Source organism: Lytechinus variegatus, chromosome 12, assembly GCF_018143015.1.
Source record: "Lytechinus variegatus isolate NC3 chromosome 12, Lvar_3.0, whole genome shotgun sequence".
NCBI lineage: Eukaryota > Metazoa > Echinodermata > Echinoidea > Temnopleuroida > Toxopneustidae > Lytechinus > Lytechinus variegatus.
In genome coordinates, this window is record NC_054751.1 from 1 (window position 1) to 144,179 (window position 144,179).

Here is a 144,179-nt window from a genome sequence, read left to right on the forward strand (position 1 = left end):
TACCCAATGTTGATTTGAAATTTACATGCATTTTGCCCAATATGGAGGAAAAATTACTGAAGAAACATGCTGTTCCCTTTGTACCCAATATTGAGTAGATTTTTACTCAATTATGTACTTTATAAGGGGCCTCTCTCACAAGCTCTGCTTCTATGGGGTCCCAAACCTATCATGTATTATTATTTTTGTTAAACTATGTAATATGTCTTTTGTTCTTGATTGGTTTGAATAAATTCGAAATTGAACTTGAATTCTTTTGAGAGTGTAAAGATCTTATCAATAAACATTAAATGAATAGATACATTTATTGATAAATTGTAGGAATGAAATGAATAGATTGACAAGTAATTACAAACTACAAAATTCAACTGCTGGTATGATATACCTGACGAATTTTACATACACGGAACGGGCCTTATTTCAAGATATTTTGCCACATGCTGATGCATTCGAACGCATTTTCGATTCAATTTTATTAAAAACCATGCTCATTAAACACGAAATATTGTAACAATCTGGAGAATACGGAAACGTTAAGATTTTGGGGGGGGAAAAGTAATGTACATACGTGCATTTGTACGAGTACGAATTTAAATCGTTAACAGTCATTAAATAACAAAATTATGAAGATGAGAAAATTGCTTCTTCAATACAATATCATCGTACTAAAATCGATTTCGGAATGTTTGGGGGATTGTAGTAGTCTTAATCGAAATATATGTGCTATACAAAGGCCTATTATTATTAGGCCTACCATAAAAAGTTAAGTCTTGGTAAAAAAACATTTTGCTGCGACTATACCAGCAACAAATTCATGCAGCATTTTTTTTGTTATCATGTAGATTTCGAATCATATTTTTTGTCTTTTTTCATGCTTATTTAGTTGTTTTCCCCTCATGATTTGGAAGTATCATTTTATACTGAAAATGACGTTTGTAATAAGCCTTCTGACTTTAATGGATATGGAAAGCTTAGAGCATTGAACGCGTGGCTATCTCAAACCATCTCTTTTCCTTGGAAGTTCAACATAGGATGAATGGCCAATTTAAGGATTAATAGCGATGTTTACGCTTTACTAATGACGTTATAAAATCAAGTAAATTACCCGCGTGGTTAAGGTAGCTGCGCAACTACCATGCATTGCTGTGAATGTGTGATTTAATCTTCTTGTGCTTTTGTTGCCGATGTATAGGATAAAAACCCTCAGGTTATGTGGGCTGGGTCATGTTCTTGACTGGAAGCCATCACCCATAGCGAATGACTGGTTTCAGGCATCATCAAAGTGATACACTCCTCTCTATACACAGCGCCAAATTCTTTATCGTTAAACAATGCCCTATCCAATTTGCGGATCAGATCCCTTTGTTAGCGATCTCCGCGGTTTTACGCGCATAGGCCCGATTGTGAAGGTGCGTGCCTCGTAGCAATAAAAATATGGTCTCGAAATTTCACCAAAGATAATTGGTTTTTAGACACAAGATTAGCAAGGATGGGACTCCTGATCAATCGGATGAGCTCTGCAGTCAAATGGGTTCGTATTTAACTGTTCGTAATGAGATCATGGTTTTTTTAACCGCTATGAACCCAGATATCGGCATGATAAGGGTAACATCACACGTTATCAGATGCATACTTGTACACACTTAGATTCCGCGGAACTTTATTTTGTGTTTCTCACATTCATCAATAGGTACATAACATCTGATTCGCACTGCAATCTTCAGGACAATTTGGAGGTCTATTTTCAAACATGAAAAGTGAGAGAATTTGTTTATTGACGCCGTTTTGGTAGTAATTGATTATCTGGTTATTTCAAGAATTATCTGCCCATGATGATTCGACCAAGACCTTACCACTTTCCTTCAGAAACTGTAAAAATCATTCGATATAAATGCAATCAATGAACTGCCAGCATAGTTCAACAGAACTACTGTCAGTCATTGTTTTGACCCGATTTATCCGGACTCTTCCTTGCTCCTGCAAATCTTAAGACTTTAAAATTGCTCGAAGGGTTTATTTGGTAAACACCTTTGCGCCAGTGAAAACGGTAAGGCTTAAAACAATCAGCGCAAACGCCGAGTGTTCTTATCCTTATCCATGTTTTGATTAGAGGGCCGTTAAATGGCCATTTTGAGCCTTACTCAATCATGCTAAATATTATGAGAAGATTTGGAAAAGGCCTTGGTATTTGGTGCTTCCACCAAATGACTACGCAGAGCTAACAAAGGCCCAAAGGCGACAACCTTCCACCCCCTCGAAGCACTTTTCTGGAATCCTCAAAACAGGAGTGAAAGTTTATTTCAAATAAAGGGGTATTCTGTTATTTTATGTATTGATATATTTTGTTCATGATATACGATTTTAATTCATCTTGAGTTTTCATCAGTTACGCGCGGACGGTTTAGTTATAACAAATTGGAAGCACACAATTTTTCCCTGTTTAAAGGCAAACAGACTTGTTAATGGTCAGTGATTTTTACGATTTCACGAGCCACCTGAAACGCGTGAAAAGATAAAAACTGTCATTTGACATTTCAAGTTCTCAAGAATTTACACTTCAACAGCTATATATATATATATATATATATATATATATATAGCATTAACCTTGATGATCGTTAGACTATACGTTAAAAACTAGTCCACTTTGCCCCTTTATTATAAAAGCAACTATTGTACTCTGCTCTTCACATACACATACTATGACACAAAATAGAACTGGTAATATATTTCCTGATGCGTTTGTAACATTCTCGAGGGTTTTCTTATACGAGTATCCCTGTATAATGGCACTAGTATACAGATAGGGCTTTAGAGTTTGAGACTGCTGACCTCAAAGGAAATCTGGTCCTTTTTTATTCAAAAGTTATATCTACACGATTCCCTTTGGCAGTTTGCATCTAATTGATTGAATGTCTTACCAACTGGACCTATAACTAGTCATTCCAAGATTATATTCCATTTAAAGTTCCGGCTTGTTCACCCCTGTTGGGGGAGGGGTTATGTACAATTCATATTCATTTATAGATGGGACACATATAAACGGCATAGATCAATAAGTGATCTAATGTATCTCGTTCTTTTACCTTATTTCCATATTTTCTAATGTACTGCATCCTTTTCATGTTCAAAAGTATAATAAATAGTAGAAAGAATTATAAAAATATAATAATAATAATAATGATAATAGCAGTGATAATAATAATGATGATTATAGGGCCGAATACTTAAAATGATAATGAAAAAAAAAGTGTCACAAGGTTGTCATCGCATTTCTCAGAGTTAAAATGAATAAAATGTTCAACAAAGTAAATAACTCGCAGACTTAATACGTAACGTGTATATGTTATTTTTATGGTTTGCTTTTATAAAATCACCATGATGTGGTCGTTATGATTACCAAGACTACCCCCTCCCTCGCCAAATCATAGAAAATCGGGATGTTTGTATGAATCAACTCTTTACGTTGTACAAGTAAGAAACAAATGATTTCTGACCAAATGAATTCATAAAGGTGACCAAAACCAGGTTAACCAAATCGTTTCACTGTGCTCACTCTCTATTTTCATTAACTTTAAAAATGACCTCGAAATATTTGAAGTGAACTTTTGTACTAGTATCATATTCTTGCATCGCCTGTCCTTTAACAATTACGGAAGGTCATGGTTAAGAATACTGTTATTTTTCCTGCCTATTATCCTTATTTTAGTCTGCCTGTTTTAAAAAAGCTTCTCATGCACCACCAATTATGCCGGACCAACAAATTCTATCATGCGTGAAGTCCCCGTGAAAAAGCAATTAAGAAAGCAACTATTCCAATTCAATTATGGAAATACAAGTCTCGGATCATGTTATTTTGGGTACGTTCCTGCAATTACGAATGAATGAATTATTTGAAAAATATATGTCATAATAAAAAAATGATAAAGAAATTAATGACTTGATTTATTAATTTTCAAACAAATCAGAATTTATCAAAAATAATCATTAAAACTGTCGTTTTACAACTATATGAAAGTGTTAAAACATTATACGGAAATAAATGAACACAAATTAATGAATAAATCACCTGAAAATGTATAAATAATAGACACTCCAGGAAATATTCATAAAAGATTACTTACTTCGAGGAGCTACGATCCACGTTGTCCACCCGATATCTTCAAAATTGACTTCATACTGTTCCAGCTGACATTTGGTCCTCCCGGGTCTCCCCGAAGCCCGATTCTCGGCCCTCCGTTTCCTCCTTAAAGCCTTATGCTCCCTACCCACTCCGCTGTTATCAGTCCTAGAGTTTTCCTCTACCGCGGCGGCTACTTCCAACCGCCTCTCTAATTCTATGCTGTTTTGTAACCGCGTCTCTAATCTGTTTGATGCAGTAAAAGCTGAATGTGTTGCGAGTCTGTTCCTGGTTGACCTCCGGGGTGCCACCACACCTTCTGTCCCAAGAGGCATTGCAATGTCCCGCCTCTGTATCATATTGTCATTAAGATACAGCACCAAAAGGGGCTGCTTTTCCGGCCTGTTATCGGCGGGAAATTTAATAAACCGCACCATTCTTTTAATGAGTGCGCTTCGCGCTCTGACTTTGACTTCGAATGTTCTCGTCATGACACTCGTGTTGTCACTACTTAGTCTTGCACTTTGTGCTTTGTTTAAGAACGCCGATGTGACGTTAAATTGTAATAATCCTGAATATGACAAGTGGATTATTCTCTGATCGACAAGGGTCTTTCGTCTCCTCACGTCACCTTTCCTCTCTAATCTGTACACGTGGTAGACTTCAATAATGGCTCGTTTGTCTTCTGATGGTATAGGTTCCCAAGACGATGTTCTTGATTGGCGTTTGTAAAGAACTATCTCAGCAGACACGATGGTTTCACGATCCAATATCCCTCTGATTTCAAACTCGAACGTCTTGCGACCCGATGAACGAGATCCTGTCAGAAAAAAAACAGAAATAGAAATACTGTCAAGAATTTTGCGAAGTACCACATGACCAAATTGTCTAAAGCTATGAATGTGGGAAATCAACCCAGGACTGAAACGAGGTCAAAATACAACCCAAGAATTGTAAAATGTGAAATCTATCCAATGTAGGCCTACTTTAATTTATCATCACTTTGGGTTTCCCAATTATTACATGTTGGGACTATTTAGTAAAGCAAGTTGGTAGACTTAAGAGTAGGAAAATAGAGGTCCAAAGACTCCAAAGACTAGGACAAAAATAGAATGCTTAATTTGTGTAATGTATCTGTATTTCGAAGTAACTTTCTTAATTGATGGTATTAGTATTAACGCATTGGCTACGCATTGTTTACTTCCAGTCGGCTTTTCACAGGAAACACCTGTTTCCGGTAGGCAGCGCAGGTTAAGTTAAACCTTAGAACATCATCTCTGAGGTATATCTATGATAATCCACAGGGTACAAGAGAGATGTCTGCTTTATGTTCTTCGGTTGACCTTGAATTAGTAATTAGTGTCCAAAGTATAATCAGGTGCCCATAGTCCCCATACCTTCCCTGGCCGAAAGGACCCTCTCTCTCTCTCTCTCTCTCTCTCCAGATAAAGATTTGGTACATCGTGTGGTCCACAATTCCACAATGGAGTCCTGAAATCCTGACCAGGGCCCAGTAACACAAAGTTTAGCGATTGATCGGCTAAATGAAATGGCCTGTCAGAACGATCGTTGCATCCGCAATTTGCTCAGTAGACTGACTTGGAACCAATCAGAATTGTTCTTTCAATAGTCATTAACCATTATGACTCGAACTGGACCAGGACCTCTGTACCCCGGTCCATTACACAAAGGCTTGCAATGGATTCCAAATAATTTTGAAATAAAGATTCTGATTGGTTCGTGACCGGTTGATGATGAATATTGGCCATTATCATGTAGGAATTGATTGATTTCAACCGCTTTGAGCCAAGGTCAAGTTGTCCAAGAAAGGATTCTTTACCGAATTTCTTGACCCACTTTGCCGGTGATCTAACCTTCCACCCCGTTCTTGGTTGGACTGACTCATGTCTGTTATTTCTCACCATTGTTTTGTCGGTGTATTCTGAAGGTATGTCATTAACTATAGACCTTATGCATTGACGTCTTCAAGAAGCCATCTTTGAGGATGAAGCCGTTGCCTTGCATGCCTTTGTGATATGCAGCTGGCGCATCTCTGACAACTCCGTTCACACGTATTACTATATACTCTGCGGGAGGGCGCGATGATATCATGACTTCCTATGCATAAAGTCTATTGTTCATAATTGCGTCTGCAAGGTGCGCTGTCTTCGTTTTTAATATGACAATCCCACTAGGATAATAGCGTTTATTACGGTTCAGCTAAATGTCACCAATTCACAGCTTTATTCTTTGAATGAATGACTTAAATCTGCATGCCACATAATATTGAAGAATGGGTTCAATAAACAAATGCAATCGTTTGAGACTTAATCGCAGATGACATGACACAATTAGAACTGCCCATGCGGAATGTACACGGAGATTTCATTGACCACATTAACCAATTTAAGCCTAAACAAAACTAACCTTCACCTTCTCTTAAAATTTGAAGTCGGAAAAGGTCGAAACACAAACATTAAGAAAATGATAAACTTTTTTTAATGCCACGAAATTCTTCATTTACTTTTAAGAGAAGTAGATTCCCTCTTTCAAAACGCAAACACGATTAATTCCAGGAACATTGTATCAGATTCTTGAAATTACTTTGGCTTAATAATATGTCATTGGCCATTTCGTGTCCAGCAGTATAGAACGGCTAGGTCGGATTTTCTCGTATGGGTTCTTATTCCAAAGCGATTCAATCATCTGTGGTCTCGGTTTTTTTCTTGTGGACCCAGCGATTACATGGTTGGGTTTAGCTGTATTACCTATAGTACAATGGCATGCATGATTTCAGGTCCAAAAGCTGACATTCTGTATGCTAAAGAAAGACCCTTGTGGGTGCCCATATTCCATCGCTCTCTCGAGTTCATATCACCTGATGCACTGAACTTATTACTGATGTGTACTGTGCTATCGATTATTTTATGGCACTGGGATAATGGTAATAATTTAGGAGACCTTGACCAAGACCCTACTCATCAAGGGGTTTTCCATAGATGTTAGATGTCGTAACTTGATTTGAATATAGCGAGTTTTCGAAATTGCAAAGGGGACGGATTCTATAACATAGTAAATCTACTGAAAATGCCCGTCAAATCGCAATGAACAGTTTAGAGCTCATTGTCGAATATTGGTGAACTTGGAGAGCTGATCGTCGTAAAATTCTGAGCTGGCGAAAAATCAATTACAAACATGACGTTTGTTCAGAGTCCAGGGCGACACTGCTGTTTTTGAATCACCGAGCCTCGCCAAAGGCCGCTTTGTCATGAAGGGCTTTTGGCAGATTCTCAAAGCTCAAAAAAGCGTCTACGTAGTGGTTGTGGAAACTACCTCGAAAGACTTCCCGGACAGTGGGTGTTTACGTAATGCAACGCCACGCAACGCATCAGTAACAATATGACCATCGGTTGCGTATGTCAGTAATCATGGAACAGATTGAATAATCTTACCTTACACGTAGACGGATTCACATGGAATTAGACGCTATTATTCCATTATAATACTGCTATAGTCGAAACTGAGATTTGGGAACTATATTTAGTGCGAGTTAAGCATTCACTTAATATGATAACTTGATGTATACTGGAAGAAAGACACCAAATAAATTAATTCCGAAAGCTTTGGAGGTCATGGGTCTTGAACAGTGTCATTAGAATCAGCTCACTGGCTTGAACTCTATTAAAGTCCTAAGCTGGACCCGCTGGAGCTTATTTTTATTTGCATCCGTGTAATAGACGGGGTTTTAGTACTTCGACCCAGTGGTAAAATTTTACTTACTTAGTGATAAGGAAAGAAGGTCTCTAGATAATGAATCTTGGATGGAGTGAGAGATCGTTTTGATAGTTTTTGTTCGAGCTCTTTCATGAATTTAAAAAAACATCCCGAGAAACATGATGCATGATGCTAAGAACAGGCCATGCGTCAGTAGAAGACGTTAACATCCCCATGACTATAATATAACATAACTCTTATTTACTGAGCAATGTTGTTGTGATTCACTTTTTAATCCCATGCTTCTAAATGTATCAGAGGATCGGATCGGATTTCAGAATGCAGAAATAATCCTGCCCGAAAGACACGATTTTGTCACTTTTCTTGTACAAGGTGAACCTGAAGGTCTCACAATGGCTTAAGTGAAACTTAAAAGAGAAAGTTGATAAGGTTTAATCTATTAGGTTTCAAAGTGTTTTTCAGAGCAGAAGTAATGGGTTCCATGATGGCAGTATCCTTGGTTATGATCATGTAAATGAGTTGCAAGCTTGTGTTTTATAGGGCTTAATGTGTTGTTTTCGTGTAAAAAAGGTTGTTGATCTTTCAGGGTCCAGTAACTCAAAGAATATCAATTTCTCGTATGCTTGATTTGTACGATCAATTGTACATTGTAGCCAATGCAATCAATCGTAAAAGAATCTTGTACGACGATTGTTAAGCTTTAAGGTTCCGGGCTCTGGTCCTTGAAAAGGATTTTCATCATGTTCCTGGATGGTATACATCGGGGAGACTTGCTTTCTATAAATCTTAACAATATATATAGCGTTTTGATAAGCGCAACGGGATAATTAAGAGTGCGAATTGGGCTACTTAGCAAACTGGTTTATTGTTATTTAGGAAAGCTGGATATAACCTAAGCGGTTCATCCGCTTCCATATACTTTCACGCATGAAAAAAGTCGAGGAAACCCAGCATATGTACCGACTTTCGAATTTAAGAACCGACCATGTCCATACAAGTTTATAATCTCAACCGAGATTTGTTAGATGACGATTTTTTCGACACAGCTACCAAATCTTGCTATACCAAAAACGAAATGGATTCCAATATAATTATGTATTCTAAAAAAGACGTTTGGATCTCTGTAAATTTTCATCTAGGAAGGAATAATTAGGAGAAATCAATTTTCAAGCGGAATTGATTTCTGGTAACTTAAGGTAGAATAATCAGTGTCCACTATCTCGCTAATTACCATCTCGGACGAAAGTGTGACAGTTATGGCTAAACGTAATCGTATCATAGAAACCATGGTTTCTAATCAGGGTAATATATTTTTATAAACAAATTTCGACGTCTTGTTCCTCTGTTTAGTCAACGAGATGATTTAAAGTGATCGATTTAAAATAACTATCAGCGAATTCAACTGGGAGCACTGTGGAAAAGCTAAATCCTAGAGTAAATCCACAGACATTTTTTTTGTACAAAAATTGGTATGGACGCTCTGTCGATGACAAACAAATTTCAGGTTGCCTTTGTGGTACCGAACTGCTTTTATTCTGGAAGATCAGAGTCACTCTAGCCCATTTAGCAAGTAACTGAGAGGGATCATACTTGATTATAGGGTAAATGACTTCTTAATGATCTTATTATTTCTGGTTATGTATCTCGGGGGGGGGGGGTTACTCACGACAAATTTACAACGAAAACCTTGTTGACACTTTTCAGCAGAAGTCAATAAACATCTCTTCTTTTTTTTAGTCTCACACGCGTACGAATCGATGTCTTGACTACGGTTCGTGAAACAATATTCATTTAATGGTTATCGAATTTCAATGAAACTGCATGTACAATAGTTCAATTATTACAGAATAGTAGAAAATCATATCACTTCATAAAATTCATGATAAGGCAGTGTTGGAATTCAGTATTAATTTAAAAAAAAATGATAGGCTTTTAACATATATGAATATTAATTACACTTATCTATTTCATCATGTTCATTTACTGTTTTATGTTGTCAGCTTTCGAAAGAAAAGCCAAAATAAGAAAGAATGCCAAATTAACCCATTACCTACTGAATTATGTTATTCCCATAGGCTTTGTTCAGGAACGAAAAGGTTGCAGTAGTCAACGGGTTAAACAGTAAATTCCTTGGAAATGATACTTAAATAGATCGAGCTCTTTCTTGGTACTTAAGTTGGTGTTCTTTATAGTCATTATCTTCCTTCATGCTTCCATTTCTTCAAAGAAATAGATACCCTCAGAGAGTTAAGGCATTTCCTCCGATTGCTGTATTGTGTGTATACAGCAATCGAACCACTGTGACTCTTTCAGTAATTGCAAGGACGGCTTTGTATTTTACAATAAAATATAGATAATTCCATTCATAAGTATGTTAACAGTGAAGTAGGGCAATAACCTTATCATTTGATATGGCATGTCTTTGCAGCAGAATATGCACTCTTTTGTGCCACCATTGAAACTATCAGCAGCCAAAAAAAATCGCAACTTTTAAAATGAAATTGCTTCGATCTGAATTTTAGAGAAAAGCTGGCGAATGACCTTTAAATTTTGCAATTGTTGCGATACAAAGCTGAAATATTAATATCAAACTTTGATAGAGTGCTCTTGAAATTAACCATGATTGGTATGGTTATGATGATGTTGTGTGGCATAAGCATATCGTGCGAGTAATTAACCGTGAACTATACCATTATCTCATATCAGATAAAACTAATTGATACAAAACGATTAATGGTCTTGCTCTTTCAGAACCAGGATCGTAACGTGTCAGGAACCATCACAGCTATCATCCACAACCTCAAGGTTGACCCCGAGAGTTCATAAACAACCTCTTTTTCAATCGTTCTAACCAGCGCGATCAAATGAATCAATTATTATCCCAAAAAGCATATCAATTGGTGTAAGATTTTATCTGGGGTTGGCGCTCAATGGGTAGAGTCCTAATTTGATTTTATCGTATGTTCCTTTTCTGTCGCAGCAATTTTCAATCTTGGTATATCTTGCTAATGGCTATCATTAGCGAAATTGACCCTAACAAGAGATCTACTAATAAACTTTAGGTGGGGATTTTCACGTTTCACGATCTCATGAATAACGTGCAAATATTTCACACACCTACAAATGTGTTCTCAACTGGAATTTAGTATTTCTGTAATGTCAAAACATTGTGCTGCTACCGTTTCCATTTTAAGGATAAAATATCCATTGTAGTTTCAAGGAGTTTGACTATGCCAACACTACTAGGAATTCACTTCCAAAAACTTTTCAAAGACGTATTGCGCTATATACAACCGTTTAAATGAAATGTGAATTCAACTCATCGTTAGATAAGTGGTTAGCGGGTGGTTGATTAGTTGATTCGTTTGTAATAGGTCACATGTACTAAAGTAGTTTGGTGGATTGTCATGTTTTTTCATTGATTAATTGGCTGATTCCGTGATTGGCTAATGCCATGGAGTGCCCGATGCTTGGGATAGTTGGTTAGGTAAATTGTTAGATATTTGTTGGGTAGATCATGCAAGATGGTGAGATGGTATGACTGTTTTATTTATTAATTTGTTGGTAGGACACTTAGTTGAATGACACGTTAGATGATTGGTTGGATTGCCAGATTGGTGGATAGACGGATGATCAGCTGGTTACGTGGTTGGGTTGCTGGTTGGTTATGGTTATATCAATACTTAAGATAGATGGTTAGATGGTAGGTAGACGGATGGACAGTTGGTTTCGTGGTTGAGTTGCTGGTTGGTTATGGTTATATGAATAACTAACATGATTAAGATAGATGTTTGGATGGTAGATAGACGGATGGTCAGTTGGTTTCGTGGTTGAGTTGCTGGTTGGTTATGGTTATATGAATAATTAAGATATATGTTTGGATGGTAGACGGATGGTCAGTTGGTTTTGTTGTTGGGTTGCTGGTTGGTTATGGTTATATGATTAAGATAGATGTTTGGATGGTAGATAGACGGATGGTCAGTTGGTTTTGTTGTTGGGTTGCTGGTTGGTTATGGTTATATGAACAATTAAGATAGATGGTTAGATGGTAGGTAGACGGATGGTCAGTTGGTTTCGTTGTTGGGTTGCTGGTTGGTTAAGGTTAGATGAATAATTAAGACCGACAGAGATGGGGTCGGTCGGTCGGTTGGTTGGTTGGTCGGTCGGTTGGTTGGTCGGTTGGTTGGTTGGTTGGTTGGTTGGTCGGTTGGTTGGTTGGTCGGTTGGTTGGTTGGTTGGTTCAGTCCTTCGTTGGTTGGTTCCGACCTTCGTTGGTTGGTTGATTGGGTTAGGTGGCTGGTTCGGTGGTTGTGTGACAGGTTGGTTGCATGATTGTTTTGACAAATAGATGTTTGATTAGTAGGATTGATGGTTGGATTAATAGTTCGTAGTGTTATCCGTTCGTTTAATAGATGGTTGGTTGTTTTGGAAGGTTGGCTGGCTGGTTGGTTGGTCTGTTGGTTGGTTGTTTGACTATTGCAGGGTTGAATCATCAGTTGGATGTTGATTGGTTCGTTTGCTGGATGTTTCTTTAGATGGTTGCTTAGTTGGTAAGATAGTTACTTCGTTTGTTACTTGGATTGGATGTTGAAAAGTTTGTTGGTTCGATTGTCGGACGCTTTGTTATATGATTGGTTGATCGGATGGTTTGGGGATGTTCGGATGAATGTTATATGATTTGCTGGCTGGTTTGTCAGTAAGTTTTATTGGCAGGATACATGGATGACTTGTTAGATGGTTGGTTGATTTGATGGATACATTTTTCTGTAGTATTAATTTGAAGGTATTTCGGGTATGCCAATTACGAATTATTCAAAAACGCATTTCTGCAACCTGGAAATGTCCTATGAAATATCAATAAAACAATACTCTCTCTCTGTATCCTTCGTTGGCAATCTTGAATGACCAGAACGACGAAAACATAGATCCAAATTATTGCAAATGAACAAATCAAATGCAGATTAACTTTGACCTGATAGAGAAGCAATGACATTAAGTTAAAGTCTGTTGCTGGTGGGGTTTTTTTTCTTGTTTTGGGAGATGCAACAGACCCCCGCTCTATCAATCTGGAGTTACAAGTTTTAATCAATTAGAATTTCATTTCTGAACATCGCTCATGTTAGCCAAACGTCACTCAGATGCGTACAGCATATCATCCAGGCTTAGCTTTATCGAACCAAGAACATAAGAAGAAAAAGTCTTCCAAGTTTTCGAATCAAGTAAGTAAACCCGTTTGTTTTAATAATTCTCTTAGACCGTTTTGAGAGGGAAGGAATGGGATTTTGAAGCAGAGGGTAAACATAGCGGAGACGGGCCGTATGACAGCTCAGTACAAGCTCGGCGCCAGGTTTGGCATAGGCAACATTTATCTCAGACTCTTGTCTTATGTGTCTCGTTTAGGAAACGCCATCATCATATTGGGAATAACAGACCAAGTTAAAACCGGAACAAAGTAGGGGGTTGAAAACGGCATGAAAATTTTATCAAAGTAAAGCCCTCATCGGTCCATTTAGTTGATTCTAAGACAATGCCATCCAGAAGCCCTATTCAGAACGTCTTGTTGGGCTCCTATTGTCTTTTATTAGTCTTTTTACTCATCTTCAGTAGATAGAGATGTATTGACAATATTACCATTTACAACTTTAAGTTCATGTTTTTGCTGATTAATTTCTATTTCCGATTTGCAATTGGAAAATTTAAAGAAATCAAATCAAATTGATTTCACATTTACTATGAAACAAGTTCATATCAACCACATCATCGGTGAAACTGTTAGAATTACACGCGTGATCATTCTAATCATGAGATGCGCGATTGTTGAGGCTATCATTATCGCATAAGCTGCTTCTGCTACACGACAATGCCTCCCCTAAAACATGAAAAATATCATCAAGAATTGCTAAGCTGGGAGCATCTACAATGTACGTATACATCACGTAAAGTCCTAAGAAAAGAATATTACTGTTTCTGGATAATGCATTATCATATATTACTATGTAAAACCATTACAAAAAAAAAACATATGATAAATCTAAAGTAGAAAACTACTTTGAATTATATTTCCTTAAAAGTTCGTGAAATAAGCAAAATGTTGTTAATCATCTAAACCTCCTATTCCTACGTTTTTTCAATTACTTTTCGTCATGTGAAATCATATTCCTCCCTTTTCCATATTCTTAAAGAGAAATATATGAATTACACCTTATAATGATAAGTGATACATTTCGTTTTCAATTCTCTTCATTCAGCTTGGAATGTAAATATAAAGCTACCTTTATAGAAGAAAACCATCAATCATGAAAAACTGGCCCAAGCTTAGATCTTCCCAAACTACATTTTTGGGATACTCTACCTTTCCAAAATCTATTATCTGGATAAACCTAGTCGATAGAGTGATATATTCTTACCGAAATCACATGAATATAAGGTCTCCTTTTCATAACAGATTCGAGGTAAGCGTAAAAACGGAGAGACCCAAAAGATCACCCTTTTGAAATGAAAAAGGGAAAAGAAAAGAGAAGACGCACATTAACGACGGTATGAATGGGGTCGCTTTCTCCGATAAATCCTTTTTTTCGTAAATGATAGGGAAAATACTGAGGGAAGGGTTGTATTTCAATAACCGAATCAATCTGTCAGAATATTCTACTTTAATCTATTCTATATACACACTATCGAATATATTAGACTTACATTACCCTGGTAATTACAGTTATGAGAGTTGGTCTGAACAGATCCTCTTCACTGGAGTATTATGTTATAATTATGAAACATATTCTGTAGTTTATACCTTTTGCTTGTATTTATGTAATATCTCTCTTTCGCAAACGCAAATACACATACCCACACACCCTTTTCGCACATACGAACTTATTTCTTTCTCCAGTATAGCAAGGGGTACTTTCGGCAACGAATAAACCCATTCAAGAGATTCAATTATTGTCCTACCACTTTGTATTTTCGATGATACAGCAACTTTCTTTTAAAGTCTGGTGTTTAGGAAGCATTTTTAACGTTTAAATCCATCGCGTTGCATTGATGTAGTTCACAAACTCAGGCGAATGTGTTTGAATGAGTGCGCGAGCAGCAGCAAGCAACGTCGGATTGTATAGGTTGACTTTGATACCAGTTTTGACCTACAATTCGCATCCCAACAACATACACACACACTTTTTAACCGCTTTCTCCCTCATCCTTTGCCCATTGTGAGCACACGGTGGTGACAGCATCCCCGTGCTTTAAGGCGCCTTGTTGAATGATGTCTAAAGGAAGACTTTGCGCGCTTAAAACATATCCAGAACAGCTTTAAATACACTCGTTGACAGGGGACCGGAGACACGGCTCTTCCTTCAGATGTAAAAGCGGTGTCAAGCATGAGGAGGAGAGAGGGAGGTGGCAATAGGAATCTAAACAAAATGAAAGAAAGTGAGATGGGTAAGAGAATTTGGAAAATGGGTTTAAAATATGAAAAGGGAAAGTTCATGAAGAGAAGGCTGCTGTTCACCAGGAGAGGCAGGAAGAGAATGTGGAGGAAACGTATTTTAAATGTAGATGATGAAGAAAGCTAAGATCTAGATATAGTAGAAGGGAAGAGAAGTTTGTTTTGAGAAGGGGTTAAAGCACGATTTGGGTCAATTAAAAAGAGTAAAATATTTTCAGAGAATCTAGGGTTGGGTTTCTTGGTTTAGACCCGGGGGATCCACGGTCTGCTACCTCCACAGGAATAATGGGAATGCAAGAATTCCTTTTCTTTTTAACATCACTTTAATTCTGTCCCACCCCTCCCCTCCGCAGCTCCCTGCTTCCTTCACCGCCCAATAAACCCTCTCCCTCCCACACACACACACTCATTCCACATCACTTTTATGTAAGCACGTTGTGTACAACCTTATCTTTTATCAACCACTCTCCCTTTTTTGTAAGAGTAAACACAAACACACGCACACCTTAACTTGACCTCCCTCTACGCACACTCACAAACACAGCACACACCCACGGACATATTTAATTCTTTCTCTCTATCTCCCTCCCTCTCTCTTCTTCTTCTCTCACAATTTCTCCATCTCTCCTTCCAACTCTTCCATTCATTCCCATTTACTCGCTTTTACTCTCCGCCTTCTCTGTCTCGTGACCTACATGGAAACCCAAAGAAGAAAGAGAATGAGAAAAAAAAGTTTCAGGTCTTCGGAAGACACGTTGTAGCACTTAACAATACCATCGGGATTACTTGCCTTTACTTGTCAGTGATATGACAGGATTCGTTCTACACAATCCTGTTTTCATTACTAGTCTTTGTTTATCGCTATGGTTGTCTGTGTCCTCCTATAGAAACAATATACTGGTTGTTATGACGTTTTCCCCGTCATACCACATCATACGGTATTCTCCATCACAACAACCCTTCTCAGCCATCGTTTTCAATTCAACGGCTTTAATTCCGCCTTTTTTCGATCATAATAATTTTGACACCCCTTTTTTCTTAATTTGGGTTAAAACGGGATTCAACTCTGACGTTAAGTTGGTTTTTAATACAGGTGCAAAATTACACATACCTTACCATTCAAAGTTTAGACAATCAAGCAAATTATAATTCAGTTATTATTTACTCAAATTTTCAAATCATCAGCACTTTATTACGATCAATATTTATATATATATATGATACAAAGAGTTAAAATGTAGAAACAAATATTTAGAAATAATAAATTTGGAATATGTAGAAAAACATTATTTCGTAACGTAACGTCATGTGGGAGCTTTACCTCATGCCTTGTATAATAAATTCTGTAAATGCAATCGTTGTGGTTCATGGTGAATGAATATATTTCAATAGAAATGTCTATAAAACAATCTCTCTGATCTTTCGAAGGTGAACTCATTTTACTTTTCAAGTTCATTTTGTGGAAATGTGTAATATACAGTGAATGATGGAATGGATACATCAGACACGTTCCATGGTCACTGTGGATTTGAAATTAAATTTGAATTTGAATCAAATTTGACTGAAAAAGAATATTTAATGAAATCTAGATTACAAGATTGTCTACTCCAATACGTATCTTTTCTCTCCTCTCCTCAAAATTCTTTTGATCATAAAACACTTTAAAAGTCAGATTGCCCATTCCATTCTGAAACAAATCATTAAAATTTAACAATTTCAAATGTTTACAAGTTAGACAAAGGAATCTTTTATGTATACTCGCGTTTTCTAAACTGTTTACGTCATAATAATACACGCCATTTTACAGTATATATATTTCAATCATCTATTCTCAATTATCATTGTACCTGAAAATTTATAATTTTACCGAAGAGCTAAAATTAAATTTTCACTTTATGAGTAAAAGAATTAGAGAAATTTTGATATTTTAATACGATAACATGCATACCGAAGCATTTCTCTCTAAATTTGTACAAATAACAACAAATGACCAAACCCCATTCCTATCACGTGGCCTGTAGATTTTAATTAGCTTCGTTTGCAGGTAGATTGTAAATGTACTATATAGCTTATTGGCTAATCGCCATGCAAGTGCTTATAATGTGGGACTTATAATGAATAAATGACAAGGTAATAATCAAGTTGGGTTCACCAGAAGTTCAAAGTAATATAGTCAGCATTAATATTTCGACTCTCGTTGAAATCTGAAATTTTCCCCAAAGTTGCCGCGTTAACGGTAAGGCTCCTCACAAACAATTAAGAATTATGATTTGATATGCGGAATTGGAATCATGGTAAATATGTAATCTTACAGTGGAATTTAGACGAAATAGTGTAAAAAAAAAGATATATACTCTTTGCGGTATCTTTTCAAAATGAACGTATCATCTTTAGCGATCAAATTGCAGATATCTCGATACCAAATAAAAAGTAACTTTTGACGCAAGAATATACCTTATACTCATAATCTGAATTTCACGGATTGTTGTTTCTTCGCAGCATGTTACAAGCATACCACGCAAATATTTATCCACACTCTGTGTGAAAAGATCAATGGCAGATTAATACATTTTTTCTAAATTTTCCCCCCTTTTCTATACCTGTCTCTCCCAGTCATATCATTGATACAATTTCAATATACGGAATGCCTCCGTTTGTGTCCCTCGTACCGTGTGATAAACTTGCCCAGAGCAAGTTTCCACAAAAGATCGAGGGATTTATTCCATATTTTTCTCTTACGTCTCATTCTTCCTTAACTGTTCAAAATCAATGACCTTTGAATGAGCATGACAGAGCGAGACGTCCACGACTGAGCCTGGGCAAGATTGTTTAACCCCCACCCCCCCCCCCCTTCCCCCTCCCACTCACCGCCATGTTAATCAACTCTTAAATTGATCCCAAATAGCATCCTAATTATTGTTTCACTTGCTTGTCTGTTATCAAAGCGCTTAAAGGGCCCATGCCATACGAGCAAACGTAACTACCAACAAATGTGTGTATGAAAAAGGGGAAGTATTCGTATTCCTAGCAAAGTAACACTAAGTAATATAACAAAGCTACGTGATAAAAAGAAGAGCAGTCTGGTTATTAGACAAGCTTGCGAAATCTCAATTAAACTTTACACAAGAGGGGGCATTAACTCGAAAAGAAAATTCTCGCACATGCCTGTTATCACATTCATAACTATCGGCCTCAATTGGATTTATGCAAACTGTAAAAAATATTGGGTAAAATTTTAACCTGCACGAGGGTAATTATGTGTCCAACCAATTTGGGGAAGTGTTTTACCAAATGCGGGAAGCATATTGTCCAGTACACTGGATAAATAAAAATGCCCAATGTTGATGGGACACATAATTACCCTCATGGAGCATTTTTACCCAATATTTTTTAGAGTGAACTGTCCAGAGCAATTCATTTATCTTTTCGTCTACTATAACTGAATCACCTTTAGCTTATTTTTAATTGGCATCTGCAGTGTTTATTATCATATCTTGCACTTACAATAATGTATTTATGTCTAAATTATGTTATCCCTCAACTGTTATAAACTTGTTACATATTACTTTATTATGTCCCATTTTGATGAAGTTCATGTATTGTAAATTTATCTTAACTATACAATACATGCAGAAACTCAGAAAACGGGATACTCCTCCTCTCAACCAATGTTACTTCCAAGTATTTAGATGAAAATTGTCAGATTCAATGAATCGAAATCCGCTAAAATCAACACATCATTTCGACTATTTTGTTCAAGAAAATATAGGTTTGCAACAAGGCTTCATTGAATAATACCTTTTAACAGCAAACGTAATAAAGAATTATCAAAAGCTTTAATCGAGTCCTCATTAAATCAACATAACCTGAGACTGTATGGTAGCATGTAATAGGAATGACATTTGGACGGTAATGTCATGAAGTTTCATTAGATGAGAAACCTTCCACAACCTACATGACCATCCAGGGATGTCCTATTTATGCATATAGCGCTAATTTCAACTTGGTTGAAACATGTACCTATATCATACATTTAGGTCCATGGTTGAAATAAGGACAAGCGTGTTTTACCCCCCCCCCCCTTGTGTGTTTTGTTTGGTGCAAAATCTCTGGTGAAAATAACTGTTTGTGAAATATTCGTTTTCGGCCGTGAGGTTTTAAACAAAAATTGAAATAGCTATTCTGATTGACCCCCGGTTAGTCTTGTAAACAAAATATGCATGTTTCAATAAACTCGATCCTTCATTGCCATTTTGCGATTGATCGTAAACCTGTGTTCGATGCATACAGTTCCCCCATTATTGTTCGAAACTGTGAAATAGAGGGAAACACCATGTTGAACTGGAGACTATTTTGGTCTGACACCGCATTTGCTGGTTGAATGTTGGATGCAAATGCTCCTTTGTATTTCTTTCCAGAAATAAAGTAACTAATTCCATCGGTGGCTACGTGTGTGAGGTCTACCTTGTCCGATGATGACTGTAATTGTAGTAATTCGTACGTAATTTGGCCAATTTTCTTTTGCTTGGTAATTCTGTACACTAACAAGCTTGGCCTGTCGACACGGTCTTACACATCAATAGTGTCAGCCTTTCAGGGTCTGGGGTGAACTGTATATTCTATAAATCATACCTGATATAACTTTTGTTGTAGTCCTCAAATAATATTTGTTTTCAGCGATGGTCTGTGACAGATTGGACCTCAAAAGAAAGAGGAAAACAGATGCACGCTTGGTGATTTGTACACAAATCAAGTGGAAATAGAGTTCAGTCTTGACTCCATGAGCCAGCCTACTTTTGCAGTTGGTCCCCTTCGACGTATTAATTAATATTCATTGCATTGGAATGGTGGAGAGAGAAGCTATTTATAAGCATTGGCTTAATATGACCATTGACGCCTAACTAGCAATAATAACCATGCTGCTGATTTTTATTATCAACAAAGCTTTCACATAATCTGTTTGAAATAGATCGTAATCCAGCTACAGTAGTGTATATGTAGAATGAATATGACGGGTAAATGAATTTCATTGGTTGTGGACGTCAGATATATAGGGTGCTTTACTTTGTCATACATGTCAGAGGTAAAAGCATGTCTGATGTACAATGATAATTGAGAAAATGTTTAGTTTAAAGAGTCAGGTGGACAAATATGGCGTACAGTGAGAAAAAAAATTTGGAGTATTATTATCATTTTTTTTCAATTTACAAGATCAAGATCAAATTGATGAGTAGGGGAGTAGGAATGAATAACCTTCATAAACAAAGTATATTAAGAGCATCACATAAATATCAACAACGATTTCAAAATAAACAAAAATCTTTGAAGTCTTTCAAATAGTAGGGAGAGAGCAAAATATTAACAAATATGAGTTAAATTGTTTTATCCGATCCGTAACATAATGGACGAAAACGAAAATACATACATAATCATTTTTTTAAATGAACAAGAAACAAAAAAAGAACGTGTTGTTTAACTGAGATAAACTTGTATTGATGAGATAATTAAATTGAGTGTAAGAATGAAAATTAATGATCAAAAGTGGCTTTTACATTATTTAATTAAAGGGGAATGAAACCTTTGGAACAAATAGGCTTGTGTAGAAACAGAAAAATCAAAGAATAAGAATAAAGAAAGTTTGAGAAAAATCGGCTAATTAATGAGAAAGTTATGAGCATTTGAATATTACAATCACTAATGCTATGGAGATCCTCCCATTGGCAATGCAACAAGAATGTGTGATGTCACTGATGAACAACTTTCCCTTTGGTGGACTATAAAATACCCTCAAAATGTCTCTTTTTGCTTTTTCTTACGATGATGCAAACTCTTTATCCATTATGTATTCTTACAAAATATGTATTACATGCCCTCATGTAGAAAGAACACATGATCTATGGATAGATGTGATAAAACAGGCAATTCAAGTGAAATATATACTAAAGTAATGGGGAGAGTTGTTCATCAGTGACATCACACATCTTTGTCGCATTGCCAATTTGCTATCTCCATAGCAATAGTGATCGCAATATTCAAATGCTCATAACTTTCTCATTATTTGTCCGATTTTTCTCAAACTTTTGTTGATCTGTTTCTTTGATTTTTCTGTTTTCACACAAGCTATCTTGTTCCAATGGTTTCATTCTCCTTTAATGAATCTTCCGTAGGTTTTTTGGGGGGGTACTTTCTGATCAATTATGGATTGCCAATTCTAATAACAGATACCTAATAGCAGCTGATATAAGTGATAATTTCTCAATTTTTCATAGGCCTGAGCAGATTATTGTATCATGCAGGTTACCGACGTCTGTTCTGCAGGGTTATATGAAGGTTATAGAGTCCCTCAAGGCTCCCTACTTGGCCCTATATTATTTTAAAATTCGTTTAACCTGTCTATTTCTATTTAAATGTAATAACTACCTCTGAAAAGGAAGTATTTTTAACGGTATCGCCAGCCAATTTGAAAATACCAAAGGAAGAACAGTTTTGTTTGCTAAGTGACTTTATACAGCCACTTCACTATTAGTAAATTGAGCTTAATGTGTAAATACATTTATACTATACTACAAATACCACTATAAATGTTCCACTCAAGAACTTTACTATTGATACAAATTCCATGTTTGAATAATAGGTATCAAATAGTACGATTGAAAATTACCCTCACATTCCATCGGGTTTCAAGAATAGTATCCATCCTGAATATTGGATAAATCACACTGGATAGCGACGATTAAGCAATAATGAATCATTGCGTCTAAAACCCCTCTCGTATAATCAGCTCCCCACCAATGAATCGAAAATATGTTCATATCAATCGAACAAAGAGTATCGAATTTTCTGGTGAAGTTTTGATTAATTGGCCACCATGATTGTTGTATATACTATACACATTTCTACTTCATTTTGAATGATTGTACTACGGGGTGTTATAAAAGCCTGAGGTCACACATGATATCACCTGCGTATCCACTAACTGGCGGATCCACGGGGGGCACAACCGGCTCGCCCCCCCCCCCCCCTTGAGAGGCATGATTAAATTTGTAATGTAAAAATGCCGTTAAAACCAAACTGTACCACCCCTCCTCCTTTTGAAAGTAAGGGTCATTTTTTCTTTTTTGCTTCTCAAATTTTCATCTGGAAAATGTGCCCCCCACACTTTTGGAAAAGCCTGGATCCGCCCCTGTGCGTATCATTATCTTCCATCGAATAAGTGTGTTCTATTTTATGAATCTTCTGGTGTCATGAATGCGCAAGGGAAAATGTTCTATTTTTTCTTCAAGAGGGATTTCGAATTGGACAATTTATACCATGCGATACCGTTTATGTAAAATGGATTGCAATATATCAATCAGCATTTTATTTTCTGCATCCATCATTACATATATTTGCTTATTCATCCACTTGGCCATTTAATCATTCTTCGATTCCTATCAAATACTTATACATTATATATTTGTTCTTCTTAAAAACTTACATGACGCCACAGCAAACACATAACATGTACAGAAAAGTGCTTCATACATTTTTTGAACTCTAAAGTTGGGTCAAGTTTGTACAATTAAAAAAAGATAAATTTATGTAAATCTAGAATGACATAATCATAGCAGTCATGCGGTGGTTAAAACCTGTTGGGAAACGAATTATGATTTGAAAGAGTTTTTCTCTATTTATTCAAATCAACATTTTTTTCTGGGGTGGACTTGACCTTTAATTTCGTTCACCTGCAGCAACCACAGCACTCAAGTGAAATCGGATCTAAAATAAGAATGTTACGATATTTTAGGGTTTCGCTTATTTTTCACAAAACAGTTATATGCACAACTCGGTGACATTAATGATAGAATGGATGATGTCCATCACTCACTATTTATTTTGTTTTTTATTGTTTGAAATATACAATATTTTAATTTTTACCAATTTGACATTAAGGAACAACTTGACTGAACCATAAGATGTTATAACAATAATACCACATGTTCAGTATGTTCAGAGAGGAGTAAAACCTTGTCTCACAGGACAATGACGAGAAAATTAAAATAATTCACATTTCATATAATAAAACACAAGAGCAATAGTGAGTGAGTGAGTGATTTCATGCTACCGCCCACGATGTGCATAACTGTTTTTTTTAAATTAAGCGAAACTTAAAAATGTCGTAACTTGTTTATTTTACATCCGATTTTGATGAAATTCGCGGTGTTATGCTTGTTGGATTTTTCTCTTATTTTTTCCCTTATACACTTTCGCAAATGTTAGGTCATTACTTTTGTTCATTTTGTTTATAATTGCATTTATGTATTTGTATTTATGTATTTTTGATATGTGTGTGAAAAATGAAAAGAAATGAAATAAATCAATAAATCTAAATCTAAACAAATGTACATTCACCAATAATTTGCATTTCGATTCTTTCGTAATTTAAATGCAATTTTACTGATCATTTTTCATGAATGAATGCATGAATGAAAAACGTGATTATGATTCAAACAATATCAAATCAAATGGCCATTTTCTTAAACAATGATTTTAATTGATGTGGAATTGCATGTTTTGATGATTTCTGGGTACCTCTTTGATTGCTTCCAAGAAAAAAGTAATTCACTTGATAATCGTTTGTGAATGAGTAATTGAAATTATTAAAAGAACAACCACAATCGAGATCAGAGTACATACGTCTAGAAATAATTTATCAAATGAATGTGGGATAGTAAAGAATTATAGAGTGCTCTATGAAATCAGATAATGTTCTAACACACAGTACACAGCCGTATAAAAAAGTCTGAATGTTATCCTTCCTGCGAGTGACGTAAACTTTAAGTTGCACGCTCGTAATATATACATTCTTAAAACTTATCACTCAAATTGACTAGATCAGTAGTCAGCTGGGTGCACATAATATATCTAGACAGTCTATTCACATTTCTGACGTATATTTTAGTCAGGAATAAGTCTGTTCTAGTAAAATACGACTAGAAAATAGTCAAATATGACTAGAATAACAGATGTACCCAGCTGACCCGATCATCTGGTTATTTTTTACTGATTTGTTTTGAGAGGACTTCACATTTTGTCACAAAATTAGGAAACTTTTCCGAGCATAATACATTCAATACATAAAGCATGTAAAGCATGTTCAGTAATCTAAACAAGTTTTTATCATTGGTTTTGTGAAATAGTTGTGATGAGAAGGAAGAACTCCGTGTGATACTATATGCTACGGTTATGAAAATGATGAGATGATGTTTGCCTCATCTTTCGAGTTCGATGTGATTGCAGGGGAACGAGTCATGAATGGGATGCATTCCCATGGGGTCTGTGATGACTGCGTGAAATAATGAAGTCCCTCCCCACTCCATTACCCATACACAGTTAATCATTCCTTTTCAAAGCTTCCTTGACTTCACAACGATGTAACCTTGGTATCCCTTTTCTTTCCATCTCACCTCCTCACATTCGTTCGAATTATTATTTTTCGATCATCTGATAAAGGTGTTTGTATTAAAGAATCCCTAGATCACATGATGCTGCCTTTTCCACTAAAATCTGACTATTTTGGGACTCAAAAAATTGTGCTAACACCCACCGATAGGTATATAGATCATGTTAGATAATGCAATTAGAAAACACTGGTGCATGATATTGTTGACACGTGGTATTCTAGCATTTATTTATGTTAATGTGGTGATATGGCTCGTAATTGGCTGAAATATTTCACGTGACTAGTAATTTATATTAGCTTACCAGTACTAACATGACTAATGACTAGTTATATTGACCAGCCATGATTTTGAAATGAGAAATGATTTATCGATAATTAAGGATCCCTATCACCATCTTCACTTTCGTATAAAACATATAATGCACAGGATTTTACCCATATAATTGCTACGTTTGAAACACTGGTTTAAAAGGGCACTTACAGCTAATACTCAAACATAATTGTCCTTAAAAATTTAAAAAAAAGAGTTTTTTGTTGGTTTTGTTGTTAACGGAGTGACATGAAAAGTGGCAATTCATGTAATTTGTAACTACTTATTCAGGATATAATCTGTTGACCCCTGATTTTCAAAAAACGTCATTATTGCTGTCTATATTGCAGAATATACACTGGAATTTGCTTTTTCTTAATGGGGAAATATTTATCTTTACTTTCGATAAGCTTTCTTGAGTTCCTTTTTTTCTCCCTTTTACCTATTGCTGCATGTCAACTAGAGCAGGTTAATTCATATGTTGATCGTAAGAAGTAGAACATTTTATGGTTCCTTTATCTCAGCTCTTCACAAAGTTCACATTCGAATCTTTATAATACGTGAAATCACATCCAATACCGAGTTTGATATTCAACTCCATTCACCAAGTGATATACACAGTTGCTTTCAAATCACCCTAACATCGTGTTATTAGACTGGCAAGCGTAGTACTTATTCATTTTATCTGTCCGATGCAATGTTAGTTTAATTACAGCTTCGCCATGTGACTGGACATTGATATAAATGTAAGGTCTCCTAGTGGGGATGGCATGGTGTCCGAGATCTATACAACACCATGTTGGCTTAATTTGCCAGTGGCGACACGGGTCGGGTGGCGCCGTATACGTTAGGGCTGGTTCCGAGCCCTTTGCAGGCTATCAGAGCAAGCTTTAATTGCATTGGAACTCTTATCAATGCATTGCGAGAAAAACAAACATATAGAAAATGAATGGAGACGATACTTTCGTATTTGTATACACTGACACATCATGCTCGACACTTCTTTAAATGTACAATCATTAAAACACAATCATTATTGATGATTATGATTATAAACACAGAAATGACAGCATTCTCCGCTATTCATGCCAATTGTTGGTTCTTTCCCCATGTTATTTTTCTGTAAATGAATAGTACAATGATTTAATCTTACCTGTCTCAGAATAACTTCTGACTGTGTTCGCTGCTGGTGTTGCATCGTCAGCATCGTTAAAATCCTCCGAGGTTTTATCATTTTGTGAACCTTGTAACTTTTCATACAGATCTAACATGAAGGAAGGGGCTTCTTTCACCGCTTTCTTATCAAGCTTCGGTAATTTAGAGAGACCAAATGAAGTCAGTAACCGCCTTTCGGCATCCCCTTCTACCTTAGGTTCTGAATAATCCGAATAGTCGTCCTCTTCTTCCGTTTGTTCGTCGTCATCGACGTCGTTCGACTCCTGGTCGTTTTTACCCGTACGGTGAATCGTTTTCACGCCATGGAGGGGCCTCCTGTTCGGACCGTAAGCCGCCCGGCGGGCGTCGCGATGCCGACCCACCTCGCCGCCTCTTCCCATACTGGTCCGTCGGGTCGAGGGGCGAACTTGTAACCCGTGATAAAATGACAAGAATAAAAGAGATCCGGATCGTGGCCAGGGCAAAGTTGGGCATCAACATGTTGGATTCGTTCGTAAATAACCACCAAGACAGCATGAATGGATAGATATCCCTGCTCGACGATGTCAGCGAGCTAAAATGACCACCAGACTACACCTGCGACGTCGTTTTATTATTCTTCATTGAGAAGCTCAGAGCTTGGTGATGCTATTGGAGAAAAGTGTTTCAGGGAAAATCTTGGATACGAGTCATCCTGCCGGGGTATGATGGAAGAGAGACAGGGCTGGGAAAATGGAGCCAAAGTTGATAAAAAGGAAGCCAAGAAATGTTTGAAACGAGTCCCGGTACTGGTCTATATCAGTGCGTAAACTCGGCTTAAAATGAGCTTTAGAATCTCGTACGAAACGCAATCGGGCGCAGAGGTTTTAGCGCTCCTCCTTTTCTTTCTCTCTGTCTATTTTTTTCTCAGTCTGTCGCTCTCTCGCATATACTTTTTTCCCTCTCTTCTATCCCCCGTCGTGCATCAACGATCCTTCTATTTCTTTTCTTGCTTTATTCGCTTCCTCTGTGCCCCTCTATCGAATCATCTGTTACTGTATCTGAACAGATAATGGTATCATGAGTGAAGCTCTGCCGGTCCATGCCTGAGCGAGACTGAGGTACCTTGTGTCGATTGGGCAAGCTTGACGTATCTATTTAACGCACGGGTGTTCTTGGGGGGTTTGGTTGGCCGCATCAAACACAGCCATCAATCAGTCCTAAATAGGCATACTAGCCGCGATATAACCCCTAAATTGAAGAGCCAGATAATAATTATGACAAAGAGAGCGCGAGGGAAGGGGGTATAGTAATGTGTAGCCGAGTATGTGCGCGCGTGCGTGCGTGAGGGTGATGTGCGTATGCAAGTGAGGGAGAGAAATTATGATGAGGATGAATAACAATTTCGAAGACGTTACGTAGTAGAAATATTGCCATTATTCATTGCGCCTGAGTTTTTCGATTGATTTCATCATAATTGACCTGAAAAGAGCTACAACTTTTTGTAGCGAAATCACTGTGAAGAAATGAGTTTAAGCCAAAGGATTGTTCGATTGAACATGATTTAAATTATATTGATTTAAATTGGATTTTTTTTTTAAAGTGATGCAGATATATGTCTCAAAAATTTAAGCAAATATCACCAACTATTCCAAGTGCCTGACCTCAGCTAGAATGCGATGGTTAAAAAGGAAAGAAATCTATCCAGTGTAGGCCTTGTGTATGATCGATTCAAAGAACATTTAGGGCAATACTTTCTCAAAGAAATTCTGAATTCAATAATTCAATAGAAGTAAAGAATTACATTTTTGAATCACTAACCTCGAACATAGATATACTGCATGTCGAGCGAGATTTTTAAAGTTATTATTAATTAGTTCACCGTTTGAACATCACCCAGTCCTAAAAAGAGATGCGTCCATCGTCATATTCATTTGTGACGTCATTTTTAGCTGTTTCTGCACATTTCCATAAATTTTCTGTTTGATGGTTAATGATAAATGAACAATTACCTCTTTTTTCATAAACACATGTGAATAATGATATGTCTGAAAGTAACAGAGTCTTTAAAAAGCCATCCTGTGCATGGCGCAATGAGCGAGACCATTAGGGGCCTGGTAGAGCGATAATGGCATTTTTAATACCAAAAATCTAATTTAATGATAGATTTTTGCATAATATTCAGAAAATACAGAATCATGATTCACACTTTGTCCTTCCATTTGTTTTCTCCCTTTTTTCTTAGTCATGATTTTTTTTGGGGGGGTCCTGGCCCCCAAGCCACCCCCCCCCCTCCATCTGTACACCAGTCTGCCAGTGGTGCCTTCTACTTGAGCTGGTGTGCCTCTTGCCAAGTAGACTTCAAAAATCTGATTTGTCGTCATGTTGATATATGATATCTTGTGAAGTCGACTTCTAAAAAAGTTGCATGTCGTCATTGAGACATGGCATCACGACAAGTCGACTTCGAAGTATTTAATGTTGTCATGAAAACAGTTTAAGGCATCGCCATGACAAGTCGACTTCTAAAATGTTACATGACTTGTGATACATGGCGTCATGAAGGCATAAAGATACCATGGAAAGTCGACTTCTAAAATGTCACATGGCGCCATGGAGACATAAATGGCAAGCCAACTTCTAAAAACTGACTAGTCGTCATGGTGACATAATGATATATTGCCAAGTCGACATCTAAATTGTAACATGTCATCATGAAGACATAAGGTATCACGCAAAGGCGACTTTCAAAGGACAAGTCCACCCCAACAAAAAGTTGATTTAAATAAAAAGAGAAAAATCCAACAAGCATAATACTGAAAATTTCATCAAAATCGGATGTATGACATTTTAAAGTTTCGTTTGATTTCAACAAAACAGTTATTATGCACATCCTGACTGGTGTGCAAATGAGGAGACTGATGACGTCATCCACTCGCTATTTCTTTTGTATTTTATTAGTATGAAATATGAAATATTCTAATTTCTCCTCATTGTCAAGTGATACAACGCTTGATTCCTCCATGGAATTAGCATTGTTTAATACTATATGGTTTAGTCAAGTTGGTCTTTATTTTCAAATCTATAAAAATGAAATATTGTATGATTCAAACAATAAAAAACAAAATAAAGAGAGCAAAATTACCTTTCTCAATATTTCTTTCCAATCTTGATGCGTAAAATTGAACAATTATTTGCAATGAACCAGTATCAAACTTCAAAAGAAGCGATACATAAACAGATTAAAATTCGGAAATGGGAGTTTGGAGAAAGAAGTCTAAAATCGTTCAAGTCCAAGTCTTTAAAGAGTCAAAATCTTTAAAGTCTTTGACTTATTTAGTTTAAATGAGTTGAAGCGTGTCGTTTGATTTTATACCTGTCCACTAAAACTGTTTTTGACCGTGATTATCAAGGACACAAAAGGAAGCGATTGCTTCTCATTTTCTGAATCCACGTTTTGATCTCTGTGAGTCATGTGTTAGGTATCAGATATGAAGGATAGGCCCTATTAAATTAAGGATATACATTTAAGTGGTCCGTTCGATACGGTCCCACTTCATTATCTTGACTTCATAAAGAGGTCATTCTCCGCCTGTGTCATGATCTTACTGAAGACCCCCACACTCCCAAGGGAAAAGAACATAGCGTTTTTAAATCAAAAGAGCCCTGAAGAAGTAGGGATCTATTAGACTACTTGTGTCAAACAACGGGTATTGTGTTTAGATGTAAGTGAGACACAATGCGGCGCTCGAAGACCTCTTGAGCAAAAGGCGCCCGGTCGAGTTGAAACGATCTCGGACAATACACGGTGTATTCAACAAGTGTGTGCCGCTATGTCTCCCCTCTCTGCACGAAATGACGAGCTCCATGATACAATCGATCGAAACTTCAGTTTGATAGGTTTCATCCGAACCGTCTTGGTCTTAAATTGGGAGATCAGTCTCTTTTCATGAGGTCATTTAGCTCACAAAATGCCGCTAAAACGGGGCTTTTGCGATTCTACCGCTATGGACCCCTAATCTGTTAATTTGGATTAATGGCTTTATCCGAATAGGTATTGGTAGCGCCCCACAAAAGGGGAGAGTATTGATCCCCGAATAGGGGTATTAAGAGAGAATAGGGGTAAAGAAATGACTTTTTCCTCTACCCTTCTCTCTTGCTCTTAAGAACATGTAGATATGTCACTATCTGAGCTTCGTTTGAAATTGAATAAAATGGGATTGCAGCGGATCTTATAATCGCAAAAATATGTGACACATAAATCACAGAATGGCTATTCAAGGTATTTGGTTGGACATATGTCCTAATAATGGGACGAATACATTTCAATCTTAGACAGCATAGTGAGACCAAAGACCATTCTTTAAAATTGGAAAATTGGCCATCTGGATCTTGTCATGTTAAGCTTCAGGTGAATAACTTTCTTTTCGGGTAATAAATGTTCTCACTTAATTCCTAAGCAGTCTTAATGTTATTCCCAGACATAATTGCACAATTCCGTCTTTGTATTTGCTTGATTTATGACTCGTCTTGCTGTTGTTGTTGTAGCTGATTTGGTTTTGTATGTCTACGTAACACAGTAACATGAAATATGTCACAGGGTAACTATATGGGCTCCTATTGTGGCATCGTTTCGGTTTTATCCGGGTATTAAAGTTAGAATTTAGACTTATACTTAACCAATTACAAAACAACTCCTCTAAACATGACAATGCGATCATGGAACAGGATTTAAAGAGGGTATAGATGCAAGTAAAAAAAAAACTATCTAGCAAGAATAGGGACTTCATTTTTTCAGCTCAGAATTTGCAGACAATAAATGGAGTTAACACAGGCGGTGTATTTGTAGTGTGTTTTATTATACTGTATACACTGTCAATACGTAAATAATCACACATAATATAAAAAGGCTGCAAATTTGCACCCTTCAATTGCAAGACTAGGAGGTCTTTTGAGGATGCAAGTCTGCGGCACATTCAGAAGCCTAAGTTGCAACCTCAAAGGGATGGTCCGGGCTGAAAATATTTACCTATATCTTAATAAATAGAGTAAAATTCACAAAGCAAAATGCTGAAAATTTCATCAAAATCGGATAACAAATAACGAAGTTATTGAATTTTAAAGATTCGCATCATTCTGGTGAAACAGTTCTAGGCATGTCTTTATGAATATTCATTAGGTGGGCTGATGATGTCACGTCCCCATTTTCCTATTTCTTAAGTTATTACATGAAATCAGAATTGTTCCATTTTTTCCATTCATGTGTAAATGATGTGTCTCCATTATGATGAAAGAGGTTTTGACAATAAGTAACTAGTGCACTTAATCAGTTGTCAATCTAATTGTTTTAGTTCTTGGTAGAAAAATTTTGAATAAACCTAATTTCATATAATAAAATACAAAATAGCAAGTGGGGATATGACATCATCAGCCCACCTAATGAATATTCATAAAGACATGCCTAGAACTGTTTCACCGGAATGATGCGAATCTTTAAAATTCAATAACTATTTTACTTGTTATCCGATTTTGATCAAATTTTCAGCATTTTGCTTTGTGAATTTTACTGTATTTATTGACATATGAATATTTCCACTTTGGATCATCCCTTTAAGGATGCAATTAGCAACATTTTAAACCAATTTAGGGTGAAGAGTTGTACTCTTAGGAGAGGGTGCAATTATTGACCTACTGAACGTCAGAATAAAATTAAAGTACCTTAAAAGGTGAAAAGTGGCACCTGGTTGCAAACAGGAGCAAAAGGTGACTTTCTCCCTTTTTTAGTTATAGTGTGAATGAGCTACCGGTGCTGTATTGGGGTGCAATTTTTCACATTTTTACCTAAGTGTGTAAAAGATTGCAATGCCATAAAAATAGAGGATTATCTTATCAGAAAAGTGCAAGACTATACCAAAGAGGAATCACCACTCAAAAATAAATAAATGTAAAGTAATCATAAAAGTAAGCATCTATAAGTGCTATGGTACATTCCAAACGATAATTGTGTTTCATAATACTGTTCGCGTGTTAACCATGATTGATGGCTCTTAATGTCTTGGGTGCTAAAGTCGATTCGTAATCATTTTGATTGAAGCTGAATTTGAAATCAAGCCTCAATGTTTTCTCCGTTCATTTCATTTCTTGAAAAAAAAATTGAGAACGGGGCCGCCCCCTCCTGCCGACCAGACCCCTTCCTGATACGCCACCACTTCGTGTTTTACATTCTAGAAGGCAGCAGCGGGAAATAGAAAGGGGAGTCTGACAAAGTTAGGTTGGCTGTGAGTGTAAGTGAAGTAGCAAGGAATTTATAGCCATTTCAGCTTAGAATAATGGAATCTTTTCTTTCCTGTAAAAAAAAGAAATATCATAAGCGTATTAATCAGTTGGATCAACACATTGAGGGGTGATCGACATGGCTCTATTAACTATGTATAAACAACAATCATGACAAGAGGCAAAGGCATTTCTTATTCTTCCGCGTCACAGCGCATGGTTTAGGGGCAACTTAAGATATCTTGAAAAATAGGATTCAATTACCTTTTAAAGTAGGGCGAGATTGTGAGAAGTTCTCAGAAATTTATCAATGGCAGTTCCATTCAGTGGTTCAAACTCAGTTGATTCAATCTTCTTGCTAATTTCATGATGTTTTGTATTTAGTTTGTTACCAGATCAAGTGTTTCGAAAAATTTATACGAAGTGATTATTACCGCATGTGGTTTGAAAATAGAAGATAAAAATAAAATAATTTGTTATAGATGAAACCATTGGATTTGATATAGGAGTAATAATTGTGACGATGTTTATACATATATTTACAACATATCATTTGGTTCTAAAATGTTTAACCACTTGTTTGTTTGCTTAATTATCTGCACCTCCACCCAACCCACCCCCCCCCCCCCTCTCTCTATCTCTATCTCATTTTATTTATGTTTCTTTCTCTTTATACTTTTTTATTGTTCTGTAAACGTCATTCATCTACTTATCATAATATTTTTTTTCTTCTTTAACCTCCCAGATAAATATTGTGAAGGTTTTTTTTTTAGAAAGAAAATCGTCCTAATGAAAATCACGCTTGATCTATATTACTCGCCTCATCGGACCCGTCTAATTATTAGTCATGGCTCATTACCAGAAAGCTTATGTCATTGATAAGTTCATTTTCAAACAATTTTATTCGATACATTTATTTCGTCTGGCTTTGACAATGCACCCTTTACCCAAGGTGTAACGTCTGACTGAGTTGTTTTGTGGCGAGGGCAAAATGGGTACTATCTCGATGTGATCAGGGCCGGTATTTTTCAACCCTTTACAGACAGGTGTGCGTTCTTTCTGGGAGGCATATTAATTCTCTATATTTTTTGCCGTAATCATTATTTTCATTTAAATTTGTCTGGATTTTTTTGTAATTTTTAATATTTTTGTATAAATTCATCACACTATATTTAGATACTCCAAGCAATCCATAGAAGAGGGTGAGGTCAGGAGTACATCTTTGATGTAGGATTATGAGGGAGGGCCACATGCTAACAAATAAAGACTCATGGCGTACAGACAGAAAGACGGAATGGACGGACATACAGACAAGACATATGACTAATCTCTACCTTATATAAAACATTTGTAGATATTAGAATCATTCTCATATTAAAAACATGTATCTGGTTATTATTTCAGATATTTGTCTGATTATTTGTATTTCACTGTAATTCAGTGGATTAGTCTACTGACTTTGAAACAGAGGGTCGTGGGTTCGAATCCCAGCCATGGCGCGATTTCCTTCGGCAAGAAACCCATCCACTTTGTGCTGCACTCAGCCCAGGTGAGGTAACTTGGTACCCGGTAGGAAGAAATTCCTTGAATGCTTGAGCGCCAATGCAGCCCAGCTAAAGCCGGGGTAATAATAATAGCAGGGCCCGCTGGTAGAACAGTTTTCGAAACTGAAGTGGCTACCCTGGATAAATATACTTATATCATTATCATTATAAAATATCATGTTATTCTCTGAATTATATATCAAAACTTTTATTTAAAAAAAAAAATCAGTTAGAATTTCAAAAGTTTTGCGCGCTCGCTCGCAGCTTTTTAGTAATTTCTCATACGCCATGCCTGCCCCCTTCAATTTTTTTTTAGCTCATTACGCTACTGGTTTTATTTAAAAATTTTCTACAATGACGTCCCAGCCAGGTTGATGACTCTGTGAATACACAAATCCACCTACGAAAAAAAAACACAGAAAAACACAACGCCCTCAAAAGATGGCAACTTTTGTTTCTTGTGGTGTGTCCCTATTCTTGAAATCAAATGCACGGCTGAACCCAAATCAACTGAAACTAAGTAAGTAAGTAAGGGGATGAGCAACCACTGTCACTGAATGTCAACAGAGTTGTGACGTCAGCAACCATTTAAGGGTGGTTCAAATCACATTTGTTTTACATCAGGGTCAAAACTCCCCGAAAAATTCTCACGATTATAGAAACCTACTATCGTAGATTAAAAAAGTTTTAGTTTGTTTTAAAACATGCATGGACCGCGGAAGCGGGGGGCTGGGGGCTTCAGCCCAACCCCACTTTTTTCCAAAACTATGTACAAAAATGTAAAAATGACCTTATGATTGTGATGTTTTGAATGGTCAGCCCCCCCCCCCCCACTGAAAACCGTTCTGCGGCCCCTGTTAGAGCATGTAACAAAGGAACGTACCCCAACCCCCCCCCCTCCGCCCCTGGTCTACCTAAACGATTATGCGGGGTATTTTTCGTTATTCAATGTGCAATATACCTTGACAAAAATATGGTCAAAGAGTGGGCGATTCATAACTTAAAATAACCATAATGTTACAAATATAATATCGCAGTCAAATCTCTATTTGGAAAGTGTTTTAGAATTACCTATTATCCTATTATCATAGCATTGTATCAAAATAAAATTAGTATTTGGAAAAAAATGTTCGTTCTCCTCGCTGTCTCGGTTACATATGATTTCGAACTTATTCCGATTAATGGGATTGCTGACTTGTTTAATGTTGTTCTTTTGAAATTGACTCATCATAAAGCTTCATCCCTCGTCCTTATATATGTATATACTTCTCATTAACATTCAGATTAGTTAAGAAAATATCTCCTTTTCAATAGAAATTATTCGTAATAGGTCAAGGTGACCGATTTTTCAGGGATCGAGTCGGTATATATATGGCCTGTATGATGCATAGACCTCGAAATAGAGATGGCGCAACATCAGGGCTTAAATGCCGAATGAATCATCAGCTTTAATTAAGAAAGGGTTTTGTCTCTCAGTCTTTCTTTGGATCATTAAGCCTATCAATATTTCATCATCCTCAAACCGAATCAAAGACTTGGAATTCTTTTCCGACCGGCTCGACCTTCACCCCAAGTTATAAATTATATGATAATCATTATACACTGATTATTTGGAAAAATGAATCAGAATGCTCGCTCTTTTACCTTTCCCATCTTTTCGACCTTCTTATTTTAAGAGGCCGTACAAAATCAAAAGAACTATTGGCATAAGTACTTTTTAAGCGCTTCTTTCAAGATATAATTTTGACTTTATAAACACGCCACAAAAATTGACAAAAAAAATATTATTTTGAAAAGTGTCAATTTTAACCAAAGGGATGTGCATTACAATATGAGGCTGAAAGGGTGAATGAGTAGGATATTTTCCGTCCTAGAACCTCTTCAGGACTCGTTGGACATAATTTAATATGTGGTTCTACTTGAAGGTCAAAATTTGATTCTAAAATCAAATTTTTCAGACTGTCCTTTGGTTGAATTATTTTGTGTTGTTCGTTGTTGTATCGTTTGGTTTATTCCTTTGCGTAATTCATTTCTGTGTCGATGTGTCATCATTTAAGCATCATCACCATCATCACCATCATCATCCTCTCCATCGCCTTCATCTTCACCATTTCACCATCATCTTCATCCTTATCATCTCCATCTTCATTGCTCAAATTACATTACTGCTGTTTTTCATGAAATGTACTGTATATCGATTCTGCTGTATTAATGTATTATATTAATCAATTAGTTTTAACCTGGGGTTGTCATTTTTTCAAACAATCTGCTTATGATGACAATCCTTCTCCTGCAAATTGTAAATGTTAATTAATTTGGTATGAGATCGGTTTTGTTTGTAATGATAATTTTAGTACACTTAGTTATGATTCATGCCAAAAAAGTTCTCAATATACTATGTTTGTTATGTTATGGAAAATGTATTATATACGAATGATGTGATTGCAGAAGTAAACATTAAAATCAAATCAAATCAAAAATTTGATGAGATGCAGTTGAAATCATGTCCAAATACTTCTTCAGAACACACTCATAGCATATTATATAATTTCATTATATGTTTAGGTTTAATGATAAATAATTGTCCTAGAATTTAAATGATCATACGAGCACTAAAATAGCCTGCAGACATAACAACCATATCGATAACCCGACATAACATGCTCCTGCGACGTTTGCTTTGGTCTTAATATCTCAGAAAAGTCAGAGGGCATAGGGTTAGAGTTGGGATTTTGATTTGATTTTGATTTGATTTTATTTCTGCATTCAAGATGTGATACAATTCAGTTTCACAAAGTAATAAAGCAATAGTCATAATAAAGCAGTGAAAAATAAATATCGACAAGAAGCAATATTCAATCGAAAGAAAATAACAGTTTAAATGAATGCAGGAGACCGCCATCGTGAGCGGTTAAGCTTGAAAATGATGGCGGCCTCGTAAAATGGTACATAAATTTATTTCTTCTTTGATCAAGTGGGTGCAAAGCAGGTGCGGGTGCAGTAAAGAGCAGTTGAATAATTAACTTGAAGAGGGGGATGCATATGATTCAATGGTTTTTCTTTTAATAGTGGCTTTGAATGAGTATATTGTTGAAGATAACTTAATATTGTCTGGAAAGTTGTTGCAAATATCAGTATTTTAATTGAGTTTAGGTTCAAATAAGGATTAGAGTTTATTTAATATTGGAGGTTTAGGTTTCATGTTTGGCTTAACGTTCAAATTTTCCATCTGAGCAATAATGTCGCCGGAGCAAATGGCACCTCATGGCATTTTATTTGCTTCACTTCATCCTTGTTTTCACTCATGTCTTCCAACATGACCAAAGGAGGCCAAATTGTCTCTAGATATGTTGGATTTGTTATTTCTTATGAATAAATCTGCTCCATGCAGTCCCCCACCCCTGCGCCTTGAATGTGATTATTGTTTGTTTGTTTGTTTGTTTGTTTGTATTTTTGTTTGTTTGTATTTATTTATTTCCATATAAAAAGATAAAATATATACATGATCAATTTAACATAACATACAGATGGAGGACGGCCCATTTCAGCGGTATCAGTAAGATACCACTGTTCTTCAATGGGGTCCTTTAAAACATAAATACATGCATATATACAACAAATATACAAAATATACACAAAACTCAATCGAATGCATGAAAAGAATGAAAAATCACTACCCCCCCCAAAAAAAAAAAATAAATAAATAAAATGCAAGCAAAATTATTATGGAAAACCGAGATATAATTGAATATTTGATTTAAACATGTTAAAGGACTGAATCGTTGAACTAGACGATAAATGAATTGGTAATTTGTTATAAAGTGTAGCCCCCCCCCCCCATACGAAAATTTCCGTTTACAGCTGTTTGACATTGGTTTTGGGAGACTGAGGTGATTTTCTGTACGCAGAGAGTAAGGGTATGATTTACGAGAAAATTGTGTTTTCATATAATCAGGTGCAAAATTAACCATATTATTAACCAAATTATAACCATATCATACTTAAAAACAAACAAAAATGGTATACAAATATGAATTTCGCACAATACAGTGCTACATATCGTTTTTAATTGTTGAATGCAATAGCCTAATATTTTTTTCCCTCTGAAAATGTAGGCCTATATCAAATTACATTGCTTAAAATCATTTGTAAGATTAACAAGTGTTGCCCAATTAATATCGTACATTGCGTGTCGGTATCCTTCAGGTACTCTTTTATAAGTGAATATTCACCAAAAAGGGGGATTTTTTTTAATACGGAATTGATTGTTTCCAAACTATTTATACATCTTTACTGAGAAATTCAAAGATCTGACACATAAAGAGTGATAAATGGATTATGATTTGTGAATGTAGTGTGTACACGCAAAGTCAACGTTCTTTGTGGACTTTGGTTCATGTAAAGGACATACTTGTTATACTCATATGCAAGTTGATTTGAATAATACGAGCAAAATCAAACTAGTGTTACTATATCATGTATATCGGGGCTTACACTTATTGAAATTTTGATGTTTTAATAAAATCTTTTGACATCCGATTTTGTTGAATATTTCACTGTTGAGCATGTTGTTAATTTTGCTCTTTTTATTCAAATCAAGATGATATTAGGGTGGACAAGGCCCTTAAAAAAATAATCATCTGCATTTCATGTTGTAACGCAAGTTACAGATGAGTGCCTAAGTGAAGATGAAACACTAACCAAGCAATATATCAATGATATTCTACTGCGTATTCGCCCTGAGAGCTTCAATTACATGTACTAATTGCTACTCTATCGTTGATGGCGCTAAGTATAAAAGTAGAGAAAGTTATATTCATCTCGAACTGTTTGTTTTAAAAGGTTCAGTTTTTGAATAGTTTGATCTAGTAATCGAATTTACACGTTCAATATGAATTCAAGTTTATGAGTCCTTAAATACATACATACTTGCTAACACTTGAACATTTATATAGCGCTTCTTTACGTATAATCACTAGCTGCCCCCCCCCACACCCTCCCGTGGCCTGCTTCTACTGTGATTTTTTTTCTTCCGAACAAGAAAAGGGCAAGAATAAAATAAAATGGAAAAGTATGAGATACGATTTTCTGACTAATTACAATATATCACAAAATTATATTCATTGTAAGGGTCAAAATTTTGGATCACTTGCTTAGCTCACTCGCAGATTTTTAGAAAGTTTGTTCCATACAACGTCTGGTGCCTCAGAATTTCAGGTTCATTGCGCCAGTGGCCTACAAATGGGGGGGGGGTCGAGGCGCTTATCCCCCCAAAAAAAAATGACGACTGAGAAAAAAAAATGAAAAGGAAAGAGAAAAGGATGAAATATGATATCATTTTCTGAATATTTTTTATTATGTCAAAATCTATCACAAATTTTATTTTTTTTATAACAATGTCAAAAAATTTTCTCGTTCGCTTTGCATATTCTTGCAGCTTTTGATAAATATTGCCCTATATGCAATATCTGGCCCCCTCAAAAATTTGGCTCACTACGCCACTGCATTAAGCTTCTGGCTGCAACTATTAAGGAGTCACATCAGATACACATGCATGAAAATATGAAATCTTTATGATTTCATTAAATAACATAAGAAGAAAGAAAGTGGGGACATCAGCAGCCTACCTAATAACATTCGTGGCAGTGTTCTGTTTTCACAAAATATTAGTAGACCTTAGAATTCAATAACTAAGTTTTGTTAATAGATTTTGATGAATTTTTCAGCGTGTTGTGGCTTTCTTCCTTTTTTTTTAAGATTTGATTATATCAGCCCAGCTATAACCCTTCTAGTAAGAGAGAAATTCATATACATAATGACTTTTACAATCTACCGTTACTGATACTTACGAATCTAGGGCCGATTGCCCGAAAGGGTCTTTCCAAGGACCGTCTTTCGTGTCGCCCATCTTTTATGATACGCTTTAGGCGGGGTGTTTCTGAAATTTATGATAAAGAATAAGATTCGTTGGTTTGCTTTTAAATCAAATTTTATACAATTTCATGATATATCACATCATTTTATAAACAAATATTTTGTTTGATTTAACGGACGAATAAAATATGTTTGCAGATGATTTATTTAAAATGCGTTTCACATGGCGCATCATAAAAGATGGGCGACACGAAAGACGGTTCTTGCAAAGACCCTTTCGTGCAATCGGCCCCTGGCTTCTTCTTATTGTTATTCTTTTATTGGTTTGGTTGCATTCAGTCATATCGCCATTGCGAGCGGCAACCTTGCTGAAAATCTCCTTGTGTTTTTCCATTTATATTTGAATGCTGCACGACACCGTGAACATTACAGTGGACTCCGATTTTTTTGTAACAGTCGAATCTTAATGAATGGTTAATAATATTGTAAGTTTTAAGCATTTGTTTGTGAATATTTGATATCTATAGTATTTGGCCTTCAGCGATGCTGAAGTATAATCATAAATTCTCATAGTTTAATCGAATTATTAAAGTGAGAATGTTTCTGTGAGTGTGACTGAATCAGAGCAGTGCCAGTCAGTGTGCGGCTGTGTACCGATCCGAGCAGGTGCCAGGCAGTTATCGCAGTAGCACCATTCGCTGTTGGGGCGGGGCCCCGTAACGGTTCCCCCGCAACGTACCGGTACCGTATCATACCCACTCTCATTCAATGAACAAGGTTATAATATAGGCAGTGTATACAGCCACACGCGTGTGTCTTTACCATCCAGCCACACGCGTGTGGTTATATCCAGAACACCTATCTTATCTGTGGATACCGCCACACGCCGCCAGTAATAACAGTAAAACACTTAATTATGTAGGTCTGACCGTCCATATCACGATCAAAATAACCTCATTTCTTCATTAAATTCTTACATTCTAAACCCCTTTGATATCCTTAGATCGTTTCAATTTCATTCTCACCGTCTTCTCTCCTTGCTTTTCTTGTCTTGTTACAAACGGTCGTCTGTTTAACAGCAAATTCTCTTTTTCTACTTGTGTCGATTCTGGCTTCCTTCGCGGTGGCAGACCCATACAGCATTAGCGCAGCGCAGTAGTAGACATACACAGTTTGGGTTTACGTTTGGTACGAATAATTTTCGTACCAAGCTAGCGTTTAATAAGCATGCACGAATCCCGAGTTTCGTACGTACGCACGTACGCGCACATAGCCTAGAGTCAGTAGAGAATCGACACAAGTAGAAAAAGTGTGGAAATTTGCTATTTAACAGGCGGCCTTTTGTAACAAGACAAGAAAAGCAAGGAGAGAAGACGGTGAGAATGAAATTGAAACGATCTATAAAGGATATCAAAGGGGTTTAGAATGTAAGAATTTAATGAAGAAATGAGGTTATTTTGATCGTGATATAGACGGTCAGACCTACATACGTGTTTTACTGTTATTACTGGCGGCGTGTGGCGGTATCCACAGATAGGTGTTCTGGATATAACCACACGCGTGTGGCTGGATGGTAAAGACACACGCGTGTGGCTGTATACACTGCCTATAATATAACCCTGTTCTCAGTTATATCATGGAGCTAACAGAGAAGGAGAACCATCTTCCAATTCCTCTGTTAATCCTTTGTTATTGCTTCCTTCGGGCGAAGGAACAATATCTTTTTTGAAGGACCCTGCGAGGCACCGCCGTAAACAACGTTCTCCCACATAACTTCCCCCGAGCTCAGTTTTTTTTTCAAAATTGAAACACGACTTGCTGTTCTTCTAACATCCATATCTCTTCGTACGGATTCCTGATGTACGTCTTTTATGTATGGTTGAACTTCTGAGATGATCCCCTTTGCATACATACCAAATACGTTGCAATCTGAATTGACTCAACAAAATTACAAACGGAGGAAGTTGGAGATTGGTAATTTTCAGTATGTCTGTTTTTCTTCCATGGTTAAATCTTTTCCTACCGGTACCTGTTTTAGAAATTATAATAAGATGAAAGAGCATATTTTGAGCTAAATTTTCATGCCAAGATCATTTGCAAGAGTACTATAGAATCGATAATATAACAACGAATCTGCGGGGCATTTCTCTGGCGATTGTCGCATCGTGGAGTACCCTCCGGTTCCCCACGCATTCCTATTTGTGTAAGTTGAAAGTGAGTGTAATGAATGACGGGAGCCGTGCTCGCTCAGCTCTTGTCTCTGTATCGTTTTTGGAAAATAGCAGGGGCCGCGGAGCGAACAGATTTAATTTACAAACCAGTAAAAAGGAGAACAAAGTATAAAAATTGTTATTCTACATAATAAAGAAATTAAAAACAACATGTTTGGGACCACAAAGAAGTATACCCAGTTCTATGTCAGGACGATTCATTTTAAGTTACAAAGTCATTTGGAAAAAATTACAAGCGAAGTTTTACAATTTTTAGGACCAAAAATAATCATGATTTAAAATTATTTTAGAGAACAAAATAAAAGATGATTACAATTATTGAATTCATATCTTTAGTTTAATCTAAAGAAAAAAAAGGCTTCCAAAATATAAAGTGTCCGGACACCTGACCCACCCCCCCCCCTCATTTCTAAAACATTCTATTTCTGTTCTAGATATATTAAGAAACACCGAATATCATTATGATTTTTGTTAGATTAGGAGATTTTTTGTATGTTTAAGATTGTACTTTTTTCTTTCTTTCATATCCTTTTTCTGGCATCATTCTATCCTTCCTCTTTGCCCTTTTTTTTTATTCCATCCTATCTTTCTTTCCTGATCTTCTCTCTCTGTTCATTTTTCTTTCCTTGTTTGTCTTACTCTCCGTCCTATTTTAAATTTCCTTTTTTTCCTTCATTTTTTCTTTCCACTTTTCTTTGCTTCCTTCTCCCTTTTCTTTTCATTCTTTCTCGATCCTTCCATTATTTTCTTTTTTTTTTAATTCTCTCCTTAATTTTTTCCTCCCTCTCTTTCATCCTTTTTTTCATTCTTTATTATATTTTTTCCTTCTAATTTGTGTCCTTTTTTCTTTATTTCCCTCCCTCCCAGGGTGATCAGATGTTCCGTATTTCCCGTGATTGTCCCGTATTTTTGTCCCGGCGTCCCGACAAACCCTTCCCGGGACGCCTTTTTGTCCCGTATTTAAGAATATTGAACAAAATGTAGTTAATGCATTTAAAAGTGGTGATTTTTTTCATCAAATAACCAACAGATGAGGAGCAGAGATAACAATGAAACTAATTTGGAGATGTTATCGGTGGAACAAATTATTTAGTTTTCATAACTAGATCTTGTTGTTTCAGCTTTCGTTTTGAGTCTTGTTGTGTATGATGCCGCTGTTTCATCTAATTTTTAAGTTTGACAATGTTTCACTTTAAAATTTTACTCATTTCTAAATAATGTTAGTTTTTCAAAATTCTGAAAATATATTAAAAAACACCAAACTTCATTATGATTTTTGTTAGATGACTTGATTTTTTTGTTTGCTTGAAGTTTGAACTTTTTTCCTTTTTCTTTTGTATCATTCTTTGTTCATCCTTATATCCTTCCTGCTTGCCCTTTTTTGTTCCATCTATCTTTATTTCCGATCTTTTTTCCTGAACCTTTCTCTCTCTCTCTGTTCATTTGTCTTTCTTTCCTTCTTTCTGTTACTTTTCTTTATCAAATTTCCATTCCTTATTTCCTGAATTCATTCTTTCTTTCCTTAAACTTTTCTTTGCTTCCTTCTCACTTCCTCTCCCCTTTTTCGTTCTCTCCTTCCATTATTTTCTCTTTTTGTCATTCTCTCATCTCTTCATTCTTTCCTCCCTCTCTTTCCTCCTTTCTTTCATTCTTTATTTTATTTTTCCCTCCAATTTTCCCTTATAATTTTCTTTCCCTTCCTTTCTCCCTTCCTATTTTCTTTTTTATTTCTTTGTTTGTTTCTTTCTTCCAAAGAATGAAGGAAAATATTTCTTTCATTCTTTCTTTCCTCCCCTTTTTCTTTCTCACTTTCTTTTTTCCTTTCTCTTCTTTATTTTGTCTTCCACACATCTATTCATCTTCCCTTCCTTTCTTTTTTTGTCTTTCTATATTTATTTCAAAGAATGACGGAAACCTTTATTCTCTCTTTTATTCTTTCTTTCATCCTTCTTTTATTCTAATTTTCTTTAATGTTTTTCTTTTCATTTTCCCCTTCAGTTCATTTTTCCTTTCCTTTTTCCTTTTCTTTTGTCTTTTCTTTCTCTCCTTCATTTACCCTCCCTTTCAATTCTTTATATTTTTCACATGTCTATCTTTTTTGATCTTTTTTGTTGATTGTCCCGTCTTTCTTTCAAAGAATAAAGGAAGCATTTTTCTTTTATTCGTTCTTTCTTTCCTCATCCTTTTTCTTGTTTCTTTTATTTCTCTCCCTTATGTTTTCTTTCACACATCTTCCCTTCCTTCTTTTCTTTTTCTTTCCTTCTAAATTCATTTCAAATAATGACGGAAACGTTTTTTCTTTTATTCTATCTTTCATCATTTTATTCTAACATTCCTTTTTTTTCTTTATTTTTTCCTTCATTTTCCCCTTCATTTTTTTCTTTCTATCCGTTCTCAATTCAACTCTTTTCTTTCGCCTTTTCATTCCCTCCTTCATTCTTTCGTTCACCCCCCCCCCCCCACCTTCCAATTCTGTACATTTTTCCCCAAGTCGAACACCGTGTAGCCTCCTTTGTTGATCTTTTTTTTTAAGACCTGGCTCGGTCGATCCGCTCATGCAGCGTACTTTGTCGATTGTCCCGTATTTCTTTTTGTGAAATCTGGTCAGGCCTGCATTCAGCTGGTTCCAAAACCAGATTTTCGTCTTCGAAATCACGACGTTCGAAATCGTGAGCCGCCATGTTTGCATAAAATTCGTGAAGCCGATGTGAAATGCATTATGGGTGAAAACACTACTGCGCAAGCGCAAACCCGAGCTGTTGATCGCGTCGATCAACTTTCCTTATCTGATTTACGAGCGGCCTCTGTAATGCGCCGTGAGGGACCCTGCTGAGAGGGGATTAGCGGTGCCGTGCATGGGGCAAAGCGTTTGAGAGAGTCAGATCTCCTTCTGTTAATAGCTCTATGGTTATATCTCCATGTGTGACAAAATAAGGGTGGCAATGTTTGGCTTATTTTCTCTTTTTCTTTGGGGCAAATGCTTGATTTTTTTACACAGACAGTTTCCATTAGACCTTTTAATTCATACCGCTTGGCCTTGGCTCTTATTTAAATTTGATTCTTTATATCATTTTTTTCTTAATTAAAAATAGAGATCAAAAAATGAAAATTTTCTTGCCATATTACTTTCCACCAATAGAGGGCGTACACAAAAATATGCCCAAAATTCAAGTTTTTGAGGGCTCTGGTGAATACAAAAATTATTACCACATTACTAATGATAAATAAATTAAAACTGTATGGAAATTAGTAATTTTGGTCACAAAAGTGATATTTTAATGATTTTTTTAAAGTGTGTGCTCTATACAGCATTGGCATACCATAGTCCTACCTGTAGATTCTCCACAGGCCAGATGGTAGCAGTGAACAAGTGATCATACCTAGCCTAGCCAGGAGGCTTCATCATCATCATCTGGTACGGGATGAAGGCGCAAGCCTGTAACTCCCGGTCGCTTCTTGTAGGATTGGTCACTGAAAACTACTACTTCATGAGCTTGCGTGATTAGTCATAGAAGCTCAAAGTGCTTATTTCGCCAAAATACCGTAAGTAACGGTGTATTAACCGCACCTTTATCTCGGCAAGATAGAAGCAAAAGTCAGGGGTGCGGTTTATACACGGTGACGAGTCTGAGCCAGCCCGCCGTAACCCCTCCCGTACATGTACGATGTCTGCCAGTTCACAACACATCGAGTGGCCGGGCGTAGCCGCCCAGGCAATGTCGTTTAGAGGGGTATGAGCCGCGGGTAATGGGAAGCGATTATTGCAATATTAATTAAATGTTGTCCATAACAAACGCACCCACCTTCATGACACTAATTTTGACTTTATTCTCGATTCAAAGTAGTGAAGTTCCCTGGCTAATTTAAAAGAGACGCCAAGCATACTCGGTAATATTTTGTCACCGCGCGCTGAGCGAGAGTACTTGAGTGAACTGAGCCGAGTGCTAGTGAGCTTAGAGATTGCGTTGTAATGTGGTTATAGTGCGACTTAAGCTGGCGCTATTCAAAGTCCCGTTTCGCGCCAGCTTGTTTTTTTTCCTTCCTGTTTGCTTTTCATAAGATACCATGTAAACCACGCTACCCACGAGAGAGAGACGGCACGAAGCCGTAAAAAACAACTGGAAAAAAATGTCAATTTCTTTGTTTCTTGAACCTTCCTGTAATCCCGTATCCAAAATTCATGCTAAGACATCAAATTTCTGAAAGTGATTGTGAGATTGTGATGCAAGAAATGTGAATGTTTCTTCCTCCTATGCTGGGAAAGACACAGATCATAATTTGATAAGATGTACTGGCATGACTTGTACTGTATCGTAGTTTGCAATGTAATGGCAGTGCTGTGTGTGTACACTGTGACTGTGAGGTGAGCGAGTGTGTAAGTTGCCAATATTGTCGGGACCGTTCTTTCTTTCTAACATTTGTAGATGAATTGATCAAGAACAGCATATTTCTGCATACCGGTAATCTCTTTGGATACTTTGAAATCTTAAAAACTTAGATGTTGTTTCTTCGTACCTCAAATATGCATGTAAATGTGAGAAGATTTTTTTTTTTTTTTAGTCCAAAGTTGGGGGTGCGGTTAATACACCGTTACTTACGGTATATCAATATTTCTTTTAAATTTGTCTGTTGATGGCATTTGTATTACTAGTTTTCAGGAAGACTATTCCAGTCATTGATTACTCTTCTACTGAAAGACTTATTTCTCACATCCAGTTTGCTACATATGGGATTTCAAGAATTTCATAGTGACCTCTTGTAGAGTTACTGCCAGGCTCTCTCTTCAAGAGAGTAAAAATAATTTACTAACGTAAGTTTACTCTCAACGAAGCCAGGTCTTCCTTCCTATTCACCTGCACAGAGGGCCCCAAACCTGAAACTTTCACCCCCAGATTTCTACTTTTATGCTAAATGCTAAATGCAGTCCTTAACAGCTTACTTTGCAGACCAGGGGAGCGTTTCATCTAGCCGGGAGGCTTCTACAGAGTAAAAATCATTTACTAACGTAAGGTTACTCTCATCGAAGCCAGGGCTTCTATTCTATACATGTGCGTGTAGGCAGTCAAAACCTGAAACTTTCGCCCCCGAGATTTCTACTTTCTCTCTAAAAGATCTAGCCCTAAATCATGTACATGGGATACAACTTCATTTCCGACATTTCTATGCTATGGATTTTATTTTTAGACAAGAATTCATTTTAAAAAATGACAAAAATATCATGAAAAAAAGGAAGAGACTTGCCCGATGTTTACGCCGCCATCTTGTTTTCTATTGTTTTTCACCCACGTTACGCGATGCAAGCGTCCAAAAATGGTAAGAAACTGTAGAGGTGTTACGTGCCACAGGGCACAAATGAGGATAGTAGTATTATAGTAGCACCATAAACAATTTTGGCAGAGCTACAAAGCATGCAGCTGCAGAGTGCTCATATGTTGGCTCTTCTACAGGGTATTGCATGTTTACGTTTGGGGGTTGGTTTGGAGAATTCTGGTTTAGAACTAGGGTCATCAGAAAAGAGATGAATTCAAAATCTAACTTCTACTTCTAACTTCTAATCTGACTCCAGTCTTTCAAACTGAGGGTTGTAGGTTCAAATCCTAGCCATGGCACGTTTTTTGTCCAGCAAGAAATCTATCCCCATTGTGCTGCACTCTACCCAGGTGAGATGAATAAATACCTGACAGGATTATTTCCTTGAATACACCAAGTGCTGCTGGAAAAGTCATAGCTAGAGCTTGGGTAATAATAGTTTCGCTTTGTATACTCGGGTAAAAGTCGCCATTTCAATCTGTAATTGTGATTATCATTTTCATGATTTCTCTCTCAAGGTGCACAATGAGTGAGGGATCATCAGAAGGCGGGGCGGCAAAGTCCCGGAAGAAACATGGCATGCTGAAGATGTACTACGGTCTGGACGACCAACAGGAGAAGCCGTCCAACATGAACCCTACGGACATCAACGGTGCTTACTTTAACCCAGAGGTCTATCTTACAATGATCATGAAGGAAAAGAGACTCAACGATCTCATCGATAAAGAAGCCGAGATGGTGAAACGTAAGTCCGTCTCTATTGAACATCTTTCACTGAACTTTAAGCATCTTTTCTTTTTTCTTTTTTTGATGATCTTCCATGTCTAAGTCATTGAAAATTTTGTTTTAAAAATAAATTGAAAATGTATACATTGCTAGAAGTTCTTTATACATTAATCCCACCAGACTCTAGGTCTATATGAAGCAATTTGTAATGGTAGTTGGGGGAATTCTCACTGTCATTACTCAACAGTAGTTTATGTCTCTTATCTTGCCTTCAAACTGTGTAGAGCTTTGAAAAATATCAGTTGAGTTCTAATTTAGTATTTCTGTTGATGCCCTGCAATTATTTTTCCCAAGTTTTGTGAAAAGTTACTGTGTGTAAAGATCTTTAAAATCTTAGCCTACAGTATTTTCCTAACTAGAATTGAAACGCCAGAATTTTGTGTAATTTTTTGATGCACCTACATTTATCTTTTTATCTTTTTCTCCCCCCCCCCCCAAAAAAAAAAGAATTTCAACCAACATACACTCTACTGTCTACTCACATGTGTTGTCTACATTACATGTAGATGATTCACAGGAAATATGCAGTACTTTTGATTTTTTTTTTCAGTACAAATTAACCATGCATTACATTTCATTCTCTTTCCAGAAATCCGCTCATTAGACAGTGATATGCAGACCTTAGTCTATGAGAACTACAATAAATTCATCAGCGCCACAGACACTATACGAAAGGCAAGACCAAAATTATCACAGTAAAGCCCAGGGCACAATACGCAATGCGATCGCACTGAGACCAGATTACAAGTTGAGAATCGCATCTTGGTGCAATCGTATTGCAGGCCAGTGCACACACGCCCACATTGCAACAGCTCTTACAGCTCTTCTTTTATGTTGTCTGCTCTCCAGCAGCGCAGCCAATTGGCCGTGGCGTCATTGCCTAGGACAAATCAGACTGGTTGAAATTAGCAAAATTGCAGAAATGTCTGGGATTTGATCTGCGATCCTAGTACTGCAAAAAATTAGGCTGCAGTTGCAGTAAGTTGTAATTTGGTGCACACTGTGATTTTGTAGCAATCGGATCTTGGTGCAATCACTTTGCATAGCGTGCACTGGGCTTTATAAATGTCTCTTTGGTGAGCAATATGAATATTGATCTCTTACAGGTGTTTGTGAAAAACTGTAACAGCAATATGGAGGCAACCTGTAATGCTAAACTCTATACACGTCAGGGCCCCATCTTACAAAGGGGTACGATTGATCCGATCAATCACAACTATGGAAAGCCAGCAACGTCAATATCTAAAACTACGTGTTTGTTTCAAAATATTTTCTAGAAATGATGTATATTCATACATTCACTGTTTTCTTGAGAATTCAGTATGCTTCTCTTTATTTTCAAACAACATTGAGCAAATTCCATAAAGAAAAATTATGACAATGATGGATTTCCATATACTTGAGATTGATTGAATCAATCATAACTCTTTGTACGACGGGGCCCTGGGCAGCATTTCATGAAACGAACAGTCAATGGTTTTCACTGACAACTGTTATATAAGTTACTAAACTCAGTGCATCTGATTGGCTCAGAAAAAATAACAGCTTCATTGCTATCAAATTTTATGGTTTTTATATCATTAGTCTTGAAATTTATTGACTGTATTTAACCCTAAATGCCCGGAGGGGGGCCGAATCCGCCTCCCCCTCAACATTTTTCGCGATTAATCCGCCGAGCAAAAAATTTTTTTTGACCGCACCGCTCGCGGACTTTGTACTTTCAAGTCTCGCGCAACTTTTAAGACCAAATTTGCGAGGCCCGCCTATGCAGTTAGGAAATCATGCAACATTATGTACGTGCATGTCAGACCCAAAATTGCTGAAAAACATGAATTCATGTACAAATCCAATGAAAAGTGTGTGTTTAGCAAAAATTAATAAATGTATCATTATTTTCACTTTTACTGATCAAAATTAATCAATTTTAACTTGTTTATGATCAGAATTAAGTCTGCAACAATTTCCATACAAAAACAATAAAAAACAAAATATAGAAATATGTAGAAATACATAAGAAATTGAAAAAACCAATAAAATACAGAAGAAAAAAAATTGCGATACCAAATTTTTCTTGATGTGCATTGATCAGAATCGGACAAAGTGTTTTATTTCATGCATAAATTAGCATAAATAATTCATTAAAAAAAAATTTTTTTTTTTTTCGAGAAAAATTAATCATACAGCCTTGTAGATTTTATCGTACACTACCACTGTGCAAATTTTCGCGGCGCCCGTGCTATCGATGGCCGAGATCTCAGATAGGGGGCGGAATCCCCCCCCCCTCCTTGGCTGTGAGATGGGTCTAAATAACCCACCTTTTTCAGGGTTAAGTAAAATTTGATGTTTGGGATGTTGGATTTCATTGTGGTTCTGGTTCTGATCTTAGATGAAAACTGATTTTAAGAAAATGGAGGAAGAGATGGATCGCTTAGCAACCAACATGGATACCATTGCTGACTTCAGTGAGAAGATCAGCTCGACATTGCAGGAAAGAAGAGCTCAGATCACCAAGTTGAGTGGTGTTCATTCACTCCTCAAAAAGGTAGGTAACCGTTTCTTGTTAAAGGTTAAAGAAAGTAATTGCTGCAAACTAATGTTTTCATGAGATAGCTTTTAAAATCATTAGCACATGATTAGCATATGATTGATATGATTAGCACCATATTATTATAAAACTCAATCTGGCACATTGAAATCAACTCATTTTTGTAAACTCATGAAACCTTTAACAGCTGAAAACCATTAATTCTGATGATAACTAAAACAAAGAGTTATACATGTAAGTGGGACAGTGCATTGATATTGCTTGGAAAAATATCTGACATTTTATGGAATTCCATGCTTATTTTGCTCATTTCTCAGCAAAAATACATTTCCAGAGCCAATTGGCACTTTTTTTTTTTATTTGTTCACACAAACTCTTGGGTGGTCATTTTTGGATTTTGATCGAACTGAATTTGAGATTGTTACTACAACTGGTATTTATTTTTAATTGCACATTGAATACATGTACGTTATTCTGCAAGGAAGATGTGTTCACCTCAAAACATTGTGTGCATTCCATTCACAACAGTTTATAAATTTAGTTTGCAAATGTTTTTAAAGCTATTTGTTAAACATGTTTTTCATTTTGTTAAAGGTCAAGTCCACATAAAATTGTTGATTTGAATCAATAGAGAAAAATCAGACAAGCATAATGCTGAATATTTCATCAAAATCGGATGTAAAATAAAAAAATTATGACATTTTAAAGTTTCGCTTATTTTTCAGTAAATAGTGATTTGCACAATTTAGTTACATGCGAACGATAGAATCGATGATGTCCCTCACTCACTATTTCTTTTTTTTTTTATTATTCGAATTAAACATTTCACTTTTTGCAGATTTTACAATAAGGACCAACTTGACTAAACCATAAAATGTTAAGCAATGGTAATTCAACATGTTCAGGGAGAAATAAAACTTTGTTTCACAGGACAATGAGGAGAAAATTAGAATATTTCATATAATAAAATGCAAAAGAAATAGTGAGTGAGTGATGTCATCATTCCCTCATTTGCATACTGACCAAGATGTGCATATAACTGTTTTGTTAAGAGAAAATTTAAAATGTCATAACTTTTTTATTTTACATCCGATTTTGATGAAATTTTCAGTGTTATGCTTGTTGGTTTTTCCTCTTTTTATTCAAATCAAATTTTTGTTGGGGTGGACTTGTCCTTTAAAAATGTTTTTACTTTGTTAAACATGTATTCATTTTCAAACAGCTAAGTAAGTTACTGGGCAAATGCAATACTTACAAATTGCATCGTTACTATGCAGCATACCGGTATAAGCTCTGAAGAAGTGATATGATGTAATATATTTCATCCTTTGGTAGCAACGTTTTATTGTTATTTTAAAAAGCCCTCTGAGTGCTTACTAATAAGATATTTTGTAATTAGATATTAGAAAACTACCTTCAAAGATTAGATCCTGAAATTTGTCATTCCATTCCCTGCCTGATTTTTCAGATATTTTATTGCGATTGAGCACCCAATTGAAATCAACTTTGAATGAAAATTTGTAAATTCAGTAAAATATACTTCTTAAATTACATCCTTTCACATAGTAACCATACCATTTTAGGGCACATGCATTCACATTATCTTGTTATGAATTGGAATGTATACTGGCACAAGCACTTTTGGTGGATTTACCAATAATGATAAGCTTTAAGCCAGTGGCCATAATATTTGGTATACATTGTCAGTATGTGATACTATTACATCACTGTAAGCTTCAAAGGGATTTCCAACAATTTGCAGTTTACATCAAAATTTTAATTCACTCCACAGTTGCAGTTCTTATTTGAGCTTCCTGCCAGACTCAATAAATGCATCTCGATGAAAGCTTACAGTCAAGCTGTCAGGTGAGTTTATAAATCAATGGCCTTCTCACATTACCCATTGACCGGCTAAATGTGAATATGGTCCTTTTATTAGGCCACAGCAATATCATACCAAAGTGTGATATTTAAAAAAAAAAAACAGGTTGGCATTTCATTGTTTTTATATCATAGAGTGTAACTTGGGGGATGATGCGGCCCATGTTTGGTAAAGAAAAATTAAAAACTAGGTCAATAATACATTGACTTCAATGTGGCTAAATATGTATTCATGTGGTCATACTACCTCGGGTCTAATAAACCCTATTCCTACAAAATATAAGGCTCTGGATAGAATGGCCCATATATTGCATTCACTCTTTATGATGAAAATTCTTGGTCTGTACCTACTTTTAAATATTCCAGATAATACGCCTGAAGTGCATACGCAAGAATCTCGTCACCATGTTACCTGTTTTTATTATCCACGTGTGCAAACCTCAGTTCGTATAACTCAATTTTTTTCAAGGACTTATCCTTTGGAATAATCTACCACATTCTTTAAAAACATGTCAAACCCTCAATTCATTCAAACGTTATTACAAATTACATCTTGTGTATGTTTTTTTTTGTGAAATGTAAATGAATTGAATTGAATTGAAACCATATGCTACTTGTAGACTTTGTGATGTAAATTCTTTGCCTATATCTACTTTGATTTGTCTCCCAGATACTACTCTAAAGCACGTGTTGTCCTGCTTCAGTATCAGCACATGCCTTCATTCCACGGTATCCATAGAGACTGCAATGAAATCGTCAATGAACTCAGGCTCAAGTTAAGAGAACAGTTCGGGAACAAAGAGGTAAATGCTCTAATATTAAAGGCTTGGTCACACTGTGCTTACGGATGCAGAGAGGATGTAAAACGGAAAAGAATCTTGCCATCTGTCGGAAAACATTGTGTATTGATTGTGTACTCTTGGCATTTGTGTTTCATATGCTCTATGTCCATCAAGCATCCATCCGCTGTGATTTCATTGTTCACCCATCTTATCCATTGTCTGGAGTGGATGAAACTGGATGGAGACACCCCAAAATTTTGCTTGTCCGCTGTATCCATTATGAATACGTTTTGTGTCTGTCGGCCAGTGGGATCAGACCTTTAGATTATTGGGAAAGAACTTTGCCATAATATATGTAAACTTGAATCAAATGTTCGCCCTAGTCAAACTGATTTATTCATGCCAGATGAGGCTGCACATCTTTTATAGACCTCTTCTAAGTCACATTTCTTCTCAGAACAAAACAGATTCGTGGTACAAATAGATTCAAATTAAAAAGCAAAGTTATCTACATTTTGAACTGATTGTAAATAGCACTTCTTTTTACACTTTGAGACAGTGCAGGCTAGATGTAATACATTTTGTACAGTCTTGCTCCCATATCAACTTCAGTGTATGAAGTTGAGTAATCACATTTACCACATCATTACACTGTACTCTGATTGCATCAACCTGACCATATTGCAAATTAGTATCCAAATGGAATTTTCATTGAAAATTGTTAGATTCTGTGTTATTATCTTTAAATTCAAAGCTTGATCATGTATTGAATTTCATCTACTCTGTAATTACTTTCACACAGTTATTATTCTCTTGTCTGATGCTAAACAGCTTGCTTGATGTGTAGCTCGTCTGGTTTTAACCAAATATTGTGTAATCTTTCATACAATGAGTATTCCCCTGTCTGATGCTTAAAGGGGAATCCAACCCAAATAAAAACTTGTTTTTATAAGGAAAAGAAAAATCAGACAAGTTGATAGGTGAAAGTTTGAACAATATTGGACAAACAAAAAGAAAGATATGAATTTTTAAAAGTTGTAAATATTGGTAATCACTATACCCATGGAGATTTCAAATTGGCCGCATATGGGATGTCATAGTGATGTAAGGCAAGGACTACTCTTCCATGCATCCTATACATAATATTATGGCTAAAATGTCATTTTTCCCAAAAGTTTTATTTCAAATTATATTTTTCTTTCATGAGGACATAAAACAATATACTACATGGGTTATATTTAGATTACTGCCCCAGGGGAATGGGTACTTAGGAGAAAACCACAAATCCCTGATAATAAAGTACATGGCCTATGAGAAAGTTGTCCTTGCCCCTTGTCATAATTTACTTACTGAGTTGCCAATTTGAAATCTACATAGTATTAGTGATCTCAATTTTAAAGCAGCTATAACTTTCTTATTTCTTGTCCAATTTCTTTCAAACTTTCACCATTCTGTTTAATTTATTTTTCTCCTTCCCGACACAACATTTTTTGGCCAAGGCTGGATTCCCCTTTAACAGCTTTCTGAATGTGTAGATCTTTCTGTTGGTTTTAACCAACCATTTCGGAAGCACTATCATACTATGACTATTCCCTCATCTGATGCTAAACAGCTAGCTGAATATGTAGATCTGTTTCCTTTAACCAACCATTGTATAATCACTTACATATACATGTACATGTAATAATTATTCCATAATCTGATGCTAAACCATAGGTAGATCTGTTGCTTTTAACCAAATATTGTGTAATCACTTTCATACAATGATTATTCCTTAGTCTGATGCTAAACAGCTTGCTGAATGTGTAGATCTGTTGGTTTTAACCAAATATTGTGTAATCACTTTCATACAATGATTATTCCCTAGTCTGATGCTAAACAGCTAGCTGAATGTGTGATCTTCTGTTGGTTTTAACCAACCATTGTGGAAGCACTATCATACAATGACTATTCCCTCATCTGATGCTAAACAGCTAGCTGAATATGTAGATCTGTTTCTTTTAACCAACCATTGTATAATCACTTACATATACATGTAATAATTATTCCATAATCTGATGCTAAACCATAGGTAGATCTGTTGCTTTTAACCAACCATTGTGTAATCTTTCATACAATGATTATTCCCTGGTCTGATGCTAAACAGCTAGCTGAATGTGTAGATCTGTTGCTTTTAACCAAATATTGTGTAATCACTTTCATACAATGATTATTCCCTAGTCTGATGCTAAACAGGTAGCTGAATGTGTAGATCTGTTGCTTTTAACCAAATATTGCGTAATCACTTTCATACAATGATTATTCCCTAGTCTGATGCTAAACAGCTAGCTGAATGTGTAGATCTGTTGCTGCAACTCAAAGAACCACCCGATGAGCTCTGTGATGAGTTTCTTTCTCAGTAAGTATGAATTATGACTACTTAATGAATTGATGGCTTTAACAAGGTGAACACTTCAACATGAATTTTCAGAGGCCTGTTTCTTAAAAGAAACCATCATTGTAACTTTGCCATTAAATGGTAATTTCTATGGTAATAACGTCCAACAGCCACTCAAAGTTCTAGGATCCTGAGGAAGTTACAGATGGATCTCAAAGGTACCATTATCGGGACTCTTCATTTACAGGCCCAAGTGGCCCATTTTATTTCACTATTGATTATTGTCACTTTGCCTGCCAACGGTGACTTCAATGGAAAATCTATTTTAATTTTTAGTTTATTTATTAAGAGTATTTTCACCATGGTACATGTAGTTGCATTTAGATACCAAAGTTTCTGTGATAGTAGCTTTTTAGGAAATTGGCAAGAGGTCATATTGTCCGTGAATGATGATATTGGGGGATTTGGGGGGTAGTGGGTTATGTTTATCTTTATTGAAGGAACAAAATAAGTCGTTAATTTCATGTAATTAGTATATTTAGACTAAATTTCTTGTCTGTGAATTCACTGACAGTGCCCGACACAAGTTGGACGAGAGTCTGAGAGAGATGTCTAGTCATGTTGCGACCGGTAGACAGCGGACCGCATCCAGCCCTGAGGAAGATGAGGATGGTGGTGACGTTCAGGAGGGGGGGAGACCCTCTGATAAGATCATGAGGTCACTTCCTATGGTAAGCCTAACTTCTGTTGTAAAATATTCCTCCCTCTGGACCTCCAATACGTCAAACCCTCGTTGCAGAGGCCACCGCACTAGCTCAGGGTTTTGGTGTTGTCCTAAACCCCGATAAAAAAATCCTTGTTGGAAGAACCATGGAGGAATTAAGATATTTTATTCCCAAGCGCAATCAACCCTGAATTGCCCGATAATCCCTCTTTTGTAACATTTCTCCTCTGCAAGCACAAGCCCGAGGGTTAAACCATAAATAACAGCTGTGATTTTACGTAAGAGCAGCTCTACCTGTAGTAGGACTTTCGGAATTAAATTATTGTATTTGATCTTTAATAAAGTTTTCGAAGTCATATTGTATTTTGAAATCCAATGATATTCTATTTTCAGTTTCGAACAAAGAAAATGGGCCCCGAAATAAGGAAACTATTAAAGAGGAATAAAAATGACTGCATGCGATGGCGAGTGAGTTTGCTAGAATCGGCGCGCTGCGTATGTAATTGCGGTTTAGTTTTTTTGTCCGGACCCAAGAAACACATGTTTAAATAATGAAATAACTGGCCAGGGGTGATTTAGGTTTTCATGGTTCATAACGAGGATTTGCCGCCATTTCTTACGATGGTCAATATCTTCATCCGCTCTTTACATTTCTGTATTGTTAAAATAAAATATTTGTTTGTGTTTGTATTGTGGTGTTGTTGTTTTTTCCGTATCCTGTGTTTATTGGCCTCTCTTTGAAGGAGAGGGACATCTCATAGTATACAAATAATGCATGTAAGTGTGTGCATGCAGGGCCAAATAATGAACAATGCGCGAAAAGAGCCAATGGATATTTGGCGAGTTGAGCACAGATGTCATTATGTAGGTCCTCTATGCCCAAGAATGCATGGTTTGTTTTATACAACCCCCATGTTACTGAGTTGCCCCAAATGCTATATTTGATCTAAATTCTAGATAATTCCAGACCTCGCACCATCCTGCACTCTTACGTCAGAGTGCAGGATAGTGCATTTTGGATGCAATAGTGAATATCATGTGATCCGATTTAGACCAATCAGATTACAGAACATTCTTGGGAGTTGTATAAAAATATCTGTTTGATGGGATGTCCCAAGAAATGAGACGGATGATGGTTTCAATGTGTATTGCAGGTTCTGTCTTGTCAAACATTAATTTAGACATAAACGCGAGCTGTAACATTCTCCAAATGAGTTTGAAAAGAATGCAGTAAATTTATGTGTGTAAATAAATCATATCTGCCAAATGATAGTGGTAGAAAATGCATAATTACTAAGATATTGAAACAATAAACATGGCATTCCAGGCAATAAAAGCCAGGTCCCACATGTGGTTATCTGTGTTGGTAAAGTTCAGTGTGATCATTTTTAACTTAGATTTCATGAATTCAGAGAGTTAGGTCGATGTATGTGAACCAGATCTAGATCAGTGATGAAAGATGACAGTTAACCGTAACTGTAAAGACTTTTGGTTGCTGCAGTTGTACTCATTTTCAAGAAGAAAGCTTTCTCAATAGAAATTATTACAGGAAGATTCAGCGTGATTTGTGAAACTGTAGTTGCTTCAAAACTCATTTTAATTCCCCCATCCAGGCACAGTACAGGTTCATTTCCAAAGGCTTTCAATTACAAACCCTTAAAACCTACTAAGATCCCTATACCATGTCAAGCTCCTATAAAGTTGTATTTGTATTCTTTCAGGATATCTTGGAGTTTGTTGACAGCAGCTGTAATGGTTTTCTTGAGAACATCTGTTTAGTAATAGCCTCTTACAAGGAGCTCTTTGTGAACAGGCAAGCTGGAGAGTAAGTACATATTACTGATATTTTTCATTATAATAAGATAAGATCATGGTCCCATTGATCGTGATAATAACAAAATGCACAATTTCTGTAACATGTTTATTGTTTTTAATAGCCAATCAAATTTGAATGATTTCTGATGTTTTTAGCTGTTACTGCAAACTTGTTATTATAACAACTTGTTATTATAACAAGTTTTATGAAACAGGCCTCAGGTTGAGACGAAGAGGGAAAGTGAGGTTATTCCAGGCCTGAAAATAGCCTAAGGCCTCCAGCGCCCCTACTACAGGCTGCGATGCCCTCTTCCGTTTGATCAAAGTTGAATTTAGACCACCTGCCTCTTTTGATGTGGCCTTGATGCCTGTGGCTGCTTGCCCTATTTGAAATAAATGTCTTTTCAATATCCAATTTTGAGGATGGGTATAGTTTATTTTCAGCTGAACTACACAGGAATTGCTGCAGAAAACCAAGAAAGTTGTAATAAAACAAGAGAAGATTGCCAAATTTAAGCGTTCATACTCTATATTGAATTGAATTCAATTCAGAAATGGTATTTATTGATGATCAAACATGTTAATAACATTCGCACTTGAAAAAACAGCCGAAGCTGGAAAATTCACATTTACAAGTTTGTATTGACACAATAAATTACACAGTTAAAAAAAAGTGGTAAAATGCATTAAAAAGGCCATACGTTTAAAAAGCTAATGCAATTTTTGATACAGCATAAAAGGCAATTAATGAATTTAACATGATAAAGGCTAACTTGAAGGAAAGGAGACTGGCATTTTATTTTAATGACAAAATTGACTGTAAGGTGAGAGGGGGTGACCATTGTTCATTGCCTTTCCTAGTCGACACACTCATCTTTTATTGAATATGTCAACAAAAAGGCAATGGACTATATTTAAATCTTGTTGTTCTCATTTGATTTTGTTGGTAATTGTTATTATTTGTATAATGTAATTGTTATAATCGTCATAAAAATAATCTCTTTATATGTATATAAAGAGATCTTGTATATTTGTGTATACCATACATTCATTCTTATGTCTGATAAACTTAATAGTCAACAGTTGTTTGTAAGAACCTATTGAAAATTTGTCTTACATTATTTACAGTCTAGTGCACTCATCAAGTGAGCTTTATCAAGGTACCCACATGTCAATGGCGATTTATTGATTTGATATAATTTTTTATTTCACCAATGACATACATGTATCAAATTATATGTAAAATGCATTGATATGAAAAATTATATTTGTAGTGTCCGTGATTGTTCCAAAACTAATATTGATATATTTGTGTGAATCTTCATGTCGACATTGACCTAGCCAAAAGTTATGTGCCAAAAACATAGATATTGATTTGAAAAATCATCATATCGCATTGTATGTTGTGTCATTGAATGATTGTAAGATTATCTCATGGTCATATGTAATTTTTTTTAACGTTGTGTATTATGTAAAGTTCGCAGGAAGAGGAGGAGTTGGAGCAGGTCGCTCATGCCAAGCTTGGTCAGTTTGTGGATTCCAGGATGCAACAGTACTTTACATGTATTCAGGATAGAATACAAGCTGAGGTATTTCTTTTTCCTTTTCATTCTCAATAGAAATGAATAAATACTTAAATCTTAGGTAGTAATTTAAATCGCCTTCAATATATTTCAGAGGCTGTTTTATAAAGCTGTTCACTTCAGCAGGACTTTTACAAATGATTGAAATTATACATTGCTGATTGAATTATATTTTCTCATACTTTGAATATCTGTATGTATATGACTACTAGTGGAGCGTCATGGCCCAGTGGATAAGTCTTCAGACTTTGAAACAGAGGGTTGTGGGTTCGAATCCCAGCCATGGGGTAATTTCCTTTGGCAAGATATTTATCCACATTGTGCTGCACTCGACCCAGGTGAGGTAAATGGGTACCTGGCAGGAATTTATTCCTTGAAATGCCACCGCGCTGTAAAAGAGTGCGGGGCTAAAGCCAGGGTAATAATATCCAATTAATCGCTTAGGGACGCATTTGGCAGTGATATGCACTATATAAACATGTTGGTATTATTATTACTTATATTTTCAACAATATAAATTCTTTGTAGCCCCACCCTCTTCTCTCCCTCCCCACCACCATGAAAACAATGTATGTAGGGGAGACCGGGGTTAGTTGGAACATGGGGTAAGTTGAAACATTGTAATTTTCTTCAAAGCCTGTAAAATGAATTTATGCAATACTGCCCACAATTTATTGCTATTGATAATACAACAGTGTTGAATCATTATTGCAATAAATTGAGGGCAGTATTGCATAAATTTATTTTACAGGCGTTAAAGAAAAGTACAATGTTTCAACTTACCCCATGTTCCAACTAACCCCGGTCTCCCCTATATAGTTTGTAGTACTTTGCACTGTAATTAGTGGATGATCACAGGAATAATATTTTATTTCTTCATATTTCAATTTCAGCAAATGGCAATGATCTCAATTTGGAATCATATTCTGCATAAGAAAATATGTTTTGTAATGTAATAAAATAATTCAAAATTGAATATCTATGTTCAATTCTATTACGCATCTTTGAATTGTTCACAAGACATTGAAAAGTGTCTTACAGAAACAATATGAAATTCTTGTTCCTTATATAAGAACAGCTAGAAATCACAAAATTGCGAGAGAGCGAAAACATTTCTTGCAATGTGCATTCCTTTCCAGAAATCTTCTGTGGAGAATTCGCTGCTGGTGAGAGCGTTAGATCGATTCTTCAAGCGGCTTCAAGCGGTCCATCGTCTCTTACCGGACCTCAAGATTCTCCAGCGGGGAGCTGATATCGTAGCAGCAGCTGCCAAGGAGAGGGCCCAGTACTACGGGGATGGTCTTAAGAAGCACTTTGCAGGTGGGTGACAAAACCTTGGACTATCTTAAGTGGTCCTATTTATCAAGAATAGACTAGATTTATAAACAGTCTCAGTTATTAAGGTCCATGGCCAAGTCTTACAAAGAGTTATAGTTGATCCAATTGAACTCAACTTTATGGAAATCCATCAACGTCAACATTTTTCTCCTGGAAAGTGCACAATGTCTTTTGTAAACAGAGAAGTTCGCAGGAATATCTATAAAATATTTTGAACAAACATGTAGTTTAAATGTTGGTATTGCTGGCTTTCCATAGTTATGATTGATCAGATCGATCGCAACTCTTTGTAAGATGGGGCCCAGGTATGCAGTGCGAGTTGGTGCAGTCAGAAAAGCGTCCGTCTGTTGAACCAGAGGTTGTGGGCTCAAGCGCATCCCAGGCAGATGGCTGAAGCCCGCATTGCATGTTACAGTAGAAAATAATCTATCCTTCTGATAGGATGTTAAAAGGAGGCCCCGTCTTGAGGAAAGCCACCAACTTTGCACGTGAAGAACCGACTGCACTGTTTGTATGAGTGTAGGGGAAAACCCAATGCAGTGGTGCACCTTGCACACCCAAAATCAGTTGTGTCGGGAGGAGAGTCCTGGGCCCCGTCTGTCAAAGAGTTACGATTGATCCAATCAACCACAACTATGGAGAACCAGCAACATCATCATCTAAAAAGCATGTTTGTTCATCATACTTTCTAGATGTGATTTCCATTCATAAATTCATGGTTTTCTTGAAAATTCAGTATGCTTATCTTTGTTTACGAAGGACATAGCGCAAATTTCCTGAAGAAAAAAATTATGCCACGGATGGATTTCCACTGAGATACGATGGATTTGATCAATCGTAACTCTGTGTAAGACGGGGCCCTGGTAGTCATACTGATTCATTTTGCTCCCTCCCCCCATACCCTATGTGCAAGTGATGTCAAACAGCTAATAATGATGACAGAAAATAAAAGTTAAATGATTGTTTTCATGTCTTTCAGAGTGTATAACCGACATCCGTCAGACGCTGTGTGCCCCGAGAGTGGTGGGCAAGCAGTCCGCACCCAACCTAGCTGAACTAGTTAATGTAACATCGTCATCCGTCATCGATCAAGTCAAACTCGTGCTTACTAGTCTCAAGGTATGCTTCATAGCGTAGTCAGACAAAAGCTCCAAAAGGCAACCCTCTTTAATAGTATTGGACCTTAGTAGTAAAGTATAATATATATTCAGAAGGATAAAACCATTTGCAATAGAAGGATCAAAGTTTGAATTTATTGCCTTGTAATGTTTTTTTTTGTGGGGGGGTATTGGTTATAAAGCATATTTATGAAGAATCTCTTTTTAAGATCATTTGATGAGGACAGGTATACTAGAATAATTGGTGATAGATGAATAATTGGCCCCTGTTTCATAAAACGTGATATCATTTACAAATGCTACATGTTAATCACAAATTCCCCTATTTTCATTATAACACTGACAACAGTCATTAGTTTGGTGCTCTTTCTACTGTAGACAAGTGCATGCAATTGCATTGTTCAAGGGCAGAAGCAATGTGCCAGGAATCTCTTCATGGACTTTCATATCTTTTGTTTTCAATTCTTGATCCAGTCTAACCAAAATGATCTCAACACACAAATGGGATGATATAGAAAGTAGATGCCTCACCCAAAGGATTAATACTCTCCACAAGATGCTTAATACAGAGCTGAATTTCCCTCTAGAGAATTACATCCATAGCAAAGGTCCAGGATGTAGAGGGACACACGATAAGTAATAGTTGTGTACTTGTTCCAATGCTCATTCACAACATTCATACAATCCTCTCTTAAAGCCGTACACCTTGAATGGCCTCCTCGACACTACTGTAGACATTAAATCCAGCACAGCTTTTAAATCTGCTATCAAAAATTGAACTCATTGTTAAAGGGATGGGTCCGGACTGAAAATAGTTATATCTTAATACATAGAGTAGAATTCACTGAGCAAAATGCAGAAAATTTAATCAAAATCGGATAACAAATAATAAAGTTATTGAAGTTTAAAGTTTAGCAATATTTTGTGGAAACAGTCGTCATGAATATTCATTAGGTGGGCTGATGATGTCACATCTTCACTTTCCATTTTCTTATTACATAAAATCATATTTTTTTCATTATTTCATACTTGTGTGAATAATATGTCTCCCTTTTAATGAAATAAGTTGCAGTAATAAATATCTAATGCACTAAATCAGATGTCAATCCAATTTTTCTAGTTCTTTGAGGAAAAAATTTGTATAAACCTCATTTCATATAATAAAATACAAAAGAACAATTGGAGATGTGACATCATCAGTCCACCTAATGAATATTCATGACGACTGTTTTCACAAAATATTGCAAAACTTTAAAATTCAATAACTTTGTTATTTGTTATCCGATTTTGATGAAATTTTCGGCATTTTGCTCAGTGAATTCTACTCTATTTATTAAGCTATACATACTTTCAGCCTGGACCACCCCTTTAAATTTTAAATACATCATTTGTCAAGCCCCCTCGCCAAACTTCTAGTAATATTTCCTCATGAACATTTTCAGATGTAAGGAGCACAAAATAGAAGATGAAAGGTAGTCAGACACCTCGGACCTCCACAGTCATAATAATTTGTGTTTTTTGACAAGTTTATGTAACAAGACTATGATCTCAATTATATCTCTTTATATCCTTGCAGTCATTCCTCGGCCAAGATATCACGTTTGCTCAGTCTTTGTTCTTTGCTACCAAGTATCCCACCAAGACAGTGAGAGAAGGGCTCCTAGTCGACTTCCTCAGGCACATCTTCCAGACCTGTACAGTACGTATCATGAGATATAATAATAATAATATTCCGCATTTATATAGCGCCGTCTATCTAGAAATATTCTAGTCCGAGGCGCATTATTATTATTATCACCCCGGCTTTAGCTCGAGCTGCCTCTCAGCACTCATGCATTCAAGGAATTAATCCTGCCGGGTACCCATTCACCTCACCTGGGTCGAGTGCAGCACAGTGTGGATGAATTTCTTGCTGAAGGAAATTACGCCATGGCTGGGATTCGAACCCACGACCCTCTGTTTCAAAGTCAGAAGACTTATCCACTGGGCCACAGCTCCACAACTGGCATTACTATATACAAATATACCTGGGGGCCATTTCATAAAGCTGTTCGTAAGTTAAGAGCGACTTTAAGAACAACTGGTGATCCTTTCTTACCCGCTATATTATCACTAGAAAGGATCACCAGTCGTTCTTAAAGTCACTCTTAACTTACAAACAGCTTTATGAAATATAATAATTTCCAGTTCAAAGTACTTTTATTTATGAGTTTTAAAATACTATTCTTAAACTATAGATATGATTTGTTGTGACCCAGTGGATTAGTCTCCCTGAAACAGGGTCGTTGGTTCAAATCTCAGCCGTGGCATAATTTCCTTCGGCAAGAAATTTATTCACATTGTGCTGCACTTGACCCAGGTGAGGTGAATGGGTACCCCATAGGATTCATTCCTTGAACACTGAACACCTAATGATACGGTGGCTCAACTACAGCTGGGGTAATAATATGATACCAAGTATCAAAGCGCAGTTGAGTATATGCACTTAGTAACTGCGCTACAGAATTTGGCCAGAATTGGAAATTAGAAATTACAATATATATCACACCTATCTGTATTTCATGCACCTCATTAGAGCTGTCTGTTGTCATCTTTCCTATCATTACCAAGTAGTATTAGAAAACAACAATGTTCTACATTTTATAATTGCCTCACTACCCTTTTTTCCATGTGGTTCTTAGTAAGATGGCACAAAGGAGTGCAGCTAAGTAGACTATATAATCTCAATGCCTATGTGATTGTTCTCTATACTTAATGATTAGTGATGGTTTTATATTGTGATTCATTTTTGTATTCATGATGAATTAAACTCTTTGTGTGTTCTTTTGTAGAATCTTTGTGAAGGAGGAGGAGAGAAAGGATCAGCACCTCATACACTCATCTTGATCTTATCAAGACTCCTAGTCGACTTTGAAACAACTCATATCATACAACTGGTAAATATTGAATATATATTTGTTTTAAGTCAGCACCTCATACACTCATCTTGATCTTTTCCAGACTTTTAGTAGACTTTGAAACAACTCATATCATAGAATTGGTAAATATGAAATATATATTTGATTTAAATCAGCACCTCATACACCCCTCTTGATCTTATCCAGACTTCTAGTATACTTTGAAACAACTCATTCTTTACAACTTGTAAATATAGTTTTAAGAAGAAAAATTAGCTGTCCATGCACATCTTGATCTTATCCAGACTTTGAGTAGACTATGAAACAGCCTGCATCTTGCAAGTGGTAAATTTATTTATCTAATAAAAGAATAAAAGTAGCACCTCATACCCTTATCCTAATTTTATTAAGACATAATAGACTTTGAAACAACTCGCATCATCCAACTGGTAAATAGGACGAAAAAATAAATTAGCACCCCATTTTCTCATCCCAATCCTATGTGACTTTCTTGTAGATTTTTTAACAACTCATGTACAGCTTGTGAGTGTGATTTTTTATGAGCACCTTGTACACACATCCTTATCAAATCCAGACTTTTAGTAGACTCTTGAAACAACTGACATCATTTTGATGGTAAATATTAAATTAAACTCATATAGCTTGTTAGTATGAAAATTGTATGTTTTATTTAGCACGCTGTTCACTCATCCTGATCTTATCATAAGGTTCATGAGGTAGTTTTATTGTCCAAATTAATAAATAAATGGAAATATGCATTTGTACGTGGTATTGAACATACAAAACATGACAGAAAATGAACATATTTACAATAAGTCAAACACTGACATAACACATACGAATAAACACGTGCATAGGATTTAAGTAGGTTTTGAAACAACTAACATCATATGACCGGTATCAACCATTTATTTTGACCAGCTTGGTACTTGCAATGCTCAGTTCTTGATCGAAGATAGTCGAGGCCTGACCCAGACATCGACCCTCTGCTCGGAAGCCAAAGATTCTGCCCAGCTGCTTCTCAACCACTACGTGCAGTCACAGGGCCTGCAGATATCCCAAGTGAGTACATCTAACAGTAGTGAACATCTTTCATTCTCTCCAGACGTAGAATGACTAAAGCCTGCCTCACACCATGCAAATCACTGTAATTTGATTTTGGAAAGAAATGTGTTTAATACTATATTTGCAAGGTAAATTTCATTTCATTTATTTCGTGAATTGCTGTTAGGAATAGGAATATTGATATTGCAGAGTGATATGGCCTGTCTAGTTCGAGACGTTCGAGAGTGATGTTACACTGATTGCATCTGGCCTCCAACTGGTTTCGGAATTTTTTTTTTCTCTGTAATTTTGAATACTAAGAAATCAATTCCAAATGCAGTCAATCTTGCAATAATGTAAGGCATGCTGAATGTCAGTGGATTGTCACGTTCAATTTTAGTCACAAATGGAGAGTGTATTCATCTGACAACTCCATGCAATTTAACAGTTACGATGGACCCTCATGATAATAATAATAATGATGATAATGATAACAAAAATAATAATAAAAATATTAATAATAATAATAATTATGATTATAATTATAATAATGATAATAATAGTGATAATTGATAATTATAATAATAATTAATGATAATAATTATTGATAACAATAATAACAATAATAGTAATGATAATTACTTTTTGCCAGAGGTTACAAAGCACAACTATTATTACCCTGGGCTAGATTTGAGCTACCACTTTACCAGTGATGTTCTCTGCTTATTGAATTCAATGAATTGAAGGAATTGATCATGCTTGACATAGATATATAGTTGATTGTACCATTAAGTTGTGATATGCAAACCGAAGAGCAATTGCATATCTGCCAACTTTCTCTAATTGATAGCACGCTCCCAAATTTTGGGTAAAGAAGAAAGGCATAGTGTCATTATTTTTTTTTGGGGGGGGGCAAAATTTGTATGTTTTCCCTTTTGTCTAGTTTTTCTGGGTTTTAGGGTTGGTAGGTATAGAAGTGTCGTTATTTTTTTTTAATTCCCTATACTTCACTTTTACATGTAAGTATACATTTATATTTTCATTTATATGGTAGTTTCAATGTATATTTTTAAAAAATGAACATTATTTATCAGTTCAGATTGGGAAATTGCCAGGCAAGATGCAAAAAATTGCTGCATATACTGTGAAAAGGCCTATCATGCATTTTGAATCTATTGGGCATAGTGGCCTGTGCCTGTAATCCAAGCTACTGGGGGAAGTTACAAATTGATGCAGAGGTTAGAGCTTCGAGCCCTTGTCATGTCTTTCGGATGGTGATGTTAAAGGCCGGTCCCAGTCGTAATTAATCATATCTGATTGATACACGTCTTCAAAAAATGAATACACCGATATATATTTGCAGTGCATTTGCTCCTGCGACAGCTGCTCCGGTCTTAATATCTCAGAAGGCATAAGATTACAGTTAGGATTGTTATATAGTTGTTGGTTCAGAATAATGTAAAGAGTAGGATTAGGGTTTATTCAGTTTTGGAGGTTAGGTTTTATGTTTGGCTTAACATGCACATTTTCAATCGGAGCAATTGTCACCAGAGCAAATGTCATGGAACCACCTCACGAACATGCTTGGGTGTGAAATTGTTTACCATTAATAAGTTACTCATGACCTTAGCTTCTGTATTACATGTAAGTGCCAAATATCTTTTAGAAGGTATTTTATGACTATTTTCATTCTGATGTTTATCTTGTCAGATGTTGAGGAAGAGTGTGGACACGAGAGACTGGCTGAACACGATTGAACCCCGCAACGTGAGGGCGGTGATGAAGCGTGTCGTCGAGGACATCACGGCCATCGATAGCAATGTGGGATCGCTGTACGAGGAGGGGACTCGTAAAGCGCACAGCAGCGATTCCAGCAAGAGGACGTACCAGAGTTTTAGTGTATCCAGGCAGCCACGGACGCAGAGGAGTTACACTCCAAGGTAGGAAGAGACTCTGATATTAAAGAGAAATGCCAGAAGTTGCAGTAAACACTGATTTCATGAGAAAGTCTGTAAAACCAGGCTTAATTGTCAGAATATCATCGAGGATCTAGATCTGGTACAGTTACATAAGCTGAACTTTGTAAAATCTTGAAATCTATGCTGAAAAACGTTCACACTGAAGATCACCAACACAGATAGGCACACGTGGGACAGTGTATTATTATTGCTGGAATAAAGACCCGACGGAAGTGACCGAATCCGTGCTTATTTTGCTTATTTCTCAGCAATTACACAATTTCTCCCAGAATCCTTTGGCACATATTTTTTATTCATACAAACCGACACTTGGGTGGTCATTATATTAGATTCTGTAAAAAGTCGTTTTGAGATCGTTACCAAAACTGGAATTTATTTTTTAAGCAGTTGATGACTGAAACTCTGTAATTTCCATAGGCATTGTATAGGGACCAACCTGGTTACAGTAGGCAATGGGTTAACCTGTTGATTACTGAATTGTATTGGCTTATAGGCTTTGTACGGGGATCTCCAGGATCTTATACATGTAGGTTATTAACCAGTCGACTGCTGAATGCTTTGTTCCCCATAGGCTTTGTGCAGGGATCACCTGGTTCCAGTAGGCTATGGCTTATTGACTACTGTCAATAAGCATCGTGGTCTAGTGGTTCTGACTCTCGCCTTTGAAACAGAGGAGCGTGGGTTCGAATCATAGCCATGGCGTATTTTCCTTCAGCAAGAAATTTATCCACACTGTGCTGCACTCGACCCAGGTTAGGGTCGAGTGCAGCACCTGGCAGGAGTAATTCCTTGCATAAACTGAGCGCCGGTGATGGTAGCTCCGAGCCAAAGCCGGGGTAATAATAGCAGCACTTTGTATCCTCTAGCAAAAAGCGCTTTGTAAATCCAGCTATTATTATTATTACTGAATTATGTAGTTCCTATAGGTTTTGTACAGTGAACTTCCAATTCTAATTTCGAGACTTGGATATTAAGTAGTTCATGACTGACACTCTGTAATTCCCATAGGGTTTGTACAGGGAACGTCCAATTCTAGTAGGTAATAGGTTAACCTGGAGACTAATTAGTTCTTAGGATTTGTAAAGGGACCATGCGATCCCCAGGGGCAACAGGATAGTAGGAATTCAACAGTTGAGAATGCGTAGCATATAAGGATGAAAATCCTTTGGATCCAGAAAGGTCACCTGTTTCAGAGAAGTTGACAGGCTGTATGAAATATGCAATATCTTCTTAATATTAAAAAAGTAAAACTATTTTTCATGTTGCCAATCAAATAATCAGAGAAGTTGACAGGCTGTATGTAATATGTAATATCTTCTTAATATTAAAAAGGTACAACTATTTTTCATGTTGCCAATCAAATAATGATGAATAATTGATTAATAGCTAAATGTTTGGTTTTATTTCCACAGCACGACATTTGATACCAGTCTGATGAGCAACATCCAGAAGCTCTTCTCTGAGAGGATAGAAATCTTCAGCAGTGTGGAATTCTCTAAGGTCTCCGTCGTTACTGGCATCATCAAGATTAGCTTGAAGGTAAGGTTGTTGCCTCCCCCCCTCCATCATCATCATCAATGCCCCTCCCCTTCATTTGTATTTTGTATGTGTGTTTTCTATGACATCTTCAGCAGTGTGGAGTGCTCTAGGGTCCCTGTCGTCACTGGCATCATCAAGATTAGCTTGAAGGTATGGTTGTTGCTTTCCCCTCCATCATCATCAGTGCCCCCCCCCCCCCTTTAATGTATTTGATATGGGTTTTTTTCTCTGAAAGCTTCAGCAGTATAAAGTTTGCTAGGATTTTTATGATCACCTGAATCCAGATATGGATGAAGGCAAGTCTTTTTTTTATTGACGTGTGCACAGGAAGTTACCAGTAATGAATGTAGCATTTTCATTTATTTGAAAACAGGATAAAAGAGAATTGTAGATTAAATGCCTTGCTCCAACAGAGTGTATAATGTGTATCTTTGTGTTTTCTTTGCAGACATTCCTTGAGTGTGTCAGACTGAGGACATTTGGAAGATATGGCCTCCAACAGATTCAGGTGGACACCCACTATCTCAACCTCTATTTATGGAGATTTGTATCAGATGAGAAGTAAGTTTGACATTTCTTCGGTTTAGAGTAGTAAAGCCAAAATTGGGCTAAAATTAATGAATGTTTTGATAAAATCAATTTTGTTACAATTTTATCAATCTGCAGAATCTTGAGATTGAGTTTATTTCTTAGTGAGTCAGCATCGTGGTATATGAGTTACCACTCCTGTCTTTCAAATCTGAAGAACGTGAGTTCAATTCCCAGCGTGTGTCCTTTCAGCAAGAAATTTGCCCACATTGTGTTGCACTCTACCCAGGTGAGGTGAATGGGTACCCAGTAGGAAAAAGTTCCTTGAGTGCTTGAGCGCCTGATCAAGGTTGCCATGCTACAGCCGGGGTAATAATATAATCATGTTCAGCAGGGTCTGCTGGGGGAGAGTTTTCGGAACTTAAGTGGCTACCCTGGGTAAAATATGACTTTAATATTACTGGTGGTGGTGGTGTTACCTCACCCCTTTTTTGTAACCCAGGTTTTGACAAAATTGTAAAGAGCCAGTTACAATCTGTTTGTATGCACAATAATCATATCAATGATATCTGAGGGCGTCTGAAGAGAGAATATATTGTTAGTATGATAAAGTTATTTCCAAATTTTTTCTTATATTTTAGATTGGTACACTTTTTGTTGGATGAGATCGTAGGCAGTGCTGTTCACAGATGTCTAGATGCAACTCTTATGGAATCGAGTGTAAGTTAACAATTACTTTGAAAATGGTGAAATTAGTTTAGTGAATTCAGTCATTTGCTTTGTTAATCAAACGTAAATTGCTGATCAGTTATTCATTTAAAACTTTTGAGTGTCATGACCTTTTCAATTATTCAAAATGTCATTTGAATTATATTGTGCTTTGTGTATTTACTAATGTTTTTTTTTTGGTTTTTTGGGGGGGGTTGGTTTTTGGGTGGATGGGGGTAGCCAGGTACAGATTTTGATACATCAAACAATAAGGGTCAAAATACAGCTGTTCTTCAATACAGTGAAAACTTTCCCAATATTTCTCTCAAATTGAACTCATTTACAAGATCGTTAGTTTCATGTCTTCTCAATGATGGTGGTTCAGTATGTACACCGTTCATTATAAGAGCCAGTAAAATTCTGTACAATCTATTTAACAGTCACTGCTTCAGTTAATTAATGGTATAATTCATAATTAGCAAAATATTAATGCTGATACTTGTCTATTTTTTCTTCCAACAGATCGTGGAAGTGATATGCGAACGAGGATGAAATCGTCAATGCGTGCAATCAAGACTGGTCATTTATATAGTCTATCAGGATATCATTTTGGGACAGACAGCTATATGTTCGTATTCAAATAATGTTTCAATATATGATAATTGTTTCGTATTTCTTTGGCCAACTGTATGGTAGCAAGATGTAATATAGAATTTGATATATTTATCTTTTTTATCGTCATGGTGATCCTGAGTTACAAAATTTTTCAAGATGTCCGATGACAAGATATGTTATGTCTCTCTTTAGAGAGTGAATGAGACTATAATATGGAAGAGAATGTTGGTACATGCTTATGGTCTTATTGTGTTAATGTTATCTGTGATGTAATTCTGATTGTTTTTCTACAAGCGAAGAACTGTTATAGCTATATATGGCTGTTCATGTTTTATAGGCATATTGTTATCAATTTAAATACAGTGCACAGTGGCGCTAAAAAGTTGGAGAACCCTACCAGGAAATGAACATATTTCAAGTGCTCAAGTTCTGCCATGTTTTAGATATTTCTTTGTGAAGTCAGGGGACCGTTTCATCAACATTTTTGTCTGACAAGTTGTCAGATCTGACATCTTTCCTTGATTCTGATTGGCTGAGAGGCACTGTTACTATAGTAACTGTCAGATAAAATGGGACTTGTCGGATAAAACGTCCGACAAGTCCTTTCATGAAACGCTCCCCAGGTGATAAAATATTGCATTTATAAATTTTGTTTCTCTGGCTTTGCCTGACATTGAAGTGTTGTTGTCTACATTCAACACTCGGCATGAATGATTGCATTTTCTGGTAGGGTACACTAACTCTTTAGCACCACTCTATATATGACTTAATTTGCTGGCGAAGATTTGGGAAGATATCTATTCACGTGATACAAGATCTCTGATGACTACAAAGTCCAATTTTCAAGATATTTACTATATCTATAATAATAATAATTAATAATAATTTTCATTTATATCGCGCTTTATCAATCTACTACTGCTCAAATCGCTTCACAATTATTATTACCCTGTCACTGGATTCATAGCATTCCAAGCAGCCTGTTAGGCGCAAACTTGCTAAACCAACCAAAATGACGGTTGTTTCCTACCTGTACCCAATTAGGACCTGGGTTAGAGTGGCATTGTGTGGATTGACGCCTTGTCAAAGAGCGCTTGGCCATGGTGGAATTTGAACACACGACCCTCTGATTACAAGGCGAGAGTCAGAACCACTACACCATGGCGCTTCCACTATCTGCTATTTCTTCTTGATGCGTTGCCTCCATGCATTCCATTTTCTTGCATGAACTTACCATGTTTCAAGTATTCAAATTTCAAATATTTTTTTTACACAATAATAGATTTAATTTTAGTTACCAGTACTAATTCTAATACAGTATGTCATTAAGGTTTTCTTCAACAGAGTAATTTCAGTGATATGAAAAGGGTGGTTGAAAATTGATACAATTATTGTATTTGTGTATGCACAGCCTAGAATCTTTTTATGCTTTTCTAAATCGTTGCCATCCCTTTGATATTGATAAAAAATGGTATTGTCAGAAAATTCATAAATAATATTTTGTCTGATAACTTAAATTTCCATTTACCATGGAAACATTTCTTTACATAAAAAAGAAAACTGTTCAATCTATTGTATTGTGAATTTAATGATTAGTTTTAGTTTATAATACCTTCTCTCCATCGGTAACATGCATGGGGGCTTGAGTTTCAGGTTCAAAATGTAAACAAACACAAAAACTGTCAAAACAGTCCTGGTCCCATAGAAAATTTTGAAAGAACTAGCTCAATATACTGTAATGTGCTTTTTTTCCTAGATATGAACCGGATTGAATATTATATCATGCCTGTAAATTTCAATCTGATCTTTGTTATAATTTCCCAACTGAATGGAAGAATGATTATTTTTTCATTTGTCTAAGCGAGTAAATTATAGAATTCTTCAAAAAAATCATTAAAATGAATGAACTATATTTAACAATTTATCATGTATATGCAGATAGTATAATAAATGAAAGGAGTAAAATGTGTTACAGAGAGAATGTCTTTGATGTGCTTGACTTAACCTATTGAATAATGAATTGTGTAATTCACACTTGCTATGTAAATGAAGCACCCATTTCAAGCTCCCCAGCATTTCCTCAATGCACCACACAGAGAGGCGCGAGTGTCATGATCAGAGCTTTTTATCAGGGTTTTCTGTTGATTTTGAATGTTGGAATCTGTGCGAAACCAGTATGAGGTGTTCGGCCTTGAGCCCGTATGTACCAGTCGACAGTGGGTCATTTCATAATCGGTGTTGACTGGTGTCACTGTAGGGGCAAGGGCTGATTACTTCATCAATCATAGCACTAGTATGAGGTGTTCGGCCTTGTGCCAGTATGTACCAGTCGACAGTGGGTCATTTCATAATCGGTGTTGACTGGTGTCATTGTAGGGGCTAGGGCTGATTACTTCATCAATCATAGCACTGAACTCGAAAAGAAGCTCTTGCTGGGATTGGCATAATTTGGTGTTAACATGAGATTGGGATGCTTTAAGTGTGGTGTTAACAGATGTTGGTGTAGGGCTTATTATTATGGCAAAGAACTTTTTTATGTTATTGCTAGGAATAGCATAAATTTGAGGTTAAAATGAGAATTAATTGCTTACAAGTTTGGTGCTGGCAGTTTGGTGTAGGACTGATTATTACACCACTCAGAATGACATCATTGAACTTGAAAAGAAGCTATTTATAGGACTTACATTACTGGGTGTTAACATGAGAATTGATTTTATGATTTTGATTGTTGGAATCTGTGTCAAACCAGTCAAAGAGTTTGGCCTTATGACAGGATGTACCGGTCGACAGTGGGGCATTTCAAATTTGGTGTTGACTGGTGTCGATATAGGGCTGATTATTGCACCAACCACAGCACTGAACTTGAAAAGGAGCTTCTCCTGGAACTTGCATTTGGTGTTAATATGAGAATGGAGAGCTTCCAAGTTTTATGTTGACAGCTGGTGTCGATGTAGGGCTAATGACTCTTTAAACGCTGTTGCTATGACTAGCATGAATTTGAGGGATTTAGTTACGTAAATTTGACCCTCTACATGCATCTTTGAAATGAGTTACTAAATGTTGCTGAAGTTCGTTGGAAGAGAGCGACACTCATCCAATACCCATATATATTTACGATTACCAAACGTCACTTTTGTTGGTCATGAGTTTTCTGGCAGAAGAGTCGTTTTGATACCAGGAACAGGGAATTAGTTTCCAGAATCTGTACATCCTGTTCCAACGAATCCTTCATACAATATATCTGACACCTAGATAGATCCTTGTGATTTGATTGGTTGTTTGATATCGTTCATTCAGCCCATTTTGCAATGACGTCATCAACCGTGCAATTTTGGATCCATTCATCATGCAAGTTTGGATCCATACGATTTTGTCCATTGCACGCGTGCACCGAGGCTGCAGGCACCAGCTGCGCATGTTGTAATGACGTAACAATCAACAGACCAAACTTGAACTGCATGAGAGCATGTTTTGCATCAAAATTCATAAATTTCATATGAAAAAAGAAATCAATTTTTAGGTGTCATATAAACCAAATAATGAATGTTCCTTCATTCGTGCCATGGACAGAATACTTCATTCGGTGAAAGATGAAATGGATCTTTTCATCTTTCACCGAATGAAGTATTTTGTCCATTCATGGACCTATTCCGTAATAGGTCCATAGTCAATTGCACTCATAAACATTCTTTATTTGTATACCACATGATACCATTTTTTATTCTTGATGTGTGCTAATGTTAATACCTTAAAACTTGTCCGGTGGTGAAAAGGGGGTGTGTTTTCTGTGGGATTTTTCTTCATATGGATGATGTGCACATGCCAATGAGACATTAGACCACCACCCCTCCCCCAACACAAGAGAGAGAGAAAGAGATGGTGAAAAGGGAGGCAGGGACAACAAAGAAGATAAGGAGGGAGTGGAAGGGATATTATGAAGAAAGAGTCTGGTATCAGTGAATTTTGATTGTTATTATTGTTATTACTTTGATTGTTGTTATTTTGAAAACTACTACAGTATAAAATCATTATCCACACAAATCACCATTTATATAATGATAAAATACTACGCTCCTTGACCCTAAATGACATTTGACCTTGATCATGTGACCCAAGACTTGTCAGTAATACTTGATTACCCCTATTTCCACGATTCATAAAATATATCCATAAACTTTGAAAGTTATGATAGTAATTTCATAATAACTTCCATAATGGCCAAAGTTTATTGACCTTTATGGCCTTTGACCTTTATCATGTGACCTGAAACTCTGACAAGATATTCAGTAATACTTGATTAACCTTATGTCCAAGTTTCATCAACTGGGTCAATATACTTTCTAAGTCACGCTGTTGCATTCAAAAACTTAACCTTAAGGCATGGTCACACCGCCCGAACGTTGTTGGAGCGGATAGAAAAAAATCATCACCGCTCGCTCTCGTTCCCCATTTTCGATTTCGATTGTTTTATTTTGTTTTCGATTTTTGTTTTTTACTATTTCCCCCAATTTTGTGATCGAAATTCGACCCCCTCTTTCCCTACCGCTCCACGACCGCTCCAACAACGCTCGGGCGGTGTGACCGGGCCTTTAGATTTGATGTTGACGCCGCGTCGGAAAATAGGCCCTTATAGTCTCACTCTGCTATGCAGGTAAGACAAAAACAGTATAAAATAAATCATATGGAAATTAGATGTCTACTAAAAGTAAAGCTAGTACAGTATGAAGCCCCCTTCATAATTATGTGGGGGTATTTTATCTAATTTCTTATTAGGATCCCAAATGATGTATTATAAGTGATGGTATTACCTATTACGAAATGAAAATATAGAGATAGTAATGGTGTCCTGTAACGTACAAACCCATCGGAAAGTGATTAAATATCTGGAAACAATTATATGAATAAGAGAAACAATATTACAGTCATAATCTTAGTAATGATGATAAGTAAGGATTCAATTCAACAAATTTATATTCACAATCTCAATCCCATAAATTTAGTACGACTGATTATTTGCAATTTTCAGCATTGCTAGTTGCATCGAATCTCCTTGTAATTTATAATACCTCTTCCATTCTACCTTGGTCAATTCGGTATATCCTCCCATTGTTAGGTCACAGATCACGTGGGCCTACTAAAAACAGTACCTGTATATTTTCTGATCACGGAAACAAGGAAAGTGGATATCTACAACTTACTAATAAATATTCATACATTCTTAACGACAGATGTTTTTTCTTTGTGTATATACGACTTTTACAGATGGCGATTAATAACGGCGGTTTATAATGGTATCATGGATTCTGTTTCAGTTGGTTTCTGTATTAGTGATTCGTTCACTTCCATTGCTTTAAATCTGTATTACTATTGCACAGGATTTTTATTTGAGTAAATACAAATGTATACCCAGTTGTTGTGTGTCCGGACGATCAATTTTAGGAAGTCATTTTTACAGGCAAAGTTTCAAAATAGAAGATGATTACAACTATTGAATTCATATTTTTAGGGTAATCCAAAGACAAACAGAAGGCTTCAAAAATATAAAGTGTCCGGACACCCGACCCCCCATCCTATGACATTTAACCTTCGATTTTTTTTTTTAGTTCAGTGTTACTCATGGACCCATTTATTACAAATTACTGATAGATGATTATTGACACTAATCCCGGCTTTCCATGTTTATGAAATTCGTATAGGCCTCATATAATGGTTGCTCATCTTTTCGTGGATACACTCTAAATAACAGAGATTTAAAAAAATATAAGGTGGATTGTAGTTATGGCACAATCGAATTCTAAATATTTAAATGTTAAAATGCAATCAATTCAAATCCCCCAAGATTTAGACATTATTTTGGGATTGAGACTAAATTCAGACTTCGATTGTTCCCTAACTATGTTAAATCCATGCAATTTGGAGTGTAAACTCATATGGCCCGTATTCTGAAGTCGGGTTTAACTTAGACTCGGGTTTAAAGTATGGCGAGCCAATTGTCACATAAATCACTAATAGTAGAGACATCATACTTCAGCTCATTTGGCTCTTAAATCATTCATAATTGTCTAGGAAGTATAAAAAAATTATTGGCTTCACCATCGATGAATCAGGAAAGAGCACAGTAAACATAAGAAACATACAACTTAATAACAAATTTGATACGTTCGGCTACCCATACTTAAACCACAACTTTGAAGCTGAGTTTAACTTAAACCTGACTTCAGAATACGGGCCTTAGTTTCAGGATCAAAATTGGTCAAATGTAAATACGCTCAGATGGGGTCAGTTCAGGGGCCCGTTTTAACAAATAGCTAAAACTATTGTAAACTTTTCAATTATAGAGACTACCATGGTAACAGGGATCAGGAACCGATCATAATCAAGCTTGACCATGGTGACTTTTTATGGAATAGCCCCTTGTTCCAGAAACAGGCACGTTGGACCCTTTTCCGGGTCATATTTGACTCGGAACGGGTCAATCTGAGCCAGGGATGATCGTTAATGCAATATCTAAAAATGCCTCTGAATGAGACCTGCTAGATTTTGTTTTTGACTCCAACTTATTAAGAGCGTACAAATAATGGACGTAAGCGCGTGCATGCAGGGCCGAACAATGAACGATGTGCGAGAAGAGCCATTGAATATACCGCACCGAGGTCCGCAGGACCGAGAGCGGTATATCCATTTGGCGAGACGAGCACAGAAGTCATTATTTAGGTCCTCTATGCACAAGAATGCGTGCATTGTTTGTTTTATACACCCCCCCCCCATGTTACTGAGTTGCCCCAAATGCTATATTTTATCTACATTCCAGACCTCGTACTATTCCGCACTCTGACGTCAGAATGCGGGATAGTACTTTTGGTATGACGTCAGAGTGCAGGATAGTGCGTTTTGGATGCAATAGTGCGATTCTCTGAATATCATGTGATCCGATCTGGACCAATCATATTACAGAACATTCTTGGGAGTTGAATAAAACAAAACTCTGCATTCTGGTTCCTTAAAAAATAAAAACTTGTTATAATATCAAATTTTTGATTGTTTCTAGCTACTGAAATCTTTTGGTTTGATTGGCTTACATGGCTGAGGCCAGTGTGAACTTGTTATAGACACTGTGCATTTGTTATTTAAACAAGTCTTAATGAAACATGAAACAGTACAGGTAGGTTTACCTTTAACATCGGTCAGCCAATTAAATATCAGAATTTTTGGTGCCTTTTTACCCTACTTATCTTCCGTTTTACTTCGTATCTATCATCTGTTCATTCTTGCATTTGCTGTTTACACTTTCAATAATTTGTAAAATACTATATTTGTTGGAAAAAAATTGATTCAAAGAATCTAAAGTAGATGCCTAAAGGATGATGAATTTGTAATCTTCAAATCAAAAAAGTGAAATAGGGCCTAATGTCGTTTCCGTATAACAGAAAGTAAAATAAAAATTAACATATTATTTTACTCTAGTTCCTCATAATATTACCTCATTATGGCCGCTTTCTCTACGCCAACGCTGGAAATTGAATACTATACACCGACATTTTAAAAAAGTCAACCACTTTCGTTACCATTCTTAAATGTAATTTTAGATCTATAATCTACAAAAGTGACGTTTATTTAGCGATGAATAGGCCTATTTGTCGTAATAAATTAAGATTCGTCAATAAATTATCATTACAAGGGCTTACTGTGTATATTGAAACATAGAACTCTTTTTGGCCTATTGCCTATACCAGCTATGAACGATAGGGTTACAATATTCCCCGGGTTTCGCGAATTGGCTGGTAGTATTTTGTGCTTTATATCCATCTATTTCCACGTTTCCTTGTTCTCTCATATCACAGATGTTATACATCTATAGTTCGAAGAGGAAAGGGATTTGATTTTGATTTATACTGTTTCTGTAGATTATGATTATAAAATGATTTACGTTTACACGCAGCAACATGGCCAATAAAAGAATACTTTAACAAGGCGCTAATCGGGGCGCTAATAGCCTATGATTGTATTTGAATCATTATACAAACGAACAGCCGTCATGCCGCCCTAGAAAACTGCGAAGTTATGTCTAGCAAACGTTAGTATATAATTTGTTTAATATACATGGTAAAAAATGTAATTCCTTTGTATTTGGTGACGTGATGACCCAAGGTGTGATAGGAACCCATGACCTGTTCGCCAAAAATGAGAGCTCTCCCTGTATACTGGATGAGTTGACATCGGTTGACATCCACCTGGGTCCCGTAACACAAAGGTTAGCGCTTAATCGTACGCTTGATTTTCACGATTGATTGTACATTGTAGTCAACGGAATCAATCGTAGAAAAATGTTCTACGATCATTGCTAAGCTTTGTGTTACAGGCCCCTGGTCCCTGTAACATATACAGTACACTGCAAAATCTCTGGTGTTGATTTATCACCAGCCCGGAATCTATATAAATCATGTCCACACCAGAGAAGTGTTAAACGACACCAGTTTCGTTCTGGTCTAACACCAGATAGGTGTTTATTTAAGACCAATTAGTATTAAAACAGCATTGGTTTGATTCCAAACTGGTGTTGTTACAATACTTCTCTAGTGTGGACATAGTACAGATTCCGGGCTGGTGTTAAATCAACACCGGAGTTTTTGCAGTGTATAAAGAAAACACTGTTTTCATTTTAATACAACGCTGTCTACTATTTATGAAACTTACAGTAGTTATTTGAACAGTTTAAACAACCGTTCAATATCTTAAACAACAAAATCAATTTTTTTTTTGTATTTCATTCTCAATAAATCAAGCATGGTTGTTTAAACCACATCTATAATGTCTATATATTATATACTGTAATGTTCATATGATAAAGAACGTTGTATACAATTTTTAAACAACGTTTTTACTGTGTAAAGGTGAAATAGATTTTTCAATTAATTATTGCAACTGCAAGTCTGGGTAAACTATATATAAGCAAACAATACAATCAAATATACTTCTGATTGTGTATCTTCGTGGCGTGGTTCGCCTGCGGTATATATGATAAATGACCCGGGGAAGGGCGGGGTCGCACAGATGTTGAGAATGCAAACCCACTCGGGAGGGAGTGGAATATTAATCACGATGATAAATATTTTTGTGCAATTGTGGCTGTATAGTTCAAGAGATAATTATGAACTTGTGAGTAGATTGTGCACAACAGCAAGTGAGAGTGAATTATAGTTGATTTTGTCATGCTGTAGCTCCCTATTGGAGGGGGATTTATGCCGCGATGGTAACACTCAGTACATAGCCCATTTTGGCATATTAAATAGAAACAGGGTAAATAATAATAACGGTGTTCATAGTGATCAATATAATCATATTGCACTTGTAACCAATGTGTCGGTGAATACGTGTCCGACCAGAAAGATCGGTAAAAATCAGACAAGTCATATTTTCAAACAGAATAGTGTTTACTATAGTCACTACTAATATTAGTAATTATAGATATAGTAATGAAAGTGATCATAATGATATTAGCTGTCGATGTCAACATCATCATCAATTTGTCACCTTGCTAATACCAGCATTTCAATTCAATTCCAGCATGTTCTCCTCATTCGCAGTTTAAAAAACTTGCCTAAGTATATATATATACAAAACTAAAAACAATATTTAGCGGTTTACATTCAACATGTTCAACATAAACGAAACAGTATTTTTTTAATGTACATAAAAATGATCAAAAAAGGTTGTTCCAATTACAGTTTCATCGGAGCATTCATAAAGATGAATTAAAAATACAATAACTGAATTCATAACAATCCCTTTACGTGGAGAAAAAATACATTTCGGAATTGAAATAAGTCAACTCTTAATTCGTATATAATATCAGCAAATCCACATTATATCTAATGCTATATTAACTACTTATAAATATGATTCCTGATACTGATAATTAGGTTTGATAATTATTCAATGGCATTTAACACAGTTGAATGTCTTTAAAAACTAGCATATCATCACTTCCCCTGCTCATACTACTTATCAGTAGAAGATGTGAAGTTAGCGATAAAACCTCGAAAACCTCGCTCGATATTCTATGATCAATGCTGTTATTTTCAAAGACGTAGTCGTCATCGGTAGTCCTCAAAGTTGGCTGTTCTCGAAGCTTCTGCGATGAATTAGACTTGTTCCGTGTTAAGCACCAGTGCAACAGGTCTGAGAAGCTATAGACTAGCTTTACTCCTTTCCAGTTAGTAACCTACGGCACTAGTACTTAGAATAGAACGAAGTCACGTGATCTGCAACATCCGGGGCGTTGTAGGCTGAACTGTAATTATATTTCCGGTTTACCTCGGGATTTTCTTTGTCGTTGTTTTCTTAACAGAATCAGAAGCCGACACAAAACTTTAGGAACCATTATGGATATGAATATTTTTTATTGCAGTTCATGTGGCCATTAGTAAAAAAAGAATGTTTCATGTCTCTTCATAACTATGTTGTAGGCCTAACTTGAAACGTAATAGTGTTGAATTAAAATGAATTAGCCAAAAGAATAAAAATGGTGTGTATATGAAATCTTAATATATTGATGAAAATAACAGCTTATTTAACATAAGTCTCTCTTCGATCTTAATACATATATCTTGCAATTTACAAGATAACAAAAATTAATCATTGAACATCCTTTGCTTAACATGGATTAAAAGGGGAACACATGTATAAACATCTTATTCAAGCCATGCCACTTTTCACTATTCAAATTTGAAGGAAAAAAGTCATTCGGCTCTCTTGCATGAGCGGTACATAAAACATATTTTGATCACGGGGATAAAAATCTATGCCCTGCATTTTCTCGAAGATACTTTTTTTTTAAATCATGTATCAAAAACTGAATAGGCCTATAGTGAATGTTTTGAATGACTGGGAAGTCGGTTCGGAGATCTATATTGTTTTCCACAGCAAAACTGGATGGCCCGTATTCTGAAGTCGGTTTTAACTTAGACCATGGTCTAACTCTGTGCTAAAATTATGGGAAGCCAAACATTTCAATGTTTACAGTGAATGCTTCTTACCGGTATGTTTACTGTGCTCTGTACTAATTCTTTAATGGTGAAGACAACTGTCATACTTATCATTCCCAGACTATTAATGTTTTTGGAGTCGAATGAGCTGATACATTGAACGCTACTGTTAGAGATTTATGTAACAACTGGCTTTCCATAGTTAAACCACAACTTGAAACCAGGGTTTAAATCAAACCCGACTTCAGAATACGGGCCGATGAGTCCAGCCTGCAAGGATATTCAAATAATCAGTTAACCGCAAATTTTCTCAAACTGATCAGAATATTTGGTTGTAACCGATTTGGGGATCGGAGTTTTTTTTTTCTTCTTCTTTTTCTTCAGTGCTCACCTCAAGCAAAATTAAAACATTATTTATTGCTTCAAGATTGTTAATCTTCATAATAGAGTATGGCATGATTTTGTGATTTTTGCTGGTTGATGTTATCCACTGGGGTAATGCTAAGAAATGCAGCACCGATCCCTTTGAAAACTTGTGGCATATAACATGTACTTGAGAAAATAACAGTAGGCCTATTGGATATTTTCCTTTCATCTACTGTTCATAGGTTGTATTTTATCCATCGATATCGTTGGTTTAAGAGCAATAGAAATCTATTTCATTAACTTAAACTGAAATATGAAAACGTTCAATCCGAAATCGCAAATATCTATATTGAATTATTTCAATCTGACATCGGGAATATTGTACCGTTAATCGGTTAAATATCCTTTACGCGAGTGGAAGAATCCGAGCGTTGATATTCCAATCGTTGCCAATTTAAGTAGTCGTGTACAGGTAACCCTTTTAAAATCAGTACCTGCGGCACTACTACTTAGATTGACAACGTAGACAGAAGATGATGACGTGCTCTTGCGAAATCTGAGACGATCCGACTTTCAAAATAATTTGATAAGTAGTTGTAGAGACCGAGGAGAGGGATTCATGAGGATTTATTTTAAAAAAAAATCATGTTACACTGCAAAAACTCCGGTGTTGATTTAACACCAGCCCGGAATCTATATATTTTCACACCAGAGAAGTTTTAAAAAACAGTTTCGTTTTGGTCTAACACCAGAAAGGTGTTTTATACAACACCAATTAGTATTAAAACAGCATCGGTTTGATTCTAAACTGGTGTTGTTTCAATACGTCTCTAGTGTGGACATATATTCTGGGCTGGTGTTAAATCAACACCCGAGCTTTTGCAGTATACCTTCAATACAATATAATATTTGTTTTCATTTTTGGAGCTAAATTAGTTCAGAAATTAAAAAAAAAGAATCCCTGAAATCACCATTGCTGTAACATCGAAGGCCTACATTATATTATGCCATTTCCATTAATTTGATGGATACGTTCTTACCTTAATTACAAAAAACACACTTTGTAAAAAATAAAAGTCCTGCACCCAAACTCTGGAATAGTCTCCCTTCCTCAATAAGAAATGCATCCTCTGTCAACTTATTTAAAACCAAACTGAAATCCCACCTCTTTCAAGATAGTTTTTAATAAGAAGTCACTTTTTCATGTTTTTGATTATGTATTTTGTAGAAATAATTAATCTTTACTTATTTTTCTTCGATTAATTTAGTGAACTAAATTTTTGCGTATCCTGTTAATAATTGTTTTTCTGCTTATCTGTTATGTATTGTAATGCGCAGTTGAGTATATCCAAATAGAAATTGCGCAATATAAATTTACAATTATTATTATTATTAATAGATAACATTATTTCATTTGTAACACAATAATAAATTCAAAGGAAAATCAAGAGAAAATAAAAACTTTGAAGAAATCAGACGCGCAAAGATTCAGAAAAATCTTTAAATTGCAGTAAAATGTAACTCTTACAGTAAAACATTTAAGAAAAAATCGAAATCTTCTAAATTTTCTAAATGAATCAGACAGAATAGTATCCTATTTCCCAAGTCACATGGTGGTATGAGTTTACCAATAACACAAATAATGAACAATGTATTAATGATCGCAACTTTCTGTTTGTTTATTACATACATACACAGAAGTTGGCTTAATGCAAGTTATTGGCGACGTTCCCGTACGTATAAAGCTTAAAGTCACGTGACGTAGTGATATGCACCAATAAGGAGCTTATAGGGTGGAAAGGTTATGTTCACGTTGTATTTGAGAAACTGAAGCAAAAGTTTTTTCTCCTTTTCAACCCCCTGATCCTCATCTATTTTAACCAACCTATCTATTGAATTTACATACTTACTAGTATCCTTTGTCTACTAGTCTTTCTATTTCATGTTGTTATATAATTTAGTTTACGGAGAAAACATTTCGTACTATACACACTTAAACTCTTGGGCAATATACTGTCCACTGTGTTGGGTAATGTATGTTGGTAAATATATATTCTGGGCAATTATTAGCCAATTGAGCAAAATTAGCCAATTGTAAGTTTTTATTACCCGATTTGGACAGATTTAAACCAATAGTTGTGTGGACAGCATTTGCCGAATGATGGTTAAAAAGTATGCCTTTTTACCAACCTTTTTAAGAGTGTATACGATCTGAAATTTGTATTAATAAAATTACCTCTCCTTGATTTATGTGAAGCTCAGTTTCCTTGACAATAATGTTTTCGAACGTCAAGTCCCCACACCCAAATACCGAGATAATTCAGATCGCAAAATTCAAATTTTTTAAAAATCCGATATGAAAGAAAAGCATTAGCAATCTTAAAGTTTTGCTTAATTCTAAAAGTCGTTATTATGCGTGCATAATATTATAGTATGCAAATGGGAAGGTCGATCATGTGACTTACCCACTGTTTATTTCTTATTGTAACAAAATGAAAGTCAATTATTTAATGTTTTATGGTTTGATACTAAATGAGTACTTGATTGAACCATGATAAGTTTTAATCCGGGTAGCAATAAAAGCGATTCCACATAATCATGAGACGTTGAACCCGACTGTATATAAATTACATGAGAAAAAATGAAATATATAATACAATAATACAAACAAAGGAATAGGAATGTCTCTTCACCGTCTCTTACATTTGCATACTACCAGTGACGAATATATATTTTTTAAATAAAAGTGAATTTGAAATTGTCAGAAATTTCATGTTTTCATGAAGTATTCACCAATTAGTTATTTTTACTCATTTTATTCAAATTAACTTGTCCCTTAGAGTGGTCCTAAAATTGACGAGTCTTTTTAATTAGTCTTATGATCTATTTATGTTTCATTACTGTCATGATTAATAGTAGTAATAATAGAAGTAATAATAATAATAGGCATTTGTACAGCGCCATCTATCTAGAAATATTCTATTCTGGGGCGCGTTGTTATTATTACCCCGGCTTTAGCTCGAGCTTCCTTTCAGCGCTCATGCATTCAAGGAATTAATCCTGCCGGGTACCCATTCACCTCACCTGGGTCGAGTGCAGCACAATGTGGATAAATTTCTTGCTGAATGAAATTACGCCATGGCCGGGATTCGAACCCACGACCCTCTGATTCGAAGTCAGAAGACTTATCCACTGGGCCACAACGCTCCACTATTACAACTAATAGTAGTAGTAGTAGTAGTAGTAGTAGTAGTAGTAGTAGTAGTAGTAGTAGTAGTAGTAGTAGTAGTAGTATAGTAGTAGTAGTAGTAGTAGTAGTAGTAGTAGTAGAAGTAGTAGTAGTAGTAGTAGTAGTAGTAGTAGTAGTAGTAGTAGTAGTAGTAGTAGAAGTAGTAGTAGTAGTAGTAGTAGTAGTAGTAGTAGTAGTAGTAGTAGTAGTAGTAGTAGTAGTAGTTGTAGTAGTAGTAGTAGTAGTAGTAGTAGAAATAGTAGTAGTAGTAGTGGTATTAGTAGTAGTAGTAGTGGTAGTAGTGTAGTAGTAGTAGTAGTAGTAGTAGTAGTAGTAGTAGTAGTAGTAGTAGTTTTAGTAGTAGTAGTAGTAGTAGTAGTAGTAGTAGTAGTAGTAGTAGAAGTAGTAGAAGTAGTAGTAGTAGTAGTAGTAGTAGTAGTAGTAGTAGTAGTAGTAGTAGTAGTAGTAGTTGTAGTAGTAGTAGTAGTAGTAGTAGTAGTAGTAGTAGTAGTAGTAGTAGTAGTAGTAGTAGGTAGTAGAAGTATGATCATCATATACACTATTATTATCTTTAGACCGCTTTGATAATAATGATAAGGATAATTATTTTACTAATAATAATGAATAGTAATCATAAAAATACTACTACTGCTGCTAATAATGACAATAATAATAATAATGATAACAATAATAATAATGATAATAATAATAATAATGATAATAATGATGATGATGATGATGATGATGATGGTGGTGATGATGATGATGATGATGATGATGATAACGAGTAAAATAATAATGATGATAATGACAGCATACGAAATAAAACATGAAAATAAAGGAAAAATCTGTAAATAGAAATGAAAAAAAAAATTAAGGAAAACAGTGACCAAGATGAATAAATGAATATACATGTATATCGATGAATGAATGAGTGAATGATGAATAGGAAAATTGATAGATAAAATGATATATAAATGAATACAGATTATTAATTCTGTGAAAATACATATTTTAAAATAAATTCTCCAAAATCGAGGATTTACTAGTAATATGCATCCCGTGTTGGTTGATCTCCAATATCAATTTTCTGTTCAACTACCTGCAAATTTTTCGCAACGAATCATTGTTGGCTGTGCCAAGACAGCATCGTCATTCCCTTATATTTGTTAAGTACCTAGAAAATGATTTTTTTTTTCTTGCACGCAGGCTCTTTGTTCTCATTCATTCGTATTGAATGTAAAGGACGAATAATAATTGAGGTATGTTGATTTCTCGAAGTTAAGGTCCTACATGTGATTACTAATCAATTTTATTTTATCGTTGATAATTCATGCTCTGTATTAATAATACATATGGAAATTGATTTGCATAATCATTCATTATAAGAAAATTAAAGGGAATTTCATTGTAATCATTTAAGCATGTTTCCGAGTCTTTTAGATTGTTATCAGACGTTAAACGTTTCCGCTGTATTTTTATTTGTTTATTTTTATTTATTTTTTTTTTGTTATTGTTGTTGTTGTTATTGTTGCTGCTGCAATAGGCCATTTTGGAATATATTCTGAAAATCACTCATTAAATATTATCAATTTGAAATAAGTCTACATGGTATAAACAAAAATGGCCAAAAATACATTCCTATTCAACGGTCCTAAATTCTGGAACTCACTCGCTAATAATGTTAAAGACAGTGTCTCCTTGAATTCATTCAAACGTAAACTCAAATGTATCCTGCCTAATTCCTATAATTCTTCTCAACGGAACTAACACTTCATTATCTTGATTATAATCCTTACATTTTTCACTTTTATTTTATCTTTTTTCATCTATATTGTCCAGTCATATCCTTTGTTATTTCACCAGATCAAGCTGGTTCATGGTCAGCCCTTTCCCATTCTTAGTTTTACTCCTTTTTAAAAACTAGTTGTCTTGTACTGTCCTGTCTCTTGTTTTGTCTTGTCTTCTACGTCTTGTCATCCACTCTCTGTTTTTTCCTGTCTTGCGCAACATATCCTTTACAACGAAGACCTCTTTGTGTGAAAAGCTTTGCATTTGTTCAGTTTTTATGTTTCCGTCAATATGATTTCTTTTTCTCTTTTTCTTTCCTGTAATACATGCATGTACGCATATAGTAAGTCGACTATAATTTCTTCTTTTCCAAGGGGGATCCACAATTTTACAAGCTTTGCTTTTTAGTGGATCCCCCTCATTTCCATATCCATTTATGCTCTATATTATACTGTGTTTTTTTTACGAAGTAAGAATGCCCTTCTGTAAAATTGTATTTGATTTATATTGTTTTATATTACTTTGTATTATGTTTTGAATGGAAATGAAATAAAAGAATTGAATTGAATTGAATTGAAACAAATTTAGAATGGTATAGAATACCACTCGAAAACATACAGTAAGCATAATTCTATAAGCCTAGCAAACTTCGATATAAAAAAACTCTCAGAACCAAAACAAGAACATATTGTTCACTTTCTTTTTTTTACTCAAGTAGCGAGTTGTAAGTTTGCAACTTCTATGTCTGAGTGAATATTGTACACCATATTTATCGAAAGTGCCCTCTAAATGGGATAAAGAGATCAGAGCTATTATGCGAAGTATACTTTTGAGGAATCGATGGTGTCCCGAAAATATAGGAGATAGACAGACAGACAAACAGGTATAGAACACCAACAGAAGGAATATACTTACCATTTCAGATGCATGGTAAACCAGATTAAACCACGTTGCACCCTTCCGGCCCACATACATTTTCTGTATTACACGAATATCCAAACAGCCTTTACCTCGTGGATCTCCACGACGCACCATAAACTGGGACCAGAATTAGGACCAAGAACTCAATTAAACCTCCTCCGTGCAGAGACCAGACTCCGAAAGTCCCAAATCCAGCTCCTTGCCCATCCTAGCTGGAGAATGATGTCCACCCTACTCTGGCATTCATTCAAATAACCTTCCCCCGGAACGGACCAAATCTACAATTAACAAAGAACAATTTAGCACATGACGAAATATGCACACACATAAATTTCATTTTAGCCAGCCCCCCGTTTCTTTCTATATTTTATGCAAATCGTTGCCCGCCTTGTAATTGTACACGCCGTATGGTTGGGACCGTAATCCAATCTCGTTCGTTGAGAAATGCGGGTATAATTATTATCACTGCGACCCTGTCTGTATAAAACTAACTGCTCCGAAGTGCATTAGGATAATTCAACACATATAGTTTGATGTATATGCTTATGAACCCTAAACATACAGCACATAATGTATATTAACCAGTTTTGAGCTAAATATGTAATGATGTAACGTCCGAATGTGAATATGTGGGATTTATATGAACTCCAGCAAATATAGGATACAAAATATTCCCAGGCTTGATTTTTTAAAGATGATATCACATCGGTTTAAATCTGAATATTTTATTGGAATGCACTACAATTTTAGCTGAAAATGTTGTCATGTAACGTTGAATATTTCGTTATACCATATAGGGTGTTGCATTTGAACTAAATTCTAAATTAATTTAATGATTCAAGATGTATTTGATAATGATGACGTCTGACTTTGCTCATCAATTCGAACGTTTACTGGATAATTCAATAGAAAGTATGAAAGGTGAAATATTTTTTTTTAGAAAATGGGAAAAGGGAGATATATAGGAATTGTGTTTTTTAACGATATAGCATTAAGATTACTCTATGTATTATACTCATAGAAATAATTGCAAACAATGCTGTTTCGATAATGCATGAAGTTATTCATTAGTGGAATCCTGTTTTGTCTACTTATATTCAATATAAATCTGGTATATCAAAATCAAAATAATTTTTAATGCATTTTTACTCGAAGATTCCATAACTTACGCTATTGATAAACACACGAGCGAATGCAATCATTTAAAAATTTTACTTCCAATGATGATAGGTAATTAAGTTTCAATATTACTTCTAATGATGATAGATAACACTATTCCAATTAAACAATACGTGGGTAAATTAATTCATATAAAGTATTTTCTTGGGAAACGGTAGCAAAACGTGTTTTTTCCAAAAGGTTATATCCAGATCTAACGGAGATGATTTTGTTTCAGATATGGGTGAATTTATTCCAATATAATTATGCAACATTCACGAAAATAACATTTTGAATATAATCTAAAAGTATATTTTTTATTTCAAAACAAAGTATTTAAGGAATAGCAAAATTGTTGTTCAGATTTCTGGTGTTCTTCATCGATGGGCTCAGGTGTTCTTTGTTTATCCCATACTCAGCTTCCCTCTTGGTAAAAAGAAAAAGGTGCACGCCTCTTTTTTTTATTTCAGGTGTTTTGGATTTGATTTGCTTCTGTAATACCACCATATACCGTGTGCTTTGTCTGGAGAAAAAAGTGCAGGCCTCGAGATACGCTTGTTCTTAGGCAATGCAGGTACCCTTTCAATATAGAGGAAAGTTGTTTTTGTAATGCCCCTTCCCTTGTCCTGCAGAGCGTCTTGTGTAAACTTTTAATATGAGGGCATAGCCCTCATGATATCAAAGTAAATTTCGAAATCGGTACCCGGGGAAAGTGTATCAACGGGATTTAAACTTTTTAGCGAGTTATCTTTCTACTTTCAAACATCTTTCTACTTTCAAACAATGATGAATAATAATTTTTCGTAAACTATTACTATTACTACTTCTATACTACTACTACTTCTACTACTACTACTACTACAAATATAATACTCTTCTTCTACTACTACTAAAATAATATTACTATTAATACTTCACTGTAAAAAATATTGTGTAAATTTTGTACTATCACGAGGTTAATTATGTGTCCAACCAATTTAGGGCAGTATTTTACCCAATGCGGGAAGCAAGTAAGGTAAAAAAAAAATAAGCAGCAATTACTTTAGAATGGGCAAAATTTTCATCATAAGTGGATAAATAAAAATGCCCGAAAGAAATGCCCAATGTTGGTTGGACACATAATTACCATCATGGAGCCCTATTACCCAATATTTTTTTGAGAATGTACTACTACTACTACTACTACTACTACTACTTCTACTACTACTACTACTTATTCTTCTTCTACTACTACTACTACTACTTCTACTATTATACTACTACTGCTACTACTACTACTACTACTACTATACTACTACTACTACTTCTTCTTCTACTACTACTACTACTACTACTACTATACAACTACTAATACTACTAATATACTACTACTACTATACTACTACTTTTACTACTATTACTACTACTACTACTACTACTACTACTACTTCTACTACTACTACTACTACTACTACTATTACTACTACTACTATACTACTACTACTATTACTATTACTACTACTACTACTACTTCTATTACTACTACTACTACTACTACTACTGCTACTACTATACTACTACTTCTACTATACTACTACTCCTATTACTACTACGACTACAACTAATTGTTTTCGAAATTGTATTCCTTTGGTGTTCGTGGCTCGGCGCTCGTATGGTTTAAAAGTTATTTAAGTAATCGAAAACAGTATGTGACTTTTAATGGTATTAACTCACGGTCTCTTCCAATCAAATGTGGTGTCCCCCAGGGATCTATCCTGGGTCCACTTCTGTTCTTATTATACGTCAATGACATAATCAATACATCATCACTGTTATCTTTTGTCCTATTTGCAGATGACACTAACATATTTTATTCTCATAAGAGCCTTAAGTCTCCAGAAAATATCTTGAATGCCGAATTAATAAAAATTTCGAAATGGTTCAAATGCAATAAACTTTCTCTCAATATTCAGAAAACCCATTTTATACATTTCAAGCATAACAATATCCATGTGAATAATAATCCAATTAATATTAACATTGACAATTATACAATCGAAGAAAAGAAGAGTTCGAAATTCCTGGGTGTCATTATTGACGAGAATTTAACTTGGAATAATCACATAAATCATGTTACACTATGTATTTCTCGAGGCGTGGGAATTATTAATAAGTTAAAGTTTATGTTACCACGAGTAACTCTGTTTTTACTATACAATACACTAGTACTTCCTTACATAACATATTGTAATATTGTTTGGGCCAATTGTGGAACTACCAAACTCAACCCTATTCTCACCTTACAAAAGCGGGCTCTTCGTATCTGTACAGGATCGTCTTATTTTTCTCATTCTGATCCACTATTCTGTAAGCTCAAAACATTGAAGGTTTCTGATTTGAATGTCATGCAAGTTGCAGTTTTTATGTTCAAATACAAAAACCACCAACTTCCCTCCTCATTTCAAAATTTATTTAATCTAAACAGTACAATTCACACATACCCTACCCGTATTTCTGGAAATTTTCACCTAACAAACCCAAAGTTATTAATAACTCGTAAATCAATTAGACACCATTGCCTCGACTTATGGAACAATTTACCCGAAACTACAAAAATGTGTTCCTCACTTTATTCCTTTAAAGCCACTATGAAGCGCAACCTAATATCATTGTATTCAAATCCGCCACATTGACTATACTTGTACTTTTTTTAATGATGAATTTTGACCCCTCCTCTTCTAATGTACTTGCACTTGCACTACACTTGCACTACACCCTCATGACCTCTTGTTAAAAAATGTGTAAGTTTTACATGTCGCTTTTTTTACCTTGAGGCCGTCGTCAACATCAAGCAGGTCGCTCATGACGACGGTCTCCTGCGTTCTGAAATTTAGTTAAATAATATTTTTCATATACTTTTTTTATATTCAGAAAGAGATTGTAAATGATACGTGTGTCTAAAATGTATATATATTATGTAAAATCTATGTAATAATTGATTATGTTGTATTATGTTGAACATGTGGAACGCAGAAATAAATTTCAAGCAAACAAAGCAAACAAACTACTACGACGACTACTACTACTACTTCTATTATTACTACTACTAATTCTACTACTATACTACTACTACTTCTACTACTACTATACTACTACTACTACTACTTCTTCTACTACTACTACTACTACTACTATTACTACTACTAATTACACTACTACTACTACTACTACTACTACTATACTACTGCTACTACTATGAGAACTGGTGTTCATCTCTGGTAGAGTTATATTGTTTTTGTTTTATCGTAAAGTATTTACCTGGTCACTGATGAATGATAGGTGACGTCACAATCACGATGTCGTCAAAGGATTTTGGGGGTGGGCCTGAACGATTTTAGGGGGGGATATAATTTACAGATATTAATGAACGATGTTGATCAACTCAAACTATCTTGTTTCTGTGAACCTCTAAATTGGTCATGGGATGATCTGGACTCCGACTGTGATCGGCTATCTTTCCCGTTCCATGACATTTGCTCTGGCGACAATTGCTCCGATGGAAAATCTGCAAGTTAAGCCAAAACATAATATCTAACGTCAAAAACTATATAACCCCCCAATATTTATCTTATTCTGAACCAAAGACTTTTAATTATAACTGTAACCCCATTCCCTCTGAGATATTACGACCGGAGCAAATGTCGCGGGAGAAAATGTCGTGTCACCATCTTTCCAGTAATCGTGGCCTACTGATCATTTTAATCATTTGTTTTTCTAGATAGTGGAATGATGATTAAATTCATATATCAACGTGATGATTCAAACGATTGCTACGAGAAAGCCATGTACCAGCATAATATGATCAGTATTATATTCATTATTATATTCATTATAGCCCGAAATTATTGTTGGTGACTTTCCCTATCGGGTCAATATAGCTGCATCTCTTCATTGTTTTCTGAAAGAGTGTTCTGAATTTAATATTAATCGGATGAACAGAGTAAAATTAAGATGCAAACACTGACAATTCCATCTAAATCTGATAAAAATTAACGATATTATGGTTTCTTTTTTTACGTTTACATTATATCAGTTAAAGCTTTATCATTATCTGCCTATTTACATTATATAGCCGACGAACGTCTTAGCCCACTTTATTACATCTTATTGTGCATAATGCAATTTCAATTATTTTCATTTATCCCAAGATATATAAAAGAAAAGGATGAACTATCCATTTATCCAGTGAGTGTTGTCGTCATTGATGCAATTGATGTATAAAGAGGATAAACTTTTTTCTACTTAAAAAAAAATCGTTCCGTATATATTCAATTTGTGATAAAGTTCGATGAAAAAGAACTAAAGGGAACTCAATCAGTCAAATGATAAGATTCAAGACTACAACTAATTTGTAAGACTTATACGACTTGTACTACTTTTGTTATACGATACAACTTACGCGACTACGAATTATACGACTTATATATATATCTAAACTTATATAATCTGACTTATATTTTGACTCTACAGTGCGTATCAAAAAAAAGTTTACACTTTGAAAAAATCCTGTAAAATTTTACATTTGTATTATCCTGAGGATTTTTCCACATTTTAACATTAGTACAGATCCATTAAAGCAAATGACGATATAACTGTCGAAAAATATTTCCGCTTGAGTGAGCACCACTTACTTTTGAAAAGTTAGTGAAAAATGATTTGCGCAGAACTTTGAAATAGTTATGCGAATAAAAGTACAACTTAAACATGAAGAAAAAGTGGAATTTAGCTAGTAAAATTGATTTGAAGATATCTTTTAACCTTTTTGACTTGTTTCCTTGCCCATAAACACTTCAAAGAGTGCATTTCGCCTCACCCCACTCCCCCACACACCGAGGCCATCGTGACGATATTTGCTTTACACTGAGCTATGATTTACGAGGAATGGCTTAAGCTTGATTTTCATTTTGCTAATCATTGCCAAGCTTGGGAAAAGCGTGGAGAAACAAGTATTAAATGAAATGTAAACCCACTTTCAATGATTAAAAAATGCTGGAGATGTCTGATATAAACTTTTGTTCAGATTCAGTTATGTCCTCAGATCCAGCTGGCACAAATAGGGTAAAGGTTGTGCTTACTAAGTGTTGAAATTTCAATTTGGGTGGCAAAATTGTTACAAAATGCTTGAATGTATCCGTTTTATTTCAATTGACTAAAAGTGCAAGGGAAATGGATGAGAAATGTTTCACAAAGCAAGTTTAATTTCGCCCTTCCCCCTTGACACAGCGTGAAAATGAGCATTTCTGCGCAAACAGATTTCTGCGAGCTTTACAAAAATGCACAGCGCTCACTCAAGTGTAACATTCTGACAAAACTTTTACTTTCATTGGATAGATGAGACCCAAACCCAAAATTATACGTGAAAATTTTACCCACATGTTGTGTCTTTTTTAGTTCTCAGGGCTTTTTCAAAGTGTAAACTTTTTTTGATACGCACTGTATTGCCCTTGTTCTGAAGTCGGGTTTAACTTCGACCGCAGTCTAACTCTGTATTAAATTTAATGGGGAGCCAAAATTTCAAAAATTGTGTTTATATTATGATGTTTACTATTTTGTTTCATTTTGCTCTCATAATATTGAATAATACTTCATAATACTTCACTAATTATTCCCAGACAATTATGAACAATTTGAGTGTCATATGAGTTAATGAATTGGATGTGTATTGTTATTTATTTGTGGCCCAATTGGCTCTCCATAGTTAAACCACAATTTTAAACCAGGGTTTAGTTTAAACCCGAGTTCATGATACGGGCTTATCTGTGCTTCTGTCAATTCCGAACACTAATTCCTTACAAAGAAGTCCAAAACTTGCCGCCAGACCAACCCGACCTGGTAAAGAACCTGAATAGGAAATGATGTTGTATCCATGGTGACGATGTTTATAGCCATGGTAATGATGATGTAATAAGTACGATGACCACATGACCATCTCATTGTCACCGATAAACTGGACATTGCTGGATAATATTCATGCCCATTATATCGGTCACATTGACAAGATCACGTGATTTAAGTCGATTCTCTTCATGCCTGACAGTGTGTCTCCTTAAAAACGCTTCCGATCCAAGATCACGTGATTTAAGTCGAATCTCTCCATGCCTGACAGTGTGTCTCCTTAACGTTTCTCATCACGTGATTAAAGTCGAATCTCTCCATGCCTGACAACGTGTCTCCTTAACGTTTCTGATCCTGATCACGTGATTAAAGTCGATTTTCCGACCGTGTGTCTTTGGCTTCCGAATTCTTCATCTTTCCCATCCTGCTCCCGGGCTTCCCCCCCCCCCCCCCCCCGGTCCTTATCCTTATTTTGGGCCCCTCTTCTTCACTTCCTTAAAATTTATTGATAATTTGGAAATGTGCATTAAATATGCCCATTCCATCGAATCCCATGTACTTGCAGGGGCAAACCGTGGGTTAACCCATCACGGGAGGGACCGGGGGGGACACAAGCATCGATTTATAATATAGAAGTGTTTCGGAGATTAGGGACAGGGCGGAAGGCAATTAAGGAGCTCGTCTTGAGGGCCTTTTTAAGTGTTAATTATAGAAAATAAAACTAAATGATTTTGTATACACTAAAAAGAAAAAAAAATCAATTTGGGAGAGTGCAGCCTACACCAAACCCCTCCCCCCCCCCCCCCCCGTTTCTCACAATGAGACTAATATAAGTGAAAGAGAAAGGAAGGGGTTACATAATGAAAATATTATGTTGAAATCTATCAGAAAATCAGAATGTTGTTTTTTAAATTTAGCGCCAAACGCCGTGTATGGCCCTTCATTTTTTTTGGTGGGTGGTTCATTCTAGTTGCAAACAGCCACTGTGCCCACACACCTCACACATAAAGGCCCGAATTCACAAAAAAAAACCTAGCTCCTGGTTTTTGGTGGTTTAAACCCCCTCCAGGTTTAAACCTCCTTTGTGAATTCGGGCCAAAGTCCGGATATGTCAACAAAGAATATTATGTGTTCATTTTTATTTGGGAACGTCCTCACCACGTCGATATATATCATAATTTATTACATGTGTTTTTTACATGTTCGCTCAAGCATGAACAAAATATATTTTTGAAAATTGCATTTCAAAGATAAGATATCAGGGCATCTATTAACATCAAAATATAGATATGATAATTTGAAACAATTTTTTTAAAGACTTTTCAAAACTGTCCCCTTTTTTGATACGCACTGTATAGGTGGTTTGAATAAAAAATTAATAAAACGGTTGTTTTCGACTCGCCGTACGACCGCCTTAGAGCAAATGTGACCGAGGTATAAGTACCCCGTTCCACTACACCTCTGTACTTAGAATTGGGATTTCTCACCCTTGTCATTGACACCAGAGTTAAATAGCGCCATCTCCCGATCATGTTTATGGTCAGAATTGAATATAAAGCCCTTTACAATAAAAATTCTAGTCTGACATAATAGTTCATAATCAGCTATTAATCGCATACCCTTAAAGACATTCAGATAATTTATGTACTTTTCATCATGTTATATGAAACTGAACGTTTGATTTATGACTTATCAAACTGAACAGGCTCACATTGGCGGTCCCCTGCATTCCTTTAAAAATTATTATTTTTGTAAAATTTGCATAATACATCTTGTTGGTTTTGTTTTCACTGCTTATATATTACTGTTATATATTATCTTTGTTGTATATTTTGAAACTCTGATCCTGATGTGAATGCAGAAATAAACTCAAATCAAATAAAAATGGAAAGTTATATAGTCAAACAGGAGCACGTGAAATATGTTATCTTAGCTCAGAGTAAGAAGAGAAAAGGGTTTTCTCTTCACGCTTGCATCTAATATAATTCACCCTCTTTACTTAATTGCAACAAGTTTTACGACAATATAATTATATCAAGAATAACATCTATGTATTTATGATACTTTATATACGTGCGCTAAACAAATCCTATATTATAAGTAGTAGTAGTAGTATTATACAGTACCCTGAAATCAATACGTGTTTGAAATCTAGTCGTACAACCATCCTCAAAAGTGGCGAAAAAATACATTGCATCATACGCTATATACTGATAGACAATGTATTAATATCTACTAATTCAAGTTTCTTCAGCGACCACGTGACTGCGACCTCGTACAATATTGTATCGGCAATGTCGATTACAGATCGTAGTATTTTTTTTTACAAATGAACATGGGTCACTTTTAGAGCTCTTAGAAGTTTACAGGAATAAAATTCCTATGCTCAATATCACTAACCCCACAATATTCAAATAAGAAAAAGAAAATAACTAAAAACTCACCATGCCTCCTTATGTATTTCCGACTGGAGCTCATATTCTCAAGTATCGTATCATCTCTTCGGTCAAATCGTTCCACTTTGCAGGCCTATTATCTCTCCATCAAACTTGCCACTTCCAGAATTTAAACAATTTTTGATCACAAACATTTTGATGAAAAACTTGCCTGATTTTGAGTTCTATATCACCCAATTTGAAAGAGAGGCCAACACTACGAAGAATTTCCACATACACATGGAGAATAAGGCATGTGGTTCGCAATTGGAAAAGAACCCCAATTTATAAGAGAATTTTTAGAAGATAGGGTACCAGCATTCTTCCCGCCATTTTGGGTGATAAAAAATATTTACGGGCGAGAGAGACCCGCGGCGTTGCATTCTTATACACCTAATGAACCCCGCTTTAAAGTGACAAGTTAATATTGGGCCCTGTATGATAATACTACCTCTTTTAACTCTCATTTCCGAAATATAACATGTAAGGGTTGAAATTTACCAGGGTTAACGTTACAATTCATAAGTATTATGTAACATGCATAGCATTTCCATAATGTTATTTACAGGCCCTACATGTTATTGATCCATTTTTTATTAGAGATGTGTTTTTCAAAAAATGTTTGGATTTCATTTATTCTAATGCACGGAATTTTTTCAATGTATTGACTGATTGATTTATTGATCCCTTTTCAACCAAAGTTATATGCTTTTTTATATGTTTAATGATGAGTATCAGTTGTACGCATTTCTACTTTATTTACCATGTCCACTTTCTGATTTTGTTTTAATAATCTATTCTTAAATTCTTTCTTTCAACTTAATTTCCTTTAATATCATACGAAGGAAACCATAGTAATATCGTAATCTGAGAGTTACGTTGATGTACGATTTTAGCAACCCCAGTCTAAATTCACCCATATCATAGACAAATCGAGAAAATTAAATATAATCTAGCTGACCAGGGTTTGAAACCAAGAAGATACTCTACTACATTTCGGTCCTTCAGAGAGGATCTACATCTGCCCTTGGTCCTGTTGATTGAGGTAAAAAAAAATGAAAATCCTCAAGCAAAATCACCTGTCATTCTAGAAGTTATAACTTTTAGAATGACGTGATAGTTCATTTTGCTTGATATTATTACTGAATTTAAAGGGCAAGAACCCCCCTCCGGTCCCCCCCCCAAAAAAAAGGGTTCATTTTATTGAATAAAGAAATATCAAATAACAATATGCTGACAAATTCCATCGAAATTGGAAATAAAGAATACTATGTTTTTTTTTAATCGCTTATTTTCAAAATCAAAGTTAGATGTGCACATCACAGCGATGTGCAAATGATAAAAGCTATCATGTCATTGACTCAATATTTCTTTTGTATATCATTGTTTGGATTATACAATATTCAAGTTTTGCAGATTTTGAAATAAGGTGATATATCACAACAATGGGCCAAAGAACAATCTAAAAAAATGGTAATGCCACTTATTTAGGGAGAAATCAATTTTGTTTCACATTATCCAAGAGCATTTCAGTACTATACTGTAATGGGGATGAGTAGCCTATATTGTCTCGGACATAAATTAACTTATACATTTTATGCATTGTGTACTGAAAGTGATTCAAAACTAAGTTCATTTCGTTGTCCTGCTGACATTGTTTTAAACCAACACCTATTATATTTTGTTTCTCAGTTATTGCCAGTTGATTACATTGTTGGCGAAAAAACCGCTTCTATTTTCGTTTTAAGAAATAATACTAAACCCTCTCACGTATGTTATGATGAGGAGATTCTATCCCTATCCTTTTGATTAAATTCTTCTTCCATTATCTCGGTATTTCTTCATCAACCATCACATCCACCTTATTCTTCTTTCTCTCTCTCTCATTCTCATTTTCGATTTATACCTGTACTTACAAATCTTTGATTAATTCTCTGAGGGGTCCACACTCAACAAGCCCTGCTTTTTAGTGGATCCCTCCATTTACTCAACCTTATTAATTGAAAAAAAAGAGTTATAAGGGTAGCCTTGCAAAAAAAAAAAATATCGAGAATGGCTTACATTTTGTTCTGTTTCCATTGCATATTTTGTTATTGGTTAATAATTATCACGTTATTTAGTGTTTACAATAAACATTTATTTACTTTTCTTGTATAGTCATATTGCTTGCAATGTATATTCATTTGTATTGATTTGTATGGTTATCATTTTATATCTGTGTAATTGTTCCTTATCTTGTATTGAGTTGAGAAATGAAATAAAACTTGAACTTGTACTGAACTTGAATACTATTAAAACGTTTCATTTTTCATAAAACAAAATAAAAAAAAATAATAATAAGTGAGTGACGTCATCGGTTCCTTAATACCGACTATGATGTGCAACTATATAACTATTTAACTGTTTTGTGGAATCATGGACCTACTGAGCGAAATTTTGAATGTCATATGTCTCTCGTATTTCACATCCGATTTTGAAGATATTTTCAGTGTTATATCTTTGCTTAAATTTCTATTTTATTGAAATCAGCTTATTGTTATAGCGTTGTTTAGCCCTTTAAAAATTATTACAATCATCATATTAATCAACAGCAGTGCGACACTCTGTCACAGTATACGACCCGTTAATTAAAGTTAGCACCTGCGTGGCGCATATATTTTTGTGGTTTTGTTTTTATGAGAGCGCCGTTAAACACTAAAACACAACAACGGCATTAATCCATCCCCCAATGAACAATGAGAATAGTCCATAATCATACAAGTATAGCTCCTTTTCCACAAGAAACAAAGCGCTTTGAGATGCCATCTCTGATCAGCATAAGAGATAAAATTTATACAAATTACCAGGCAGAACTAGGAATTACCGGGCAGAAATAAATGAGCCCCTTTCTCAATGTAGCTTATTTTAGAAGCAAATGATTTACCTATATACAATTAATTTCCTTGACTACAAAGGGGCAATAAGTGGGTGGGGTTGGAAAAGGTTTCGGATACCCTCACATTAATTTTGCCCGTCCCTTTTGCCCCCATCCTTTCGGACAGAAAATGACCTTCGTATTATCGTTATAAGTTCGTATCGATAGACTTTAGTCGACGGTTAATCGTATCAAAAGGAAGTATTATGGGTTAATTAACTTGAAATATACTCAATCAGCATTATACCTCCATCGCCCCCCCCCCCCGCCCCACCCCACCACCAAGTAAAGACACTGCACCATCAACACTGCCATCACAATATATCGCAGTAAAAAAAGGCGGTTTAATGGTATAGGAATGGCCAAGGGGTGTTAATGCTGTCACTCCTTGACCTTTTAAGGGGTGATCAATTCCATTTAATCCTTTCATTACGAGTGTTGAATTTCACCACCCTTCACAATGAATTGATTTTAAAGGGATGGTCCGGGCTGAAAGTATGTATAGCTTAATGAATAGAGTAGAATTCACTTAGCAAAATGCCGAAAATTCTATCAAAATCGGATAACAAATAACAAAGTTATTGAAATTTAAAGTTTAGCAATATTTTGTGAAAACAGTCGTCATGAATATTCATTAGGTGGGCTGATGATGTCACGTCTCCACTAGTTCTTTTGTATTTTATTATATGAAATTAGGTTTATTCAAATTTTTCCTCCCAGAACTAGAAAAATTGGATTGACAACTGATTTAGTGCATTAGATATTTATTGCTGCAACTTATTTCCTTATAAGGGAGACATATTATTATTCACATAAGTATAAAATAATGAAAAAAATTATGATTTTATGTAATAACATAAGAAAACGGAAAGTGGAGATTTTACATCATCAGCCTACCTAATGAATATTCATGACGACTGTTTTCACAAAATATTGCTACACTTTAAACTTCGATAACTATATTATTTGTTAACCGATTTTGATGAATGAATGAAATGAAGAAATTTGTGAAATGGAAGAAAAGAAATGTTTATATTAAAAAAAATGAAAAAAGAGGAATATTTGAAGGGATGGTCCGGGCTGAAAATATTTATATCTTAATACATAGAATAGAATTCACTGAGCAAAATGCCGAAAATTTCAGCCCGGACCATCCCTTTACATATTTTTTTCTCATTTTTTATATAAACATTTCTTTTCTTCAATTTCACAAATTTCTTCATTTGTGGTAATGGCCAAGAGACTATATTAAATCTTCACTATATTTAGCACTATGACGTCCACTTGTTATAAGCCAGTCACTCTATCAACTATTGTTTCAACTTTTAAACAAGTTGTTTTAAAAAGTTTAATCAATTGCTTAAAAGATTAAGCAATAGTTTTTAGAGTGACGGGCTTAAACAGCGTTGCTTAACATGTTTAACATCGTTTTACATGATAATGATTGGCTCTTCCATAACCCTCTACGTGTGACAAAAATAATTCATGCACGAAAATAAATTATGTCTAAAGGATGATATGCACTGAAACGTTTTCAAATTGCATTGTTCTATTTTGTTGTATTCCATTACTTCTACGATTATCATTATGATTGGCAATTGAAAAACTCTATATAAGTTTGACTGTGTAATGTTGAATATATACATAAATTCCATTCTCGATCACAATCTCTTACTTTGATTTTGAATACTAGTAACTATTAATCAAAATCTTACATAACATAATCTTTGGTTTCGATGAGAAAAGAAATGATGCATTGAATTACTTGGTATGTATAGTCGAACAACATCATTTCGTCAAAAATTCAAATAGTAAAAACTTGTGTGTACAAATGCAAAGAGAAAACTATGTAGTATTATGAAGATGAGAGATAGAATATATCGGGCTTTTTAAACAAATATGGATGACACTTCATTCTTGAGATAAATGTAAAGGACATGTATTGTTATTATTGTTTGGGTTCATTTATTGATTGTGTAATAATATTTGCTTGTGTATAATTATATTGATACTATTTAACTCAATAAAAGGCCTTTGAAGGGCTAAAAAGTTGGAGGAAAATTCGTACAAACTGTCCAAACTATAGATTTTCCCAAAATTATGGTCTTTTCAATATTATACCAAGTACAAAGTCACAGCCACTGACAATGATCTTCAGATACATTTTAAGCAAAATAATGAAGATGAATCATGAATTTTCCCAAAGAGAATACAGCCTACAGACGTAGATTAGATTAACGTCAACAAATGTGGTGTTAACCGGTGTACATAGAGAACCACATCAGTTATTCTACACCGCTGTTAAATTGATGGTGTTGGTTTAACAACGATAAGCGTTTTGCAACTACTTTGGTTGTTACATTAACACTTCATTATCATTATCATTGATATTACATCTAACATCTTTATACTATAAAGTATACTTATAATCTATGTGAATATAACAAAAATCGCTTAGCACTGAGTAGTATGTATTTTTCAACTTTCGACCTTCCCTTCATCCATTTACTGTATAAATAACTGCCAGCATATTTTGCTTGATTTTTACGTCACAATTGAAATAATGAGGGTAGGCCTATAACTCGACCTTCTTATGTTTATGTAACTAGGAATAGCATTCAGTATGCAAGGAATATGATTATTATTATTGGTCTGCTCTATGCATGATGCTTGATCATTACGTAGAATGTGTGCACTAAATAATGATGATAATAATGATAATAATAATAATGATAATAATAATAATGATGATAACAAAAATGATAATAATAATGATAATAAGCGCTTTCACATTGCATTTATTATTACCCCGGTCATAAGATCCATCACTGTTCCACACATTAAGTGCACCATCTCCACTCCCTGAGGATTTTTACGTCACAATTGAAATAATGAGGGTAGGCCTATAACTCGACCTTCTTATGTTTATGTAACTAGGAATAGCATTCAGTATGCAAGGAATATGATTATTATTATTGGTCTGCTCTATGCATGGCTTGATCATTACGTAGAATGTGTGCACTAAATAATGATGATAATAATGATAATAATAATAATGATAATAATAATAATGATGATAACAAAAATGATAATAATAATGATAATAAGCGCTTTCACATTGCATTTATTATTACCCCGGTCATAAGATCCATCACTGTTCCACACATTAAGTGCACCATCTCCACTCCCTGAGGAGTATCAAATCTATAATCCTGACTATTTAATGAATAGATTAAGCATCGTATTTTATTCTGAATTTCTTATGGGGGGTTAAGCAAGAATATCTGTGTTTATTGATAAATCAAGATTTACAAGAATGATTACAACACATACCAAATAATTTTGATAAAATGTGACGTTTAGATAACGTACAATAGATTATAACTATAATTCATAAACAAATACAAATATTGGAATACGGGGTCGAAAAATGCTTGATTAAAAATGAAAAATTCTTGACCACGCTACCAAGGGTAAATAAGTCAAATTAAATCAAAATTATAATTTAAAATAATATTTAAAAAATCAGAGTGTTTGATTCGATTTTAGTATAGTTTATTTCCACATTACAACAAGAAACGTATATAAGTCACATCATTTTCAACATTATATTACAATTAGCAAACATTGTCCATCATACTGATTAACTACATAACATTATTCTAGTTCAAATGTAAATCATACTTGTAAATTTTGTTTCCTAATTGTAATTTTTAATGGTTGAGACATGAATATGAACTTGAATATATATATGTATTTACTATTTAAATACATTTATATAAATATCGTCAATGGAAATGTGGCAGACCGCCATCTCGGAGCTTGAAAATGGTGTAGGCCTACACAAGTTTGTCCCGAAAAATAAGTTCACATCTAGAAAATGGCAAGAAAATTCATTCAAAAAGTATACACCGTCATTATAAAAGAGGGATTTATCCAAAATCGTTATCATTTTCTAATGGTATGTGTCCACACTTGAATTCACAAGATATATTCGAAGACAATACAAAAATAAAGTCAAACATAAATTCTGTATAAAAGGAGGCAACCATAAATCGTTCTCCCTTCCAGCAAATGTTCATGTAGGCATATGTTGTTGGAAATTGTGTATGAGGAAATGGCTTCAATTTGTTTCTATTTGAAGGAGTATGTATTACGGGGAACCATGAAAATATAATCACGCTTAATTACGTTGAAATGCTGCTTGATAGAAAAACGAAGAAATTCAATTTTCATAATGGACATTTTACCTCCATGATTTTACAGTATACTGTAAATAGCGCAGCACGTTGCCGGAAATTTACAGTATTTTTTTGTCAAAGTCATATGTAGCGCATGGAGCTATTAATAGCTCTATATAGCGTAACTTATGAGAAAGTACTCGAGATCTCGGTTTTTCTCCGGTTGTTCACCATACACAAAAACTAAGGTGTTGATTGGTGTAGATACAGGATAACACCGATCATTTTACTAGTTCAAAACCTATATGCAATGTTATTACAACACCTTTAGTGCATGCTTTTACTCTGTCTGGTGTTATGTTCAATCGCTAAGGTGTAATTTTAACACCTCATGGTGTGGTCTTGTATGGAAGCAACTGGTGTCATTTTTTTTACTGTAGCTTGTTACAGTGTATTCAACATAAATAGAGTATACACACACTTAAAAACGATATAATCGGATGTAAGAATAAAAAGAAAATAATAAGGAAATGAATAAAACGAAATTAAATTCAAGAAGGTGAGGGGTGCAAGTGAGAGAGATTGAAAGAAAGAAAGAAAGAAAGAAAGAAAGAAAGAACGACATAGAGGATGACCAGAGAGAAGATCAAAACTTATCTCAAAATCAAAATATTTTTATGGTAGCTCATGGTAAGCTTATTTCTAAAATACATCATTTTCTAAGCTGCCCTCAATTTTTTTCAAATTTCGATATACGAGGTTTTAAGAGCCCATGCAGCTATGTTGGCCGAGTTATCGTTCATTTTCCTTTTTACTGAGGATTTTTTTTTCACTTTTAGAGTGAATTACCTTCTTGGGAGAAGGGTATGAAAATTATCTATCAGCGCATTTCCATGTAAATCACACAAAATTTCCCAAGACTGTGAACCAGCCATTCATTTACGTATTATCTTGTTTATTATGTTTACGGAAAGTGCACCAATGTGTGTTGAATGTTATTACTTTTGCTCTTGATAGCTTAACATTATTTTGGTTTGCCCAGGTTTTTTTTAAAAAACTAAGCCAACATCATGACGTATTCGTTCCCACGACTCGGTTCGTTTCGTGATGTCGAGGAATATAAACTTCATCCAACAGAAGATAACCTGGGATAAACATTCTCCACCTCTATCACCCCCATTACTCAGGGAGGAAAATCCACTGTGAAAATGGTAGAGAGAAAATGAACTGTGTTATTTCGGGCAAAAGTCATGACACTTCCGTGATTCCCTCCCTGTGCAGACTTTCCGAAAAGTGCTCCACGATCACTCGAGTCTTTCTCCAGCTGTAATGGTACGTGGATCCTGATTGGATAATCGCGAAATCCCTCGGTAGCCAGTGCGCGATGTAAGACGAGCGTTGATTGGTTGTACTTCTGTCGCTGTAGAGGCGAGTGCGGATTGGAGGGATCTTTCTCGCGACTCTTCGTGTCGACGCAACGTGCGCGCCGATTGGATGAAATGTGAGGGTGAGTCGGTGCGATGTGGAAGCTCTGGGCGCTGATTGGACGAATCTCTCACAGGGGTTAGGTGGGATGGTACGATGGGGTACGCTGGTGGAAGTCTCGTCCAAAAAAGAGAGGTGATGGTGAGGGAGGGATGGGGTAAGAGACTATAGAAATGGAGAATAATAAGTGAGCTAGACGTCTGATGTACGGGTCAGGAGAAGAAGAACGTTCAGGTTCATTTTGCATTCTGAGATGAGAATCCGCCGAAAGAAGTTGATGCAGCGGAAAATGTCATCTCCATAATCAGCATTTGGAATTCACGGAGTTTTGAGCTTGATATTCAACTTTTTCATCATCATTGTCAAGGATATTCTTGTTAAATATTGATGTAATTTCGAGTGCCCCGAAAGAGGCATGGTAGAGTTCACGGAAAAGTGATGTTTGCCAATGTTGAATAATAATATTCATCTGGACAAATACAGGAGTATTTTGAGCATCCGAGAATTAAGTGAAACTCATAAATTCTTTTCCCCATTTTCTTTCAAATACGACAAGAAACCAAAGTATTTGCTGCCATGACGGCTCTCCAGCACATTGTAATTTTCTTCGCCCTCATCCTCGGTGTTTCACGGCATGACAGCCCGATGCTGGTCTCCGCTCAGTTTGAGTTCGGAGCGGCGTTCGAAACCAACGATGCATCCAGCTCGCTCAGCTCCGTCGTCGCTCCCGACAATACGGGGACGTTCGTGCTCGGTGGTGCGACGTCGACGGAGGGCGATGGCGACCCAACCCCGAACCAGATCATAAAAGCCTTCTTGGACGATTTCGACCATCGTGCCGATGGGGAGTTCCCCGGATTAATGGAGAAAAAATGGACCTATTATACCAATCTGACCGAGGAAAATCGACAAATAAAGGTAATTATGATGATTTCATTTCACATGTTTTAATTGAATTAAAAGACAAGTATTTTCACCTGTCAGTAATACAATATGTGATAATTCTTATTTTTTTCTCTCTCTCTTAGTTAGATTTCTAAGCCTAAATCAATTTATTTTAGGAGCAAATTAAAAACCGAGTAAATAATCATGACTCTTCTGAAGTATAATGACTTTGATGTTTGATCTTCATATTATGAAAGTAATGTGAAAAATTATTATACATCTTACTCTTGTAAAATGATAAATAACGATAATAATAATAGATTACTATTGTCAGATAATGTTTCATAGTTAGTTTTAGACAAAAAATCAACCTTATTCTGATGATAATCTGTGACATGTTATAGTACATGAATAATTCGCATATATTTTGTATAACTCATCGTAATTTATTCTTAGCTTCAAAAGTGACCCTGTTTATTTCCATTTTCACTTGTATTACATCATTGAATGACCGATGGCTAACAACAACATTGTTATCAAGTGATTGGTCCTCCGTGGAAAACATTTCCTAGGAATTTCATCATTAATTTTTCCCCCATTTCTCTATCAGGTTGAGGCTCAGATTCGAATCACTCGGTTTGATTCCGAGGCCCGTCAGACGGCCCAGACCTATTACCATACCTACCCATCTCATCAGATATCGTACGATATCAGGCGCGAGCTCGAAGCCGTCGCCTCGACGTCGGGCTCGCCCAAGTACGTCAACGAAGTCACCCAAGAAGTAAGTGATTATTTTGTATGAAGATCGCATTGTAAATATACGATTTTGACTATTTATATTGTCCTTACAATTAATTATTTTAAGAAACGCATTCATGTTTGCCATATATACACAGGTGACGTACAGGCACTGGTGATTTAAGACTTTTTGTCACGTTATTATGATTGTCATGAATTATCAATTATTATGTATGACTTAATATATAAACAGATATCGCCGGTGCTTATCCGCGCAATCATATTTTTATAATTATAAAGTAAGGTATGCCTGAAACCATTGGCGGCGGAAGCCAATAAATTTAGGGGGTGTCCACCTGAAATTTTGGGATGGACACATGTAAAAAATAGGACAAGCGCCCCAAAAATTTGTGAGAAGCAAAAAAAAAAAAAAAAAAAAAAAAAAAAAGGTTATCAAAACAAAATTTAGGGGGAGACCGTCCCCCCCCCACCTAAAATTTAGGGGGGGACACGTCCCCCCCGCTTCCGCCGCCTATGCCTGAAACCAAAAAGAAACATTTCATGGTGAATTCCATGATATTTTCTCCGGCGACATTGCAATTGCTCCGCTCTAAATTCCACACACTTGTAGAATGACCAACTTCAACCCTTGGTTTAACACTATACCCTACCTAACATAAAACCCTATTGCAACCACTGGTTCACTGCTACCATCCTGCCTGTGGGGAATCTACAGGTAGGACTATGGTATGCCAATGCTGTACATAGCACACACTTTGAAAAATCATTAAAATATCACTTTTGTGACCAAAATTACTGATTTCCACACGGTTGCAATTTATTTTTCATTAGTAACTTGGGAATAATTTTTGTATTCACCAGAGCGCTCAAAAACTTGAATTTTGGGCATATTTTTGTGTACGCCCTCTATTGGTGGAAAGTAATATGGCAAGAAAATTTTCATTTTTTAATCTCTATATTTAATTAAGAAAAAAATAATTTCAAGAATTAAATTTACATAAGAGCCAAGTTATATGATAAATGCCTGTAATGAAAACTGACAGTGTAAGAAAAACAAGCATTTGTCCCATATAAAAAGAGAAATTAAGCCAAATATTGCCACCATTATTTTGCCACACATGGACATATAACTGAGAACAAGGTTATATTATAACCTTGTTCATTGAATGAGTGATTGCAACCCTAAATACGCTTACATCTTAGATGAAATTAAGCCCGGAGCGGTTCCCGCAGGAGCAGATGTCACGTCACCCATTTCATAGTAAAAATGAAAGATCGTTTGTTGATTCATCCAAATTTTAACATCATGATTGGTTTTCTGAAATATGATTAGATCTTTCTATTGCTTGATAGGTATATCAAGGAACTTGACACGACCCTGGCTTTTTTTTATACAGATGCACACGTGCCAGTGAATAAATATTATGAAGCCGTGACTTGTAAACCCCTCCGACTTTCGTCGAAGGGGAATTGAAATGTATACATTTTGAAATTTGTGTCTGGTGAATAAGTGGAATAAGTGCCCCCGCCCCCGAAAAAAGAGGGGGTATAAAAAACAAGCAAAATTATGTAATATATGTTTAACTGGCAATATTGTACTTATGCCCATCCCTTTGACCAATCTTAATAAAATATCCACCAATGCATTATTTTCAGAATTTAAAGGTGTACACTAAATTGCACGATATCATGCCATTTCAATAATACAGACCAATTTGTCTTCAATAATTTTAAACATTATTCGATCACTTTGTAAGGCAGTTAATATACCGGTACTGTGGAGTTTCTAAGTGCATAGGCTTTTAATTCCTTCCTCCACCAACACTTTTTAATTTCTATTTTAAACTTCATATTTTTATTTTGACACGCATGTTTACACTCTTATATTCCTACTGTTTTTATATCATGTTTGATGTTTTTAAACAGATTTGTACACTATATCTTCGTTGTAATCCTGTATATTGTACACAATTCAGCCTCCTGGCTGCAAAGTGCATTAATGATAAAACCTTTTCAATTCATTTGAATTAAACGCTAAAAAATAGAATCACAAAACACAAACAACGATGTGCACCTCCATAATTACAGACCAACCCACATTCTGATATGAGTATAGGGAAAATGTACGCGTTTAAAAGGTAGATTTTAAGCACTGTCTTAAGTTGATCAACGGAGTTTGCATTTTGGATGTAAGCTGTTATCTAATTTGCTTTAAATATATATTTTTTTTTAATTATTCGATATGTACACTGTAAAAATGAAGTGCTAATTTAGCACCTACAGTGCTCGTATAGTGACTGCACTACGAGTGCTTATTTTCTAGTTTCTAAACTGTATTTACATATTTTTCTTAAAACATTTTTATTTTTAAGAAGATACAGAGAATGCTCGATCATACGCAACGGGAGCGAGCAGGGGGGCAGCCCCCCCCCCGAAATTTTTAAAACTTAAATTTTTTACTGAAAATTTTCACACACTTCACCAAAAGTGCAGAACAAAATCCCTCGATTTTACTTTAGAATAATTATGCAGAAGCCCCCCCCCCCCATGACAATCTCAGGCGCTTCGCTCTCTCGCTTTCAGGTTTCTTCGAAAATTTGTATACGCCTTGCCCCCCCTCCTGGGTAATTTTTCTTCTGCATGTGTGTACAGCAATGGGCTCGATCACTATTATTTACATTTCGTCTGTTCGAGGGGTTTTCATCGAGTCGGTTCACAGAGAAAAACCCAAATAAACCAATTTCGAACTTGACCTAGATCGGTTGGTTGCTTGACAGGTTGAATAATAAACCAGTTGAGAAGTTCAGCTTCAGTCATGGGATGTCCTGGGCTCTGTAACACAAAACACAACGATTGATCGTATGCTTGATTTTTACGATTGATTGTACACTGTAGTCAATGCAATCAATCGTGAACATTTGTTCTACGATCATTGCTAAGCTTTGTGTTACGGGCTCCTGGATAAGTTGATTTGCGATGAAAGCTTCGATCCAAACACCGCTTCCGTGAGAGGATGAGAAAATCATATTCTTTTAGATATATAGAGGGATCTAAAATCGTTCTATGGACATATCCTTGGATTCAATGAAACTTGTTGTTTCCAGACTTTCTGCCATTTCATCCTAAATTATACTTAAGACGATGTCTTTATTTATTTGTAGTATAACCTATTGTAATTCAGTCAAATACACTGTAAAAATGCTGTTTAAAATTTTAAGTACGTTGTTATAAGCCCGTCACTCTTTCAACTATATTGTTTAAACTTTTTAAACAACTGTTTCAACTTTAACAGGCTATAACAATGTGCTATTTTTTTTTGCTGTGTACGGTGTTATTTCTGTAGACACGTTCACTTTTTCAACTTTATATTGTAATCCAATTATTCTCTGTTTATCATGTATGTATTATTATGAATTGTAAATGAAAACAAGAGCAGAAAAAAATCAATTCAAAGCAAGTCTAATCCAAATATTGTACTGTAGGCCTATAGGCCTGTAAATAGACGGCAAGATACTTTCTCATCGAAATTCACTCAATCTTTCAATATTTTTGTCCGAATTTCCGTGTTGATGACAAAGTGTTGTTTATTATATATCTCACTAATAATACTTCATAACGGACGATTGATTAAGATACAAAGAAAGATATTAAGCTATATCTCTTTAAACATCCCTGTATAATAACATACCCAATAATACAATGTGTTGATAATTCAGTATATTGGACCCTCTATTTGTAACCAGATTTCCTTTAATTCATAGTACACGTATATAGTTGTTCTTGCAGAAAATCATAATTTCCTGATCAAGAAAATTACTGACAATTGATGTCAGTCTTTCATTTATCTTTGTATATTTATTACAGCTTGAAGATGTGAAGTCTCGTATGGAGCAGAGATACCACACAGCTCAGGTCTGCAGGAAGAAACGTGGTAGGCGAGCACGGCAAGAATGCCTGCCTCTAGATCCAGGTAATGCATCTTAATATTCATGGTCTTTATCAAGTCCAATCCCAACATGCCCATGCAATGCAAAACAGGCGCCGAAGAATCCGACTCGGAGCCGACCAATGGCGTAGTCGGCTTAGCCGGCTTGACTCTTGCATAACAACCCGGAGGACGTTTTATCCGACAAATCCTGTTTTATTCGACAGTTACCATAGTAACAATGCTTCTGAGCCAATCAAAATCAAGGAAAGTTGTGTTAGATCCGACAACTTGTCGGACAAAAAAATGTTCATGAAATGCTCCCCCGTTATCCATAGCGTACGTATTGTGGAAGATGACTCGGTTCGATGTCATAATATAGTTTTTTTTTATATATTTCAGTTTCATGTCATAATTGTGTCAGGGGTGGTGCCACGTGTGGGGAGGGCAGGGGGCAAATGCCCCTATATGCATGTTTTCAAAATATTTTTTTAAAAATAAGAAAAAAGAGGGAAAGAAGAAGAGCATGAGAAATGGCCTGGAATTTGGATATGGGAAAGGAAGAAAGGATAATGAGAGGGCTCGATCTTAAAGAACATTGGTTTTTGTCTTGTAATAGAAGACATAAGGGATAAGAAGGTATCAATTTTATCGTGGTCATTCATGATAACTTGAAATAAAATATTCACGAATAAAACAAAATGTGAAAATTATTATTAGAAGAAAGAAAGTGAACACAAATTTCATATAGTTTCATTTCGAATCATTGTGATTATCAAAGAATGCTACAAAATCGTTTAGGTTACTGCTGACGTTTTATTCGAGATGAAAAAAAAACTAGACTTGTTTAATTATCATTCATGCTCATATGCAGCTATGAAAAAAAGAGAAAATGTTCACAGAATAAAAAAAATAATGGAATGGTATTAAATAACAGAACAATAAAAAGAAAGTGGGCCTGTGGGGGATGGATACATGAGTTCACGCCCACTTCAATTTATGAAGGGTTCAAGGGTTATGCAACATGTCGTAAACATTGTATTTTGTTCCATAACGAAATGTGCTTTCACCGATTTAAAAAGCCTTAAAATTTATGTAAACGTGAATTTATGTTCCTGATCGAATATCATTCCTGTTTATCGCGATGAATGTAAAAAGGAGTCATGTTATATCAAAAAAATATGAAGTCTTCACTGTTATAAATAATTTAAACAACGCTGTTTACGATGTGAATCGTACAGTAGTTGTTTTAACATTTCAAACAGGTGTTTTAAAATCTCAAACAAAAAAGTTTAAATTGAAATAATTATCAATAATAAGATATTTTTCTTTAAGATGATAAATATCGCTTACAGTCACTTTCTAAAAAGAATATCATATGAATTATGACTTTTGTTTTATTGTTCTTCGGTCTTTTGAACTGGCAGTATTCAAACTCGTCAGCGAAAGTATATGGGAAATATATTTCCGTGAAAGTACAAGTAAGATTTTAAAGAATGAAGTATTTATTTGAAGTTGTGTTACATCTTAAGCTTTACTTTTATACTCCGATGATAACTTAAACTTATCCTTTATCAATTCAACATATCATTTTATGTCATCAATAACACCAATTCAGCATTCACTATTTTTGTTTAATTAACTAATGCATTAAAAATCAGATTTTGGATAAAAGCGTCGGGGTATCGCACTTATAGCAAGGTACACTTGTATATAGCATGGGATATCAATTAGTAAACCGTTCGCACTATAGGCCTACCACAAGACGTCATATTGAGGTCATTTCCTCTGGAATGTATTTTTTAAATCTAAACCTAAACTTGACCCTACATCACCTCCTTTGGTCATGTTGGTCTCTCCTACTTTTCATTTAACTAACCACATGGATTAGTACTCCTAATAAAACCGTCACGAAAGGGGGTGTTTGGAGGTCAAATAGGTGTCATGAATAATCTACCGATATTCCGTAATAATGTTGACCTCACGGGGTCAAAGGTTAAATGCTGGTGACATCAGCATTATTTTAGAACCTGAACGAGATCAATTAGACGGTTGCTGAACAGGCACCGCAGCGTGATTGGATGTGTCACCAGGACCCTGTTAAACAAAACCTAGCGATTGATCGTAAGGCTGGTTTCTACGATTGATAGCATTGATTATTGTGAATGATCAGTTGTTAAATGAGCCCCACGATTAACCTAGCTTTATGTAACAGGGCCCCAAAATAACAAGTTTTCTGACTTGCACTATCTATTCGATATGCTTTCGTTTTGTGATGATTGGGTGGGGTGTCAGTAGATGGGGATATTTCAAATGGCTCATTATTTTTGTACGATTGTTTCAAGATGGTTGGCTGTTATAGATCACCATTGTTGTCGAGTGCCGGGGCGGCGCCATGGCAATTTGATAAAGGGGGAGCCAGGGCCCTGGGAAAAATTTTTGATATGGGGGTGCTGGTTTGGAAAAAAAACACTTGATAAAATAAAAGGTTTTCACTCCATTAGAAGGTGATTTGGAATATACGCAGTACCTCCCCCTCCCCTCCCCACCCCAAAAAAAAATTGGGAGTGCTTCAGCCCCCCCCCCCCCCCTCCCCGCTTCCCAAGACCATAAGGGAGCTTATCTAAATGCGGAATTTTCTCTTATGCAGTGTATTTAGAGATTTTTTTTTTTTACTTATCTTCATCCAGCTTTCTCTCTCTTTCTATCTCTCTCACAATCTTCAATTTTATTTGTTTTTCCCTCGTTCTTTTATTTATTCTTTTTGTAACACCATAAATAATCAGGGCAGTCTTTCCCCTGCCCCTCCCTCTCCATAACTCGCGTTTCAACGCCAACAAGATCAACATTTTTTTCACTAATTTTCACGCTTTCCTCTCTCTTTCTTGCAGTATTTTTATCTTTTCCGTCCTTTTATCGCTATAAAATAATCGGATGGTCATTCCCCTGCCTCCCCCCCCCCTCCCCTGTCGCATTTCAACGCCCCCAAGTGGTTGTGAAGTCGTGCATTCAAGCACGTACATTTCCTTCGGTAACTATTTAACTAATGTATGTCATGTATGTTTAGTATATAATGTCACCATGGATATGTCACATCTCCCCCTCCGATCTACGAACATCAAAGCACCCAAACCCAAATACAATAAATTCAATATTAACGCTAATTTAAAGTTTGGATCAATGCCAGCAGATGTCATATCATTCGAATTATGATGAAAATATCTAAGCATACCCATGCCCCCTAAAATACCACAAACACGAATTTTCTTAAAATTGAAAGCATTTACACATTCATTCTTTGAAATTTGTTTCAGCAACTAAATTAATTTTACTTATGGTTAGGGGTTTCGTCCCTTCTAAAAGACCTCCTTCATGTTCTTCAGGTCTTGTCTCCCTCTTTCCCTCCATCCACGTACATGAGAAAATCTGTCGATTTCGACACATTAGAGCGATTTGTATTTGTGTAAAAATAATGATGCAACATTTTGTGCCAGAAGCCCAATTACCTTTTTTTACAAAAAGCTTCTTGTCATTACAACGCCACTTAGAAGCCGCCCCTTAATTGACGTCCGTTGCAGGAAGAGTTGCGTTTAAACGCAAGCAAAAAAAAATCAATCGCAAGTCCCAAATTTCAGCCACTCGTCAGTTCCCGTTTGATGGATGTCGTGTGAAAATTAGTGCAGCATTTCGAATCAATAATATTGTAAACTCGCCTCTTCTGGCTTCTGATCATTAAACCGCCACTTGATGTCCTGTTGAAGCCATCCCCTCTTTCAATTAACCGGGCCCAAATATTAGCATCTCTCATCCATCGCTGTCTCATGGCCATTGGCGGCGGAAGCGAAAAATTTTAGGAGGGGACAAACAACAATTTTTTGACAGACAAGCAAAAAAAAAGGTCATCAACAACAAATTTAGGGGGGACCGTCCCCCCCTCCTCAAATTTAGGGGGGACACGTCCCCCCCCCCCGTCCCCCCGCTTCCGCCGCCTATGCTCATGGCCCTGAGAAGCGGAGGTGCTGAAGCACCCCTTAACATTTTTCTAGGGATAACGCACTGCAGGGGCCGCGGAACGTAAAATTTACCATATGATTGTGATTTTTTGCATAGCCAGCCCCCCCCCCCCACCCACTTTGAAAACCGTTTCGCAGCCCCTGCGAAGCACCCTCTGGAAATTTGGTTGGTACAAATGTATGTCATTAGGCTTGGTTTACGAAATAAACACATAAAGTGATAGTCGTATCCACTTTTGGGGAAAGGCTTGACAAAAATTATCACCTTAATTTTGGAATTATTTTTTATTCATTTCTTTCTTTCATTTGTTTTCATTATACTTGTCGAATTTTCTTGATAGAATCACTTTCTTTCGGGAGAGAAGACATTTTTATTAGGGGGGGGGTTGTCATTTTCTTTTTTAAAAAAAGCACCCCTCTTGAAAAATCGTTCATAGACCCCTGCCCCGTCACCGTGTGGGATTCGTGCTGTGTGAAATTGATGCAATATTTAAATCAATTGTAAACTCACGTCTCGTGGCTTCTGGTCATTATGTCTCAACTTGACCCTCACGTCGGAAGCCTTTATTACCAGGCCGTTACAACACCCCCCCCCCTCCGTCTAACCAGTCTTCAAAATACCAGCAACCTATAAATTCCCAACGAGTGTGATGTACGCTGTGTGACAATTTGTGCGAATATTAACTTTGAACCAGCGATACAGCCGCCTTATTTTTTGCTTCTGATAATTATTACGTCGCCACTTGAAGCCGCCCCCTGGAAGCGCCCCCTTCCCCACCTCTTCTTAGAAAATTCGTTCCCACTTGCCAATACCGACACGTCACCTGGCATGCCTGGGGAGCTGCTTGATATGATAATTGGTTCAACATGGGGAGCACATGCATGCTGGCCATCTTAATAATCAGATACACGTGGCCACCATCCATATTTTGTATTATTGTGGTAGAATATCAGTGTAAACCAATCCTATATTTACCCCCAGGACGAGTCGGACTATAAAGTTCTCTCAACAAATCCCTTTTGATCTGTCTGCATTAGATAATGCGGGAACATTTAACATTCACATTCAAGCTTTAAAAAACTCACAATTTCCAATCTAAATAGTTGAATGAATTCCTAACATTACTCAAGTTAGGTATCATCTTTTTTAGATATTTTGTTTATTTCGTTATTTTATAATCAAACATGATGTCAATGCTTGACTAATCACCTTTAGTACTCTTACGGACGGAACCGATCGAAAACAGTATTGATTTCGTAAACGAAATGCAGTATTTCAGTTAAATAAAATTTCGAGTAGTTGATCTTTTTTCGGAGCTCAGTTATTATTATATTTTTTTTCATTTCTAAACATTCATGATTAATAGAAAATGCAATTTGTTTCAAAACCTGATTGCGTTTGGATCGTGCGCCACAGGCTTATTGGCGGCGGAAGCCAAAATATTTAGGGGGTCCACCTGAAATTTTTGGGATGTACACAGGTAAAAAATTTGACAAGCAAAAAAAAGTTATCAACCAAAATTTTAGGGGGGCCACAAAATTGAAGGGGGGTCCACCTGAATTTAGGGGGAGACGCAGAAAACAAAGGTTATCAACAAAAAATTAGGGGGACCACCCCCCCCCCACCTCAAATTTAGCTCCGCCGCTTATGCACAGGCTTAAAACAAAACGGATTTCAGATGTATTGTAAGGACATTAAAAAAAGCAATATATTTTTTTGTTTTTATTCGTGAGTGATAATTTGTCTAAAGTTCAAACAAAGTATTGGCATTTGCAGAAGTTGCAGTTTATACCGATTACGTATTAGATCTACATCAGGACTCGTAAGAAACTTACGACTCGTCCTTCTTTTTTATTATACACATGCAAACATTTGGAATAATACATTTAGAGATGCGTAACCATGGCGACCCCTACCAGGTGTGGTTACGGCAAGTTACGATGAAAGCGAGGAAAATGAATCGATACTATGGTCCCTCTCGTGTTTTATGTCATCATTGAAGTGGGATGTGATGACAGCTTTGGTGATGATCACAAAGTCTTGATCTTCAGCCAGACATCATCATGTTACTCATGGTCAAGGACCTTTGTTAATCTCGCGAAATGGAAAGTAGCAATGAAGCGAAACGCTATACGCAGGAGGGTGAACTTATGATGGGATGGGGTATACACCTGGTTTGGGGGATCATGCTGGGGATCCAAAAGGGGTGGAAATGGTAGAGTGGGTGGCATGATGGGTGGCGATGGTGGTAGTAGGTGATGATGATGATCATGACGACCAAGATGTTATTCTGTAGACAACGATAATGATGATGATGGTTGTGATGGTGATGATGATGAGGAGGAGGAGGATGAGGATTAGGAGGATGGTGATGATGATGATGATACTGTTGTTGATGATGATGACAAGGATGATGATGTTGATGATCATGATGATGATGACGATGATGATGATGACGATGATGATGATGGTGATGATGATGACGGTGATGATGATGATGTGGTGGTGGTGGTGATGTCGATGATGGTGATAGGGATGATGATGGCAATGATGGTGAAGAAGATGATGATGGTGATGATGAAGGTGGCGATGATGATGGTGGTGGTGGTGGTGGTGGAGGTGGTGACGATGATGGTAATGTAGATGATAATGACGACGATGATGATGATGATGATGATGATGATGATGATGATGATGATGATGATGGAAATGATAGAAATGATAATGCTGCTGATGATGATGATGTTGATGATGGCTAAATGAACGATGATGGTGGATGTGGGGTTGATGATGTTGGTACCGACAAAGCGATGATCATGATGGTGTACATAATGACGCATGTCGGTCACGGTGGAAATTCATGATAATGATGCTCATGGAGATAATATTGTCGTTGGAGTTGATGAATTTTTGTGATGATTATGACATTCATAGTTCACATCATAAAATATCTTCATACATGTACCTTATCATAATCAAGAAATCGTTGTGTAGGCTCGTATGATTTGCATAATAAAGAAACCTTTGTTAAACTAGTGTGTTTCAATTTCACTCGACTTATATGAGAATCATCATTTAACCACAAAATATTTATTTATGACGAATTCGGGGGCGTTTCATGAAAATTGTCAGCTTTGATTAAATATTGTCAGCACTGACAATTTCAGAGAAATCCTTGGTTTTGATTGGCACAAAGGCTCTGCCCTCTGATTTTCACTATGGTAATTGTCGGAGAAAGTCAACTAGTCAGTGCTGGCAACTTTCATCTAACGGTCTTCAAGATGTCTCGTGTTTGTAGTTTTGCCATTGTTACTCAGAAACCTGTCATGTTTAATGTTCTTTTATGTAGCTGTTTTTGTCGAAAATAAGGAGGGCTAATAATGAAAAAGGAGAAATAAATCGATGTTCAGTATCACATCCTCCTTTGAACCCCCCCCCCCCCCCCGGAGTTGAATGATATAAAGAATAATCAACATCCTGGATATACGAGAAAAGGTTTTTTGGGGGGAATCCAATATTTGGAAATCAAGAATTACGTGGTTACCGTGTCATCTTGTTTAGATCTAATGTCAAATGTCTCGCCTCCTCGGTGAATATAATGTCCATGAATGATCTTGCTTTCTCGAACTTGACAACTTTGATGACCTTTGGACGTTGAGGATATCTTAGTTTGTTTGGATAGTGTTCTGATCATCCCGAGTAGGATCTTCTTGTCAGGTGCTATATCAAGATCTTTGTCAAATCGAGGATTTTTTTGACAAAATCCTATTCGCATGCACGACAGTTGTTTTCTTCAGGCAGGCAACACGTCAACTTCTTTAGGGGAAACGGTGTTATAGAAAAAAGGATATAACTTAAACTTACCCGATTTTTCTCTGGGTTACGTCACTCAAATATGAAATACATTATAGGACCGAACTCAAAAAAGGAGGTTTCAGATTTGAAAAGTTCATGATTTTGCAGTGTCCTGAAGGATTAATATGTTTGTATTCGATTTCTCTAAACGTTCTAGTGCGTGACACTTAATGCTCAAGGTAAACTCAAACGTACCGTTTACCAGGAATCGTGCACAGAGAAGTGAAAATGACCACTTTATTTTTTCATTTTTTGCAAAAAAAAAAGAAAACATAAGAAATGAATTATCGGTAAAAATATTTCTGATCTTTTTTTTCACATATCGTAGTATCAAAGGAAAAAATAGAGCCTAACGAACACAGTGGACTATCGTTCAAGATAATATAGTGTCATTTAGACCTTTTGAAAAAAAAGAATATTTGAAAAATCTATGCAAAACACCATAAGCCCGAATCGGGAGAAATGATTAAAAATGCAGGCTTGCACTAATACCGTCGGTGAATGGGGATGATAGCAAAATGTCAGAAATTATTAGATAAGTCCCCATAAACGACGGTTATTCCTGTCCACAGCATCACCACCATCATCATCACCATCATCACCATCATCATCACCATCATCATCATCATCACCATCACCATCATCATCATCATCATGCACCGTCATCACCATCTCTATCACTCAGTTCTCAGCAAAAATAAGCATGATTCCCAATAAACCATGCCGGCATATATACAGTCACTCAAAGAAGTACGAATTTTTCATTAACCATTTCAACTCATCCAACTCTTATTTCAGATTTGAAACGTGTAATGGGTGAGAGTCGCGACGATGAGGAGCTTCTCTGGGCGTGGCAGGGTTGGCGGAACGAGACAGGGGCTCCAAATCGGGATGACTTCCAACGGTTCGTAGAACTCAGCAACACTGTGGCGGAACAGAGCGGTAAGATCCTCTAATTCTATATCATAAATCATCACGTTTATAACCATTGTAAGCTTATTTTTTTATTCGGCTTTACTGGAATATGTTCATCCTATGCATGTTTCCAGCACAAAATTAAATTCCGGGGTGATCATTGCAGAAAAGGCTACCCTGTATAACTCTGAAGAGTGTACTATGTAAGTTATATGGTGACCAGCATGGTTGCATTATTATCATAATTATGTTTTGTTTTTCTCTAATAATGTCTCTGTATACAGATATACTAAATACAGTATACTCACTGTATCTCAAATGACTATTCTTCTACATGACGAAAGTTGCCTTAGAAATAACCAAAACTAATGTCTCAAACACTCGATTGTCATAGGTTTTGACGATCACGGGGACTTATTGCGGAGAGAGTACAACATGCCCCATATGGAAAACACCATGTCGGACCTACTGACCGATCTTCAGCCTCTGTATAACAACCTCCATGCATTCATCAGGAGGAGGTTGTATGATATACATGGACCCGAGGTCATTGATCTAGATGGACCGATTCCTTCACATCTTCTTGGTGAGCCCAATTAGCTGTCAAAAGTTCAAATTGCCATAGCCATATTAATGGATTGGGGATTGGTAAAAGAAGCAGAGGAGGGGATGAGGAAGGGTGAAACGGGATGAACGGAATACTGCAACTACCAAATAGACCTATTACTACTACTGCTATTTCTCTTACTACTACTACTACATGTACTACTAATACTACTGTTACTACCGCTATAATTCTACTATACCCGGGCTAATATATACTTCCTGCTTCTACTATACCCGGGCTAATATACTTCTACTACTGCTGCTGCTACTACTACTACTACTACTACTACTTCTACTACTCATGTCATACGGCCGCATTGATCCGCTATAAGCTGCAATTTTGGTGAAAAGCGGCCGCAGAACGCTGTCCGACCATCGCCTCTGCGCGAACGCACCCGGCGCCCGTGCCGCGTCGGGCTAGCTGCATACACGTATGCCCGTTACATAGGGATGCATACGCACTCACACGCAGGCGACGCGTGGACTACTACTACTACTACTACTACAAACCACCACCACTACCACTACTTCTCATGATAATTATAACAATCATCGAAATAATGAGGACAACAGTATTTCTAACGATCGAACTCCAGGTTGTATTAAAGTCTAACTTATTGCACCATAGGAGGATAAAAATGAAATACAATTATCTTCTCTTTGTCGTAATACTGAAACATCTGTTTGTGTTGTTCCAATATTCAGGTGGTATGTGGTCCCACTCGTGGTCGAATCTATTCGATGTCGCCAAACCTTACGATGTCGACGATGATGACCCCACTCAATTCCTTCAAGAACAGGTGAAAGATATAATTCCTGCACTTATACTTTGGGGACTGTTTATTTTATTTATTTCAATACGGGATTTTAAAAAATGTTTTCAGCCCCCATTTGAGTGTTTTTCAGCAAGTTCGTAAAAATACAATCATTACAACTAAACAGAAAGATAACAAACAAAATGGAAGTTCAACATAATTATAATAACAACTGATTAAAAAAAATAAATCTGAATAATATAAAGAGCTAATCATTCTAAAAAGGGAGGTTTAAGGTTTAAGCCCCATACTTTATTAACTTTTATTATTTTTTTATTCATTTCTTCCAGTCCTATACCCTTTCCTTTTTTTATGTTGACAAGCGGCCGGATTTCGCGAAATCCACCCCCTGGTTACGGGCGTCCTTCTGTCCACCCAGCATCCTACCATTATGGATTTTTTTTTAATTCAAGCACTCTTTATTTTTTTAAATCAGAACTATGACGTTCGAAGACTTTACGAGACCGCGGAGGATTTCTACACTTCGATGGGGTTTGAAGAGCTTCCCGAGTCCTTCTGGGAAAACTCTGTCTTCGGCAAACCCAAAGACGGTCGCAATGTCTCATGTGAGCCAACATCGTGGGACTTCCACAATCAAACAGATTTCAGGTACTTCTGTGATTTCTGGATTTAGACCCTACAGAATGTCCCAAAAATATGTTTTTCCTCTTTGTTTCTATGATTTCTATGATTTTGTTGTGTTGTAGGGTTTCTACATGCTCATCGGAAGTGACCATTGACGAACTCTCAAGGGCACATAATATTCTTGGCCACACCCAATACCAAAACTCCTACAGCCACCATCCAATCGCCTTCCGGGAACCAGCCAGTCCCGCGCTGTTCGAAGCCCTGGCTGATCTGACGTCATCTGAAGTCTTTAGCCCCGCCTACCTGAGGCAGCTTGGGCTCCCATTGGACGAGCAGAATGACGAGAGTAAGCAACGTGTCACGTAGACTTTTTGATTGGTTAGAAGTTATAAATGGCAAGCCAGGTCAGGTCGTCCTGCGTACATTATGATTCAGGACTTTGTGAATGAATGAATGAAAGAACGAACGAACGAACGAACGAACGAATGAATGAATGAACGAAGGAAGGAATGAAGGAATGGAACGAGTGAAGGAAGAAAGGAAGGAACGGACGAACGAACGAACGAGCAATGAATGAATGAATGATTGAATTTGTTATCCAATACAATAACAGTTTATCTCCAATTAGCTACGAATACATAAAAACAAGGATAATAGGAACTAGAAAATTAAGGCAGTTAATACATGTTTCTCAATTTGTTAATTTAAAACGAACATTGAATCATTATGCATGTGAATCCGCTAATTATAGTCTGCAATAAACATACATGCATAATACACTGCCTGCATAACTTAATTAGTTCATTTACTTAGATCTTAAGATATATATATATATTTACTTAATATAAATGATAACAAATTCAATGTATTCAATTTTCTAAAAAGATGTTCCAAGACAGCTATACGAAAACTTGACCTTGATGCTCAGGCTTTTTCTGATTTGACTGGTAGCTCATTCCAAGAAGTTATGCCTACATTGAGATAGACATTCTTTTCCCAAGCTCGACTTAACCTTTGTAAATACATACCAATCACTTATTCATTTCACTTCACTTAGGTTTTATGTTCTTTGATTTCTCTATCCTTCTTATAAAATTTGCAGAGATACAACTTAATGGTTTGATGAGGACTGCGTTGGACTCTCTTGCGCTCTTGCCTTACGCAAGCGCAGTAGATCAGTGGCGATGGGGTGTGTTTAATGGATCCATTCAACCCGAACAATATAATTCAAAGTGGTGGAAACTCAGGTTAGCTGGTCATAGGTGTCACAGGCCTAATTCATTTGCCATAGACTCGTGTATTAAAGTGGCACTTAAAAAGTCATAAATAATAAGGAGGAAATTCGAGGGTCGAATGTCTACTACCAGTAGACAGGATATTATGTCTGACATTCCATATCTGACCAGAAAAGGGTACCTCGATCGGCTCATTTAAAATAAATCGGCATTCATGAAGACAGGATCGAATTCATCAATTGAGAGAGTAAAATGGCCCTAATTCTTCCGCCAGTAAAAAAATAGTTCCAGAGTAGTGGTATATCTTTTCAATTTGGAATAAGGAAGTTCAGTAGGTTGCTTCCCTAATCAGTGTTAGATTGTCAATCATATTTATTCATTTTTCGTCAATCAGCAATATCGAATTTAAAAATTGAGAATTGGTTGGCTCGAATTAATATCTTTTGCCTGCCAGTTGTAATTAGGCCCGTGTAACCCAAAGGTGATAGAGAGTAATCCACAGTTCTATCCAATCTATATTCAATTGTTTGTTAAATTGATTAGTAAGCCTATATATAAAATGTGTATTCAATTATTTTCAATTGATTTCATATCGGTACATTCTACATGGATATCTTCTATCTGAGCCTTGTAGTGTTGATTCAAAATACAGCGGCCTGTCCAAATTGAGTCTATAATTATACGAGTTCGTCATTTCATGAGTAAATTCAACCAAAACCTATATGAATTACAAGATTAATTTCTTATTTCTTTTCTTAGATCGAATTATGAAGGTATTGTGCCGCCATTGGAGAGGACCGAAGCTGACTTCGACCCAGGCGCGGAGCTCAATATCATCTCAGACAACTCTTATGCAAAGTAAGACATTCTTTTATACACACGAGTTCAACCATGGTCAGAAGTAGAGGCGGCAGATTGTTGTGCGGGGGCAAATGCACCCCCCTCCCCCCCCCCACACACACACACACTTAATAAGATTTTGCAACGCCTCTGATTTGTTTTAGAATGAATATACATTTTTAGGCTTAAATGTTGTAATAAAATATGTCACATTATTTGATCTAAAAAATAGCACCTTATCCTCTTCATATTTGAACATTTTCTTGCTAGGTCGCTAGCTCCCTTGCATAAGTGGCGATATGAAAAAGGTAATGATTATTAGGGCACGGAATTTTTTTTCCAATTGCTAGTAGTTTTTTCGTTGTCCTCCATTTGCCCCCCCCCCTTCCTCCTTTCCACGATTTCAAGTTTATTTTATATAAATGATTAGAATACAATCAAACAAGACGGAAATTGATACCGACCGATATGCATGGGAGGTATGATATGAGCGTTTTCAAGATCCGATTATAGCATCTGTCCACTACTTAGGATATTTTGATCAGAAATAATAAATTTTATAGATTGTACAAAAATCGAGATGGGTATATAACCTGAATTTCCGTTGCTGCATTGATAGGCAAAAACCATGATTATTTTTTAGGTGCTCTTATGGGTCATTTTTTCCTCATTCTTGGAGTGAGAGGGAAATAACAAATATTTAATTTTGTTTTAATTTTCTGAAAATTATAAGGATATCAAGGACCGGGTATTGTTATTTTATACCACATGTGTAGTTGCAACGTTCAGCTTTTTATTTTATTTTTTTAGTAGTAAACAGTTTGATTAAACTTCAGATATATTATTCTTACATTCCTTTGACGGTCCGATGACTCCGACTGATGACTAGTGCATATTTCTTTCTTTCTTTCTTTTATTTTCAGGCATTTTCTTGGGCAGATTATGAAGTTTCAATTCATAAAATCACTTTGTCAAGCGGCTGGGCATACGGGACCGATCCAAGATTGTAACCTGTATGGAAACAGAGTGGCAGGACAACTCATTACGTAAGCATCACCATTATTCACAAAACAAGATAGAAAGATAGATATTAGATGTAAAGATAGATAGATAGATATATTATAGACATGGAAGAATAGATAGATGGAACGGTGAATCGATTGACGGATGGGCAGATAGATAAATAGATAGATAGATAGATACATACATAGATACATAGGAGGAAAATAAAAAAATAGATAGATAGATAGATCTTTAGATATGATATTGATATTTTTTCGAGACTTCAAAATAATGGTCTCATATAACTATTTAGTGCCCGGATTGAGATAGTTATGTAAATTTTATTTTTGGATGATCTTTAGTAGATGTAGAAGTCTTGAATATGATTTGGTAGATATTTTGCCCTTACTTTCAGTCTGTCCCACTCATGCCCCCCCCTCTCTCTCTCTCTCTTTCTTTCTCTCTCATCCCTTCTTTGTTTTTGTTTTTTATTTATTTGTCCTATGTCTTTTTACAGCACCGCAATGCAACTTGGGAAAACACGTTCATGGACCGAGATCTTCTACATCTTGACGCAACAATACGATTTGGATACGTCACCTTTCTTGGAATATTTCCAGCCGCTCAATGAGTTTCTGGAGAGAGAGAATCGAAGGAATGGGGATTCTACTGGCTGGGCACTGTCAGCAAGGAGAAGGCCCGACCAAACGCCTGGACGAACGGAGCCTAGTAAACCCAGTGACCGTATGTAATGATGAGATAAGCTATGATGAATTTGATCATCATGATAGAATATAAACACAAGCGCAAAAACATTCATTGATAATCTTTGAAAAGACCTTGTGTTGTAATACGGGAAGACTTCATCCCAGAGCTATGTTATATCAGCTAATTACTTTTCTTTCATATTTATAACTCGTCATTAATTCCTATTCAATAATCATAAAACTAACATACAAAACATAGAACATTTAAAGTTATTTATGCCTATATACATATACACCAACAACATCATCACGATCTAAAGCAAGGCAATCATCATAATATCATCAATTACGTTTAGAGTTGCTTTCAGTAAAAAAAGAGGGAAATGGTATGCGGTATATTTTGTTCGTATGTGAGCACAGAGAGAAAGAGAGAGAGAGAGTAAAAGAGAAAGAGAGAAAGCAGTGCTGACATGTGAATATAGAGAGCAATGTCATCAACGATGTAAAAGGTAAGTTAAATGGTTAACCTATATGAAAACTTGGCCACCAGCTCCCCCCCCCCACCCCCATGGGAAAGTTTAACCATAATCGCATAGTTGTTCTATGCATATGGCATGTCTCTCCCCAAATATTCAATAACAGTTAAGCAGGTCGGCAGCACCTTCGAATCATGATGCCTTCGGATATCCAGACGATGTGGAATCAACTGTTTCGGCTGCCGTCGCGATCACTCGGATGACTTCGGACCTGCTTCTGAATGACGTCACATTATCTCGATCTGCAAGGTTTGAGTTACAAATTATGCCTCTCACAAACTTGTTTAAGTTAATATTGTCAAATGATGAAAACTTGGCCACCAGCTACCCCATCCCACAGTTGTGTAAACATAATCAGACAATTATTCTTCTAATGGCGTAACTATACCCAGGTGCATATTTCATGTCAACAAATTCAACAGGCCGTTGGCATCTTAATCTTCATCTTCGTGTCGTCGGGTAGTCGGACTCCTGGAATCAACTGTTTCGGATCGTGATCGCTCGGATGTCTTTGGACCTGCTCATCTGATGTTTCTGAAAGACATAACATCTCGATTCAAGGTATGTGTGAATAATTACTATAACAAACTTGGCCACCACGCAAATTTTTAACAAATTCCTTGCACATATGCTTTCCTTCTTCTCAACATGTATTTCATAAGCAGGTTCAACAGATTTTGACAGGAACTACTTCTCTTCTTCAGCGAGTTGGGGCACCATTTTGCGAGGATATGAAATGATCTGGATACGTTTCGGATCACCTTTATACTAAATTTTCTCCATAATTTTGAAATTGGAAAGAAATGTAAGTAAACGACCCAAAAATTGGATCATAAGTCACTCCATTTCCACAGGGGTTTTACCTTCTGAAGCGCACCTTTCTCTGTCACGTTCTTCATAAGCAAGCTTCATATGTTCGCCAAGATGAAAGAACGTACTGAGAGGTCCATTGCCGTCAGATGATCATTTGAGAAAATGCATTTCCTGCAGGGCCACCATCATGCCTTCCAAGATTTGTGAGAGAGGTATGTAAACAATGAAAACAGACACAACTGTCCAAATTTGTTTGGCCATTCCGTAACCATTTCGTTTTCTTTACAGGCTCTTTTTGTCCGTCACATTGTTTTTCAGTTTCCTTTCCGTATCTTCAACAGATAATGTTCATAAATACATCCGTATGTGAGGGCACATGATGGACTAAGATACATGCCGTGAAAACAGTTTTGCAGAGAAGTGCATTTCCTTAACTTCTCAATCCAAGTTCTACTCTTCCAGGTAAGATTTCATTCATGAAAACTTGGCCACCAATGTATAATATAGCATAACTGTAACATGCTACTTTACTCTGAGATTTTTTTTGCTCCCTTCCCTTTTTAGTTCACATTTTTTTTTCAAGGATTAACGAGTACTTGCAGGTGTACACCACATCATCCCGACCAGGGTTTAAGAAACAAGGTGCCGTCAGATCAAAGATAAAGGGATTCTTGCGGCTAGACTGAACATACCATGGCCGTGAACCTTCACTCTCCACTGTCAACTGATACAAGAAGCCAATGGAAGACACCAAGCTCAAATGGGCTCCTACAGATGGATCGAAACTAGCTGGCTTCTGGAATCAGAGGAATGGCCAAAATCTAATGAAGATATGGACCTAGGTCCAGGATAAGAGTAAGCTGCAGGTACTTCCTTTCTTATGCTCAGTTACTCTAGTGGATCCGACTCAGGGCTGACCGAATCGTTAGCTGATCTGGTCCCTAATCACGATCCTCTCCGAGTAACACAAGGGACCTGTCATTTTGGGGTGAGATTTGCATTTATTGGGAGTACATTATAACTCCCTCGGAAGTGAACCGTGTATATTTAGACATTTTCACTCCAGACTGCCAGAAGGAGTTTTCATGCACTCTCAAAAGATGTGAATCCCACTCCAAAATGGCTGCTCACTCTGAGAGGAGTATTGGGGACCAGATTAGCTCTTTCGCAGTGTACGTTATTTCCAACGGCATACCATCGATCAGTTTGGAGTCAGGCTTGTTGGTGTGACTGTAACACAAGGCTTTCCCTACTGGAAAGGACACAGTGTCTTATAGTGTGTGCCACACTGTATTCCACAGTGTGTTCACACTTTGTACCAGAGAGAGTGTTCACAGTGTGGAATACAATGTGAAATCACCTACACACTGTTCATTTTGAGCATTTCAAGTGTGAAGCACGTATTTACATTGTTGACTCATGTGAATACGCTGTGTACAGTCACACTCTCAAAGTGTTCACAGTGTGAAAACATCTTCACACTATCGAATTTGAGCATTTTAACAGTATGCACAATATTTTCACATTGTCCACTCTGCGAACACACGGTGATCACACTGTGAACACACTGTGATCGCACTGTGAACACACTTTGATCGCAATGCGATCGCACTGTGAACACACCGTGAACTCACTGTGAACACACTATGAATATACTGTGAGCACACTATGAACATACTGTGAGCAAATTGTAAAATCTGTGAACACACTGTGAGCACACTGTAAACACACTGTGTGACACTGGGGTTACTTTGGTTACAAAAGGGTCAAAATAGAACGTCAAAAGTTCATAAATGTGAAGCAAGAAAACTTTGGCCACTTTAATGCACAAATTTTGAATGAAACTATTTCCAATGTATTGATTTCATTTTGAAAAAAAACATCCATTGCCGCCCTAAGAAGGATTTCCCCCAGAAGATATTTCAACAAAACAGATTCAATTTGAATTTTCATTATATTGATTATAATTCCTTAAGCTGTAACTGTTCCATCAATGCTAACTTCCATGTTAAAATCATTCTGATTAGCTGCTGAGCATCCTTTACCATGGTAGTTGTCATTAATGGCAAAGTTACGTCATGGTCATTTCATTCAACACGGACTAAAAAAACCAACTTGTTTTCATCTTCAAATGGGGGGGGGTCTAATAGGTAGTTTTATAAGCTTTATTTTGATTTATTTTTTCATTTCTCCTTATTGTTTCTTAAGCTAATCATGGGGCGATCAATCTGTTAAAAGACAAGATCTTTACAATCAGAGTAAACTGGATTGAACCAGATGCAACCGGATTCAACTGGACTAAACAAGACTCAACCAGATTCATTCACGCTTCACCAGTTTCAGCCAGTGAACTAAATGATGAATAGCTAAACATCAACATGGGAAGATTTATAACACACTCTCCAATTTGTTGTTATATTCATACCCAAAGGTCTTAGTTTTTTAGAAACGATAAAGCTATTTAAAAAGTTTTATAAGCCAATTGCATTTAGAAAGAACGATGACATTCCTAATCATTTTTATTCTTATAAGCTAAAGTTGCAAATGAAATTTTGAATCAAATACTTGGATTAACATTTTTTTGTGAATGAATATATATACACGATGAAATAATAATCAACTTAAATGAAGAATAGTCAAAGAATGCTTAAATATTCCACTTTAACTAGTTTCTGAACTGAAGAATTAAAGACGAAACTAGTGAAAGTGGAATATTTGAGCATTCTTTGACTATTCTTCATATAGTTTGATTATTACATATATCATGTAATAAATTCTTTACTGAACCTTTTGAAATTGCTCAAGAGTTTAATAATTTTTTCACGCGCATTGGTCCTGACCTGGCTTCAAAAATACAAAGTGATGGTAAAAATTTTACTGAGTATCTCTCCGAGCCCATCTCAAATACAATGTGTTTCATTCCAACAGATCAACATGAAATAATTAAGATCGTTGAAGCCTTAGCATCTAAAAAATCTAAAGGATATGATGGAATCAGCACAAAACTTTTAAAACATGTAATATATAGCATTGTCTTTCCATTAGAACATATCTTTAATCTATCTCTCTCTACTGGCTGTTGTCCCAATTTATTAAAAATAGCAAAAGTAGTCCCAGTTTACAAAAAAAGATGACCCGACTAAAGTTAATAATTATCGTCCTATATCACTTTTACCATGTTTATCAAAAATATTGGAAAAAATTGTGTACAAACGATTGGATTCTTTTTTGTCATTAAATAAAATTCTTATTCCAACCCAATTCGGATTTAGAAAAAAATTCTCAACCGATTTTGCAATTACTAAATTACTTGATAATGTTGTTGACTCCCTTTCAAAAAGAAGTCATATAATCGCTTTATTTATGGATCTAAGTAAAGCCTTCGACACCATTGATCATAAGATTTTATTACATAAATTATATAATTACGGAATACGTGGAGTTGCCTGGTCATGGATTAAAAGTTATCTTTCAAATCGACAACAATTCGTCTCAATTAATGATATTAAATCTCCGTTGTCCTTTCTTAATTGTGGAGTGCCACAAGGTTCGATTTTGGGGCCACTTCTGTTTTTGATATATATTAATGATATAGTAAATTCTTCCCAAATTCTTTCGTTTATTTTATATGCTGACGACTCCAACATTTTATTGTCTCACAGAAATTTAGATGAATTGATCAATACAATGAATTTAGAACTAAAAAATGTTTCGTCGTGGTTTAAATGTAACAAGTTATCCTTAAACATAAGTAAAACTCATTTTGTTCATTTTCAAGCCACTCATAGGAATGACGATTTTCCCAAAGACATTCTAATTGACAATGAGCCAATAGATAAAAAAGAATCTGTGAAATTTCTGGGCATAACAATAGACAAACATTTATCATGGAACCAACACGTAAGCAAAATATCCTCATCAATGGCTAAAGGAATTGGAATATTATACAAATTGAAGTATTTTTTGCCAGAGCACTCCCTTTTAATGATATACAATGCATTGATACTACCATATATTAATTATTGTAACCTTATTTGGGGAAACTGTAGTAAAACCAACCTTGAACATTTACTTTTATTACAAAAGAAAGCTGTTAGAATCTGCACAAAATCAACATATCTTTCACACACTGATCCTCTTTTTTATCGTCTAAAAACGTATAAGATATATGATATAAATACCATACAAATAGCTATTTTCATGTATAAATATCATTACAAACTGCTTCCTTCTGTATTTACCGATTTCTTTTCATATAATAACAACTTACATTCATATCCAACACGGACTTGTCAGAATATTCACTTAGAAAATCCTAGAACACTATTAGCACATAAACACTTAGACATCATGGGCCTGACATATGGAATACATTTCCTAGTTCGCTGAAACAGTTAAGATTCATTTCTCCTTTCAAAAAAGGTATTAAATCACTATTATTGAATAAATATTCACAAAGTTAATCGGCTATTTCTCTATTCCTTATGAAACACATGTTTTAAAAACAGGAAACAACTATAATACAAATAAAGCATACATTATGAGGACCAAGCGCCCCCCCCCCCCCCCCTCCCCCGTCATTATGCACCTGCACCTTTACGTTAAGATAATGTAGTAAGAATAATTATTATCGTTTTCTGGGGTTGCCACGCAGTCAAGCTCAGCTTATAGTGGCAACCCCTGCAACCTTCTAATAATCGATGTTTTAATAGAAAATGCATTATTATTTTTTTGTATGTTTTGCTTGTCAGTTGTATGTATATTATTATTGTATTTTCTTTGTTAATATGTTCATGAAAAAGTGTTGCAGAAACCAATAAATGAAAATGAAAATGAAAATAATGGCCCCAGTACAAAGACTAAAGGGAGCACAGAATTTCAGTTATTCATGAATCATATCATCAAGACTGTATTGTGTATCTTGAAATTTCACACTAAAGTTGCTCATAAAGCCACGCGTAGGGGTCACAATATTGATACTTATACATTCCTGGCTTGTAACAGCTTTCAGAGAGAAAAAACATTAAACTGGACACATAGAATTTAATTATGCGTTGCTTTTTATTATGTTTCACACAATGCATTGGATGCACAAGAAGGATTAAAAATCAGCCACAAACCACAATTTGATTGTGAAAAATTAGTTACAGAAATCAGAAGACAAATAAAGTAGTTCTTTACCAATACCTATTTGCTGTAGAATGAAGAGATATTAGAACATTAAATAAAATTAGATAATAAAAGTGGAAATATTTGTTACAAACTGTTCCATCAACATCAAAACCTTTAAGTATTTACAGAAAATGCCAAAGCAGTCTGTCTTTGGTTTTAAAATCTTTTGTACATTTTCCCCTTCCTAAATGCAAAAAGGGTATGTTTATATCAGCTGCAAGAAATAAAAACAATAAAATGGCATAATAATCTATTTACATTGGGTACAGATTTTAGTTTTCTTTTGTTTAAGTATTGTTTATAAGCTTTAAAATTAAATTTTGTTGGGAATATACAAAATAAGCAGTCTTTGCTAAGCAACACTGAGGGAATCTGAAAATAATACAAATAAATAAAGAGTGAAAATAATACTATGAAGAGTTGATTTGATATATATTTACATTAAAACCTGGATGATATCATATGTGAACAATTAAAAAATGTTGTTAATGTTCTTTACCCTGCATTTATATCAATATATTATGCTCTGTGAAAATATACAATATGTTTGTTTTAATGCTCCCTTGCTCTATGTAAAATAAGTGAAGTTAAGAGTTTTAAAGTAATTTTCTAAAAGTCACATTATATTAGTTATAATCATTTCATGTGAACATACATAATTTTGTATTTATAAGGCATCTCTTCCTGAAACTTTTTCATGTTGAAAAATAGTTATATTTCATTGATTGTATTAACACTGCAGGAAAACATACTAACACTTTCAACTGTGCTTTTACAAGAGCATAGTGCACAAATAATACAAGAGGCATAATAAAATAAAAGTTTGGTCTGACAATAGCTGTACCCTGTCTGATTTAATTGCTAAGTGTAACTGTGAATTGGATTGTTTAAATCTAATTCTAAATGATTCAAATTCAAACCTTTGATGAGTGCATAATAAAAAAAAGTGCTTAAAATTGCTGTCTTTAACATGTGTTTATGTTTAATGCACTAAACATATCTTTCTACATTTCTTTATAAAACTGTTGGTCACTATTACTATTATTATTCATTTGGCATCACCTGAACCTGGAAGGCCAAAAGCAAACTGAATCACTATGGCCCACAGGTCTCTCCTCCCAATTTAACTGATTGGGGGAGTGCAGGTGGACCACTACACCAGGGTTTAAAATTGTTTCTACCTTGTAACTCACAAAATATATCGTAAAATATATATAGAAATTTCAATGCAATGCAAATAGCATCAGGCATTCGTACACAGCTAAAGGCGGGTTTGTATTATGTCTTTAACTGTGTAAACATCAACAAAAACCACACACCTCATTAAATACTGAGCGTTAATACTTTGTAATAAATTTGTAAATGCTTTCCACAATACAAGCTTGACAGGTGGAATGTACGAGATAAACGTCATGCATTGATAATAATAATCGTGATAAATATAACTGTGCTTAGAAACATCTGTATAAAGTTATATGTAAATTTCTAGTATTATTTTTATCATCATCAACAGAATGAAGAATATTTCAGATTGCCTTGTAAAGCTTTACTTGTATCAGCCTGTTTGAAACTCTTATCTTTATCATGTCCACTATCAATAAAACAAATAATGCATAAACTTGATTCACAAGAACATCTGACTGGTCATTTTTAATTTTTCGTTTGTCCGAGGTTATCCACTTCCATTTTTGTCCACATTCTTTCTAGATATTCATTTTTAAATGTTCTTCACATTCTTTGTGACAATACGGAAAACAAACTGATTCCAGTCTAAATACATGACTTAATATCGGCTTGTGCTCTGTAGGTCTATTACCAAACCAATACAAGTGAGTATATTTGGTGAGAAATAAAGTAGCCATTTTAATTTACAATCCATTAGTCAACTAATCCCCCCCCTTTCCCCCGAATAATAACCTCAATTGATTTATTATACATTTTTAAATGTTTAGGTTTAAGTATAAAACTTTGGGCCTTCAAGTTTTTCTTACATGCAAAAACAATAATTGCAGAGAAGTCATTTTCTTAGAACCAAATTCTGTAGATCACTTGTTCTACCTACTATTTATTATCTATTATTTTATTCATTTTAATATCATTTTATTCATTTTTTACTTTATTTAATTCAAAATTCCTATTCTTTTCTTTATTCAATTTTCACTATCATTTTCTTTTTTTTTGGGGGGGGGAAATCTCCATCTATCCTTCTACTGTGTTGGCTTTCCATACCATTTGACTCTATAGCATTTAGTTTCAGAATGTGAAAGTCCAATACGTAAATAAGACTGGCTTTCCATAACATCTGACCTCCAGAGCATGTTCTTTCAAGATGATAAAGTCCAATATGTGAATAAGACTTTGGCTTTCCATAAGCTTGACCTACAGAGCATGTTGTTTCAAGATGATGAAGTCCAATATGTGAATAAATATTTGGCTTTCCATAATATTTGACCTCCAGAGCATGTTGTTTCAAGATGATGAAGTCCAATATGTGAATAAATATTTGGCTTTCCATAATATTTGACCTCCAGAGCATGTTGTTTCAAGACAATAAACTTCAATGCATAAATGTGAACAAGTCTTTCCATAACATTTGACATCTATAGCATATAGTTTCAGAATGTTAAAGTCCAATATATGAATAAGACTTTGGCTTTCCATAACATTTGACCTCCAGAGCATGTTGTTTTAGGATAATAAACTCTCTCTTTAGGATGGTGGGAAGAGAATAGAGTAGGTGACATAGAGGGGTAAGCAAAGTCCCTCCAGGGTGAGGACCTCACTCTTACAGGTCTTAGGTCCAATCCCAAACCGCTTTCCCAGGATGCCCGTGTTGAACGCATAATCCTGGCCCTTGATGCGGCACTGGATGCGGATGGAATAGAGGACCTCGCGATCGTGCCGCAGCGAGAACGTCTGACGCTCACAGACGCGGAAGGAGAGGGCGGGGTCACGGGGCTTCAGACGCTGTAAGGACAATAATAAAGATATTACATGGAAATTCAGATTAAAAAGTGATTAGACTGATGAGTTAACGATTTAGATTATTTTAAAAATACAGCAGACTCCTCTACACATCTATTTTCAAGAATAAAACTGAGCAAAAAATGATTGATATCCAACATTAATCTATTCATTGATAAAAAACATTTGCTTTGATTTCTTTTGCTTTGTATTATTGTCTGCTCATGCTGTTTAACATTGGGGCTTGCAGTAACATTTGAGGTGGAATATATTTGCGAGGCAACTACCACTTCATGTTATAAATCATAAATAGGAAAAATACTTTCTTTATTTCCCCACTTGAAAATTAAATACCCCTGAACAAATAGAAAACAGCATGCAAACGATCCTAATTATATGAATATCCTAATATGGTAATAATTTCATAATTCTGTAAAAATAGATCATATAACTAACCTGGATATAGAACTGGTACGAGTTCTGTTTGCCAACACGCTGTGCTTTCAGCTCAAAGTGAAATCCATGCAGTGAGACCACTTCACAGTGGTAGCGAGGTTCCTAATAATACACAAAATAAAATAAAATTATTATTTCAACACACACTTAAAGAATAAAGAACCCAGTGGTGGGTCATTCAAGCTGATTGTAAAGTGATGCATGATGATACAAATGATTGGAGTATGAAATGCTTAATTACAAAACAAAACAAACATTTCTTGATATGACAGCAAAGTATGAGCATCTTTCAAATTATTGAGGTGAAGAGTGTATACTTTACACTAAAATGAATGTCAAGATGATAATCAGCATACACCTATTTTCCAGCTTTGGATATCTATTATCTGACTATCTGACAATAGCAAATATTTGAAAATAAACAAATATTTATCAAACAACAATATTCGATGTAAATTATGCAAATACAACAAGATTAAAGATGGAAAGGAACACAAGAGCAATTCCTCTTTTCAAGGAGATAGTTTTGAAATACTTTTCATTTCAAATTAGTGTTGGACGGAAACAGTGTTTTTCATGATTAGTGGTGGTCCGAAATCTTTTGCGCTGGTTGGGCTCTACCACTGCCATCCACTATTATGCAAATAATGCATGCAGCCGAGTGCATTAGTGGAAATACAGAGCACATGAGGTTTCTTTACATAGGTGCCGCACTGTGCAAAAGCCGCTGGCGGCAAGTGCCCAGTGTGCACCATCTGAAGAAACTGAGCTTTCTCTGCATTTACTTTCACACATGACAGAGCAAGTGCATTATTTGTTTTATAAAATAGCAACACAGAAACAAATTCTTAAAAAGTTACAGTACACTTTTGTTGGACTTCACTGGGGACTTCTTCCGCATCCACTGTTCTGCTTGAGCGTGCAATATCAATTTTCGTTGCACACCTTTTGCACTGCCATGCGGTGCACAAAAAAAGTTGGATGTCACGTACTGGCCAATCGCGATGCTTGAAATAATTCACCTATGTTATAAACATAACTATTACAATGATTAGTATGATGCCAGAATCCCACTTACCAGTTCAATGATGAAACCGAGTCTGATGGCATCCTTCTTGAAGTCCTGCATCAGGGACATATCGCCCCCTCCCTGGAGGGCGTGGTAGTGCAAGGTCAGGGTGCGTAGGATCCACTGGCTGGGGACGACGTTCATCTGGAGCATGTCGTCCAGGTGTCGGGTGTCGGTGATACCGCTCATCCTCAAAGACATGAAGAGGCCGGCGTACGGCTGCCCCCGCTCCTGCTCTATGAAGGCACTGGAGCGTGACATGCTGAAGGAGAGAAAATGAAGAAAGAAATTAATGCAGTGGTGGTGGTGGTGATGATGTTGGAAGTGGTGGATGTCGTGGTAGTGGTTATCATAATGGATGGGGGTGCTGACGATGAGGAGGAAGATGAAGGCACTGAAACATGACATACTGATGGAGAGAAAAGAAAGATTATGATGGTGGTGGTAACCATGTCAGTGTTGGTGGAAGTTAAGATGGCGGTTGTGGTGGCGATGATGATGATGATAATGTTGAAGATGATGGTGATGATTACACTGAGAACGAAAAGAACAATCCTTTTTTACATCGACTTGAATTTGAGAAAACTGAATTCATAACACAAATCACCACATTGTTCACATTATCATCAATATCATCCCAATCAAGCTCATTGATACATTCACTATCGGACAGTTTTAAATAAATGTTATTAATTACAATATGCACATTCAAACTCATACAGGAAATGCAGTCAACCTTAAATCGGTATGAAACACTCCTGGGGCCCTGTTTCATAAAACCTGTTACAATAACAACTTTGCAATGACAGTTCAAAGCTACTGAAATCCTTCTTTCTGATTGGCTGATGGCAGATTTGTTATAGAAATTTTGCATTTGTTACTATAACAAGTCTTTATGAAACAGAACCCTGATGCAGTCTAAACCAGTAATTACCTGTTGAAGAAGGTAACGATAGTACTATGGGATGGCATTAACTGAAGATGATCATTCTCCTGAAGGAAGATCCAGTAACACAGTGTCTTATACACATAGTATTCATTGAACGTAAAGAACCTGTAGCAAAGGAAAAGGATCATTAAGGACAGCCTCAGCCTTCTGCATACACTACATATGACATCACGTTGTGTTATAGAAGTGTTGTGATTCCATAGGTTTGTACCCAGATATACTAGGTGATTATTTTTTTCACTTTTTAGAGCACGCATTTGATTTTTTCACCATTATCACATAGATCAATCCTAAATATTTTTTCCTGCAAGCTTGAATTGATGAAATCTACAATTATGGACAAGTTTTTCCGTATTTTATTTTATGCTTATTTGGAGCATAAAATAAAATATGGAAAAACTTGTCCGTATTTTATTTTATGCTCCAAATAAGCATAAAATATGACAACTCCAACAGAGGAGTACATCAAAGAGTTTGTTTGAAATATTTGTTTTTCAAAAAAAGAGAATATTTCAAAAGCTCGAAATAAGTAGCAAGTGCAGAGAGCTGGATTCTGAAGACAAGTGCAAATTTTTCCATCCTAGTAATTTATAGTATTAATGGGTACCGGGTAGAAGGAAATTCCTTTAATACTCTAGCACCCTATCAGGGTAGCCATGTTTAAACTGGGGTAATGATATGCTGTGTTTAGAAAGACTATATCAAGTGCTACATGTATTTGTTGCATATCATTATCATTATTAGTTTATTTGAATTGACTAACCTGCTTGATTTGATTATCTTCTGAAGAAGTTCTATGGGTAACTGCCTTAGCTGAATCTGAACAGACAACTGCGGATAGAGAAGAAATTATTCACTCATTAAATTGAATTGAACTGAATTGAACTTAATTGAATTGAACTGAATTACATAGTGAGTGGCAACTGCTCTGTCATAGCCAGAGTAAAGGCGACCGCACACCTTACGATCGGTCTGCAACTCGATTTCAGAATAAAATGTAGTAGAATTTGATGCTAATATTGAGACTTGGAATATCTTACTATGTAATGTTCTGAATCATCATACGAATACCTATATTCAAATCTGTGACTATGCTATCATCCTTCTTAGAATAAAAGCAAATTTAATAACTAGTCGTAATGACGTCATAGCAGTCATGTGATTGGCTATGATTTGAAACTAATTTGGCCTTTACTCCAAAATAAAGGCTTGCAATCTTTCAAAATGGTTATGTTAGTATTCTTTCAATTAATTTCAACCTCAAATAAAATGATATGTTCCATTAACATTTTCAGAAAATGAGTAAAATGCGATTTGTTCCAAAATCGGATCGGGACAGTCGTAAGGTGTGCGGTGGCCTTAAGTAGAGCACATTGAGATTTCCGGGGCATGCTTTATCAACATTTCTCTTCTTCTGTACGTGTCCACAGATTTGCTAGTCCATGTAGAGGCACAGGAACTAAAGTATGTGGTCATGGTCTCGAGCATTCGTTCAGGTATGGGATCTAAAGATACCTATTGATCCCAGCCTGATAACATCATCAGGTAGTTCTCATCTGACTTGTCGAATCTGCCAATTATCCTTTATTTGATTAGCTGAGAAGCAAAGGTGTGTTAACTGTCAAATAAAACAGACCTAAGATAAAGTATCTGCCAAGTCCCTTCACAACATGCTCCCCTAATAAAATTAGAGTAATGCACTTTCAAAGTATAATTATCACAATTATAATTGTCCATAAAGTATTTTTTTTTTACATTTGGTAAATTACAACTGCATACGCATAAATACAAAATTCCATTATCTTGTTTCTGTAAATTGACAAAATCATTAATTTATATTATGGGCAAATATCTATTATTATAAACCAATACAAATGCATGTTGCATCAATACAAAATTCCATTATTATGTTTCTGTAAATTGACAAAATCATTAATGAATATCATGGGCAAATATCTATTATTATAAACCAGCACAAATGTGTGTTGCATACATTTGTATATAAGGTTTTGGCCTTTTCGGTCACATATAAAAATCTATTGCCTTACCTGTGGAACAAGATTGAGTTCTAACCAACGCTCACAGGCATTCACAACCTGACCAATCTTGTACTGGAACGGGAAAATATAACATGACAAATATTTTAATAAACATCATCAAACAAAAATGTGTAATATTCAGTGTCAAAATACAGAGTTTTTCTTCTCATGCTATTCTCTGCTAATTCAGCAGATATAAACAAAAGTTCCAGATTTTGTACTTAAATAAATTTGAAATTACAACAGCTAACAATTCTCCTATTTGTGTTAAAAGTATCATTTTAATAAATATACATCAAATCCATTATGTAACACACAACAGGAACAATAGTTTTCTTCAAAATAAGAATATTGCTACACTTTTTTTACAATTGTTTCTTGCCAAACGGGCCCTCTTTGTTAGAAATTTTTTGTATTTTCATTGTAATTAATTAAAGCAGATAAATATCAAAACAAATATGATAAATACTATAATAGATATTAAAATAAAATAAAGAATTACCTTGAGTGCTGCCTGATGATATTTACAAACTGTACTTGACTGTATGTCATCCATCATAATATCAGCACATCTATTGATGAGAGAAAGAGGGGAGAGAAATTTGTCAAATCAGCATGAAATATGTCTCCAGTGGACGAGGTGTTTTGTAAAGCTCTGAATAGCTGCACAAGTAATAAAAAGCAGATTGTTATGAATTCAATATTCATGTTACTTGCAGATAGGGATCACCTAGAAATGTTTACCTTTAACCCTTGCGCGCTGATGATGCAATCTTGCACATTCGCACAATTAAGTTCAACAATCATAATAGATAGTTTTCTCCCCTAACTTCAAATTAGAGAAACTAATAAAAGACAACAGTTCTTGGATAACATCTACATTATAACTATTTGTATCGATTGTGCGATATGGAAATTGTGAATTAAAGAAAATAACATGAAACAATTGTCATTATTATCCTCCCAAATTCAATTCAGCATACAAAGAGTTCAATTATGTTCATCCCAACCCCTTTTTTATTTTTTTTGCTTGAAAGGAGAAGTCTGCCATAGTGCCATTGGGTACTAAAGCAATATCAGATTTCTTTTCTTTTTCATTGCCAAGATATATATACCTTAACTAAACAGAGTGATGAAAAATATCTACAAATCAAATTAATTGGGAATTGATTTATGGGGGGGGGGGCTGAGATTTGGCTAGCCTCTTGTACTTCAATCCAATTTAGGGTTGATATTTACCATAAACATGTAAAGCTCCCATGAAACTGAATTTTCAAATTCTTTGAAAGAGGGTGGGCTACCTACCTCCGTTCCAGGTCTGAGAATCCCAAGGCGTGTGCAGATGCTAGAACCCCAACCACATCGGTCCTCTCCGGGTCAACACCTTCATGGTATAGGTTACCAAGGGCGATGGCAAAAGCTGAGAACAAATATGAGATACCTATGATTAGAAGGTCGATGAAGATGATGGTGACAATGTTGATTTGGATGATGATGATGATGATAATGATGATGATATGATAATGATGACAATGATGATGGGGTGTTGAAAGTGATGATGATGACAATGATGATGATGACGGCGATGACGATTGATGATGATGATGATGATAATGACGATCATGTTAATATTATGATGATGATGGTGGTTGTGGTGGTGATGATGATGATGATAATGTTGATAATGATAATGATTGGAACGATAATGATAAGGATAATGATTGGGATGATAAAGTGAAGATAATGCTGACATAAACAACTATGATAATATAGATAAAAGATGCAACTGACGATTTTGCACAAGTGACTATATCAGGCAAGAAATAGCAAAAAGCAATTTTGCTAGCAGAAGAAGCAGGAACACTACTATAAGCAGCAACATCAGCAGTAAAAGAATCACTACCAGTAGCATTCTGAGTACATGGTAGTAAGGGCAACAGTGGCAATAGTTCTTTGCAACCCAGGAGCCGTGGTCACAGAAGCAGCAGCATCGTACCACCAGAACCTGCATTATTACCCATTTCCCCTTACATTCCTACATACCTTCCTTGGAGACCATTGGATCTTTGATCTTCAGCTTGAGTTTCACCATGTTACTAGTTCTAGCGGCTACGACGTGTGCTGGGTGGTTGATGTCTTTCTTGGAGGTCTGTTTGACGTTGTCTGGGGGGGCCTGTCGGGTACTCTGTTCTCTGCTAATCTTCTGATATTCAGAGCTGAAACAAACAAGAACAGGGAAGCCGTTAAAGGGGGGAAGTTCATCCTGATGAAAATTTTGTTGAAAAATACCAGGAAAAAAATTATTTAAATATTGATGAAGGTTGAGGAAAATCATTAAAGATTAAGAAACTTCTTAGAATTTCAAGTTTTTAATTTGTGATGTCATATACATGCCTGTGCAGCTGCGCTGCCCTATATGTTATGTCATATTAAATGCATGAATTTCAATTTTTCAATGATTAATGATGACTATAAATTTGTTTCTCTTTCAGAAACAGGTGTGAAATAGTTTTGTTTGTTGATATACTGAAGATACAATACTATTTTCCGTCTTTTGAGAAAATGTAATTTCATTGATTTTTTTCAAAACTCACGATAGACCGGAAGCTGCTCGCCTATGATCTCACAAATTAAAAGTCTTACAGTTATTTAAATCCTTAATAGATTTCCCTCAAACCTTCACCAATATTTGTTATTATTTTTCTGCTATATTTACAATAAACTTTTTGTCAGGCTGAACTCCCCCTTTAATTCTTGAATCAAGTGTACTATATGCATGTACTCACAAAAGCATATCATGGAATTTAGATTAGTTCATATCCCTTTCCAATGGTTCCATTTCTAAGTTTATTCGGTTTTCCAGCTCCTCAAAATAATCAATATAAGTGGGGCTCCAAATTATGATTTTTTTTTGTGTGTGTATTGATTTCATATCAGGCAAGCCGAACTTTCAATCTGACGATCCAACTTAATCTAAGCATTTCATTCAAGAAATAAATAAT

The 144,179-nt window shown here is 35.8% G+C and overlaps 4 protein-coding genes across 5 annotated transcripts in view; 2 read left to right on the top strand and 2 right to left on the bottom strand.

Moving 5' to 3' along the window:
* Positions 1-3,940: 3,940 nt before the first annotated feature.
* Positions 3,941-26,706, bottom strand: LOC121425537 (growth/differentiation factor 2-like). The gene is made up of 2 exons (XM_041621616.1): positions 26,202-26,706; positions 3,941-4,940 (listed from the first exon to the last, which is right to left on the bottom strand). Exons 1-2 carry the CDS (start codon positions 26,602-26,604, stop codon positions 4,117-4,119), a joined length of 1,227 nt encoding a protein of 408 aa, XP_041477550.1. The 5' UTR covers positions 26,605-26,706; the 3' UTR covers positions 3,941-4,116.
* Positions 26,707-40,282: 13,576 nt separating this feature from the next.
* On the top strand, positions 40,283-71,864 carry LOC121425271 (vacuolar protein sorting-associated protein 51 homolog). The gene is made up of 20 exons (XM_041621295.1): positions 40,283-40,358; positions 47,933-48,159; positions 48,790-48,875; positions 50,587-50,742; positions 52,538-52,611; positions 53,297-53,429; positions 55,718-55,806; positions 56,360-56,516; positions 58,231-58,334; positions 59,802-59,913; positions 61,047-61,227; positions 62,225-62,364; positions 63,940-64,062; positions 65,195-65,299; positions 66,203-66,343; positions 68,036-68,265; positions 69,717-69,843; positions 70,292-70,404; positions 71,013-71,091; positions 71,602-71,864. Exons 2-20 carry the CDS (start codon positions 47,940-47,942, stop codon positions 71,629-71,631), a joined length of 2,400 nt encoding a protein of 799 aa, XP_041477229.1. The 5' UTR covers positions 40,283-40,358; positions 47,933-47,939; the 3' UTR covers positions 71,632-71,864.
* A 35,355-nt stretch (positions 71,865-107,219) lies between these two features.
* LOC121425238 (angiotensin-converting enzyme-like) lies at positions 107,220-127,329 on the top strand. The gene is made up of 12 exons (XM_041621255.1): positions 107,220-107,951; positions 108,529-108,699; positions 112,542-112,647; positions 121,270-121,413; positions 121,781-121,972; positions 122,698-122,792; positions 123,244-123,416; positions 123,515-123,741; positions 124,498-124,642; positions 125,390-125,488; positions 126,394-126,516; positions 126,990-127,329. The coding sequence occupies exons 1-12, from the start codon at positions 107,610-107,612 to the stop codon at positions 127,222-127,224; spliced, it is 2,052 nt and encodes a 683-aa protein (XP_041477189.1). The 5' UTR covers positions 107,220-107,609; the 3' UTR covers positions 127,225-127,329.
* Positions 127,330-133,453: 6,124 nt separating this feature from the next.
* LOC121425109 (BTB/POZ domain-containing protein 16-like) overlaps positions 133,454-144,179 on the bottom strand; it is a 19,250-nt gene continuing 8,524 nt past the window's right edge. The window contains exons 7-16 of one of the 2 annotated variants that reach the window (XR_005971475.1): positions 143,221-143,393; positions 142,483-142,597; positions 141,680-141,749; positions 141,187-141,249; positions 139,902-139,969; positions 139,124-139,243; positions 138,199-138,451; positions 137,121-137,222; positions 136,153-136,667; positions 133,454-136,079 (exon numbers count right to left, since the gene is read on the bottom strand). Coding sequence is in view for 1 of the 2 variants with exons in the window: in XM_041621087.1 (XP_041477021.1) it covers positions 136,410-136,667; positions 137,121-137,222; positions 138,199-138,451; positions 139,124-139,243; positions 139,902-139,969; positions 141,187-141,249; positions 141,680-141,749; positions 142,483-142,597; positions 143,221-143,393 (1,222 nt within the window). In the remaining variant the exon portion in view is untranslated. Of the gene's footprint in view, positions 136,668-137,120; positions 137,223-138,198; positions 138,452-139,123; positions 139,244-139,901; positions 139,970-141,186; positions 141,250-141,679; positions 141,750-142,482; positions 142,598-143,220; positions 143,394-144,179 lie in introns of both variants that reach the window. The other variant, XM_041621087.1, reaches the window with a different exon arrangement.

Bases quoted from the DNA above. Each gene is read 5' to 3' on its own strand.
- LOC121425271 (XM_041621295.1), top strand. From the start codon at position 47,940: ATGAGTGAGGGATCATCAGAAGGCGGGGCGGCAAAGTCCCGGAAGAAA. The intron at 61,228-62,224 runs GTGGGTGACAAA...CATGTCTTTCAG, and splicing joins TCTTAAGAAGCACTTTGCAG to AGTGTATAACCGACATCCGT. The intron at 66,344-68,035 runs GTGAGTACATCT...TTATCTTGTCAG, and splicing joins AGGGCCTGCAGATATCCCAA to ATGTTGAGGAAGAGTGTGGA.
- LOC121425537 (XM_041621616.1), bottom strand. From the start codon at position 26,604: ATGGGAAGAGGCGGCGAGGTGGGTCGGCATCGCGACGCCCGCCGGGCG. The intron at 4,941-26,201 runs GTAAGATTAAAT...TTTTTCTGACAG, and splicing joins CAGAAGTTATTCTGAGACAG to GATCTCGTTCATCGGGTCGC.
- LOC121425238 (XM_041621255.1), top strand. From the start codon at position 107,610: ATGACGGCTCTCCAGCACATTGTAATTTTCTTCGCCCTCATCCTCGGT. The intron at 108,700-112,541 runs GTAAGTGATTAT...TATTTATTACAG, and splicing joins TCAACGAAGTCACCCAAGAA to CTTGAAGATGTGAAGTCTCG. The intron at 112,648-121,269 runs GTAATGCATCTT...CTCTTATTTCAG, and splicing joins ATGCCTGCCTCTAGATCCAG to ATTTGAAACGTGTAATGGGT.